Here is a 130,747-nt window from a genome sequence, read left to right as displayed (position 1 = left end):
TCAATAGAAGCCCTGGCTTAAAGGGTGCAAAGTATATGGAAAGTGCCCCTGGCCCCCAAGAGTGCTGTACAGGGCCATGTGGCAAGGGGACCCCAGAAGATCCCCTTAGAGTGGCTGTGTATCCTGAAGCAGCTGAGCCCCTCCCCTTCCCCAGCCTCTGCTGCCTTACCTGTAAAATGGGAAGGGTTACACCCACCTTGCTGTGGCTTGACTCTTAAGTGTTCCCCAAAAGCCCTGTGCTAAAGGCTTGGTGACCATCCTGAGCCTGCGGGCCTGGCAGTGGAGCCTGCAGGAGGCGGGCCTAGTAGGAGGAAGTTAGGTCACTGGGGTCGTCCATTGGAGTTAAGCTTTGAGGGAGAATATTGGAACCCTGGCCCCTTCCTGTCTCTCGTTTGCTTCTTGGCCCCCATCAAGTGAACAGCCTCCTCCACCACTGCCGTGAGGTGCTGCCTCACCACAGACCCAAAGCAACTGGGCATCCATGGACTGACACCTCAGAAACCATGAACCAAGGTCACTCCTTCTTCCTCAAGTCGGTTTTCTCAGGTATTTTGTCACAGTTACAAAAGCTGACTGGCACACCTCTTTAGGGTGCAATGGGATTATGTAAGGGGTTTATTAACTCACTCATTTGCAGAGAGCCAGTGCTTCTGGTTATTGGGCTGGTTAGTCTCCCCAAAGTTCGTGTTCTCCTAGAATCTCAGAATATGACATTATTTGGAAATAAGGTCTTCGTGGATGTAATTAGTTAAACTAAATGCAGTTGTACTGAGTTAAGTGGGCCTGAATCCAATAGCCAGTGTCTTTATCAGAGAAAGGGGGAGACTAAGACACAGAAGCACAGGGGGGCACGGATTGGAGAAGAGGATAGGTCCCCAAGCCAAGGACTGCTGCCAACCCCAAATCCAGGAGAGAGGCATGGGACAGTTGTCCCTCAGAACCAACCCCACTGACCCATTTGTTTAGGACTCCAGGAACTAGCTGTAGAAGTGATTTCTGTAGTTTGAAATCAGTTATGGTACTTTTTTTACTGTTAGTCTGGGAGCTGTGGCCTAACAGTGATTGTCACTGCAGTGACCCATGACACACAAAGTGGTTATCTCTAGAGTGTCTGAGGTCTGCCACAGAGCTCTGACACTCAGGATGTGCCTGGAGCTGGGCTCCTCTTAGAGCTCGATGGATCCCTGGAGCCACTGGGGTGCACCATCAGCACTCTGTGACACCCCTCCCCGAGCGTGTGTCCAGAGGGACAGCACCCAGTGGACCCAGAGCACAGAGGGTGTGGTGATAGCAGCTCCCTGAGGGGGTAATGAAAGGTGTGAGAGCCTAGAAGATGTGGCCAGAGTCCATAGCACAAGGGCAGGAGCACAGTCAGCCTCCACTTGCACATGGTGTGAACAGAGAAAAGCCAGGACCAGCGCAGGGAATGGTACCAATGACCTGCAAACCATATTCCTAGAAAGCAGACGATGTCACAGCACCGAGCGAATGTGGCATCAGGAACATCTGCCGCACACCGTGGGTCCCTGAGCTCACGACGGTGCCCATTTCCCCGGGAGGATGCCTGCCCTGAGGAAGTGGCTCTGAGGAACTCCGTGTGGCTCTGGTCCATGGACAGCACAGGAGGAGGAAAATCCATTTGGGGCCAAGAGCTCTGTCTGAACTTTGTCCTTTTCTCAAGCAAAAGAAAATATTATTTCACCCTCTAAAGAACCACACATAATAACAGGCGAAATGTCAAGACCAGTGTTGATATAAACCCCCAAGGAAAACAAACATCCCCGTACCTTCTCCGTGGCCTCCCCACCTCACCCTGCCCGGCTAGTTTAAACACATGGAGCGGTGAGTAGATGGGAGGCAGGGAAGCCAGCCTGGCCCAGAGAGCGGGGCTTCATTCAAGACACGCAGCCCTCTGGGAACACAAGCCTGGGAAGGACACACAGACCAGACCAGCAGTTAAGGGCTCGTTAAGGGCTCGCTCTGGCTGGGCACTGGTGGCTCACACCTGTAATCCTGGCTATTCAGGAGGCAGAGATCAGGAGGATCGCAGTTCGAACCCAGTCCCAGGGAACACTATATTGAAAAAAACCCAACACAAAAAGGGCTGGCAGAGTGGCTCAAGTGGTAGAGTGCCTGTCTAACAAGCACACGGTACTGCCAAAAAAAAAAAGAGCTTGACCTGATTTCAGATCCCAGTTCAGTCACTGGCTGTGTAACCATGGGAAAATAGCACAACCCCTCTGAACCTGAGTTTCCTCATTGGCAAATGGGGAGAATAGCATGGAATACGTAAGCAAGATACCAGGCACAGTGCCTGGCACAGAAGTGACCATTACTGTCCTGTCCATGGAAGGGAGGAGTGGGGGGCAGGGGGACACCAGGGGTGGGTCCTGCAGGGAGACCACGGGGCTGCTGCCCACATGCTTGCGCAATTCTTAAGCACCTACTAGGTGCCCAGCACTAGCCGAGATGCTCCACTGAAGCTGCCTCTCTGAGTCCTTGCAGCTCTGCAGGTGGAGCTATCTTCTTCCTCCTGATGAGAGAGAGACAGCAGGCTCAGGAAGGTGAAGGCCACATCCAAGGTCACACGGTTTTGGGATTTAAAGCCAAAAGCCTCAGGCAGAGATGAGTCCCAGGCTCATGGGAGAAGCCAGAGGCTCGGTCCTGCTCCTGGAGTACCCTAGGGGAGGAGGACAGAGGGAAGCGCTTAACCTGAACTTGCACTTGACACCAGCCTCTGGCTACTGCTCCTCCAGCCTGTCCAGGGGACCCTCCAATCTTGCAGTCCACTTTTTTTTTCCTTTTATTTTCTGAACTGAAGGCAACCCAGCAAATGCTCAGGCCAGACCGTTAGCTGAGCATGAAGACCCAGAAACAAATCATCCTGATTCTGAGTGGGGCAGGCGCTCGTGGAACAATTTCTTTGCTGCTTGGAGCCCAGCGAGGATGTGGACTTCCCTGGAACCCAGCAGAGGCAACCTGGTGTGGGGGCTGGGGTGGGCAGACAGATATGCCAATACCATTAATAGTCTCTTTAACAGGGGTCACTGGGAGAGGGGGCATTTGCATCTTCCGGGGGACCAAAGAAGGTGGTGGCATTTGTATGAGAACTTAAGAATGGAGGCCCAGAGAGGAAGGGGCTGAAGACGGAGAGGAAGTCTCGTGCAAACACGTGGCGATCAGGGATCAGCACACAGGTCGTTTTCACGTTCGTTGCCAGGAGTCAGGCAAGAGAGGCGAATTGACTGAGCTAAGACTTGACTTCACAGCAAGAAAGTGGGACTGAGCCGTTGGCCGGGGCCATATCAGTGGGTTTTACCAGGAGGTTAATGTGACAAGGACACGGAACCCCAGAAGGGACATGGGAAGGTCAAGTTTGCCTTTGAGGAGTATTGCTGTGCATGCAGTGGGGAGCAGAGTTTGAAGGGCACACTGAAGGTGAGAGACCAGTGAGACGCAGGAGAATAAGGTGACTGGAAGGAGGGCGGGGGTGCGGAGGAGGGGCCCCCAAGATGTGCACAAAGCAGGATGGCCAGGTCTTGGCACCGACTTGGAGAAGGAGTGGAGGATGGAGAAGGAGAGGGTGTGTACCGGATGCTTGGATGTCACACCTGGCTGAGGCTGACATGGCACCTCCCCTACCTGGCATTATGAACAGGCACAAGGAAGGCCTGTTGGTGCCCATGGGGTATCCCAAGGATGGCACCCGGAGACGGTCAGCCAACTGGGTGAGAAGTCAGAGCTGGGGGCGGGATTGGACAGCGCCCTGCCATGGTGGAGGATGAGGAACCCCAGGAAGTGTGGGCAGTGGGGCAAGAGTGGAGCTTGGTTGGGACAAAGGCACACACATACTAGGACAGAGAACAAAGGAAGAGCTGGGCAAAGGTGGCTGGACGGATGGCAGCCAGAGGGGAGGTGGTGAACCAGAGAAGAAACATGGTAGGACGTGAGGCAAAGATGAAAAACCTGGTGTGTGGGTGGAACCAGAAGTGGGGTGCCATCCAGACAGTACCGTTGGGAGAAGGGGTGGGTGCAAAGGGCTGAGGGGCGGCAGAGGTGAGGGGTGGACAGGGACAGGGATCATGTGCTTGTCTCTGGAAAGCTAGGCAGGAGACAGAAAGAGAGCTAGAAGACAGCCTTAGCAGGAGGTTCGGGTCAGGAAGGGTTTTGATTTCATAATGGGAGCCTTGAATAGTTGCTGGTAACTCAGAAGTCCAAGTCACAGAAGCTGACAGATGACTGGGGGCAGAGAGGAGCCTGCAGAGGGATGCAAGCATTGAGGTCGGTGGGGGGGTGGGGGGGTCCTTCTTCACTAAGCCTGAGGACTGAGGGACAGAGAACACAGTGACCAGTGGTGTGACATGAAGCTGAGCTCATCAGCCTCCACCATGCAGAGTCCCCAAGAAACTTGGGAACTCTGGGGAGCCTGGAGACTCTGGATTCAGACTGACCTACGTTTGTGCCCCATACCCCAGCCATGTGGCCCTGTGCCATTCCCCATGTCACTGTTTCCTTATCCCCAGCATGGGAACAGCAGTAGCCTCTCCCCACAGGAACAAATGCAGAGGAGGCATTCAGTACAGTGCCCAGCAAGCAAAGGACCACGATAAATATCAGTCAAAAGAATAATAAATAAGGAGGAGCTATCGGAGGGCTGGGAAGCCAGGAAGGTCAACCCTGTATTTTAGAAAGAGCAGGCTGGAGGAGGAGGTAGCTGTGGGGAGAAATGCGAAAGCCGTGCCCTTTGTGAAGTGTTTCTCTGAATCTGTGGGAAGTTTGTAGTGTCAGGTTAAGCACTTGATTGGTTCCATGTTTGGGTCTTGATCCGCTGCTTCCTCGGGTCCTCGTGCTTCGGATGTGGGTAACTGGGGCAGGTGGAGAGGGGTCTAATAGGACTTCAAGCGAGATGTATTTCAGTAAGGAAATAAGCTCATGGGAAAAAGTCAATACAGAAAACAAATAAAGAACGTAGAAGATGGATTTGGAGATAGAGCCCAGGCCAGGGTGGCCTCTGACCAGAGTAAGAGGTGATATCCTCTCTGCAGCAGGGCTGGGTGACTCCCTGTACAACCCCCGCTGGGTTCATTAGGACAGTGCACAGGGCACATCACTCTTGGCTCCACGCTCCGTCCTCACAGGCTTCTGCTCAGGACAGCGCTGATACATCTTAGAAGAGACTCCTGCATCCGCAATGAGCTGGCTCTAGAACAATGACTGATGACAGTGACATTGGAGGTGGCTGTCACTGAATTCTCACCATGCGCCAGACTCCTCATCGAACAGCAGAACCCTCTAATGAGACAAGCACTGTCCTTAGTCCCACTGCACAGAGGAGGAGACTGAGGTTCGGAGAGTTACCTCAGCTTGGATCAGAACCTCTGTCTTGGAAGACTTGCTCTTATCCACCCAGCTTCAGGGCTCCTCTGGGCAGCTTGGGGGCAGCTCTGGGCAGCACATCCTCCAGGAAGCCTTGGGGACACTGAGCTCCTCTGCCTGTCACTGACATGCAGTAGGAGGAGCCCAAGGAGCAGGTGACCTCCCTCCCAGCTCTCTGCTAACCTGCTATGTGCCCTTGGGCAAGGCTTCCTCAGTCTAAACTTTGGCTGCAACCCCTTCCGTCAAGTGTAGCTAGTGTCTGATCCCTGGTCTATCTTCTGGACCACCCTGGCTCCTGTCTGTCTTTGGCCTAGCACATAGTAGGTGCTTCACAGAGGCTGGAGTCCTCTTCACAGGGCTGCTACAGGGCACAATTATCTCCATGGAATCCACACTGTGAAAATAAACATGAACTCAGATGGCCCCAGTCTCTGTGGCAGCCAAGGGGAAGCTGGGTCCCCAGCCCATGTCTGTTCTAGACAAGAACAAAAGTTTCCCTGTGAAGTCCCCCCCTCCCTTTTCCTTCTGTAGCCAGCTGGAATGGGGTTGGGGGCGGGGGCCAGGCCCAGCCCTATGAGCTCAGCTGTCCATCAAAACCCAGCCTCCCTCCCACCGTGGCCAGGTGAAGGGTCCGGTTGTGGATTTGGGGTGAGGCCCCAGGGGTGGATGTGCAGGGACTGTCCTAGCTGTCCTCGCAGGGTGCTGTGCCCATTCACCTGTCTCACACCCTCTCGCACCAGCCCCCTGCTTAGAGCCTCTCAGACTCCTGGGAGCTGCCCCAGGAGAACATGGCAGACCCAGTATGTAACTTAGTTCCAGAAAGAAATAGGCTCAAATTCTGGCTCCATCATAAGTTGCTGGGAGGCACCTTGGGCAGGTGAGGGCCTCTGAGCCCATTTCTACGTCAGGCTAAGGGACAGCTACACCCAGGTTAGCTGCACACTTCTGCTCAGCTGTTCTTTACTCCCGCTGGGACTGGGCAGCTTGCTGGAGGTAAAAAAGAGGCACATCCAGGGTAGATGCAGGCCTGTGGCAGCCTGGGGACCAGGGGGTTGATGAGAGCAGGTTTCGGAGAGGAGTAGTTCCCCTGAGAGAGAGTCTCCAGGAGGAAGAAGCCAGGAGCCATGAGTCAAGCTGGCCCAGGGCCCGACATGCAGAGGAGCATGGGCACAGTGTGACTACTCTGGGTGGCAAGTGGCACTCAATAGCAGTATGGACACAGCTCTTCTGATGTGGGGGCTCCTCAGAGGGGAAGGGGACCATGCGGAAGGAAGTCCCATTTCACCAGTCTCCACTCCACCCTCCCTGTGCACAAGCAGCCCTTGGGAGGGCCCCCACCAAGTGTAAGCCAGAGGACTGACCTCGCCTTCTCCTCCAAGGTCATCAGACCACAGGAAGTCCACAAGGAGGAGCAGCTCTGTGAGGACAGCTGGCCAAGTGGAGCTGTGCAAAGGAGTGAGTAGCAATCATGGCTGAAGAACCACTGTTTGTCCCTAAAATGCCCAAGGAGACCCAGAGGCATCCAGAGTGCATGGAGTCCAGGCAAGGCTGCTGGCCATGATGGTGGATTCTGTCCAGCAGTTCAATGGCAGAGTAGTGAGCGAGTGGAAGTGTCCAGTGGTCACTAGGACTTTACTAAATTTATGGCCAGGCACGGTGGTGCATACCTGCAAACCTAGCTACTGGGGAGGCAGAGAATGGGAGGATCACAGTTTGAGTCCAGCCCAGGCAAAAAGTTAGCAAAACCCCATCTCAACAAATAAGCACAGTATGGTGGTTAATATTTGTAATTCCAGCTACACAGATGGTGTAGGTAGGAGGATATCAGTCCAAGGCTGGCCCTGGACAAAATTGAGACCCTACATGAAAAATAATTAAAAGCAAAAAGAGCTGGGAGAGTGACTCAAGCAGCAGAGCACCTGCCTAACAAGTGTGAGGCCCTGAGTTCAAACCCCAGTACCACCAAAAACCAAACAAAAACTCAATTTATGATGCCTCATTGCCAGGATATAGAACTACAACTGAGTTTTGTATTTTGATCTTATATTTTGCAAGCTTTGTCCTGTAAATTACATTGGATTTTTCTACAGGATGATTGTCTTGTGTCGTCTGCAAATAATTTCAATTTTTTTTTCTTTTCAAAATAAAATGGCAGCCTGGACTTACCTGTGGGTGTTTTGTTAGATATCCCTGGGTCTCTCTGAAACCCCAGGAAGAAAGGCAGGTCCCAGAGTAGAGAGACTGATGCTCAGAACTAGCCAAGCCCAGCTTGCAGTGTCACCCAGCTCAGTGACGTAGAGTTCTGGCAAACACAGTTCATTCCCTACTGGGTGGTCATGAGGACTCAGGATCTCAGAGCTGAGAACATGTCAGATGTGGAACAGGGTGTGAAAACCTCAGAACTGGGCTTTCTGCTGTCTGGAATGATACTTAAATCCTTAATAACACATTTTATCCCCAAATTAAACATTTCAATGTTAAAATTACAGTGTAAGTTTTTGATCTTTAAAACTTTTACATTCTGCAATCCTACCCTCGGAAACTGGTAGACAATTGTGAAATGCTCAAAGACACAGATCAGTCAATTGCTAACTGAATCAGAATGGCATCACGATGTGATTTATATAAAATAATCTGAAGGTGGTCTGAGCTCCCAGCACAAACATGGAATGCCATACAGCCATCAAAGGACTGTCCTGTCAGATGTATCTTTATGATGTGTTTGATTCATAGCCAAGTGGAATAGGTTATTTATAAAAATCTAGGTACATTTGTATATAAGACAACATCTGGAAGAGAAATATTTTTAAATATTTACCTATCCCTAACAAGTGAGAGTATGAAATAACATTCATTCTTTTGTCTTCATTTTAGCTGCACTTACTCAGTTTTCTACACTTAAATTTATAACAGTAGAAATAACCATCATTTATTAAGCACTTACTTTAGGCAGGTACAAAGGGTTGAATATCTATTCCAAAAAATCCAAAATCTGAAATGCCACACATGCCAGAGCTTTTGACATTCCATACTTAAAAAGTTTTGCATTGGGGCTAGCCATGGTAGCATATACTTGTAACCCCAGCGCTGGAGAGGCTGAAGCAGATGGACCTTAGTTTGAGGCCAGCCTGGGCTACATAGTGAGACCCTGTCTCAAAAACAAAGCAAGTTTTGGATTTTGAATTTTCTAATCAGGGGTGCTCAACAGGTAAAGTGTATGGAAATATTCCAAAATCTGAAAAAAAAAAATCTAAAATCTGAAACACTACTTAGCCCCAAGAATTTTGGAGATGGGATACTCAACCTTTCTTGGTTTTTGAGCACTGTGGTCTTAGTTGAAAGTGACAGAATTCTGAACTCAAGCTGGCTTAAGCAAAAAAAAAAAATTTAATTTAACTAGTCTCAATGAAAAACCATGACATCTTCGTGCAGGGGCTCAGAAGCTGACTGCCATATTGTGGTACAGCTTGGGCAGCTCCACTGTCAGATGTGGCAGAGAGAAGCTGCCCTGCCATCCTCACAACTGGATGGCCATGAGAAAGTCCTACATCAAGCCAAAGCCTGGAGATTCACTCTATTGGACTGGCTTGGGTCACATGACCATCTGTGGACCAATCGCTGTGGCCCAGTGATAGACTGCTCCTGATTGGCTTAAGCCTGGGTCCCGTGCCCTACCCAGGGATGCTTCAGAGTACTACAGACTTGGTTCTTCCAAAGAAAGAGCAAATCAGGGTAATGGATACTGGTTGAGGCTCAAAATAAAGCCGTCCAACTACAATGATCATTTATAATTTATTGGACAGGAGAGTGGAGTCCAGAGATGGGAAATAATTTGTTCAAAGTCAAATAGTAGTAAGGTGGCCAAAATTTGAAACCTGTGTTGTCCATCTCCAAAGACAGCAAGCTTATTTTCTGCATCACCTGGCTTCTGGTGATGCCTTTGTACGGTGATTTGATTTATTTTGGAGCAAACTAGACACATAAGTCCCTGTTAATGGATTTGTGGTTCCTGGTTGCAGTGGGGTCAGATCATGCCTGACACACTCTGTCCAGTGCCTCCAGCATAATGGTGGCAGCCATACAGGGAATCCAGAAAGCCTGAATTATCCAGACAAGCTGCCAAGGGCAGCCCTGACACCAGCACAGTTCAGGGAAAAGAAAGACTGGAAGCTCCAGTCACAGGAGTAGTAAGAATTAACTGGTGGTGGTTTATGGGATGTTGGTCGCTGTGCTATGGACTCCCTGATACTGCAGGGGGAGGTGGTCCTGTTGCTGCCCTGTGTTACAGATGAGGACACTAAAACATAGATAGGTCAAGTTCCTTGTTGAGGTCACACAGCCATCTCAGTGGAGAGGGACTTAGGTTGAGATAATAATTACATGTTCCCATAGCTCCTCTCTGCCAAAGGGGGATTTGAGGGCTACTTGCAGACCAGAACTGTAGGAAGCAAATGTGCTGAGACCGTCACTGCAAGAATTAAGGGACCACGCAGGCGCGAAGATCCTTGCTGCGTTTTCCTGGCATTGGAGAGGGAGGATTATGCAATCAGGGCTAAGAAGCAGGGAGCAGCTTCAAAGCCTGCTAATATTCTTCCTGTGTGACTCAGCCTTTGTCTTGAGTTTATAATTATTTTATAGGGTAAAGGATGTCATCGCTGGTGGAAATAAATCCAGCCCCTAAGCAGACATTTAGGCCTGATAGAATGTTCAATTAAGAAAATGTTCATGATATAGTGTTAGTGATTTTCTTTAAAAAGCAAGCTACAGAATACATATAGACAGCATGAGGCAAATGGGTTTTGGTTTGTTTGTTTTTTAAAAAGAAAAAAAAAGTCTATCCATAAATAAGGCAGGCCAAAGAAATAAACAAAAAGCAAACTCTGAGAGCTGATACTAGGGTTATTTTTATATTCTCATTTTTTATACTTTTCAAATTTTCTATCATGAAGTACATTATATTCATAATTTAAAAATTATTAAATTTTTACAAAGGTTTCTGAGTTTAAGAGGCATAAGTCTTCCCTAACAACCTCCAGCTTCATTTTCCTTTTAAGTTTTCTTCTTTGTTTATTTTTTCATTCAACAAACATCCACTGATTTCAGCTTCACTGGGCCCTGTGTCAGAGTGAACCTGAGGCAGAGACACTTGAGGAGTGACTTGTGCAGTGGGTAGACAGACAGACAGACAGACATGAGTGGCCCCACTTGATGGGAGCCCTGTGAAGACAGGACCCTATCTGTGTCACCTCTGGGTCCCAGCACCTCGGATGGATTCTGGAACAGAGCTAGGTTCTGCAGAAATTCTTAGGAACAAGTACGTGAGATCAGGGAGACACGAGTTCAAATCCCAGCTGCTCTAATCCCAGTTTTCTCCTGGTAAAAAGCGAGGATGTCCACACCAGGGGGTTCTTTGAAAGCTCGGTTCACAAACAGAAAGTCCTTCCTACTTTGCCTGGAAATGGTTCTAGACTCTCAACAGAGAGTAGAACTCATTTCTTTAAGTTGTGTAGGTTTTGAGGTACAAAGTCTGTAACAGCATTAGAAAGAAATATGGAGAGCTGGAGGTGTGGCTGAAGTGGTAGAGCACCTGCCAGCAAGCACAAAGCCCTGAGTTCAAACCTCACTACTGAAAAAAATAAATAAAAGTTTATAATTTGGAGACAATGTGTAGATTATACTCACATTTTCCTAAAAAGTGCAGAGGTTTTACTATATTTTGGAAGCGAATACAAACCCCAAACGAGAAACAGCAAAAATACCTAAAGGTGGAAGGAGTTGGGTGGAGAGTCAGAGACATGTCTTGTTTTTAGACCTGACTTGGAAACCAGGCGAGTATTTTGAATATCATAAAATAATGTGACATGTTTGAAAAGAAATTGCAAATACCAACAGCAAAACATTAAAAAAAACCTAACAGGGCTGGTGGAGTGGCTCAAGTGGTAGAGCGCCTGCCCAGCAAGCGTGAGGCCCAGAGTTCAAACCCCGGTACTGTCAAAAACAATTAAAAAATAAATAAACCTAAGCTATGGCAAGTTGGTGACACAGCCCAGGAATCATGAACCATCCCTAACAAGACATTCCCCAAAAGCAAAGCAAAAATAAACTAGTCGTGTTGGTGTGTCCCAGTGTGGAAGGAAGGTGCGGCTTTAAGGAGCGATGAGCTCATGAGGCCCCTGCCCTGATGCACGGGAGTCTCAGCCTTGCAAAGGAGGCCTGAAGGAGCTTGTTTGCCTCTTCTCCCTTCCATCAAATGAGGACACAGCTGGAAGTCCCCAGTGGAGACTGAGATGGAGAGCAAGCCCTCACTGGACACCAAGTCTGCCTCTGTCTTGGACTTCCCAGCCTCCAGAACTATGAATAATAAATCTCTGTTGTTTATAAATTACTCAGTGTAAAGGTGCATAATGGTTTTGGGTTTTTTGTTTTTCTTGAGACAGTGTCTCACTATGTAGCTCAAGCTGGCCTCAAACTCTTGATGCTCCTGCCTCAGCCTTCTGAGTGCTGAGGATTACAGGCGGGTGCCACTGGGCCCATCCCCAGTCTAAGGTATTTTGTTACAGCAATCCAAATGGACTAAGACGTGGTGATGTTGGTGTTATCTCAGACAGCTAAGTTTGGCTCCGTTAATGAGTACTTTTAATTGGAAACTGCAAAGAACATTTCTGATGAGAGAAAGGACTGATGAAGTCATGTAAAAGCAGCACAGTCCAGAATTTCAATTAGAAGTATATATGAACTGTGATTTTTATTTTTTTAGTGTTTTTATTAGTATAGGATAGTTACACATGGGTTCATTGTGACACTACCATACATACTTGGTTCATTATTTCCCTATTTCTCCCTTTTCCCCTTCCTCCTTCTTAAAATGACTTCAACAGGTTTCAGTGTTCCATATTCACGAATGTGTAGAAAATATATCACCATATTCACCCTCCTTTACCCTCTTCATTCATGCTCCCCCTCGCACAGTGCCCTCCCCTTAAATTGACCTGCTTCCTGTTCCTGTCCTCCGTTGTCGAAGCGTCTGCTCAGTGTCCAGTGCCCAGTGAGGTTTGGCCTTGGTGTTTTACCTGTAAATACATTGTGCTTAAATCAGTCACACCCCCTCTGTTACTCCTCCTTACCCTTCCTCCTCCCTTGTGCTGCTCAGCAGTTCCCAGTGCGTTTCGTCGTGTCTTGTTCCTACACAGACGAGCTGTGTCTCACTACTGCTCACTCTCTGTCATTCTCTTCTCTTCTTCCTCCCCCTGCCTGCATCATTTGCAAACATGTTCTGTATATATGTGTATACAATAATGCTTGTGTTTGTATTTGGATCTGTCTTCCGCAGATGAGAGAAAACATGCGACCTTTGTCTTTCTGAGCCTGGCTAACTTCAGTTAAGATGACATTCTCCAGTTCCATCCATGTACCTGCGAATGACAATACTTCATTCTTCTTTGTGGCTGAGTAATATTCCATTGTGTGTATACATACATAGTGGTTGTGCTAATTTACACTCCCATCAACAGTGCATGAACTCACGTTTTTAAAACACATTGATAGACTTTATTTTTAGCCTTTTTAGATGGAAAAATTAAAACAGTCTCCATGGACCCCTTCACCTCCCTACTTCCCCTATCACTGATGGAGGGCATTTGTTACAACTTATGAGCAAATATTTGATAGAGTATTATTAACGAGTTCACGTTTACCTTAGGATTCACTCTTAACGTACATCCTATTGACAAACCCATAACTCCGTGTACCCACCAATATGCACTGGCTCCCTCTTATCTGAACGGATATGTTCCAACACCCACAGCAGCTGCCTGAAGCGTCACGTAATACGGAAGCTTCTATGTGGTTTTCCCTGTACATATGTACTGAAGATAAAAATTAATTTGTAACTTAGGTGTAGTAAGGGACGTTACAATGTGAATATGAAGTGTCTCCCACACACTCATGTGCCAAACGCTTGGTCCCCAGCAGGTGGTACTATTTTGGAGGGTGCTAGGAGGTAGACCCTAGCTAGAGGAGCAGGTCACAGGGGCAGGTCCTTGAGGGTGTCTTGTCCCTGGCTCCCTCCTGTCTTGCTGGTTGCTTCCTGACAGCCATGAGCTCTCCTCTGTCACACGCTTCTGCTGCCATGAGGCCTTACCAGGGCCCAGAAACACAGTGAAGTGACCACAACCAAACCTCTGAAACCGTGAGCCAAAGCAAAGCCTTCCTCCCTTAGGATGTTTCTGTCACAACTATGCCAAAGTAACTAAGACAGATTAACACTCATAACTAATAATAAGCAAATGGTTTTAACAGATTGTAATGAAAGATATATGAATGTGGTCTCTCGAAAGATCTTCCTGTTCACCCCATGTGGTGACGGGAGACGAAGCAGTGGCTGGGCGAGGCGAGGGAGCTAGATGAGGCAGGTGTGTGACATGTGGTCCCCTAAAACGTAAGCAAAACCCCAACCAAGATGGCTGTTTGTGCCTGTAGGTGGTTATCCAGCAGGGATGCACAGGACCGGAGGACGACTCATGTCCCAGACGGGGCAGAGTGGAACAGGTGACCACGGTTCCACTCCAGCTGAAACTGGAAAAAACAAAACTGGGAACAGAGGAAGGGTTACTGTCATGTGGTACAGAATAGTTTCAACGGCTCTAAAACCCTGCGTTCCGCCAGCCAAATGGGATCGACCCTCTGTCCTCCCAACACCTGATAACCACGGATGTTTTTAACTGCTTTCATACTTTTGCCTTCTCTAGCATGGCAAATAGTTCGAATCATACAGACAGGCTTCTTTTGCCTAGCAATATGGATTTAAGGTCATTTCTTTTTAACAGCTGAGTGACAGTCCACTGAATGGCTGTAGCACAGTTTGTTAGCCCACTTACCTATTGAAGAATAGGTTGCTTCCAAGAATTGGCAATCATAACTCATGATGTATTTTCTCTCTCTCTTTTTTTTTTTTTAATGTATTTCCTTGGTCAACCACTGAAAATGCCCAGAAACAATTGTCAAGCCAACAGCAATGAGCATTGCTTAAAAGTAGGTGGTGGTCTCCAAATGCCAGTCCCCACTAGAGAGCCCAGGGCTCCTTAGAGCAATGCTGGTTTGGGGTCTGAGACAGAAAAGGCACAAATTGGTCTGGAGCACCTTGGTGTTCCAGAAAGCATCAGAGCCAGCACAAAGAGAGCCCCTCTGGCTAAAAGGGAGCATTTGCACAGCACTGAAACACAACAAATGATTTTAAATCTCTACATGCATAAGGATACTAACCAAATAACTTCTGAGATGCTAGGACACCCACTTGTTAAGCATCAACTTCTTAATTTTTTTTTTGCAGTACTGGGATTTGAACTCAGGGCCTTACGCTTGCTAGGCAGGTGATCTACCACTTGAGCCACTCTTCCAGCCCTCAACTTCTTATTCTATCTCCAACTCACATACTGGAGGAGAGCAGACCCCACCTCAGGGTGACTGAGGAGTTCACAGGCAACGCTGCCCCTTCCCAAGCACTCTAGCTAATAAATGAAGATGGGAGAAAGAGTTGGAGTGACATCCAACTCTTCAGGCCACGAACATCGGAGACTGCTAACTTCACACACATCATTCACTCACACTCACTCACACACACACACACACACACACACACACACACACACACGACACTGCTCCTGAGTGAAGGACACCACACCGCACCTCCTATGAGGCACTGTTGCCAAAAATTGAACTTGAATGTGATCAAGTCTCTAGATCTAATTCCAGGAAGTACAGAGGACAGGGGAACACGTTAACAGACCCCACAGGAATACAAGCAGCACAGAGGGAAAGCTCCAGGACAGACAGTCTGGTTTCTTCCACAAATAGACAGCAAGGGAGAAAGACAGACAGACAGAGCGAGGAACCACAGCTCAAAAGAAATCTGAGTAACACTCACAGAACTTCGTATGTAAAAAATATTTATGAGACAATCAGGGAAATGTGAACACTGAGTGCATACGTTTGGGGATAATTTCTCCAGGTGTGATAATATAATAATAATATGACCATTTTTTAAATTTCCTTATAATTTAGAAATATATACCAAAATAGTTATGGTTGAGATGTTATAATGTCTGAGATTTGCTTTAAAATAATCCCCTGGGGGCCAGGCACTATGCATCCAGCTATGCAAGTGGCTGAGCTCTGGAGGATTTGGTAGCAGGTCAGCCAGGGCAAAAAAGTTAGCAATACCCCATGTCAGTGGAAAAGAGCTGGGTGTGGTGGTCTGGGGGAAAAAAATGAGACCCTATCTCCAAATAACCAGAGACAAAATTGCTGGAGGTGTGGTTCAAGTGGTAGAGTGTCTGCCTTGCAAGTGCAAAGCCCTAAGTTCAAACCCCAGGGCTGCCAAAAATAAATCAATAAAATAATCCACTGGGAGTGGAGGATACAGCTCAGTGGTGCATGCCTAATGTGTGAGGTCAAGAGTTTGATCCCCAGCATTGCAGAAAAGAAAAAAAACTCCCTTGGGATGGGGAATGGGATGGGACCTGGATGAATGAAGACTGCACGTGAGTTGGAACTGCTACAGCTCAGCTAGAGGTACATCATTCCACTTTTATATATGTTGAAATTTTCCATAATTAAGAAAGTTTGCCAAAAATTTAAACAATTTGAAAAGCTCCTTTTGCAAAATAAAGGCAGAGCCAATTTGGGATCTCTTGCACCCCTCTTATTTTTGACGTTGTCACCTCTTGGTGTGAAGTGTGGCCTCACTGAGTAGCCACTTCTCAATGCTTCTCTCTTGAATGCACCTATTAAGGGCTGGGTGAGTGGCTCAAGTGGTAGAGCCCCTGCCTAGGAAGCCTGAGGCCCTGAGTTCAAACTCCAGTACTGCCAAAATAAATAAGTAAATAAATCAAAGCACTTGTTGGTAAGTTGGCAACAGGGTGAGGAGAGTCAGGGACGACGCCCGCTCTCTGCATCCACTTGCATCCTGGCAAGGACCGCCAACCACGAGACAGAGGGAACCCAGCTTATGTGGCCCCCAACCCTGCAGCCAACTCTGCAGACACCAGGTGAGCGTCTATAAAGCCATCTACCTAGGAGGCTTCTCTCTGGGCTTACACAGTATCAGAACACTCACAGTGAGCAAAGGTCAGGTGGATGATAAACGGATGAAGTGAGTACAAGCCTGGGCTTGGAGAGACACGGGTTCAAATTCCACGTCTACCAGCCAGCTCCTATCTGACCTCAGACATGTACCCTCCCCTGACTGAGCTTCAATTTTCCCACCTGTAGTTTGGGAACGACAGGAGTGCTTTCCTTATAAGGCTGTTGTGTGGACTCTGCCAGGCCCAACAGGGCCTGACACCCCGTGGCTACTTTTGGGTTGCCCTTGTTGCCAGAAAATACAGCAGGGCGCCACAAGGCATCACTCCTCATTGTTCCTGGGTTTCTCTCTGAGGCTGCAAGGAGTCAGAGAGATTGTGAAGGAGACATATAACTACCTCCCATCATGAAGGAGAGACAGGTTGCTGAGAACATGGAAATAAAGGAAGGCTTCTGGGAGGAGGTGGCATTTACACTGAGTCACAAAGGATGCACAGGAGTCTACTAGGAAAAGGAGTGGAGAGAACCTTCCAGGCAAAGGGAGCAGCCTGTCCCAAGCTCAGGAAGCTGAAATAAAGCCAACAGGCTTGGCAAGCCATGCAGAGAGCGAAAGGGAGGGAGGCAGAGATGAGGCCAGGGAGAAGCCATGGGAGGATTCTGGACTTGGAGGCTCTTCGTGGGTTTGGAAAAGCTTGAATTGCCGAGCTCTTCCAGGGAGAAAAACTCTGCAGGGCAGATGGTGCTGAGGTGGAGGCCAGGCCGCAGAGATGGAATTTTCTGACTTTTCTGCACATTCTGAGCTATTGCAGGGCTGTCTGGATCCAGTAGGGCTCAATGACACGCCTGGTACACTCCATCACAGCACCTAGAGGTTACAGCAGCTCTGAGGGCAGCAGCTCTGCCACAGTGACCTTGGGCAGGGCTCTCTCTCTCCAGCCTCAATTTCCCTGTCTGTGCAATGGGCTTCAGTGACACCTACCTCCCAGGCAGTTTTGGGATTCACTGATGTCGGCGGTATCACAGGGAACCTAGAGCTTGCCCTTATCACTACTGCCAGTGTTGTTCCAATGCTGGCACCATGGTCCAACTCCTGGGCACAGCTTTGCCTACTGATGGCTGAACTGCTGAGCCCTGGGGCCAGGATATGTGCTTTTTTGCGTTCAAGTGCATCTTGTGTTCACAAGAGCCCCTCCTTCTGCAGAGGGTCCAGCAGGGTTGCTCAGGGGACACATTCCAGAAAGAATAACTCCATGTAACATGAAACCCTGAATCTGGAAACACAAGCTCTATGGGAAATTGGAGGATAAGGTCTGCTCTGCGGACCGCCCAGCCTCATTCCATACAAAAGGGATATTGAAACCCGAGGGCCTCGTCACTTGGCCCCTCGCCTATGGTCTCACCCCTCACTGCAGCCAAACAGATCTTCCTAAACAACAAACTTGACATTGACAACCTCTCACAATTCCCCACTGCTATCAGGTGCAAGTCCACACTCCTTTCCATGATCTGCAAGGCCCTATGGTACCTGTCAACATGTAGTCTTCCAAGACTCAAGTGCTTTCCTGCCTCAGGGCCTTTGCATATCCAGTGCATATCCCCCTGACCCTTCTAAAAAGCCACTGACAATTCTTTCAGATTCAAAAGACCCCAGACCTTGCTTGCTAAGCTCCCTCATAGTGTGGAAAGTAGTAAACTCATTCTCACTTTCCAGATGAGGAGATAGACCAGGACTACCAAGTAGCTATTGCAACTCAGCCTCAATCCATGCCTGTCAGACTCCATAATCCCTGGGCACCCAAGAGGAACCACCTGGCCACACGTGCAGCACAACAGGACCACGGAGGTGGCTCAGATAAGGGGCCGAGGTGAGGATAAAAGCAGGAAAGGGTAGCACAGGGCAACTATAGCAGAGTCATCCTCAGTGTATGCAAAACTCAGAGCTCAGGCCCTCAGAAACTTGAGGTCCAAGGCAGGACATTGGACCTCTCTGATCATCAGTTTCCTCATCTGTGAAGTGGGGCTGAATGGTGATCGCTCCCTCCCAGGCACACTGAGTGCTCAGACTGAGAGCTATGAAGTGCTGGCAAGGCGTGGACACTTGGTGAATGGCACAAAGCCACCCGCCTGGGGATGCACTTGGGGAGGCTGCCTCAGTCCTGACCCAACCAGCCAGGACCAGGCTTGCATCACCCGAGGTTAGGCAGCCAGGGCCTGGGAACCATCTCTGCCCTGTTTGCTGTTTGGGGTTTTGTATTTCCCAGCGTTTCCTTTGGAAAAAGTCCAGCTTCCTCCCGGCTGGAAGGAGGCAGGAGGGGACTGTTCACGCCTGGGCCTGGATGCCCAGGGGAACCATGTGGAAAGGTGACAAGAGCCTGGGGTCTGGAGTTCAGCCAACTGAGTTTGAATCTGGGATCTGACCCTTTCAATGCTGTGTGACCCTGGGCAAGTGACTTCACCTCTCTGAGGTGCTGATTTGCTCACCTGTTACAAGGTCCCATGATCTCTGCCTCAGAGGATACTAGACACTGATGGAGGGACTGGGTTGAGAGAAGGTCCTGGGTGTACTTTGGGGGCCAGATTAAAGAAACTCTGGGTTTATAGCATGAGTTACCACATGAATGCCCCCTGGCAGGACACAGAAATAGGGAGTGAGTCCTGCCTAGGTAGGGTGGGAAGGGGGAACGGGTGCACAATTCAGCTCCAGATTATCAGCCCCACTGGAATGAGGGTGAAGAGTCACAGGACCCCTGAGTATTCAGGAGGGAATATCAGCTTTTCATGCAAATTTTCATTTATATAAAATTCAAAAACAGGAAGAACTCAGAAAGGGTGAGAACGCCTTTAGCAGTGGTGTCCTGGGAGGAGAAGGTGGCGATGGCTGGCAGGCAGGCACAACGCAGGGCTCTGGGAAGCAAGAGCACTCTCCCTCTTAATCTGGGGGTTGGTGGCATGGGTGTGTCCCATTTATAATTTTATGTTTTGTGAACTTTTCTTTATGCGTATTATACTTCAATGAAAATGCGAAAATGATTTTAAAGCAAAGCAAGACCGCAGGGCTGGGAGGAGAGAGCAAGCCCTTGGGAGCCCCACCCAACACACCTGCAGGATGCATTAACCCTGGGCCTCTCTGGAGACCCAAGATGGGCACGGGTGTTTGCAGGCCCTGACACCAGGCCTGGCTCCTTGCCCTCAGGGGACAGAGGTCGATGGGCAGGATGGCTGCTTCTTTGGCAAGCCACCCACTCTCTCCCACCCGCTGCCTTGTTGAGAAAGGGCTGACCAGCCCCACCTCCCAGCCAGATCTGCTGAACCCACATTTGGAGAAACAGGCTTGCTGTACCACTTTTATAAAAATGCACACACCCCCGCAAAAAAAAAAAAAAAACTCACCCCTGTTTATTATTCATTTTCCTTTACCAAGAATACCCAAAAGGCAGTGGTCAACAGGCAAGCCTTGTTCTGTTTGCAAAAAAGCCTTCCCAGAAGCTGAGCACCCCACACAACCACCCTAAAAGGCTGCAAACTCAACTGGCAGCATCCTTGGGCCCCAAGGGCCCCTGACATCAGAGGGCTCCACCCTCTGCCTCCTGCGGAGGTCTTGGTTTTATTTTTATTTTCACTGTCGTTCTTTTACTTTTCCAACAGAACATGCATGCAACTCTTCCATTGAGCGGCTCTAGCCAACTCTAGCCAAAACGAATGCACGTCAGATGCACTTATTTGCACAGACACTCATAAAAACTTTACTAGACACCAAATAATTACAGGAAGGGGTGAACCTCCAACTCCACTGAGCCGCAGTGTTTTGAAGTGGATTTAAGATAAAGATCAAATAGGACAGGCGCTGCCTCCCCCTCACACCCAGCCTCCTTCCCCAGCCACAGACCCTTGGGGGGGAGACCAATGAACTCTCTGGCTTTTGTGAATTTGTGTCCAATTCATATAAAATGTCTTTCTGTAGTTATTCTGAGAATCCTGATGGGGTTTTTATGGCTCCGGCTATGCTCCTTGGCCTTCTCTTTGTTCTGGCTCAGGTCCTTGGTTGGGGAAGCCCCCGATTCTAGATGGGCTGCTAAAATAATACAACCCATCCATTTGGCAAAAAAATCCAAAGATTGTTGAGGAAAGCGCCCGATAAAAAATAAATATAAGTGACACCTTATATTTATATTTTTGATGCAATGGACCAAAGCCCCTAATTCTGTTGCTTTCCAAAGACCTGACTGCCAGCAGCTATTGTAGGCCCCAGGCTCCTAGGGCACAGAGAGTGGAGAAGGCTAAGTTGTCTGTGCTGGGTGTCTAGGACCTGCCGGGTCCCTGCGTCTCCTGTGCCCAGTGCCCAGAAGCCTGCATCTGAGCTTTACCTGCCCTGAAGAAAGGGAAGGGACATGGTGGAACTCAGGGTGGCTCTGTTTTCCCTCCAGATCTGGATGAAGAGGAGGCAGCTGTGATGTCCTGGTAGCAGGACCTCCTTTCTTTCAATTCTTCACCAAGTATTTTTAGAGGTGTGCTGGCATGTGGTGAGCGTTTACATATGGTCCTCTCAGCAGCCCTGTGGGCTCAATGCCACCAGTATATCCATGGGACAGAGACTGTGAGGTGCCCAGGTTCAGGACTTGCCCAGGATCCCTCTGAGCCAGATCTGGGGGGGACTCCCTGAGTTCTGCTCTTTTTTCTGTACTTTTTTGGCAGTGCTGGGGTTTGAATTCAGGGCCTCACACTTACTAGGAAGGTGCTATTCGACTTGAGCCACTCCAGGCTGAGTCCTGCTCTTGATCTCTCCTATCCACTACCTGGCTAATGGGAGACCTCCGCCCTGGGCCCCCCAGCACTGTCCCTTTTAGAGCAGGGGTCCTGAGGAGCCTGCTCTCCTGACATGTGGAGGATCCTGACTAATGACACAGACCTTGTGCTGAAAAGTCATGGGTCTGTGGCCACAGGGGGGGACAGCAGGACACAGAGGGACTTCTCCTCCCACACTGGACACAGGTACACACTAGCACACAGCCTCCAAGCCCACACTGCCACCCCTCTCCCACCAGCCTCGAAAACCCCACGGCCACAGTGAGACACAGCTGCCAGCGACCAGTCAAAGACACCCAACAGTCCTTCCTGTCACTCTTCTCCCTGGGCCGATACCTGGGCTCAGGGTCTCTGGAGCTCTCCCACTGGCACAAGAAGACCACAAACATTTTTCCCTGGGCTGTGGGAAAGTGACCATGTTACTTTACGATGGCCTGACCCTTTGACCCATGTGTCCTGGGTCAGATTCAGCGGGGATGCACGGAGGAGAACAGGGCTGAGGCTGGGTTGAAAATTCCCAGCACCCGGCAGCGAGAATCTCAGCTTCCGGAGGCTGTGTGGTTCTCCCAGCACCCGGGGTCGCGGGCCGAGTCCGAGAACAACAGCATCTATCCTGGCCCGCGGCTTGGGGCAGCTCTGATCCAGTGATCCAATGTGGCTGACTTTGGCGGAGCTGAGGCCCCGATGGCCCCAGGAGCTCAGCCGCCCTGGATTTCGGCGGGGAAAGCCTGATCGAGGTGTTCGAAGCTCCCGAGCCGGGCTCCATCCCTGCCCGGATCCAGTCGGAGTTCTAAACTAGGAAGGTTCCCTGACTCCGACTCTGAAGCACAAAGCAGCTGGAGCTCCGAGGGGAGAGCCCTACCCGCCGCGCTCGTAGGAGGCGGGTCGCGCTGGGGGAGAAGGTGCAAGGGCCTACGAAGAGGAGCAAGGGGACCCCGGGCAGGGCTCAGTGGAGACGCGGGGTCCGCAAGCCTGGGAAGAGTCCAGATCTTTCCGGTCTTCTTGCAAGCTATCGCGAGCCGCCCACGCATCGTTCCGCAGGTGGAGATTATCCCGAGCTGTTTTGCGGAACTCTGAGCCAGAGCATCCCGGGTCGGACGGCGCGCTCGGGTCGAGCGGCCGCGGGCGCCGTGGGTCTCTGGATGCCAGAGGACTCCGCGGATACGCGAGCGCACTCGGCTCAGATCCTACGGGGTCAGGTGCCGCTTGCCGCCCTCGGGCAGAAGCAGCCCCGAGCCTAGGCCCACCGTCCTCCCGTCTAGTCGGCTTATTCTTCTGCAGAGAGGAGGCGCAAGAGTCCTAGTCGTGCTTAGAAGAAACCTGGAGCCTCCGCGCGGCTGTGTGCGGACCCGGACGGGCAACTCAACTGGGGGACCTGGGGAGCCGAGACAAAGGGCAAGGAAGAGGGCATACGGGGAGGAGGAGGCAGTGACTGAGAAGGGGTCGGGGGTATGGACTTTGCATCCCCATCCAGACCAGAGAAAGCTGCTTGTTCATCTCCACTGTCCACTAGCAAGCGCTTCGGTAGCCCGCCCCAGGTCGGCCCTGGCGACAAGGACTGTGTCTTGGACAAGGGGCGCGGGAATCTATGAATATAATCTATTTGCCCAGGAACCAGCCGCGGAACCAAACGGGGGCTAACAGTGTGTCCTCCGCTGAGACCCGGCCTTCAGGCGCCCCGGGATCGCGCCTCTGGACACATCCAACGACCCCCAACTCGGCTCTGGACGCTAGTTCGAGGGTCAGAGAAGCCTCGAAGGCCAGGCAACAGGAAGCCTTCATCCAGCCTAGGAGGGAAAGGAAAAGTATGGAAGGAAAGAAGCCAGGCACGATGAAGGTGTAGTGGGAAAGAGGAGGAGGAACTCTGCACCAGTTAGGGATCCGGTGGGACTGTGACCGAGGAGGATACCCCTGTGCGCCCTGAAAGAGAGCAAGGATCTGGGCCTGAATGGAGGATTTTCACCTACAGTCGGTGCCAGCGGTGGTTGCAAGACGCACCGTGGCCAGCAGAGGGCGGAATGCGCCCGGGCCGCCCGCCGGCCCTGCGCGGAGTTCCGCGCCTCGCACGCAACTCTGCATGCCCAAGCCTTACCCGCCGGGTTCTCCCCGCAGCGGCGCGCCCAGGCCCAGATGCCCAGAGAAGGCAGCCCAGGCCCAGGCCCAACCTCGGGTCTCAAGGCTTGGGGTTTCCCAGGGTTAGCAAGAACAGGGAACGAAAAGCGTGTGAGGGAAACTCCACATCCACTTATCCATCCTCCCGGATACAGACACACAAAGGCGCCGAGAAATAGATGGAACACAAAGCCACACACACAAAAACCTCCGGGAGACACAGAATCATTCAGAAACTCGGGGATAGGCATAGAAACACAAAGCTAACGTGGAGATAAGCATATGGAAAAATCTCTCGGACACATACAGGAACAGAGACGCACACAAAAACACCCGCACAGAGTGACACAGACACACAGGGATACACACAAAGACGTACAAAACACCTAAGACACAGCGGCACGGAAGGATCTGCAGATTTGCACACACACGAGGATACAGGGGAATCAGATACGGATTCACAGAATCACACGCTTAGAGCCCATAAAGTCACAGGGACAAAAATACTGTGTGTGCCCAGAGACACGGGTACACACGTACGCAATAGCCTCAGAGGCGGGAGCGCCGACACGCACAGATACACACGGATACCCACCGACACACACGCAGGTACTGGGGTGGGGCGGTAGCCTCTAATCCTCCACAAAGCCGGGCCCCTCCGCAGGGCCCCGCGGCACAGGGGGCCACTTCTGACCAAGCCTCCCGCAGGCTCCAAATCCGATCCGCCCTCTCGCCTCCAGCGGGGTCAGGGGACCCGCCCCCCCATGCCCTCCGCCCCCGCCCGGCTCCGCGCGGCTGCTCCGCTCCAGGAGCGGCAAGGGCCGCCCCGCAGCGGCTCACAAGCGAAGTCCGCGCCTGCCTTGGGGCCAAACCCGCCCTCCTAGAGGAGCCGCCAGCCGATGGGGACCCAGGGACCGGTGCGGTGTCCTGTGGCCAGATGCGGTGTCCTCTCGCATCTCGCACTGATGCCAGGTTCGACGGGCGCAGAAGTCGCCAACTCGGTCTCGCTGGCTTTTCGCTCCGCAGCGTCGAGGCCCACTTTTCCTTAGGTTGGCCAGGGCACTGTCCCTGACCCACGTAGCTTACCCACCCCTGGCCTGATCCTTCGTCCACCGCTAAAGGGCGCCTATTCCAGCCGTCCACCTGATTTCCTTCGAGCGGACGAACCCATGTCGTCCTGGGCCTTCATCCCTAGACTTTGGGGCCGCCACTCCCTACCCACGCATCACACCCCAAACCCTGAGAGGCCTAGCTTTATCTCACCGCCCCCGCCGCTGCCCGAGACCCCTTTCCCAGCCCTAATGGTTCTCTAAGTATTCCTTGTCTGAACCGAGGCCTGACCTTCCTCCTTCCCAATGTCCCCCGTTCTCAATCTGGAGTCCTTTCCAGCTCCCTCCCTCGCCCAATCTCTGTCAGGCCTTACGCTTTCCCGGACCCTTCCCGCAAACCCCGGGCCCACCCCTTCTCCCTGTCCAGGGCCCCGTTTGGCGAGTGCGGGACCAGCGGTCCTCCCTTTCTGTCCGCCTTGGTCCCTCGATCCCGGCAGTCAGCCCTCACCGAGGACCAAGCTGTCCCGGACCGGCGCCGCCGCCCAGGGGACGCTAACTCAGCCTCGGAGACCTACCTCGCCGAAAGTCGGGGTCCCCGGGCGGCCGCTCTCGGCCGGCGCCGTCCCCTGGCGGAGCCGCTGCGCTCCCGCCGTCCGCGCAGTCTGGCCTCGCTCGGGGCCACTCCTCTTAACGCTGGAGCCTTACAAAATATTAATAATCAAGAAGGCAAGAAGGAAAAAAGAAAGCCTTCATTCCCCAACTCCCAAATCAATTTTTCAAGGGGGTGGGACACAGGATTTGTTTCGCAGGCGACCCAAACTTCTGTGAAGGGCCAGGGGGACAGCCGGCCGGGCCAGGGCGCCCGGGTCCGCACTCGGGTCCAGACGCCGCGCGGGGCGCAGGCTGGGGGCGCGGGGAGCCCTCCCGCGGGGGGGCGGCGACGGCACTATTTGACGTGGAGCCGCCGGCTCATCCCGGCGCAGGGATACGAGGCGCACCAATGAGTTCAAATGTCAGGAAGTTTGAGGAGGGGTGAGGCGGCTCCCGGCCGGAGTATCCCTCCGCCACCAGCCCCAGCTCTAAACCGAGCGGCTCCTCGGGCGCACCATGGCACTGGAGTAGTGCGGGGAGCGCGCCCGGAGCCCCGCGGCCCGTTGCGCCCCGCCCGGGACCCCGCTGCGCCGCCCGCGGCCCCCCCAGCCCGCGGGGCCGCCCCTGCACCCCCGCCCCCTCCCCCGCCCGCCGCGGCCGCGGCCGCCGCCTCCTCCCCGCGGCTCGGTCTGCCGCCGCCGCCGCCGCAGCCGGGCTCCGGGGCTGACAAGCAGGTGACAGAGGAGCCGGTGCGCGTGGCTGCGAGTGCCCGGGAGAGCGCGGCACGGGCTGCAGCCGCCCCGGCCCGCCCGCACGACGCCGGGGCCCGGGGCCAGCGCGCCGCCGCTCCACGCTCGCCCGGGGCAGCGAGCGGCCCGAGCCGCAGTCCTAGCCCCGAAGGGGCCGCGCCTCCCCGGCTCCGGGGCCGCGGCGGCGGCGGCGAGCGGACGCACGGGCGGGCGAGTAGCCCGACCGGCGGGGTCCTCAGCGCACCCCGCGTCCCATGGATATAGCAACAGGTCCCGAGTCTCTGGAGAGGTGCTTCCCTCGCGGGCAGACGGACTGCGCCAAGATGTTGGACGGCATCAAGATGGAGGAGCACGCCCTGCGCCCCGGGCCCGCCACTCTGGGGGTGCTGCTGGGTGAGTGCTGGGTCGGGATGCCCGAGTGGTCACGACGGGTAGGGTCAGGGGCGTCGTCGCGCAGTGGACACAGGCGTCCAGGCCAACTTATGAACGAAATGGGTTTGCAGGACTTAGGGAGAGGGTACAGGGACAGGACTCCTGGAGTGATCACCAGAGGGGCAACAAGCACGCCTAGACAAGCTCCCTGGGGGGACAATGTGCAGGGACATCACCCAGGCGGAGAGAACACAGGACAGCTCCAGCCGCCACTCAGTCCATCCTCATCAGGCCTAGGTTTTAAAGCTGTAACTCTGAGATGGGGTGGGAGTAGCAGACGAGTGGCAGGAGTGATTGAGGACCCACGTAGTCACCTTGACGAGCCTGGGAGAGGTGCCAGGTCACCTGGGGAAGAGGAGCTTCTATTAGATAAGTATCCCCAGAGCCATTGAAACCACAGGTTTGGGGGAGATGGGAGCAGTCGACCACCAACGCCAATGTGGGGCGTGTCAGCTTGGGAGCGTCCCAGTTTCACCTCGCCTTTCTCGGTCCCAGCCGGCTAGCCCGCGCGGTGCTCCTTTTCGTTTGCATTAACACCCAGCGCTGGATCTCCGGAGAAGGGCAGAGCGCAGCGCCGAGCCAAGGTTCCAGGCCCGCGGCCTCTCTGCGCCAGAGCCCGCGGACTGGGACTTACTGGATGGGGCTGCGCGGCCTCTGGCGCGGAGGCTGGGGGACCTCAGGCGGCGGACGGCGCTCCTGGGCCGGGGCTCCCAGCTGGGAGCTGTGGGCACCGCGCGACCGGGACGCCGGGGCTGAGCCGGGCGGCGCTGACGGCCTGGCTCTCGCCCTGTGCGATACAGGCTCCGACTGCCCGCATCCCGCCGTCTGCGAGGGCTGCCAACGGCCCATCTCCGACCGCTTCCTGATGCGAGTCAACGAGTCGTCCTGGCACGAGGAGTGTTTGCAGTGCGCGGCGTGTCAGCAAGCCCTCACCACCAGCTGCTACTTCCGGGATCGGAAACTGTACTGCAAACAAGACTACCAACAGTAAGCGCCTCTCGTTCTCCTTCCCCGCCGCTGCCCGGCACTGGAGCGGGCCGGCGCCTTGCCGGCCGGCTCTGCGCTCCGCTGGGCCCCGCAACACCCAGGGATTCGCGGGCTGCGCGTCTCCTGGCCGGCCCTAGTGGGATGGCCCCTAGGTGCCATCTGTTGTCCTGGAACCCTGCGCTGAGCGGCTGAATTGGGGTACAAGACAAATCCCTGGGCCGACTGGCAGATATGATGCCTGGGACCTGGGAAGGGCTTGGCCCCACTGAATTCTGAAGTGAGGACCAAGAACTGATTTTCAAAGGCAGTGCTTTAGGCACTGAGTCTGACGGTGTGCTTCCCCAGCCCAAGGGCGCCTGTTGTGGGAGTTTGGGATTCTGGAGCAGAGAGATGTATACTGGGCCCCCATCCACCCAGGCTTACTCCTGCACCTTTAGTCCCCTGGTGGAGAGAAATGAGTGTCCATCTTCCCCAAACCGTGCTATCCGAGAATTTTGCATGTACAATTTTTCTTGGCTGGAGAAGCAGTCTGGGCAGAGGATCTCAAAGGTGACAAGCTGCAATTGAGTTAGGATGAGGAACTGACCAGGTCAACCCTTCCCAGACAGCCTCCTTTCTTGCAGTGTGTGTTGGGCAGAGTTGGCCGGCTCTGCTTTGGTATAGCCTAGTTCTCAGGGCTGAGTTGGAGCTCTAGCTGCTGACTTCTGTGTTTAGCTGTGACTGTGGATTTGTATGGCAAGAAGCTGGGGGCAGAGCAGACTAGCGTGCAGGTTTTTCTTGCAGCCATCTGGGATTTGTGCCTGACAGTGCAGTTGGGAGGGAGGCAATGAGGTGCATCTGTGGAAAGAGGTGTGTGTGGATCCCCAGGACTGCTGTGTTGCAGAGGAAAGTGTGCCTGTGAGAACTTTTGAGTGATGCCTAAAAAACCTTCTTGAATGGGGCTGCAGGGTGGGAAGGTGGCTCAAAGTGCTTTGTGGGCCCAGGTCTCCTCTGGGGGAAGGCTAGACTACAAAACCTGGTACCTAGTGGTGAGTGCAGCCTACCTGCTGTGCCCTTGGATTGTCCCCACATCCAGGGCCAGGTGGGAATTGGAGCAGCCTGACTCCACTAGCTAGGCTGAGGGCTGGAAATAGTGGGACTACAGGCCAGAGCCCTGGAGAGGGCATTGGGTTCTACCCTAAAGTTGCTTGGCTGTGTATCCCTGAGCTCAAGAATGGGCAGGAGCTGTTTTTGCACCTTGGGCTTCCTGTTGACTGGGAGCTCTGTGGGCAGGAACTGGGGTCCATTCAGAGGATCAGCTCTTTTGCTGGTCCTAGAGCACAGCTGAGGTCTTTCCCTGTGTTTGGAGCTCCCCAGATTCCGGTACACAACTGGCAGGCCATTGGTTGGGTCTGTGCTCTGCTATACCTTGGAACTCTAGTTCCTGGAGAGGGAAAGGCCAGCAGTTTCTTCACAGGCAGCCAGGCAGAGAGCAGCTCAAATAAAATGGGAGGAAATGTGGTTGGGGGCTTTGGGCCGACCCAGGGAGCACTGGCTGAGGGTGCACTCCTGGCCTTGCTCTGCCTGCCTGACCCAGAGCTGGGCTCTGGCGGTACCACTTATCTACCACAGCCACTGCCCTCAGCAGCTCAACATGTGGAGCCAGGAGACTAGCAGTGGGCCTCAGAAACATTTGTATGTTTTTTTAAATTTTTGAAAACATTGGAAAGACTTTGCAATCTTTTGTAGATCTGTACCACTTGCCACCATTACAGGGCTCCTCTTTAAAAGAAGGCATGGATGCCTGCTGGACCTACAAGCACAGGCCACAAACTAGAGCTGGACATTGCCTTCAAGATGAGCAACTAACCCCTCATTTTATAAAACGCTTAAACTTGTACGACTGCTTTGTCCAAGGTATATTTGTTTTAAAAAGAAAAAGAGTAAAAAGAAAAAAAGTCACCTGCGTCTTCAGTGCATTCCCGTGTGTTGGGAATGAATTTTGTAGCAGGGCGAATCTGGAGTTTGGGTGCTGTGAGGCTGAGGTCTGGGCGGAGGGAGCCGGTGACATTATTCTCTCTTCTCACAGTCCCCTCCTCCTCCCCAATCCCCTCTTTCTTCTAATAATGCCAGATATCTGCACTAGGCTGGCCTCGGGGTGTGCTGGGGCGGGGTGGCCTTCTCACGACACAATCTTGGGGACAAATCCCCTCTCATAGCACAGCATTTCCAAGTTCCACTGGCGAGCAGGAGCTCGCTGGGAAGCAATATTCTTTATACGGTGAAATATTTTTTATTCTTGATTTCTTTTTTCTTTGAGGATCGCAGATGCATATTTATTTCATCTGAGCACAAATGCTTTTCAGACGAGAATCCAGGCAAATGGCGCAGAAATGCGCCTTCTTGATTTTGTCGAATCTGGGTCTGCGGGATTGGGAAATTACCCCTAATACTTTTGTCAAAAAAAAAGGCGTCTTCGCCCCTTTCAGCCTTTGTGGGAGATGTATGATAGGTCCTTAGAAAGGGATTGGCATTTTAAGTGTCTTCCGCCCTTCGATTTGTTCTCAGAAATCCCGGGCACCCACAAGCGCAAAGTTATTTTACGCACCACGGGGGTGATTAATTGGCGTTTGGGCACATTTAGTAGCGTTTGATAAAAATCCGCCTGAGCGTCCTAGTAGAGCAAGGGAGATTGCGGCCGCAGGGTTTGAGCATTTTCTCTTGTAACTCGAAAAGTCTCCCTTCCTTCTCTGTGTGTATGGAAGGAGGGCCCCTTCTTTAAAAACAAAAAGCAGTCACAACCTTAGCCTCTTTTCCGACAGAAAACCGTGTTAGAAACCGGGGGAAACGCGGCCTCGGCAAAATCGCGCACGCATCTCCGTGACCTCCACGAGAGAATGTAGTGGGGGCGCAGGGAAATGACAACATCCCCTTCATATATTTTTTTCTTGGCAGTTTGGCCAAATAGAATTATGTAACTCTCGTTTCTTGCCGTCTGTCTCTGGCTCGTCTGGAAAGGGTTTCTATCCTGAGGAGGTGGCGAATTCCTGGAGGAGGCTCCGGAAGGGGGGAGGGTCGGTGGGAGAGTCCAAAAATCTGTCACAAAATGGAGTCTAATCGCTTGTAATACAGCTCGAGGTCTGGCGACCCGATCCTCCTCGTTGGTGTGCACGGGAGCCTTTGTGCGCGGGGGACGCGGGGCTCCTGCCCGGCGGCTGAGGCTCACGGTGCCTTCCCGTGCAGGGGGCTGCCCAGGCTGCCCAGCTGTCCCTGCTCGGGCTTCCCGGGCTCCGCTGAGCCCGCCCGGGCGCCCTTGGACTCGCCTGCCCAGGTAGAATGCCACCACTGCGGCAGAAGGGGGCATCCTGGCTTTAATTAAATTTCACAAAAAGCCTTCCGAGTCCTGGGGTGGTTTTTGAAAAACCTTCCCAAGCTGGCGGAGGCCCCAGTGTCCCAACCACGCTCTTCCAGCACATTCCTTTCCTTGGAAGTGTTTACACCGGGCAAAGCCGTCCTGGGAGGCTCACCTCGTTGGAGGAGCCCTGGCAGTTCATTTGATCTGGTGTGCCACAGGGGAGCAAAGCCAGGCCCCGGCCTTTTCTGGCTGCTTGCTTAGGCCTTACTGCAGGGTACCATTTCTCAGCAGCCAGGGACCCCTCTTCCCAGTGGGGACCCTAGCTAGCATGGCCCCCATCAGACTAAATCAGTGCTGCAGACAGACCTGTCCACAGCCTAGGGTATAGCATCTGTCTTTTTAGAAACCAGTCTGCTTGGGACCAGGAGCCAAGACTGCTTTTGCAAAAAGGTGCTCTCCCTGAGGGCCCGTGAACCTTAAGGGCTCCATCTGCCAACCCAAGTCCAGGGACCCCTGGCCCCTTGGAGGGTGCCTCTTCATTTAACCTCAGCACCTCAGCTGGGGGCAGGAGGTAAGCAAAGGCCTTCCTGATGCGGGAGTCATCTGCTGAACGGAGGCATTATTCATAGTGACTCCTGGCTCACCCCCATTCACCAAGCTCTGGGCTGGTGTGGCCTTATTTGTTTGCCCCATATTTCTCAAGTGGGGGAAGCAGACTGTGAGGATCTGCTCTGTGGTTTGTGATTGGTGACTCTCTGCTCTCTCCTATTCTGAGGCCAGGCTTAGGTTCACACAGCCCTGTACAATGGGGAGCTGCCCACCTGGGGAAAAGCATTCTTATAGTCTGAAGCTAAGGTGGCCCAAAGAACCTGGGTCTTGCCTAGCATATTGTCACATCATCGTGCAAGGGAAGACGCACACCAGACTGCCCACAGGTTCCATGCCTAAGGAGCAGCTGGCATGCTGGGCTTACCATGAGCCTCTCCGTGCAGGGAAGATGAGGGGTATCTCCTTGGAAATCCTTCCCTTTGCCTGAGAGGACACTAAGACACTCCCATGAAAAAGGCGTTACACTGAGGCAAAGCAGGCTGAGTTCCCAGCCCCAGCACTCAGTAAGTGCCTACCATCCCTGAGCCTGGGTTCTCTGCTGGGCATTGCAGGATGGCTTAAGAATTGCAAGGGGCACCTCGCAGAGCTTCAGTAAGTGTTTCGTTCAGAAGGGAGCCATTATCCTCCCTGTACCTCGGGTGGTGGAGAAACTTCTGGATGCAAGGATGAGCACAGTGGTGCATTAGCAGGACAGAGCCGGTGGGCCCAGTGTGCTGCTCTGTATCTCCTGGGGGCATGGAGGTTGGCTAGAACAACAATATTTCCACTGGGGAACATTTGGCATCTCCAGGGTCTATAGATCGCTTGGAAAAGCATACTCGCTAATATAATTTCATATTTGAAGAACTGTTTGTGCTTATTGTTTTTGTGATTCAGACGACAGAGAATAAAGCTCAGCCTACATCTCCAAGGCTGATCTGAGAGATGGGGTGCAGTGGGAGGGGGGGAGAGATCCAGGGAGCTGTATGTTTCTCAGCACAAAGATGAGGCTTAAAGGTGGAGGAGCACCTTCCAGCCCAGGCTCTGTGGCCTTGTAAGGTTTCCGTCCATGGCAGGCTGTGATGGCTTTCCCCTAAGGAGCCTCCTCTGTCTTCTGTGGCTGTGGAATTGTTAAAAAAGAAAGAAGTGGAAGAAGGTGGAGAGGCGGGGGCGGGGTGGGGGGGGAGATCAGGAGTCCTACTTTGGCATCCATCGCTTTGGTCGAAGGATGGAGGATACTCCCAAGGACATGAGTTATAACTTCCAATTTGTTGGACACCACAATCAGGCCTCGGCTTGGGGGAGGGGAGGGGGAGGCCGGTCCACCCTTCCAGCAAGGAGTGTGAGCTGTCAGTCAGCCGGTGCAGAGGGCTTCAGGCCCTTGCCTCTCTGGCTGACCCAGCCGGAAGTTCCTCATGGCCCTCTCCAACCCCCAGATTCTGTGCTGATGGCAGCAAAGAGCAAAACCAAAATTATATATATTTATTGCCACTGCAGTCAGAAGTGGAGAGGAGGTGTGTGTGGGGGGGTGAAGGCTGAAAACCATATTTGAAAAAGTTGATTCAGGAAGGCAGAGGAAGCAAAGTGGCAGACGTTTGCTGGGCTGGTGCTCTCCATTCATGTCATAAATGTCTCCTGTCATTTGATGCCAAAAGCAACATGATTTGGCTCCCCGGTGGCCTATAGAGTTTTTCTCTCTCTCTCTCTCTTTTTGCAGTAAATGTTTATTTGTTAATAATATACTTTAAACAGCCCAGCCTTGACCTCAAGTCTCCTGAAGCATCCATCTTCTCCCAGAAAAATGTTTCAAAGTTTGTGTAATTTGGGGGGAAGGTGTAAGTGACGGGCAGTGAAGGGCCTGTGTTTGCTCTAACTACTGCTGTGGTGTGGAGTGGTGGGGCATGGGGCCACTGCGCTCCAAATGGCCACTTTCTTGGGTTTCAGGCCTGGCTGACAGCACTTCCTCAATGTCCTTTACCTTTTGCAAACTTGGCCTGATCAGTACAAATAAATTTCTGCAAGAGCCCTTCCTTTGTTATTCCCAGGGCAATACTGATTCCATCTCAGCGTTTTGACTGGCAGCCCCTGGACCTGCCCTGCTGACCCTGGGGCCCTAAAGGGGGGCGGGGCCCTCAGGTTGTGTGGGCACATGGTAGGGAGGAGCTTTGTCTCTATGAGAGCCTGACTTAGACTAGCCCTAGACTAGGGTCCTGACTGATGGCAGAGCACCTGGCTGGCCTGGCACTTGGTGACCTTGAGCGAGTGCTGCTGAAGGAAAACCCATTGCTAGAGTCTGGGTCCCAAAGAAACAAAGATGTTTGCTTCCTGGCCATTGGTGCTTTGAGAGGCTTCCCTTGCCATCTGGGGAGGGAGGGTTCCCAGGGCTACCCAGAGCAATGGAGGAGCTCATGGGGCCAGCAGGAGTGTCGAGGCCTCTGAGTTGCTGTGTAGATGAAGAAAGATGCTGGGGAGAGGAGCAGGCTGGGACACAAGGCTGCCAGCCCCCCTCTCCCTATGCCTTGTGCCTGGCGGGAGCTTCAGCAGTGATGACGGGAGAGGAGGAGCGGTACTGCATTGGGACAAGCTGTGTGTGACTGCTCTTCCCCTTTCTCCCGCCTCCCCTTGTGGAGGGGACTCAGTGACTCTTGTCATGTGACGCCTGGATTGCTGGGCTGTCGGCTGTGGGCCCTAGCCCAGGCCTGAGTTGCTTAGAACTGTGGAGATCAGAGAACCAAGGTGCTGTAAGGTGACTGCAAGTGGGGTACAGTTTCTCAGATGAAGAACAAGATTGTTGACAAGTACAGCTTTGGGATGGAGGACATCTCCAACTCCTAGTGACACAGGCCCAGGGCCTTTAGGGAAGAACTGTGGCTTTTCCTTAGCTTCTGTGTCTTCCTCTGTACAATGGGGGTTGCTCTGAGGATAAAGTGGAACAAACCCAAGGATGCCAGCCTGTATTGGGCACTTAGTCAATGTGTTTTCTTCCTTCCTGCCGGGAAGTGAGCCGGAGGCATCCCTGTCTGGCAGGAATGCATTGTCTGCCTGCGTGGGAGGCCCAGAAAGTGCAGCCTTCTAGACAGGCCGGTGGAGGCCTTGCCCACCCTTCTGCTCCTTGCCCAGATCTGGGGCCTGGGTTTTGAATCTTTTCCTTGAAGAGGGAACGGGAAGGTCTGGTTGCCAGAGGCTGCTCCTCCCTGCAAGGGCGGGAAACCTGTGGATGGGAGCTCAGGACTCAAGGCATACAGGTCCCAGTTTTTTTGCACTCTTGAGCATGGGCGATGTAAATGAACTTGCAAGAGCAGAGCCTCGCTGAGCCCCAGAGGAGCAGCAGTGTATCTAGAAAGGAATGGGTGCTTGGTGAGCACCCTTAAAGTTCACTGACTTTATTGCACGAACTCTATGTGTGAATGTACAGGTGAGAAAATCGAGGCTGAGGAGGTTAAACACCTTCCCCCCACAAGTTTAACTGCCCACCCTGCTGGAATCCCTGAGTCCTTCTGTCCTGACCTCCAGGAAGCCCCAGATGCTAGGTCTGGACAGTTGTGACTCTCCCTAGAGGCCAGCCTGAAAGAGCTGGGGAACCGGGTCAGGTGTCACAGTTCTCCCTGCACTGAATGCCTTCTTCGGGACCAACGCTAGGCAGAGGAGGAAAAGGTTAGAATAACTCTTTCCCCTGCGGGAGAGTGCCCTTGGTGCAGCCTGCTGCTGCCTGTCGCGCTTTCCGAAGCCTCCCACAGGCTCCTCTAGGCGATCCTCTCAGGTTCCTGCTCCCGGTTCTCTGTTCCGACAGTGGGACAGCATTACGGTGCATGGTCTCCTGGGCTCCCAGGCTCCTCAGTGGAGCTGGGGCACCGCAGTGGTGGTTGATGAATTTCGGTGTCACCAGGGGTTTAGCCCGGATTTGGGAACGGCGCGCTCTAATACGCGCACACGGGTCCTGCGCTCTCTAAAGCGCAGCCCTTTCACCCAGCCGCTGATTTATGAAGGAATCCGATCCCGGTGGGTCAGGTTGGGTTGGAGCCGGAGCCCGGCTCCGGCTCCGTGGCAGCCTTTGGGTTCCTGCGCGTTTTGGGGATCCTTGCGGCTTGAAGGGTCCCCTGGGTGGGAACCTGGGTGCCTTGCCGGGTGTGGCATGCAGTGGCCCAGAAGGAGCGGATCCCTTCTGGAGCCACTGAAGGCTCCATCGATCGATCGGAAGGAATGGAACGGCTGGCTGGCTGGCTGGCAGGGGAAGTTTGCATTTTTCATTTGGGGTTGAGCAAAGATCGACCCCTACCTAAACCCTCCCTCCACCTCCTCGGGCAGACCCAAAAACAGCGAGTTCTGGAGGTTTGTTTATTGAGGGAACAGAAAATTGAAGAAACAGTCCAAGATCTTTTTTCCCCGCTTGAGAAATGTGCAAAAAAAGTTCGTGGGGTCCTGGAGGGCGAGGCGCCCAAAGCCGAGGTCCCTGGCGCAGCAGTACGAGCCGACCCCAACCCCCTCCTCTTCTCCCCAGCCCCAGGGTTTGTTTTTTTTTTTTTTTTTCCAGATTTGGTTTGCAGGAGGGAAATGTGGTTGTATCAATCCACAAATATTTACTCTTAACAGACTTGTATCTGTGGAGATTTCGAACAAAGACAGTTTAGGGGGATTACAAAAACCCTAAACCCCGTTTTTCTCCCGGACTTGGTGCTTTAAATGCCAATTACAGGCGAGCCATATCCAACAGCAACGGAACGCGGGCAGGGTCCGGGAGGGAGTGGGGAGCGGCCCAGCCATTAAATGTAACTTTTCATTAGGAAAAGATCTCGCTGGTTTTATCTTCTAATAAGATTATGTCACGGACACAAGTACCTAGGATGGTGCTGAGTGACAGGGCTCTGTCGTTTAATCAGAGGCTGCACCGCTCAAACCGCGGGGCCCTTTGTCCCACCAAGTGAACTGCGGAAACTTGCAGTCCTAATCCCCTTATTCACGTCAAACAGAGAAAAGAAGCGGAGCACCTTACAACCGGGTCCCCTCCACCCCTTCCGAGGGCGAGGAGAGGAGGGGGGCCTGGAGGGCCTGGGAGCCCCTGGAGCCTTTCCTTTCTGGGGGATTTGGGCCTCTGGAGCCCACCAAGCGTGGCAGCAGAGATAAGCAAAGGGATTACTTTGCAGGAGCCTCAGTTAGCAGCATCTGGGAAATGGGGACATAGATCCAGGACTGGAGGATACCTTGGACAGGATATTTTTTTTTTCTTGTCTCTGCTGAGGATGAGCAATGTCTGCTACCTCCCCTCTTCTCAGGAAAGGTAGAGGTAGGGGCATACATCATCCTAGTTAAAGCAGGATTGACCAATAGAGAAAAACAGAATGTAGTTGCCAGTCTTGGGTCCTCTGAGGGGCAGATTTCATTGGAACTAATGTGGCAGCCATTGAGCCCCTACAGGTCTCCAGGGTAGGCTATTCCCAGCTGCAAACTCAGCCCCTTTCTTCAGAGGCCAAATTCCTTTGTTTGGCCTGTCAGAAACCTGCTTCTCAGCTCTGTTGCTGGTGCCATTATTCTGGCCACTGCCACAGGCACAGCCATCCCCTCATTCCGCCTTTCCCAAGTCCTTCCAGCAGCGCCCTGGTGGTGCAGACCCAGCAAGGTCGGCTGACTGGCCCTTCTCTGTGGCTGCTTTGCCTGAGCCCCAGCTGCCTGCTCTGACAAGAAAACTCCAGCCCTGGCAGCCGGCACTGGAGGCAGAGACTTTAACCACCAGCCTTCATCTCTGGGCACAATGGGGAGCCGCGGCCCTTGGAGAAGCAGCAGTGCGTGGTTCCCAGTCCATGTGAAAAAAACAAAAATAAAACCAACACCTAGCAAGCGAAACCCTGGCGCTCCCAGGGATCTGCTTTGCCCCACACCTGCCAGCAGCTCCCAGGGTCTCAGGGGAAAGCTCCATAGAGCAGGAGGGGGAACTGTAGAGGAATTTGTCTCTAATACCTGGCTCCTTGGCCTCCTTTGAAAGCCTTTAGGCTGTGCTCCAGGGACCCTGTACACCCAGGCGGGGCTCTGGGGATGCCTGGCTGCACACAGTCTCCTCTCCAGTGCTCTGGGCACAGGGAGGATCGGGCTGAGAGCAGGGTGTCACCTCATAAAAGCGACAGGCTTGGACCGTTTTATGGGGAGGGAGAAGGGCAGGAAGTGATGTTTCCATCTCCGGCTGCACTGGGACAGAGAGCTCTGACTGAGGGAGCCTGACCAGAGGGGACTACAAAGAGGGACAGGACAGGACCAGAGAGTCGGTCTGTGGTTATTAAGCTTGGGACAGGGTAGGCCAAGATGGGGACAATGGATGGATGTGGGACCCCCAGAGTTCACCTTCCCACGTGAGTTCTTCTCCCAGAGTCCCTCTGCAATCCCCAGCCTGGCCAACCTCATGGCCCTTCCTTTCCTTGGTGGAGGGGCAGGGGTGGCAGAGGCGGGGGAGAGACTTTCTCCCTCGAAACACTTGATACCAACCTTGTTTTTTGGCAAGAAAAATAAGCCTTGTTTGGAAAGGGGAGGGGACACGGAGTAAGGAGGGAAGGAGTGAGCCAGCAGCAGAACAAACTTTGTGGATTAGGTTTCAGCGCCTCCACCCCGCCCCCAGCCCCAAGGCGGTGATTTGTGTGCGGGGGTCTGTGACCCTGTGAGCATCAAACGGGCCCGCGGGAACCGGCCGAGTTCAGAGGGACAGTGGGCAGAGGGGCAGTCTAAGACAACGCAGATGGTTCATATCAGCCTGGCGGGCCGCACCCTGGGCTCACAGCGTCTGCCCCATCACCCTGGATCCTCTACCGGGAAAAGGGAAGAGGCCTGGGTCTTCCAGGAGGCCACTAGTGAGCTCTCATGGAGTGGTAGTCAACGGCCTCAGCAGGCCAGGATGGAGGCTTCCTCCACCAGGCTCTCCTGACTCCTCCAGGTCCACAGGCCCCTGGAGCTCTTTGCTTGCCCAGAGTGGCCACTGAGAAGGACTAGTCAGGGTGGAAGGCCCTCCAGTTCCTCCCAGTGGCCTGGTTTGCCACACACACACCTCCCCAACCCCCTGCAGGCCTCTGAGGCTCTTCCTGGTGCAGGTAGGTCTTATTTCACCAGGAAGTGTCCTGCTCTGTCCAAGGGAAGCCTCCACCTCCCTTGAGCATTTATTCATCCTCTGTGGTGGAATGGCTTGTCCTCTTGCTGAAGCTCTTCTGCCTGGCCTGGGTTGACCTTGAGGGATTCTGCTATTTTCTCCTTCCAGTCCCTGGAGAAAGCTAAAGAGGCTTGCTTGGACCTTGGCCCACAACCTCTCTTGCATCAGAGCCCCTGCTTGGTCAGGGGGGACAGGCTCTACCTCCCACTAGCCTTGGCCTCTGAGACAGTTGACCCTGTCTCCAGAGACCAAGCAAGGCTCTCAACTTCAGCAGGCCCAAGGCTCAGAGCCTGGTCTCCAGGGCCTCCAAGGACTCTGAAGACAGTAAATGCATCTCAGGGCCACATCTACAGGATTTCTGGGATGCTTCAGAATGTCCCGGCTGAAGGTTCTTCAAGATCCCTGTCGCACAGGGGACACTGAGGCTAGGTTTGGCCAAGCATACTTGGTGGCTGCATTCTGCCCAGCAAGGGGTCGTGGAGATGTCGAGGTGGCAACTGCCCATTCTTTCCTGGACTCTGGCATTAATATTGTCCTTCTTTGTCCCCCCTGTGCTGAGGTCTCAGGGTCCTAGCTTCTAAGGAGGTGACAGGTAGCCACAAGAATGGAATGATTTTGAGAGTTTTCTGGGCTGTGTGGGTTTGGGGCTTTTATCATCAAATTTGGGACATTGAGGGACAACAGCCAGGTAAGCAGTGTCCCTTATCCAACAGTCCTCCTAGTGTCTCATTCCCAGACTCCCTGGGCTTCCTCTCCACAGTGGGTCACGGGGAGGCCAGCAGCCTGGCCAGGACTATGAGGGCTGGTGGACCTCTCCAGGCACCAGCTCCCAAGGTCCCTGCCTCAGGGGAGCAGGCGCTGGGTCATCTGTGTAAGAAGACACATCTGTCCTCCACATGTTGGGAGGCCGAGCTGAGGACATGTGGTTTGGGACGTGTTATCTTAATCATATTTATTAGCCAATCCTGGAAAAAAAAGAGTTTGATATTGTTACAATTCGGAAAAGAGCCCCAAATCCACACGACGACAGATCGGGAGGGGCCGCTGGCAACAGCCAGGTTTCTTTGGGATGTGGCTCTGGAAGTTCTTTGCATTGTTCTGTGCAGTGGGATCTCTGTGCTGTGAAACAACACTTATCGTTTTCATTTTCCCAAGCAGAGATTTTGACTGATCGCTGTGCTGTTGGAGTATGCTTCTAATCCTGATTAGCGTTTTCCAGCGTCAGGCATGAAATATGACTTTTGCACCACACTCTTTGGCAGCTCTTGTTCTTTTCTAGGATATTTTTCAGGCTATCTCCAAGCCTCACTGTTGTTCATTATTTTTGCCATAGGTTTAAAGTTGCCAACTCTAAAGCCACTCCCGCACAGAGCCAGGAAGGGGGCTGTGTATGACACATCTCTGCTCACAACGCAAATTGCTTCTGATTATTGAGCTTTGAATATTTTCCTCCATCATGTTTTTATTAAAAACGCCAGCATATTTACGCTTGATAGTGTCTTCAATTAGGTTAAAAAAAAAAAACGCAGGGGGTTCCCCTTTCCATAGCAGTATGTAAAGAAAATAGTTGTTATGACCGCAAAATTACCATCCAAACCTGGTTCGAGTAAAGCCAGCGCTGCTTTGACAAGCCCAGCAGGCAGGGAGCTTTTTTTCCAGCTGCTAGGGAAACAGAGCAGAGGGGGAACCCACAGCAGCCTGCGATCTGCAGATCTGCGGGGTACTCAGGAGCACTGAGTAGTGTTAGTAGCTAACACTTCCCAAGTTTGTGAGCAGCTGAATAGTGACGGCTGTGCTTCACGGGGCTCCTGACAGGCTCAGAGAGCACACACCAGCAGTAATAACCACGGGGCGTGCTTGTTTAGGACGTGTGCCCTGAAGGCACACTCTCCATTCTTCAGTGACACTAGACATAGCTGCTATTATTATTTTCATTTTCAGATAAGGCATCTGAAGCCCAGAGAAGTTGAATAACTTGCCCAAGGTCACATGGCTAGGGAGTGGAGTCCAGGCATTGTGTCACAAGAAAACTTTCAGTGATCTTTTGGCAGGGCCTCTTGTTGGGTTTGGTGACCTGGTGGCAGCCTGGCACGGGAGCTCAATGTTGTTGTTGAATGAACGGCTCCTACTGAATGACCAGTGTTCCTTGTGTCTTGCCAGGGGTGAGGCTTTGATGGGGATGGTGTCACTGACTCTTCTCACTGCCCCCAGAGGCAGACTCTATGAATATCATCTCCCCTTTTACCAACATTGAAGCTTGACCTGAGAAGTGCAGTGATTTCCCAAGGTCACACAGCTTCAGATGGCGACTCTAAGCACCACCATCTATTGTGAGATCTAGGAGTGGGGCTAAACCCTTGCCTCCGCTGGCCTTGGTGAGTATTCCTAAAAGCACTCTTGTTTATCCAGGTTTCCAGGTGACAGACTGGGGCTCAGAGAGGTGAAGCCACATACCCAGGGTCACACTGCCTGGAGCCAGCATCTGTGGTGCCTGACCACTGCTTAGCCTGAGGGCACCAGTGCTGGGGAACACTTGGACCAAACCTTCTCCCTGGGTCTCACTCGGTTCATCCTCCTTCCAAGCAGCAGATGGGGTTCATGTTGGCATTGAGCAAAGGGTGTGTCTGTGACCAGGCTTGTGCCAGTTGGGCATGGCATCATCCCATCCTAGCCCCATTGTACAGATGAGGGAACAAAAGCACAGAGAAGCTAAGTGACTTGCCCCAGGTCACACGGCTAGTGAGCAGCTGATGGAAAGGCACTCAGGTGTCGTGGGTCTGAGTTGGTGCTTGGAGAGAGACTGAACCACCACTTTTCATCGTTAGAAGCATGGGCCATTTCATGCATGGCCCACCCCAAGTACCTTCGAGGTGCTTTTGCAAATACATGAGGAGAGCAGGGAGATTCGAATGAGTGGTACAGTGGTCTTCCCAGTGTTGCACAGAGAGGTGTAGCCAGGCAGCGTCTGCCCTCTGCATAGGATAGGAGAGGCCTATTAGCCAGGGGATGGGCAAACAACTCCACCCATGGACGGGAGCACAGCCAGCCCTCCCAGGGCCATCTTCACCTCCAGCTGCAGCGCCTTCCTGGCTCCGGACTGCCAGTACAGCAACTTGGGGCAGGCGCTGTCTGCCCTTTGAAGGGACGGCTGCCTGAGTGTGTCACTTTGAACTGCAAAGGGGCCTGTGGTGAGGGCTCAGCCCCCTCCCACACGTCCCCCGCTGGCCCACCCCTCCAGGTCTGGTTCCAGTCGGCAGGCCTGGAGCCGGAGGGGCGGGCAGGGCAGCAGCCCCCTGTGGGATGTCAGCCTGATAAGTGAGCAGCGACAGACCCCTGGAGCAGGACGGAGCTGGCCGCCCACTGTCAGCTGTCCCATGTGGCAAGAGTTCAGGCCGGTCACGGAGGTGCCACTCTCCCACAGACATGCCCTTGCAACTGCAGAAACACATCTCCCCAAATGCAGATTGAAATGAAAACAATAGTAATGATGGGATAATAACAATAATTTGTAAAAGGAAACATCTTGCTTTGGGGCACAGAGAGCACCGTGGACTCCATACCAGGACCCAGGACCTTTGTGGGACTGGTAAGCATCCTGGAAGGGGAGGCCAGGAGCCATGCGAGGTGCGACAGTAGGCAATCTGAACAGCTGACTGCCAGAGCTCAGCTGGGGGCCTCCAGTTGCCTGGTTTCCCAGGTAGGTGCTGGCTAAGCTGGGTCGGGAGAGGGCAGGCCCACCCTGCCGTGGGGAATCTCCCAGGCTAAGTTGTGTGTGTATGTGTGTGTGTGTGTGTGTGTGTGTGTGTGGCACTGGGGATGGAATACATGCCTTCATGCATATTAGGCAAGTGCTCTGCCCCCTGCAGCCCCTTAACCAGATTCTTCAAACTGAGCTTCAGAACCTCTGACTTCAGAGTTCAAGTCTCAACTCTGCCATTCTACTGGCTGTGAGACGTTGAGCTCAGTGCTTTACTTCTCTGAGCCTCAGCAACCGCAGTCTGTTAAGAACCATGCACCTCTGTGATAGGATTCATAGGCCAGCAGACGCAGTCTCGTCAGGAGAGTGGCTTTTGCTGAGTTGCTTATGGCTGCTCCCACAGTCCTTTGTATTGTACCCCAGTAGGTGTATGTATCAAGCCTCAGCAAGAACAGGGCAGAACAGGTAGTCAGTACTGAAAGATGTATAAAGGAATAGGTAAGGAGATAGACTGGCTGAGCTAGACTCAGGGCTTGGGCTCTTTGTAGCTGTGTGACCCTTAGCAGTTTCCTTGGCCTCTCTGGACTTCTGTTCTCTTGCTAGAAAATGAGAATAATCAAAGAACCTACCCTCCAGGGTTATTGAGAGAATGAAATGGGTTGATGTGTGTGGAAGAGCTGCATGGGTCAGTGTGAGCCACTTTTGTTAGGGGAAAGGTGTGGGCAGGTCTAGTTAGTGACACAGGAAGACAGCAAAGATCTGAGCTAGGTTCCCTGGACAGGTGCATGTGAGATGGGGGTGGAAGCTGGGGAGGATTGAGGAGGGCATTCCAGGTGGAGCACTGGACTGAGAAAGGTATGCTGGAATGGTGAGTCTGGCTGGAGGGGCTGCCTAGGGGCTGCTGGGATATAAAGCTGCAGAGCAGAGCAGGGGGCAGTCACTTGCTACAGGGTTTGGAGTTTATTCTGTGGGCAGAAGGGAGCCATTGAAGGTTATTGGACAGGGGAGTGATGGGAACTAAAGAGGCACTTTATGAAGATGATGCTGGTGCCATGTGCACGGAACTAGAGGCTGGCAGTGGAAGCTGCTGTCACTCTGGAGGTAAGGGCAGTGAAGTGAATGGGAGAGAGGACAGGTCAGAGCCAACTTTCAGTGGCATTTCTGAGGACTGAGTACAAAGGGAGAATCACAGAGACCTAGGGCTGAAGCGGGAGTGACTGGAACCCCCAGGTATGTAGGGACCTGACTGAGGCCTTGGGGCCTGAGCCCCCTGGCCTGGTCCCAGCAAGAGTAACCCTGACTGTGCCTGGGAGGATAGCCTGTGTGGTTACCGAGGGCCCCATGCCAGGGTCTGGCTTAATGGTCTGCTATTGTCCTCTTGAAATTCTTGATTTTTGAACAGGTGGACCTGTACTTTTGTTTCGTGCTGGGGCCTGCAGATAAACCTACATCTAAGAAAGACTGTTGCTGAGGCTGAGAGACTGCCCAAGTGTGGGCTCTGGCCTTGTCAGTCTTCTGCTTCTAGAAAGCCCTCCGCCTCTGTAGGACTGGCAGGAGAGTCCCAGCTTCACAGGGTCTCCCCACTGCACACCCCACCGCACCTCAGGTTCTCCCTGCTTGTGGCCCATGTTAGACATACAAATTCCCAGGCCTGTGGGAGGTCTGGGCTGTTAGGGTGGAGCCTGTGGAGCTGTATTCCTAGCTGCCCCTGAGGGACGCACACTGACTGCTGGGAACCTCTCACCAAGATGACCCAGCCTGGCACAGGGCCTGGACCTGGGTAGGCACTCAGTGTCTCTGTGTCACGTCATTGTGAGTGAATGAATGAGCTGTGACTATCTGTCTGTCTTGCCCCACATAGCTCCTTGGGGCCTACCCCCAGGGCAGGCAGTGGCATTGGTAGTGGAGATGAAGCAGGCGTGGATCTGGAAGATGGCTGAGGACAGTGACCACCATGGGGATGGCTGGGGCAGGAGTTTTCTACCTTTCCCTTAAAGCCCCGGATGTGGTGGCCAGACAAGGGAGGGCAAGGCAAAATAGCACCCTCTCAGAGGCAAACAAAGGCAGAGGCTGGGGTGGTCCTCGCACATCGTCTCTCCTGCTTTCCCTCCTCGGAAAGGACTGTGTGCTCCTAACCTGCTTCTCTCTGCACACCATGTGGGCGTGGTGGACGTGAAGGGCTTTGCCTTGTTTTCTAGGGCCTTTACCTGATGCGACGGACTTGCAACATCTCATAAACGCTGTCAAGTCTGTGAGGCAGGGTCTGTGGTTATCCCCATTTCAGAAGAACACTGTCCATGATCACAAGGCTTGTCCCTCCACAAGCTAGCATGAGACAGCTTGTCCCCCTCTGGCTCCTGCTGGCAATGCCCAGGGAAGCTGCTGGCACAGTAGGCACTTAGAGAGTGTTTGGGACGGGGAGAAGGAAGCCCCACCCACCAGTCCAGCCAGGAAGACCCCTGCTCTAGGCAGAACTGGCATGGCACCAAGACTGCACAGTGAACAGGAGTTCCCCAGCCTGGCATGCTGGGGACAAAGAGTAGCACTGACCTTGGCAGGATGAGGCATGAGGGGAGAACCAGAAAGCTCTATGGCAGAGTGCCAAGACCTAGGAAGCCTTGGGAAGCAGTGACTAGAGTGCCATCGTGGGGCCATGACAGGCCAGTCTCTGAACATCACATCTCATTTTACACAGGGCTTCCAGAAACATGGCTCCCCACCCCCACCAGGTCCTGTATGGGCACCAGAGTACCATAGGGAGCAAGGCTATGCGAACTGTGCCTTGAACAGACAGGATGCTGAGCAAGGTGGCTGAGCAGGGCAGCTCTAGCCAAGAGACAGTAGATGCCAGCACATAATAGGTGCTCAGGGATTGTCCCCATCTTGTTGCCCACCTCCTGCAGCTGTTCCTGTTATCCCATGAATGCCAGGCTATGGGCCATTGTTGGGAGTCGCTTGACCTCTCTGAGCCCCAGTTCCCTTATGTGTGAAATGGGTACAAGTGTTTGGACTCTCTAGGTCATTGTTGGGATTAACCCAGAGGAAGATGTGAAGCACTTAGCACAGTGCTTATCACTCAGAAAAGGGGAGGAGGGGCAGGGGCAGTGGCTTACGCCTATAATCCCAGCTATGTGAGAAGCATAAGCAGAAAGATTACAGTCTGAGGTTGGCCTGTTAATATGGTGATTGTGTGTGTGTGTGTGTGTGTGTGTGTGTAGTGCTGGGGATAGACCCCAGGGCCTTGCACGTGCTAGCCAAGCTGTTTATTATTAATAAACACTGCAGCTGGGCACCAGGGGCTCACACCTGTAATCCTAGCTACTCACGAGGCAGAGATCAGGAGGATCACAGGTCGAAGCCAACCCCGGGCAAATAGTTTGTGAAACCGTATCTCGGAAAAAAACATCACATAAAGAGCTGGTGGAGTGGCTTAAGGTGTAGGCCCTGAGTTCAAGCCCCAGTACCTCAAAAAATAAAATTTAAAAAAAAAACTGCAACAAAACAAAGCACAGGAAGGCCCTCCAGATGTATCCCCGTGCTTCTCCACACACACAGAGCATGAGGACAGAAGTGGCCAAGGCCCTGCTGGAGTCTGAGCATCATAGGAGAAAGTGGTGGTGAATGCTGCCAGAGGACCGGAAAGGCCTTTGCCACAAATGACTCTTGGGTAAAGTAGAGGAGGGAGGCATTAGGCTACGGCGGGCCAGGAAAACCTGTGGCCTTTGGGCCATAGTGCTCCCCACCCTCCTCTCTGCCTCACTCTGGAGTCAGTGCCCCCTGTCCTGCAGATGTGACCCAAGGTGCTACATATCGGGCCGTGCCATGCCCCAGGAGTGGGTGTTGCTCTCGTTCCATTTCATAGATGAGTTGCTGAGCATAGAACCTAGAATCAGCTTGTCCAGGGCCATATGGGGGCAGTGTCACCACCAGGTCTGACTCCAGCCCTTGCCTGCTTTTTCCAGTGCATGCTGTCATCCACTTGCTCTTTGCCCTCCCATTGTCCTGTCCCACAGCAGCAAGCAAGACATCTGGGGACTTGCGCAAAGGCAAGGGATGTTCTTGTGGGCCTGGGGAGGCGAGGAGCAGCTGCACACACTTTCTTAAGTGCCCTGTATCGGGGCACTTAAGAAAGCCAGTTGCCAGCAGAAGAGATGCTGGGGTGAGGGCATTCCTGGCTAAGGGCCCCGCGTGCAAAGGCTTGGGGGCTGACAAGCCCCTCCCATGCTGATAATTCTCCCCACATGACTGTGACACAGCGCAGTCACTGAAAGACGTTGCATCTCAGAGGGATGGGTGTGGACTTCAGAGGCCAGCAGTCCCGACCTTGGTTCCCTTACTTCTTCACCTATAAAGTGGGTATTTTAGAAATCCACATCAGGATTTCCAGCAAACACAGAAACAGTCTCTGCTATGTTATTCCTTTTCATGTCACACAACTTTGTGGCCGAGGAAACCAGCTCAGAGGGGTTGAGTAGCTGTGCCAAGGTGTCCCAGCTGGGAGGCGACTGAGTAGCACTGTGGGCTCACCTCTTTGGTGCCATGAACTGCCATTCCTGTAGGAGAAGAGGGCAGAACCTGGGCTCCCTTCCGTGGAGGCAAGGGAGGCACCCCACTCCCACAGCCCAGGAATGGGCCCTGGGCCAATGAGTGACAGGAGTAGCAGCCTGATGGCCCCATCATTCACTGGGTATCCTAGCTATGAGAGCTCTCCCTTGACCTTTCTGCCCTTCGCAGGCCTTGGCTAACCAAGGCCCCATTTGGGGCTTCCTCCTCCCTCCTTATTCTAGCATTTGCTGAGAGTCCACTGTGTGCCTTGTCTCAGGTGCTGGGGAGACAAGAGGACAGCCCCTATCCTAAAGAGCTCACTGTGCAGTGGGGGAGAAAAATGTATACCCAATGGTAGTTTGGTCAGGGCTCTGGTGGAGGAAGCACAGGACATTGTGGTCCTTAGGAATGCCCTGGGGATGGAACAGGGCTCCTTGCCAGCCTAGAGGCATGGAAGAGGGCTTCCTGGAGGAAGGGCTGTGCAAGTCAAGGGCAGAAAGTGGTTAGGAAAGCAGATTTCGGGAAGAGATCAGTGTGCATGTGGACCTAGAGAAGCAAGAGCACACAGGCTATGCTGGGGAGGCCAGTCTTTCTCCAGGGGCCACTGGAAGCCATGCAAGGAGTCTAAGCAGGGGAGTGACATGTCAGATCTGAAGTTAGAAGGTCTTTCTTACTGCTGTGTGGACTGCAGGGGGAGGCTGGGGCCAGAAGGGAGTCTCTGGCCTCTCCTGAGGCTTAGTGGCGGGGGGATGGGGTGCTGCAGGGTGGTGTCTGGGTGTGTGCACTTGCTTGCATGTGGCTGCAAGTGTATGAGTGTGTGTGTGTTGGGGAGGGGAGTTAGCAGCTGGAGCTTTGTGAGAGCCTGACCTTGACTTTGTCCTTGTCCTGCGGGTGAGGGCTTCTATCCAGTATTGAGCACAGTGCCTGCTGTGGTGGGAACTCAGTGAAGGTGTGGGGACAAATGTCAAGAGGCACCAGGTGTCCATATCTGTGTGCACGCACCTAAGTTCAAAAGCAATGGTGGTGTCTCTAAAGAGGTGTGTGTGTGTGTGTCCGGTTGTAAGATGGGCACTCTGTCCAGCCACACTGTCTGGAATGCAGCCAGGGAGCCTTGGGCACAAGGGCAGGCAGCTGAAGGCCTGTCTACAGCAGCCTCGCCTGGCATAGACACCACCTGGTCTTGACACCAGGCAACCCGCCAGAGGCCACCAGTGCAAGCTCTGCATCTATTAGTGCCAGTGCTGTCTGTCCAGGGGTTACAGCTGCTGTAATCATTCCCGTTTCTAACCGAATCACCTGGCTGGCCCACTCAGGCTGCGCTGACAATGGCGGTTGGCCCCGCCCCACTCTGCTCCAAACACACAGCATCTTAAGAGGCAGTCTCTGTGCCTCCCTCCTTGGGGACCCTGGTTTATTCACCTGCATTCCAATGCTAGGGCCTATGCAGGACAGGCAGTGGGAAGGGTGGAGCCTGTGTGTGTCCCAGTGTGAATGCTGTGCCTGTGTTGTGGGCCTGCATGTCACCCTCTGTGCCAAGCATGCCCACCTGTCCCTGTCTGTGAGCCTGGGGTGTCTGCACCGCCAAGTGCAGGGCGAGTACCTTAGCCAGGGTGTGGGAACTGCGTGTCCATGTTGGGGACACCGTGTGTCAGTGTGTGGTGCTGGCCACAGTGGGCTCTGTCATTGCATGTAGAGGGTTGCACTGTGTTTGTGCAGGTCCTGTAGGTGTGATGTGTTGACACAGATATGACAGATGAAGCAGTGGATGGCTCCTCCTGGCCTGTGACGTCTGTGACCAAGGCTTCAGCAGGATCTCCTCTCACCTCCATCACAGGCAGGCCGTGATGATGGATGACAGGCTTTCTGAGGTGGGAACCACGTGCAGCTCTGCCAACTCCTCTTACTCTCTTCTCAGGTGGTAGGCCCATGCTCAGCTTCAGGGCCAAAGGAATGGATACCCAGGTGGGACACAGCCCTGGGAGAGGCAGCTATCTCACCAGGGATCTCCTTGGGCACAGGTGGTCATGAGCCCCCATCAGTGTGACGAGGCTGAGGTCTAGCTAGGGTCTGGAGGCACCCAGGCTGGCCATGGAAGCATGAGGAGAAGGGGGCACAATAGCAGCAGTGCCCTGCCAGGGCAGGCTCCAAGGAGGTGAACCCCTCCCTGCTGGGGATTTTAGCAGATGGGTCATGACAGGTGTGCTCCAGTGGGCGTGCCCTGAGCTGGTATGTCCTCACAGGTGTGCCTGTCTATATCCCCAACAGGTGTGCCCTGACAGGTGTGCCCTGCTGGAGTGTCTCTGGGAGGAGCCAAGCAAGTGGCTGGGCCTCCCGTTCTCTCAGGCTGCACACAGACTCCATCGAGCCCCCAGCCTAGGAAGCCAGTGCCCTCCCTGCCACCACCGGCTGCCCTGCCTGCGGCCCTGCCACCCCAGGGAGCTGACCCTGACCCCACGCGGCCCCCCACGTCCCAGCTCGGGGGCTCACAAAGGGAGAAGAGGGAAGAGAAAAATCGCAGAGATTTGTCTTGTCTCCGGCTGACAGCGGAGCCAGTGATTGCCAGGCCCGCTTGGCAGTTTTTAATCATTTTATCTCTGTTCTCGGCTCTCCGGGGAGACAGCCAGTGCTTAGCAGTCTGCTCAGAAAGACCTCGGGGCGCATGGCGCAGCGGCGGCTCCGAGCTCCCATTATTAGCTGTGCTCTTCCGAGCGCGCTGCGATCTCTCCCGGGGGAGCCGGTGAAAAATTAACACGGGCCGGCGGCGCGGGCGCCCGATGTAACTGTAATTACTCCATTGATATTCCTCACACAATAGCGCTGTCATCAGTCATTTACATAAACTTTACTCCCGAAGACGGGCGGAGGTGCCTAATCCTATTGGGCGCTTCCACTGCATGCATTATACATGGCAGGCTCCTAGGTGAGCCGGGGAGGGGCGAGGGGGGAGGGCATAATTGGGAAGGAGAACTGGAGAGGAGGAGGAGAGCGAGAAGGGGAGGAGAGAGAAGGAAAGGGGAGGAGAAAGAAGAGGTGGGAAGGAGACTGGGAGAGGAGGGGAGAAAATAATTGGGAAGAGGAAAGGAGAGAATGGTGGTAAGGTAGGGCACAGCCAGAAACCATCCCCAGCCAAGGAGGTCCCATGGGCTGCAGCCCAATGGGACTGGAGTCCCACTTGGCCTGATGAGGACCTTCCAAAGCAAGGACGCTCCCAAGACTGAGAGTGAGGGCTTCTAGCCAGCCTGCCCGTCTTCTGTCCGACCTGGAGCAGGTGAATCTGCTCTCCAGAGGCCTGGAACAAAGCCCTACTGGCCCCGTTCCTGGGTCAACCTTGCCCCCTTCTCCTGCTTGCGGGGTTCCAAGCCCCATCCGGAATCTGTGCTTGGGTGGAGGCTCTTCAGCTGCTAAGGAGTTAAAACCTCCCTGGAAATTACCCTGTAATGACCTAATTAAAGACTTCAGGGCCACCTACTCCAGGATGAGAGCTAATAACACCCGCCCAATAATAATAATCCCGGTGGAGTTCCCCATTATTGCTGCAGCCTGGTCCCCTCCCACCACCCTGGGCTGACCCCCTCCCCTGGCCTAGCCTGTGCAAGCTGTCAGGCCTAGGGAGGGCAAGAAGGCCGAGCCCCCAGCTGGGGTCAGGAGGACTGGGTATGGGACCAAGGGGAGCGGCCCAGGATAGTCAAATTTCCATTGCTGAATATTTAATGAAGCCTTCTCGGTTTATTTGGTTGGCCTGTCGATTTTTATTCTTCTGTCAATAGCTTCTCATATGTGGGGCTGTGATGATCTTTAGTAGTGCCTCTCCAGGGACGGCTGCCACTAAATGCAATTATGGATTTTATACCTCAATGTGTTTGATATTTCCACTGATCTAATTTGCAGCCTGGTAGTTTATTGTTTGGCATTTTAATGGCGTTCAAATGCTATGGGAAATCTGATTTCTTTTTATAATTCCTCCTTAACACAGTTAATGCGGGTGGCGGGATGGCCCAGATTTTAGAGCCCAATGTATAGAAAGAAGAGGGGGCAGAAATCACCCTTGTATACACTTAAAGATGTGTCCACTGAGGAAGAGCTCCCTTTGAGCCACAGCCCAGATGGGTGCCAGGAATGGGGGAGCTGGTGTAGAACCCAGGACTCAGGCAGCGGGGCCAGCGGCCAGCCTTTTGCTCCAGCTATCCTGAGCACTGTGCCCTCTGGCCTTATCTCCAAGAAGCTTCAGGTCACTGCCCTGCCCTGTCTTGGCTACAGCAGAGCCAAGAAGGCCAGCCTTTCCACTGACACCAGTTTTTGTGGCCTGCATCTGGAGGCAGGAGCTATACCAGTCTGGGGTCTTTGGGGACAGAGGTGCTTCTGGCACATGCCTGTCATTTGTGACAAGTCCTGAGGAGCCTTACTACATTTGCGAATATCCCAAGTTGGAAGTGTCTTCCTGCCTGCTCCTCTCCTTGCCCTCCTTGCTGCCTCAGGAAGAGCAGGCCAGGGCTGGTGAGCAGCTCACACCCGGATTTCGGAGCCTCTGAGAGCAAAGGGTGCTGAAGTCCTCAGAGCTGGGTGGAGGTCCCCTACCTTCTTGGAGCAGCTATCCCAAGCTGAGCCACCTGCTTTCCTGACAGGGAATCCACAGGCTGGGCAGCTGGCCATGAGTGGCCTTTGCCCTTGGTTAGCAGGGTGGACCCACAGATCCTGTTTTGAGAGCTGCCCACGCACAGACTGACAGCCATTGTTGTGATTCTGCAAAACATCTCCTGGGGAAAAGGAGGCCAGAGAGGCTCAAGAGGTTCTTCCAGTTAACCTGCCTGGAAGTGAGCTGGGGGAACGGCACAGGGCAACTGGACTGAATTCCTCTATCCCAGGTTCCAGGGCTCCAGGCTTGGGGCTTGATAAGACAGCCTGGGGAACATGAAGCCTCCTGGAAGTCTGTACAGGTTCCTCTGTGCCTGTACACCCTGAGCTCTGGTCTGGAAGGTTCCCTGGAGTACAGGTTGTAAGCTGAATTCACACTGCTCTCTATGGTGTATTTGCTGTGTGCTCTGCAAACTGCATCTCCTTGCATCCCAGGAATCATAGGTTTCATTATTGTATACATTCCACAGAGGCACAGACTGAGGCTGTGAAAGTCTCGTGTCACAGGTAGTGACAAGACAGGATGTGAATGAACCTAGGCATGTGTAGCTTCCTGGGCCCCAGAGCTGATAGTGTTGTCTGTGCAAGGAGAGATAGTCTCCCTTCACGGGGGCCTCCTCTTGCTGCTGCTCCCCAGCATCCTGGCACAGCTTTTGTCTTGCAGCCAGGACTGCCACACACCCCCATGGGGAGCCTCGTGCTCACTGAGCCCCAACAGACTTCTGTACCCATTGTGCCGACCTCTCCGTCTTTGGGAGATTCTTACTGCACCATCTCTTCTCAGGTTTCTCCTGTGTCCAACAGAGAAGGAGTCCACCCTTCTGCAGGCTGCAGCCCACACACCAGCCCCAGCCAGCTGGCTGCCCCCTCAGGTGCAGGCAGTCATGGGATGACACACGCTGGGAGGCTTGCTCTAGGCCAGGCCCTGGTGACAGGCCCTAAAGAGTGCTTCACACCCATTCTCTCCATGAGGCTGGGGCCACAGTCACCCCCTCTTATGGATAAGGAAATGGAGGCACAGAGAGACCACATTCCTGCCAGGCACTTTCCCAAACTCCCCCCAGCAGGAACAACTGTCCTACCTCATGGCTTTCTGTGTCTCGTGGTATCTAACGCCATGTCAGTTAGGTTCAGGATGGAACCGGGTCTGTCCCACTCATAGTCACCTGCTGCTACAGCAGGGCTGGCCTCCCTCAGGCCCCAGGAAGATTCCTAAACAGGGCTTGAATGAAAGGATGGATGGATGGGGCACAAGCAGGGATACCCCCCAGCTGTGCTTTTCACCCCCTCAAAGCCATCCCCAGATATCCTAGCACCTGAGGGAGAGATGGGTCTGCACGTCAGGCACTCATGGCCGTACACCTTTCCTCTCCCATGCTCCCTTCCCTGGACCCTCAGCTCTTTCGTGCCTCTGTGCCCATCCATGCTGTTCTTCACCAAGAGCACTGCTTCCCATAGGAAAACGGCTCAACCTGTGTCATCCAGCCTAAGGTGACACACACACACACACACACACACACACACACACACACCCTGCCAGCTGCCAGCAGGACTGATGCACCCAGCCCTTGTCACATGGCTTTGCCACCACCATCCTGTATCCCCTGCATTCCCCAAGGACAGGCTCTGTCACAGCAGAGACACTCGGGAGGGTCTGTGAGTAAACCAAAGAATAGAGGGATTTCTGTGGGCCACCTTAGCTCCAGCTTCTCTCCCTAGGAGGGTAAGACAGGCTGACCTGTTGCTTATTCGCAAACCCTGACCCTGGGGTGGAAGGGAGGGAAAATGGATTGAAACCCATCAGCCCCAGTGTGGACAGGAGCTCTGTCAGCAAGTGATGGATAAGCAGCCCCCTTCAGGGCCTCGCCCTGTGTCTAAGGTGTTAAGTGGCTGCCCCCTTCCCGCCCCCAATCAGCAGTGAAATCAGAGCCAAGTAATCTGATGTTCCACTTAGGAAAGAAAACAGGATTCCCCAGCCCAGGAGGGAGGAGCTGAGGCTGTAGTGGGCCGAAGTAGTCCCCCTGCCCTGATAAGATCTCCTCAGCTTGTTACCCTGTGTGCACAGCTGGGGGTTGGGGCTCTCCAGGTAGCTGGCCTGCTCTCTGTGACCTGCCCTGTCGGGTGAGGGGCCGTGTGTACTTTTGGAGACAGCTGCAGAAGGAACTGAGGTTTTGGGGTCCTGTCTGCCCCTGGGAGGCCAAGTGTCCGCCTTTGAGGCTCTGCTGCATCTTTTGATTGAGCCCACAGAACTAATGAATGTGCCCTGGGTGCCACAGACCGGAATCGGTGTCACCCTAGCCCCGTCACTTCCCACTGTGTGTCCTTGGGCAAGTCACACCCCCTTCTGAACCTCTTTTGCCTCCTTCATAACTGGGAAGCATAAGCTGTACCCCTGGGTTGTTGAGGAGATTTATTGATACACCCTGTTTGCCCTTGGCATAGCTGAGCAACTCACATTAGGGACCATGTTGTTCATTGTCCAAATAGGGACACTTTCAGAGTGAAAGGGGATGTTAATTAATAATTGTGCCAGGACCACAGGTATAACCCAGGACAGACCCGGGCATTCTGGGATCTATGGTTACCTTTCAGTAAAGTGCTCCTCTGCAGTTCGGGGACAAAGTACACAGGGAGTATTCAAGAGTTCTGCTGTCTTTGCCATGTGTTGTCTGGGTGAGAGGCTCCTAAGGTCTGAATGAGGCATTCTTTGGAGACAATTCTGTGTGCCCTTCATGTAGCTTTTACTGTGCGCTGGGCCATGCATTCTTATTAAATTGTCATAAAGAGCCAAGGAGGTAGACACCACTCTTCTGCCCACTTCATAGATGAGGAAACTGAGGCTTAGAAGCGTTGGGAGTGAGTGGCCCATGTCTTGCAGCCAGGAAGTGGCAGAACTGAAAGTAGGGCTGGCTGACAAGCAGGTAGAGACTAACCACTGGACGGCACTACCCCTTCCTGCCCTGGCGGTGGGGAAGAGAGGAGGCCAGGGTGAAAAGGAACCATCTGGAGGCCAGGTGGGAGGCATTGTGCCCTGCCAGGTAACCGGGCCCAGCAGCCTCCGGGGCCCTCTGTGTCCTGCATCCCACCCGCGCTCTCTCTGGCTGGAGAGTATCCTCCATCAGCTCTACAGCTGTCAGGCTTAAAGAATGAGATGGGGAGAGAAATCCATAAAGTGTGCTTTGAAAAACCTGTTTGCTGGTGAGCTATCGATCGCCTGGGAAGGCTCCTCCCACATGCTGTACCGGTTAAGCCTCATGGCCACAAAGCATGGTGGGGTCAGGCACAGAACAGGGAACAGGAAAAGGGAAAGTAAACTCCCCTAAACCGACATCTTCCCCCAGAAAACTTGTTCCCTTCCCTTGGGGGAACGGGGATCCTCAGGACAGTTATCTTAGGGACCAGTGGTTCTGTAAACCTGATGCTTCCTGCTCCTCCTATACCCCCCATGACCTCCTGCATTGTGGAACAGAGGAGTGGGATGTTCGGAGGGGTCTCCTCACCAAAACCGGGCCGTGCCCTTCGGCTGACCTGGGTGGGAATCTTGCCCTGCCACTTCCTAGCCAAGGCCCGTGGGTAGGTGGCTGTCTCTTCTCTGAGCCTCGGCTTCCTGTCCTGTGAAACAGGACCTCTTCCCTCTCAAGGCGTGAGCTCTGGCAGATGCTGAGGGAAGTCCCTGGACAGGCCTTCCTGAGTCAGGTGCCATGGAAGCAGGCGTGTTTGGCTGGGGATTCTCTCAAGCAAGACAGGCCCTTTCAGCAATGATGTGGAGTTCCTCAGAACTTCTGCCAAGCACTGACAGGGACAGAGGGGCCCCCCGGGCTCCTCCTGCTGTCAGTCTTCCCCCACAGAGGCTCTCGGCCCCTTTCCCACCTGGCTCAGCAGCACCCTTCCTGCCTCATTGCTCTCTTCCAGCTCCTCGTGGTGTGGGAGGGCCCTGGGGAAGAGACTCTAGGTCAGAGAGCCCACCTCTCCAGAGCAGGTGATCACTGGGTGGGGGGACACAGAGAGGGCTCAGACTTGAACCCTGTCCCTGGGAAGCACCTAGTCTTGTAAAGGAGGTAGACATAAATGCCAGTGTTACGAGAGCCAGGGTGATCCTTACTGTGCTTGAGGAGTGCCTCTCTAACCCATGCCTTCCAGCAGGTACAGGGTTGACATGTTGAACACAGGATTTCAACCCACTCCACCCTTCTGATGAGCTGCACAGCCATCTTTCCCTGGGAGGAAAATCCACGGAGAAGACAATTGCATAGGCCCTTTAGGCCAGACAGTGCTGGCAAGGTTAAAGGGTGGGAAGCCTTCCTTCCAGGGCCTCCATGAGCATGCCATGGAGGTGGGAAATAGTGTCACTGAGGAAGCAGCTCCCAGGGGCCCTAGAGAGGACATGGAACTTGCCCTCGGAATGGCTCCAACTGCTTCATGGAGGGAGGTTGGAGGAAAGCTGATGGGGAAGGAGGTTTAGGGAACCAGCTCCGTTCCACTGAGTGCTAAAAAGAACAGGAAGGTGTGCAACCCCTCCTGTCTTCAATGATCCACCTACCCATCTTCCTTCTGTCTATCCATCCACCCACCCATCAACCTACCTGTCCATTTTTCCATTTGCCCACCCGTCCATCCATCCATCCAATATTTGCTGATCTTCTACTTCAGTAAAACCCACAGGTAGGGTCTGCTCTCGTGGGCCCCGCACCCAGGGGAGCTGCACAAATCAGGCGGCTGGTGCAGCACGCAGCTCCTATGGGAGCAGGACCAGGGTGCATATCTGTAAGATGAGCCCCTGGGTTCCATTTGTGGTAGATGCCCAGAGTCTGGCTCTTAGAGACAAGGTTCCTCGAAGCAAACTCTTCTTGGTTCAGGCACCAAATCTTTCTTGAGCTTCTCCCTGTGCCAGACGTTGCTCCGCTGCTGGGACAAGGTCCCTCCCCTGTGGAGCTCATGGTGAACTGAACACCCAGCTCTTGATGTTGAGAAGGTCACAGTCTGATGGGGACACAGACAGCATGATATGGCATGGCTCCAGAGGCTCGGCTCAGAGGGTGCTCAGAGTGGGGCAGACACTCTTTGCTTTGGAGGATCAGGGAGGGTTTTATGTAGGAGGAAATAAATGAGCTCAATCTTTTAAAATTTTGGATAATAGAGACCATAAAAACAAAGTGAAAGACCCTGCCTCTTGCCTCCAGCGAAGTCCAGCCCCTAATATAAACTCAGGGATAAGCTCAGACACTGCTCTGTGCCTTTATCTGGGGTTCTACAGGCATAACTTTTGGATAGAATGGAATTTGCTGTACGTACTGTTTGGTGACTGGCATTTTCCCCTTACTGGACAGCTCCTTCATGTTGGCACGTTCAACTCTCCCTCACTGTCTTTTGGCCCCTTTATTTAATGGTGGGCAGTAGGATTTGCATCCTGATCTGCTCACTTCAGGGAATGGCTCCAAGCAGCTGCAGTTCTGTGGGCCTGCAAGGGGCAATCTGTGACCCGGGCACCTTCCGCAAAGCCACACTCAGAGGCCACATGGAGCTTGCAGCTCCTGCCCTTGGCTATATGGCGCCTCGGCCTTCTCATGAGGTAGCTGCCTCTCGGAAGGATCAGCTCCACAAGCACACACCGTGGCCTTTTGGGAAATCTGCAGTTCCAGAGCAACCAGCCAGCAGCAGTTCCAGGCATGGACTAGAGTCTCTCCTCAGAGACCGGCCATTTGCCCCAACCCTCCATCCTCCTGTCCACAGGGGGCTGCCATCGCTACTGTCCCCCACCTGCTCTCCTGACCCTGGCAGCTCCCTGGGAGATGGAAAAGGCCACTCTCCAATGTGTGACTTGGATTCTATGCAGTATGCATTTTTTTTTAGCATGTTGTGAAATTCATAACACCCAGTAATGACTTCCTCACTGCACTGGATAAAGGGAAGGGGAAAAAAAAGAAGGTCAGAGAAAAATGAACCGTGGCAGGCGTGGACTCCATTTGTAACAATATGGAAATTGATTGTTGAGTCGGAGGAATATTTTGTAGTTTGCTTAGCTGTGCTCGGCACTAATAGTCGGGAGCATTAGTGAACCCAGGGAATGAGTTATGGGCACATTAAAGAGGCCTCAAGGCTCCAGGGCCTCCCTCGATGGCAGGTTCCAGCCTGTGGGGCTGCCATCCCTGGGTACTGGCTCCTTCCCACTCTGGAAGAACCAGGCCAGGCTCTGCAGCTGGAGAAAAATCTGAGTCCCATCTTGATGGTGTGGTGGGGACAGGACCCGCCTTCAAGTCTCAGTTCCTTTTTCCTATGTGCTGTGTTACCTTGGACAGGTGACTTGGCTCTCTTGGTCTTAGTATTCTCATGGTAAATTGTGCTAATTATCCCTCTCCTGGGGGCACAACAGAATGGGGAAAAATCACCAACAAAGCAAAGAGCATGGGGATTGGCACATTGCTGTTAAGTGTGCTGGCTGCGTGGATGGATGGACGGACACATGAGCGGATGCCTGTCTAGCTGAAGAGGATGGCTGGAATCAAAGTGACACTCGTCTGCCAGTTGGAGGAGCTGCCCAGGACCATAAGGGTCATGAGAACTATGGAGGCTGTGACCACAGGGAACTACAAGTTCCCTGGCGGCAATGGCTTCCAGTCTCTCTTACAAGCAGGCCCCTCTGAATCCAGAGTTCTTCCGGGCTCAAGACTGCAGTGACTTCTTCTGGTCCTTCTTAGGCCTGAAGTCACAGCCCCCCACCTCCAGAACCTGGGCCTGCTTCCCTGCTCCCTGCCTTGGGGAGAAGCGCCCACATGCTCCAGGGTTTTTAGGTCAAAGCTGCCTGCGTCCTCTGGCGTGCCTCTCTCCCTCACCTCCTGCATCTTGGCCGTCACTCACATTGTTCTCTTCTCTATCCCCTTGGCCTCTGCTCCCAACCCAGGCCTCACCATCCCTTGCCTAAACACCTCTTCCTGGCCCCTCTGCCTGCCACGTGCCCCCCTCCCTTCTGAGGTCCAAGTGAACTTTTTAGGCTCTGACTGTCTCTCCCAGCTCAAAGCCTTCCACAATCCATCTCCAGAATCATTCCAGGGACTCAAGTCCTCTAGGGGCCACCTAGAGGCATTGATCCTGTCCTTCCTCCTTGCATCCTCCAAGCCTCCTTCCAGGTGTGTTCCAGAACCAAGTTCAAACTTGAGTAGGTATCTGAGTCCTAGATTCAGCTCCCGCTTCCTAAGTTTTCACTCTGCCAGTCTGGGCTGGGGCCCAAGAATTTGCATTTCTACAAGATCACCGGTGATACCAAGGCCCTTATTCCAGGGAGCCATTTTGGGGAGTCACTTTTTTTCCCACACATGCTTCATACAGTTCCAAGACATCAATTTCATTCCTGCCTCCTGGCCTTTGCACCTGCTGGACCTGCTGCCTGTGAGCTCTTTCCCATCCTCTCCATGTCCCCAGGCAGAGGGCAGCAGGGGATCCTTTTGGTACAGCACCCTATTGTACAGTATTGTCCCTCTGGTCCCAACAGCTGGGAATCCCTGAGCACACTGAAGAGAGGATTGGCACAGGTAGCTCCAGATAAGGGGCTTCCTGCCCTGCAGGAGTTGGCTGCTTATCACAGCACAGGATTTGGCTGCTGGAAGCATTTGTAGGGACACAGACCCAGCCCAGTCCTCCTGGTGGCCAAGGGAGCAGAGGACCCTGGAAAGCCAAGGTCAGAGCTGCAGCTTTAAGTGGTCATCTAAAGGCAGGCAGGGACTCTCAGGAAGCATCCTGTGTTTTGTTTTAATCATGGGTGAGATGCTGATGTGGCCCTCCCTGGGGACAGTGAGGGGGAGACCAGCCCCATGAGTGGTGGAGGTGCTTCTGCAAACAGTGAGGGAAACCCAAGTCAGCAGCAGCAGGGGTGGGAGGGCCAGTCATCCTGGAAGGAGGACATTCATATGCCAGGAGGACAGTGGAAAGCCCCAGCAAGGGCTTGGTCGCTGCCTGCCTCATGGTTTCTCGTCTCTCCTTGTCGCTGCCCTTGGCTCAGGCCCAGCCCACCACCCTTCCTGAGGACAGTGTAGCCAGGACCTCACAGGAGCCACCGAGTAACTGGAAGTTGTTGGCCACAGCAAAACTTCGAGCGCATCTTTTCCGTGGGTGCCCTGGGCAGCCCTCGGCGGCCGGGAAACTGCTCGCCATACCTATTTTAAACACCAGCGTGATGGTTTATGGCCCATAGAGGGATAATTACGGAGTGCAGAACCGGCTTTTATGGCCCCTCCTCCCCGGGGCACACTTAGAGAACAGTATGTGTCATGTAGCCAATTTAGCTAATGATTCTGATAAAGATAAACGGAATTGTTTATTATAAGTAATTGGGTCCGCTATGGCCCAGATGAGACGATGATGGGGAAGGAGGACTCCATAGGATGTGGGGACAGGGGCCTGGACGGGGCTCCAGGGTGGAGGAGACAGTCCTGCCTCCTACCCCCTCCCTGTATCTCTTTCTCTCTTCCATAGCTCCCATCTCCCTCCCTTTCTCTCTCGCTCTGCCTCTCTCCCTCTCTGTCCCCCTCTCAGGGACTACTGGGATCCTCCTCCATCCTCCATCCTGGACAGAGGCCGCTCCGGGGCATGAATAAATCATGGGTTTTTCTGTTGAGTAGCTGGGCAAGGGAGGCACCTGGAAGGAGGGGTTGGGGTCTGACCCGCCCCAGGCTCCACAGCCTGGCCCGTGGGTCCCTGTGTGGTGCGGGGACCCCAGGAGCAGCAATCCTTCTTGCAGGGCAGCTGGCAGGTGCTGGGGGCGGGGGCCAGCCTAGAGCAGACTGCAGGGTTGTCTCAGGGGAGCCAGTGGCCCCCTGTTGGGGTCTTTGTGAAAGATAAACAAAACGAAGGCCCTTCCAGCCCTCCCCACCTCAGAGCACACACCTGAGACCTCTAATTCTGACTTAGCCTCAGGCAGGACCATGGGAACACTGCCCCTTGACCTGCCAGCCTCACCCCTCTCCCCCAGGTCCCATCCCTCCCCTGAGGCCAGACCTGGGTTCAGAAACATGGGGTGCACAGAGATTAGAGCCTCTGAAAACAGGACGATGTACAGGGTCTTGGAAACCAGACCCCACAGAGGAGGGTTTGATCAGGCAGTTCATCACGCTGGGGTCTCTCTGGGGATCCTACAAACTGGCACCTTTGAAGCGGTAGACCAACAGCCAGGGCCTTAGATACACAACCCCATAATCCAGTTGAATGGGGGACCCCATAAGTCAGAACCATTGAAATGAGAGAGAGAGAGAGAGAGAGAGAGAGAGAGAGAGAGAGAGAGGAAAGAAAAAGGAGAGAGAGAGAAAGGAAAGAAAAAGAGAAAGAAAAAGAAAGGAAGGAAAGAAAGAAAAAGGAAGGGAAAACCTCGGAGTGCCCCAAGTACAGAAAGTCTCTAAGGTGGGGTACCCCGTGAGGCTGTACCCCCTACAGCCAGGACCCTTGAGGCAGGGTCCCCACAACAGAGGCCCAGGGGTCTATCAGACCCAGGTGTAGGGCCCTGGCTTGTCTGCCAGCGGCTGCGGCTCCCCCGGTTTGAAACTAAAACCGGAGGAACAGCCTGTCAGGGCGCCTGTGATCCCATGATTGAGAGGGGTGGTGGGGAGGGGGTGCAGGCCCTGGGGCAGCCCTTGTGTGGAGCAGCAGCACAGCAGGAGTCTGAAGAGAGAGAGGAGTGGGGATTTTCTCTTTCTTCCCCCTGCTTATCTGATGGCAGAAAGGGAAGGGCTCCCTTCAAAGGCAGTCTCCTTATCAGCAGGAATTGTTTGGGGCGGATGAGTGCACCTGGCAGGGACGCCTGCCTTAGGTGGGGTTGAGGGGGGCTGCCCGTAGGTCTGGGTTCCTGGAAGTGTGTCCACCATGAGTATGACTAAGGACACCTAAATGTGTATGCCATGGTCTTCTCCTGTGTAGTCCCCAGCCAGTTTGTGCTGCCACATGGGTGTGATTTGGGGTGTGTGGGTGGATACAGACTAGACTGCCCTAGGCAGGGGACAAAAAGATGGGGTTTGGTCTGGGACTGGACAGGACACTGCTTGGCCTCTGTCTTGATGCTGTGTCTGCCTTCCTGGGGCCCATAGGAACCAGAAGATGTTAGGTCTGGTCAGTGGTGTCCCAGTACACTTAGCATTCAGCAGGGAGATGACCTGTGGTCCCTGGGATGCCAGTGGAGAAGAGGGCCTGTGGGAGAGGCCAAGGCCCAGGCCAAATCAGGTAAGCAGGTCGGAGCTGGGCGGGACCAGGCAGACAGAAACTAGAAACCCAGGGGTTGCCCAAAGACTGGACTGAGAGTCAGCTTGGGGCTGGGTCTTTTTGTGCTGGGAGATCACTTAACCTTGTATATAACCCCATCCATGTCCCCAAGGTGGTTTTTTTTTTTTTTTCAAGATATTTTCTAAGTAAACTTTTTGCTTTGAGATGATTATAGATTCATGTGTGGTTGTATGAAAAAACACAGCCAGGCACTGGTGGTTCACACCTATCATCCTAACAACTCAGGAGGCAGAGCTCAGGAGGATCACGGTTTGAAACCAGTTGGTTAAGTAGCTCACAAGATCCTATCTTGAAAATAACCCATACAAAAAAAAGGGCTGGTGGAGTGACTAAAGGTGTAGGCCCTGAGTTCAAGCCCCAGTACCACAAAAAGAAAGGAAGGAAGGGAGGGAGGTAGAAAGGGAGGAAGGAAGGAGGGAGGGAAAGAAAGAACACAGAGGTTTTCCTGGCACTTTTACCCAGTTTTCTCGGTACCAGCATACTGCACAATGTCACTCCTAGTAAGTGGACAGCAATGCAATGCACCAGTCGCATTCAGATTTGCCTTGTGTTTGTTCTATGCAATTTGACCACATGAGTAGGTTCCCAAGTCTACCAAACACACAGGACACAGAACTGGTCCATTCCCACAGAGTCCCCCTGTGGCTCTAGCCATAAATATCTCCCTCCTTTCCACCCCAGGGCTGGCTGTTTAGTCATTGGCACCCTCACTTACCAGCTCCCATGCTGAGAATCGAGCACTGTGTTGGTACCCAGTTAGTACTCAGGCCTGGACAGTCACCATCCTAGTTCCCCCACACATATCATTGCCTTTCCATTGTACCCAGGCTCTCTGCCTCCTGCTGGACCCCACCAGCTCAGCTTCTGTGCTGTGCTCAGTACTTGCTCAGACACCATGCCCCATCTCTACTGTTGAACCTCTAGCTCGGCTAGCCAGCTCTCCAGCCCCTGCCTTCTAGCCGTTCCGAACACTTATAAGGCTTCCAGATGTCATGCTGAAGCTTGGCACCCCCCTCATGAATAATCCCTGCCCACTGCAGGTATCAGCCAGGCATGCTGTTCAGGGCACTTTCTCTGACCGTGGCTCCCCCAGCCGTGACACCACAGATCACCAGGCCGTCTTTACTAACTGGGCTTCCTCAGAGGCAGGACCTCAAATGATTGAGTGTTGAGAACGTGGGTTTCCATGGCAGGGAGCTGGCACCCATGTCTAAATAAGCAGGCAGATGGGTGGGTGTAGGTACATAGGTCTGCCTGCTATGTCCTCACAGGGTGGGGACAGACAGGGAATGGAGAGGAGGGAGGACTGCTGACCTTGCTTGCCCAGACTGTAGACACCAATTCCACAGTGGAGCCTTTCTCTTATGACCCATTCTCTCTCAGGCCTGGCTGCCAAGGCACAAGTGCCAGGCTCTAAAGAAAGGAAACGGAAAACTGCTGGGCACCTTCTGGATGCCAGGTCTGAGCATGCCTCAGGGATCTGGATGGCCCCGTTGTAACACCAGTCCTGGATCTTGTTTCTGGGCTGGGTGGCCCTGGGCAAGTCCCTTCCCTGTTCTCTGGGGAGCAGCACTGATGTCCTCATGAAGCTCTAGGAGGAGCCTGGGAGCTTCCAATCCAAGATGCTTATGTCATGGATTGAATTCTGCTTTGCCCTCATGAGCTAAGTCCTCTGTGACACAACACAAGTGGTAGAGAGCCTGCTAGCAAGTGTGAGGCCCTGAGTTCAAACCCCAGTACCACCAAAAGAAAAGAAAAAAACTTTGTTGAATGGATAAATCAATTTGAGGCAGAGCACTGGTCCTCTCCAAGCCTCAGCTGAACATGGCTTTGGTTTGGTTTTGCATATAATTCACACAACACCAAATTCACCATTTAATTTTTAAGTTTTTTTTTTTTCTTTTTGCTCTCCTGGGGATGGAGCCCAGGCCTTGGGCATGCTAGGCAAGGGCTCCACCATTTTATTTATTTACTTATTTATTTATGGTACTGGGCTTGAACTCAGGGCCTACACCTTGAGTCACTCCGCCAGCCCTTTCTTTTTGTGATGGGTTTTTTTCGAGATAGGGTCTCCCAAACTCATTGCCTTGGTTGACTTCGAACAAGAATCCTCCTGAGTAGCAAAGATTGCAGGCATGAGCCACCAGTGCCCAGCTTTTTTTTTTTTTTTTGTGGTACCAGGGCTTGAACTCAGGGCCTACACTTTGAACCACTCCGCCAGCCCTTTTTGTGTTAGGTATTTTCGAGATAGGGTCTCATAAATTTATTTGCCCAGGCTGGCTTTGAACCATGATCCTCCTGATCTCTGCCTCCTGAATAGCTAGGATAATAGGTGTGAGCCCACCGGCACCCTGGTGCCCAGCCGAACTCACCATTTTAAAGCACACAATTCAGTGGTTTTTAGTGTGGTCACAAGGTTGAATGGGAACATTTTGGTTCCTAAAAATGGACTGAAGGCAAGCAGCTCACAAGGCCCTGGCTCACAGTTGCTATACGGATGCTGCTTTGTTCCTTTGTGATGCACACCTGCAGCTTCCAAGAGGAGGCAAAGAGTCAGCCAGATTCTTAAGAACAAAAGCAGAGAGATCAAATCCCTAGAGAGTGCAGGAGAAGTAAATCAAACAGCCAGGCTACTATCTCACGAAGATAGAGGATTAAGTTGAGCTCTGAGCACCCTAGTAGCCAAGACAGAAGGGGAAATACGATGGAGTCAAGAACTCATTGTCCAGCCATAGAAGACTGATGAGTGCACTGGGAGAGGCTTGTTTTGTTTTGTTTTTCCTGTTCCCAAATTGATATTTTGCAGGTGTTTTCTATGAGAAAGGAAAACAGGCAGGTGTCAAATCCCCAGCCCTAGTCTGGTCCCTGCTCATCAGAGGCTCTGGTTAAGCCTTGATGAAGTGAAATAGTAAATGAGATCCTCAGAGCCATCTCCCGGGGCTCGAGCTCTCAAACAGGCACAGAGGAAGCTTCAGAAGCCGTATGGAGAGGCACTGCCATGGGGCGTGTGCTGAGGAGGACAGGACCATGAGGCTTTAGGGGGCTCTCAGCCCTGGGCAGGTAGATTAAGGGTCCCAGCTGGAAGGCAGTGACATGCTCCTCCTCCATCCTCCAGTCTGTGGGTCAGCGATGGGTTCTGATGAACACAGTTATACTGCAAGGTTTCTCAGCAATGGCATTGCTGACACAGTGGGTCACATCACTGTAGGGAGAGAGAGGTTGCTGTTCTGACCTTTGGAGGATGTTCAGCAGTGTCCCAGCCTTTTCCCCCAAGGTATCACTGGCACCACCTTGGAAGTACATCAAAGAAGCTTCCCAGCGTTGCTGCCTGACTCCTGGGGGCACAGTCACCTCCTGACCCTCACTTGGTCCTGCTGCACCTTTTAGGCAGCGTGTGTGCAATGCTAAGATGTTAAAAAGTAAGACAAGCAGGAAATGGGCGAAAAGTCCCAATTACTCATGACAAAAGCAGACACCCCCAGCTTGGCACAGGGGTCATGAAGGAAAATAGTAAAGGCACAGGACATGGAAGTGGTAGTATAAAAAGAGTGCTGGAGAGGGCATATGTAAAGGCTGGCCAGGTGAATCAATTACATGACCCAGAAATGCACAAAACAGGCCAAGCACACTTGCGAGTCTGACCATCTTTCAGGTCTGTGGACAGAACTCGGCCAGTGCTGTGTTAAGTGCTCACCAGCGGTGACTGATCCCAGCTTCCGTCCAGGACCTTCTTGTCAGTTCAACAGAGGCTGCCTGCAGCAGGACCCAGGCTGGGACCAGGGAGACCTGTGGGTTCATGTGGCTCTCAGAAGCCTCATTGGAAGGGGTGGTGGGGCATCCTTGCTACGGAACTCTGGCCACTTCCACAGGGGTGTGGGTGCCCCAGTCCTGTGGCTCCTGGGCCAGAGTTTTGGAATTGAGAGAATCTTGATCCATTCATCCATTCAGTCAGGCAGTCATTTGGCAAGCAACTGAGGATGTGCTGTGTCGGCCACCGTACTAGGCAAGGAACATTCAGAGTTAAGGGAACTTCAGGGAGCTCCCAGGTTTGTGAGATCGCAATGTAGTTCATGTACTATCGTGCAAATTGTTCACCACACAAGGTCACCCAACCAGAAGAGGACTAGAATCCACCTTACTCACCTGACACAGGTCTGCATCTGGCCAGAAGGAGTGCTTTCTTCATTTGGCAGTAAGGTCCAGTGAGAGCTCTAGTCAAGCAATCAGAGTTCCCTTGTGTTTTCACTTGGGGAAGTAAAAGTGGAGTAGAAGAAGTCACAGAAGAGATGCCAAGGGACCTGAACCCTGACAGCCAAGTTGGAGGTTCCTAGGTGTGAAGGGCAGTGCCTGAGTGCAGTGTCGGGCCATGGAGGTGACCGGGCTGTAGGAGTGAGGCAGAGAGGGTGACAGATGAGGCCCGTGGGTCAGGAGGGCACAGAATGCCAGGTTTGGGGGTGGGGAGTCAGGAGGAGTCTAAGCCCTGGCTCCTTTGGTCGGCGTGTAGGCCTGGGCTTAGAAGCCACCCAGCCTCAGATTTGGCCTGCCCTTCCCCCAGGCCGCCAGGGCCCAGGGCACCCTGCCTGCTGACCCTCTGCCCGCCCTGCCGCTTGCCAGCCCCTCCCTCCGGTCCAAATTCCCACCTCCTGATTAGATTTGGGAAGGACTAATTAGATATAATTCATTATCCTCAAAAATGAGATCAGAAATCAGGAGCGCTCCTCAGAAGAAGGTGGCCTCGCCTCTCATCCATCATGCAGCTAAGTAACCAATTTAAAGTCAGGCGGACACACGCAGAAGCATTATTACCTTGTCATAAATAGTTAGGGAAGGCCCCCGAACGAGGCAGCCTTATAAATGCTTTTTATCACATTAGTTTGCAGTTATTTGTCATCTACTTTGCTTAAGATAAATGCTGAACAAATAATCAAATTATCAAGCCAAAACTCCACAAAATCATTTGCATCCATTGCAGCAGGAGAGGCCAGACTTCCAAATCTGGAAAGCCTTTGCCCCTGCCCTGTCCATTTTGGTGGGGAGGGAGGACTTCTTGATGGAGGTGGGACGTCTATACTGGGAGCACCAGGCATCCAGGGCCCCACGTGGGCCAGGCAGGATGGGAGGACCCACCCAGGGACCTAGAGGTGTCCGTTCCAGGTCTGGGCCTGTGGCATTGGTGAGAGGATCTGTTGGGGCTCCTCTCTTTGACGCCCATCCAGAGAGGCGTGCAGACTCCCGCAGACACGCACGTAGACACACTTCGTGCTGTCTGTTGCTGAGAGCCAATGCCTTTTGTCTGGCCCCAGAAGGGCCCTGTCACAGGCCTGAATGGACCTCCTACCCGTACAGAGCATGACAGCTTCAGGCGACTCATGCCCCAGGCCTGTCTGATTACTCTGCTGGCCACCAGGGCTGGGCAGGTGGTGAGGAGCATCCAGGGGCGCCCACTGACCCCCTCCCAGCTGGGCCCAGGAAGGTTCCCTCCAGCAACAGCCCTGAGTAGATAATGGCAATTTCACGCTATCTCCGGGAGGTCCTCCTGAGCCCCAGCCGGGCCAGAACTGCTCCAGCTCACAGGCATTCACCCCCTTACCCCAGCAGGGCCGGCCCTGGCCCGTTCAGCCTGCTCTGCATGGAGCAGGACAGGGACCCTGCTGGCCACAGACACTTTTATCTTCCTCGATTGTCCTGTGTGAGGGTCTCTACACTAGCCTCAGCAACTGGCCTGTGTGGGGGAGGTAAGGGGTGGTGTCTACACTGGCCTTAGAGGTTGCTCCATGTAGCCAAGGCAATGTGAGCTTCCTGTCACCAGTGTAGATATGCTTGGAGCTGCCCAAGAAGTGACCTCGGACTCCAATATAAATAGTCTAGTGATAGGCATGAATTCCAAAGCCAGGTGGCCTGGGCTCAAACCCCGGCTTGACTGCTGTGAGACTTTGGACAACTTACTTAACTTCTCTGTGCCTTGGCTTTCTTGGTGGTCATGGTGCCGACCTCCGTAGATCACTGTGAGGATGTGTTTGCAAAGCGCTTGCATCAAAGCCTAGAACGCAAAAGGCATCATAGAAGGGCTAGAAATGCTGTAGGCCAGAGCTGCTACAGAGGCTGCATGAGCCTGGGGTGCTGTTCACTTCTGTGTTTTATTTGTTGCCCCTTCCTTCCCGTGTCTAGCAACCAGTGTTCTCTGAGCACCTGGGGAGTGGGGAACAGGGTTACAGCCAATGTCGGTGCCTGCTGTGGTTCTTGGGTTGGACTGGGGACTCAAAAGATGCCATAAATGATGACAAGGCGTTTTGGGGACATACAGGCAGTGATTGGAGAGTCAGAGCAGAAGCATGTGACGGTTGGGGACCCCACTAAATGCAACCCTGCAACAGCCACATCTGCACTAAGATCTAAGATGGGCAAGAGGTCACAAGCGGAGGAAGGATTGAAAACACCCACATGTAGCCCAACCCCTTGGCCATCACTCAGTCTACCTCTCACAGTAGTAGACAGTCACACACAGAATGGCCTCTGAGCAGTGTGGACACATGTAAGGTGACTTTTGTGGCCTAGCTCTGTCTCCAGAGCTCCTTCATGGCCAGGGTGCCGGGAGCAGCCGGGTAGGCCGGAACTAGGCTGCAGCAGGCGCCAGCTGCTCCGGGTGAGGTGGGCGGAGGGCTGCCATGTGGGGGCACTGAAGCTGAGCCACAGCACATGGTCGCTGTCTGTTTATTGGGCAGTAGAGCAGGTTTAATGACCCAGCCCTGAGGCCATGGAGAGGCGGCCTCAGAGGAGCTATAGATGAGGGAGGTCCCCTCCTTCCCCCATTTCTTGCCCCCTGCAGCTGGGCCTGCCAGCCCGGGGCTCTGTGGGGCCCCTACTGCCCCTCCTACTGGCCAGCCTGGAGTGGGACGATGGCCCTGCATCAAGTTGACACCTGGGAATACTAAGCCCTGGTGGGAGGAGCTGGACCTGCCCCTCACTGTCCTTAAGCCCCCAGGGTTCCCTGCAAGGTGTGGTCATTACAGTGGGGAGGGAGGACACCTGGCCAGGCGTGACCTCTGCCTCGCCCACCCAGGCAAGCCTGCAGTGCCCCCAGCCCAGTGGCCCCTGCAACCCTGGCCACCTCCATCAGTCATCTCCCCACCCTGAGAACAGCTGGTACTTCCAGGGAAATTACCTAATGAATCAACAATGTGGGGACTATGGAGGGGGAACAGCATGGGCAGGGGCCTGCTCCCAGTGCTAGGCCCACTGGGCATGGAGGACACCTGCAGGGCAGAAGAGCCCTGATCCCGCCCCCACCCAGGGTCTCATAACCCCAGCACCCTTTGGGGTAAAAAAGTCAGGCTGACCTGGATGTGCTGCCAGTCCCTGCTCTGTCACTAGCCAGCTGTGTGGACTTACACACTTGACTTGACCTGTCTTGGCTTCTGTTTTCTCATCTGTACAAATGGGTTAACAGGTCACCTTGGTCTGAGAAGCTCTTCTGATTGAGAAGTACCTGTGTGTGGTGTTTGCATGGGCCTGGTACACGTCCCTGCACCATAGATGGTAACCTAATATTAATAGTTAAATAATTACCATTACTCTATCTGCTCAGGAAGCATTCATTCATCTGTAGTGCCCAGCGACCCTGGAAGGAGGTCCTTTTGATCCTCAGTTTCTTTAGCTGTGAAGTGGGACCAGGAGCCTCTTGGCTAAAGGGCAGAACCAGTGACTGGCTTCTGCCCTGAGTCCTGGCTCCCAGCCCAGCCAGAGTGCTGACAGCCCAGAGTTCTGCAGAACAAGTTCCCTGGTCTGGCTGTGTGTGCTCCCACGCCCTGTCCTCAGGAGGAGGGATGCCTGCTCCAAGGGTGGGCACAGGGGCCCGGGAGGTACAGGCGGAAGTGTGGGGCTGGGCTGGGAGCCGGTGGGCGGCCTGCTGGAGCAGGCTCCAAGCTGGGCACAGAGGGCCCATTGTTGCTAGGCCCAGCCAGGCTGGGCCTTCTAGAGCGGCCACCATTGCTGAGTTTCAAAAAGTGTCTAGACAAGGCAGCTCCGGGCGGGGCTGTGCCACCCCACGCAGGCAGGGAGGCTGTGCTAGAGGTTCAGATGGGACCCAACAGACAGACAGACCAACCGAAGAGGCTGCAACTGAGGCAGGACTGCTGATGAGGAAGAACAGATTTGATGTAAACACTGCTGGCCAGGAGGGTGGCCTTGACACTTGGAACTGAAGAAGGACCTGGATGTCGGAGTCAGAAAACCCTGGGGTTCCAGTCCTGTCTCTTGCATGTGATCTGCGGCAAGAGAAAGCCCCTCTCTGAGCTTTTCCAGCCTCTGCTGGTTTAAGAACTCTGGGGTCAGAGTTGGGTTCAAATTCCAGCTCAGTCACTTCATCATCTGTGACTTTGGCAAGGAATTTGAGCTTCGTAGGCCTTAGTTTCCTTATCTGTAAAGCAGGGATAGTAAGAATCCTGCCTTCATTTCTACAATGGGATGAAACCCAGCAGCTTGTAACAGTGCCTGGCACGTAGTGGGGGTGCAGCAAACGTCAGCAACTCCAGCTATGGTTATCATCACCATCGTCTCCATTTGTTTTGGATAAAACCAGGCATGCAGATGGCTTGCCAGGCAGTGCTGGCACATGGCCAGTGCATGGTACTCAAAAGTGTCTTTTCTGAGATGGTGTGCTAGAACCCTGGCCCTGTCCTTGGCTTTGGTTGCCCTGCCTGAGAAACAGATTCTTCCCAGACCAGGCCACCACTTGGGGAAACCCCACCCACTCTCTGCCTCCCCACATGGGGCTATTTTTAGACAGGTGGGTAGGAGTTGCTGCTCTTATCTTTGCCTGATATTTTTGGCACATCCCAACTAATAGGACTCCTCTGCTCTCCTGTGCCAACCGCACCCTTGGAGCCCAAAGCTGAGTCCTGTGCCAGGCCTCTTGCCTCCCAAGCCCAGCCCAGGGAATAACAGGAGGATAGGATGCCTGTTCAGCACCCCTGCCTCCCAGAGCCTCCTGGCCACCCATGGCCAGCCTCAGGTCTGCGGCTATGGGGGTCTCACATCTGTAAAGGGAATCACATGCCCCGTTCCCATTCCCCCCGCCCCGTGTGGTTTCCATAGTGATGAGCACAAATCCCTCAGCCCTTCACAGAAGAGCCTTGTTTATTTTGCCTGCATAACTTTGGAGACCAAGGCATAAGCACAGGTCCCCCAAGTTCCCCACCCAGTCCCTTCCCAGTCCCCTACTGATCAGATCGACAAGCCTAGAGATGGGTGGCCAAGGGCCAGGGAGTGAGAGGTGCAGCCTAGATGCCCTTCCCCACTGGGAGCCTCCCTCCCAGTGCCTACAGAATAGGGAAGTGTTATAGAGACAACCAGGCAACCTAGATAGGGCCCATACTCGGTACTTAATAAATGCACAAATTGTGCAAGTCTTTCTTGACCTTGACCAAAGTAATTTGCCCTCCCAAGCCTGTTTCTCCACCTGCAGAGCGGGGGCTAAAAGTGCCTACCATGCCATGAGTGTGAGACGCAGTAATTAGCACCAAGCTTGGCATCAGTGGCAACTGCTTTCCTTCCTACTGCTAGTGGTGCTCTTGTCACTATTGTCACCATCTCCGGATGGAATGCAGTGTCCCACCTCCTGCCTCTCTAGCTTCCTTCAGCTCCCTGGAGCTGCTGGCCAAGCTGGGTCCCCACCATGGTAGCCTGACTTGGGGGGAGGGGCAGTGCAGCCTGGCACAGCCCAGGGCCAGCCTTCCCCCCTCAAGCTGAGACTGGGGCGGCGGGGGCGGGGCTGCCAGCTGTGCAGTGACATTCCGCAGCCCTGCTAACCACTGCTCCTGACTCTGGTGGCTAAATTGAGTCTCGGTTTCCTTAAAATGACTATTTATTGCTTTAATGTAGTACTGAGTATTTACTGAGTGTTGGAAGAAAGGCTCGCCCAGCACAGGGCTCCGTGGCCGCCTGCCCATCAACGTCAGTGGGGCTGCTCCTGGATGGGTGTCTGCAGAAGGGGGCGGCTCCACTTCTTGGGGAAACAAAAGCCCCTCCAGTGCTCCCTGGGCTGAGCTACTGGGATGGGACCATCCAGTCTCTCATCTAGACGCCCCCCTTCCACTGGGTAGCGTGTGTTCTAGGGAAGGGGGCCTGTAGGACACCCCCACCCACCCCTCACCAGCCGTGGAGAATTGCTGGCCTTTGAACAGAGCAGGCACCAGCTGCCCCCCACCAGCCCCTGGGTAGCCTGCCTCCTTAGTGGGGACAGCCCATGCCAGCCTGGGGCATCTCAGCTGTGTCCCCCTGCATGAACAAGGGGGGCTTGGACACCCCCCGAGGGCTGCACCGTTGTCTCCAGGGTGAATGCAAATGTCCACCAAAACCCAGAAGGCGGTGTGCATGAAACTGCATGTGTGTGTTTGCATGCGTGCATGTGCATATGTGTGCTTATGGATGAAACAAAGGTTAGAGGCAGAGGGATCCTTGCAGCCTGGCTACCCACCGTGCATGGGCACCCCAGGCACCAGGCTCCACATCTTGGCAATCTTCATAATACCCTGGCAGGTTGCTATGACTTTTGCCCTATTTTACAGATAGGAAAACTGAGGCTGGAGAGACTTGATGAGAGGCAGAGACTGGGCCTGAACTCAGGTCTGGTGCTCAACTCCTCACCTAAGGGCCCAGGGGGTTACAGGAGAGGCAGGAGGATGTGGAACCAGGTGGGCTCCCTGGAGGAAGTGGCCCTGGAATCCAGCCTTGGAGGATGAAAAATATTCAAGGGCAGCTTTGGAGGAGCAGGGGGCAACGCATGTTGAGGGAACAGCAAGGGCAAAGCACAGAGTTGAGACGGTGCAGATTTCAGAGTCTGGAGCAGTTGGAGAGTGGGGTCAGGTCAGGCAGAGTGCATCTTTGTGCCCTTTCCAAAGAGAGGAAGGGAGGGCAGTGAAAGGGAAGAGGGCAGAAAGCAGAGGGCAAAGAAGGACCAGGCAGAAGGAAATGTGAAAGGCAGGTTGTTAAAGCCACACCATAGAAACGGTGAGGGCATGAGGGTGAAAGTGTCCATGGTTTCTATGCTGGGTGCCATTCTAACCCCTTTATGTGTAGAAAAGATGGTGGAAGGAGAGCTCAGGCTAGCCGAGGGGACTTTGGAGGCCACACAAAGAATTCAGGCTGCTCTATGCTGTTGGTCGTGAGTTGCAACACGATTTTCACTCCCAAACAACATAGGGGTGGCAGAGAGGGGTGAGGAGGCCAGCATAGGGCCTGGGGAGAGTGGGTGTCTAGGGACAAGGTCTGTAGGGTGCCATATGAGTGGAGGGAAAGGAAGACGAGTAGATAAAGGCTCCAAGGTCCTGGACCTTGAGAACAGTAGTATTACTTCCAGAAGAGCTGAGCTGGAAATGACAAATCGGTCATTTTCTTTCTTTTGAGTATGTCTTTCATTGCTTACATACATTGTCTTATAAAAGACATAAAAGTCATTGTTGTTCATTGCACATGAGTTCAGGTGAAGCAGAAATAGGTTAAGCAAAATGAGACAGTCCTCACTCCTTCCTCATCCCTCCCAAAGGTCAGCTGACCGAGGGGCTGTGTTCCAGGCCTTTCTCACAGGTCTGCTTCTTAGGAACATGTTCAGGGTGCACCCAATCGGTTTACTTTCCATGTCTTCTCAACTTGCTCCGTTCTGCTTTTGCTCAGTCCACTCAGCACACGCTGAGGACATCTGCCCACGTCGGTGCACATGGATTTACCTCTGTCTTTGCAGCATAACCGTCCAGGGAATGGGTGAACTTTGATTTATTAACCCATTTCCCCCCGACAGCCTTCTGGGTGGCTGCCAGGGCTTTGCTGTCACACACATACTGTGTCAGCGTCCTGGAGCATATATCTTTGTGCACATGACAGAAGCCAGAATGTGAACACAGGGGGCTGTGCTGCCCTCAGGCACCCATGGAGCCTCCCAGGAAGCAGGTGGGCAAAGGGTCCACAGCCCCAGGAGAAAGTGGGGTTACAGAAGGGATTGGGGCTGTAGGGCTGGAGGTGGTCGTTTGAGGGCTTTTGGCCTCCAAGTGACAACAGAAGCCACAAGAGGATAGAACCCTGAGGATCCTGGCGTTTAAATCCAGGTAGATTGTAATCGCAGCACTTGGGAGGCTGAGACAGAAGGATCTCAAGTTTCAGGCCACCCTGGGCTACATAGCGTGATGCTGTCTCAGAAAAACAAACACAACCCCAAAGAGAAGGAGCAGGTGGAGAACCAGGAAGGAAACTGCAAACCTGCAGGGAGAGAAAAAGCTCGTGTGCCTTTGTGGAGTTTCCAGAAGAAAGGGGTGGCTGAAGGTGGCAAATGGCCGAGAAGGGGAGAGGATGAGCTTGGATGTCCAGTGCCTTGCCCTGCACCTCAGCCATGGTAGCCACTTAGCAGTCTTTGGCCAGTTGGCCTAACGAGCCAGTGAACATGGGCCTGGGGTTTGGATGGTGTGGTGTGTTTAAACTGAATGGAAGTATGGGAAAAGTAGAGGGGCGGAAGCAGGTTGACTGAGGAAGGAAGTCCAGATGACAATGTGGGCAGTGGGCGTGGACAGGTTCCGCACATGCTGGCCAGGGAGGTTAGCAAAGGAGGACGGAGGGAGAAAAGCCAAGGAAGTGCTTAGGTGTCTGGGACTTGGAACGCAGACTTATTGAGACCAGGGGTCTGCAGAGACCTCAACATGGACAAAGGGGCCTCTAGGGTGGGAGGAAGACAGCAGCTGAGTCAGTGTGGAGGGTTGTGGGAGTCACCTCTGAGTCTGTGTTGGGTGACTCAGCATCCACCATCTCAGGGCATCTTTGCCCACCAGCTCCTGCAAAGGCAGATTATAATCACCCACTTATAAGTAAGGAAACCGAGGCTCTGGAGTGGAGTCACAAAGCTAAGCTAAATAGAGGCAGGATTTGAATACACATCTCCCAGACCCCAAAGAGACCTCACCCCCTCCTTCTGTCCTCCTAACCCTCATACCACCTGCTCCCCCTAGCCCACGATGCTGAGCAGCTCAGTGTGCAGGCATGAGGAGGCATCTGTACTTCTTTACTGCACCATTGTGGATGCTTTTCTAAAGACACCGAGGGATCTCTTGGACTGAAGCTTCGTCATGCATTTGTGTGTGCGTGCACACGTGTCTAGGTGTGTTGCTGGGTGCCTGACCCCCTCCCACCCCACCCCGCAGAACACCTGTATAGGCCTGTGTCTGTTGTGTCCTTGTTTCTCCAGCCTCTCCTGCGTGTACAAGTACACACCTGGCACTTTCATGCTGTTCCATGTGTCCCTCTGTATATGCTGGTGTGTTTCTTGTGTGAGTAGATGGCATTCTAGGGACCTATGTGCAACTGTGTGCCTGTGTACCTGTGTGTGCATTTGTGTATGTGTGCATGTGTACATAGGCACATGTGTTACTGTGTGTCTCTGTGGCATTCTGTACCTGTGAGGGCACATGGCTTGGGGGGTAGGGCTGGGGTCACTTTTCTCTAAGACAGGACAGAAAGAGAGACATTAGAGCCCAAAGTCCTTCTGCATCTGAACATCCCACATCTCTGTCCTTGTCCCCTGATGACCCCTGATGACCACCAGCACCCCAGGCCACAACCACAGTGGCCATACAGAGGTGTGGAGCACATGAGTGATAATGACAGACTGATACGGCCAAACCCCCAGCCCTGCCCTGGGGCCCAACTTGGCAGCATTTCCAGAAACCTGGCACCAGGAGGGCCCTAATTCAAACTGAATTCCCAGGGGTGTGTCTAGGTTGTGCCTCAACCTCCCAGAGCACAGGCCAGCAGGACTGACTTCCCCAGAGCTGTCACCTACTCTAGGTTGGTGACACCCCCTTCAAGGGGCAGACCCCTACAGCTGCCCCAGCAGCCTCCTGTGGCTGGGCACTCGCAGAGTACATAGAGGCGGCAGGCATCCCCACAGGCTGAAATGTGTGCATGTCCATTGCAGACAGATCAGCAGCCGTGCTGTGTGCGAATGTGTGAACATGCTCAGAGAGCTACCTGTAGATAGCTGAACACATATACAGTCTTTGGCTTAGGTGGCACGTGCAGTGCGCACGTGAGTACATGTGGACAATAAGTTTGCATGTGCAGGCGTGTGTAAACAGTCTGCCTAGACAATGGGTCAGTCAGCTACACACGGAGACATACATGTGAGTAGCTGAGAGACTCGTGCAGGTATGTGCGCACGTGTAGTGGCACGCATATGGGGTTCCCATAGACTACTGGTACATGCAGCACAGATGTGCACACATGCATGCACGCACACGTGCCTGTGTACCACTGCATGTTGTATTGAGCGAGTTCACATAGTGGGAATGGGTGCAGAGAATCAGGAGCCGTGTGCACACAGACTCTCCTCCCTGAGCAAGCCAACTACCACACTGTGGCTGCCGGGGAAAGGAATGCCGGACAGACAGACGCACAGCCTGGTGTACCTGAAGTGGCAGAGTGGGGGCAAGGGCAGCCTCTGAGAAGGGCCCCCACTCTTCTGGGCACAGCCCCCATCGTCAACCCGAATTCAGACCCACCCTAGCAAACCTGGCTCTGCTTGGCCACCTCAGCAAAGCCATGAGCTAGGGGGAGGGGTCCTGCTCGGAAATCGGCCATAAATTTCTCGAGATGCTTTAATTTTTTAAAAGCCCCACATAGCTGTTTTGCATTGAGAAAACCCACAAATATCGACTAAATGAGGTGTGCCGGCAGAAGGCCTGGCTGGGCCCGAAGCCCTCCCTGCCCGCCCAGCAGCTGGGCCCGGGCTCAGCTGGGGCCCCTGGCCTGGCCAGCGGGGCCAGGGGGCCCATCTTTGTTCCGAGTAGGGCTCAGACTGCCGAGTGCCTGGGTAAATAGTCGCCACAGTAATCGCACGCTGATTCCAACTAATTAAATCCTGCGCCAAGAGCCCACTCCAGCCAGCATCCCAAGAGGCCACGAAAACACAGACACCCCAGACGGGCTTTGCTCCATCGGGTCTGCTGCTCTAATCCCGTATCTTTTGAAAGATAGGCGCGTCCCGGGATGAGGGGTCAGCGGGCCTGCCCTGTACCGAGCGGTGGAATTTTTCAATAACCAGCAGCTGGGTCACCAGGCACACAAAGGCGGTGTAATATCCTGTGGGCTTACTGAGGGAGAGTGAGCGGCCGAGCAGAGAGCCAGCTCCCTCCAGGCTCAGGGCAGCTGCCCCCCGACAGCCCAGGCCCCCAGTGGCCAGCAAGAGGCCGCTTGGCCAGGCCTCCATTCCCCTCCAACAGAAGGGCAGAAGAACCGGGGTCAGCAGCCTGTGCCATCCCCTTCTCCCAGCCTGGGCTTCCAAGTAAATTCATCTTCCTTATTAAAAAACCAGCCTCAATGCTCTAGGATGCTCCAGGTCCCAGTTGTAACTGTGGCAGACCTGCCCCAGGCAGGACTGCTGGGATCAGGCCCCTTCCAAGAGCAGCAGGAGAGACAGGGTTCAGATCCCACCAGGCCTGTGTGTCTGAGGAGTCTGTCCTAAGCCTGTATGTCTCAGGTACTGGCTGGTAACTGGGATCGTGGGTCTCAGTTATACCCTCTGTGAAATGGGCTCATCAGCCACAGCGTGAGGTATGGGGTGGAGTAAATTAGACCAGGATCTGATGGCTCTCCCTTCCTCCTCTGTTTCTTCCACTACACAATGGGGGCCCCCCGAGGACTTCCTCTGGGGAGAAGCTGAGTTTGTACCCCCGAGGGGCTCCCATACCGTAGAGGGCCATCCATGGGAGAAAACCACACAGCACATGTGAGAATGATTAGAAACTGCAGAGACCCGTGGTTGATTTTATTTTATTTTATTTTTTCCCAGAGAAACAATAGTTGCCCTTTCTTGGGTCTGGAATGCCTTTATGCCCAGGGTCTGGGACCCCTCATTTAAATTGGCTGCGAAGGACAGGCGCTGCGGCCCAGGGGGAAGGTTGTTAGGGATGGAAAGCCGGGGCCCAGGAATTTACAATCCGTTACTTGAGAGGTGTCCTGCCTCCCCCTCGCCCCATCCAGGCCTTCGCAGGTCCGCATGTGCCGTAAAGATGTCACACTGGGTGGGGGCACTGAGGAGCCATCTATGGCCTGGCCTTTTGAAGGGGGGGTTGCTGCCAGGGGTAGAATCCTGGCTGCAGCTGATGAGCCTGGAGAACTCATGGAAATTGCTGAGAGGCGGTGTTCAATCAGACACCCCTCCCCAATACTGACAGTTGTAAGACAGGCCACGGCCTGATTGTGGTGTGGTTCGCAGTCCCCTGGCACATTGCAATGGAGACTTGGTTAAATTGGGCACCTTTCACTGCTGGCCTGAGCCAGGCACAGGACAGGATTACTCACTCAAAGTCAGGGACTCTTCGTCCTTCTCTTCTCTTCTCTCTCCTCTCCTCTCCTCTCCTCCCTCTTCTGAGTACTGGGTTTGAATGCAGGGCCTTGCCCCCAACCCTTTCTGCTTTAGTTTCTCAAACAAGGTCTCAGCACTTTTGCCCAGGGGGAGCTTCAGACCCGATCTTCCCACCTCCACCTCCTAAGCAGCTGGGAGTGCAGGTGTGCTCTAGCACACCCTCCCCCCTTAGCTCTTATTTGGGGCTCTGGCAATGTAACCGTGGGGTGTTGCACAAGGCAGTAGGGCCTGTCTGAGTCTTTTCTCATCTGTGAAATGGGGAGAATCATTTCCCTGCCTTCGAGGTTGGGGGAAATGAAACACACAGGGCCAGAGCCAAAGTGTGGAGGGAGCACCTCCTGAGGAAAAGGTCATTTGGGGGTCCTGGGGAGGGAGTGGGGAGCTACCAGCAGTGGAAGGGTGGCTGGACTTTATGGGCACCTGTCATACTCGGCCCCAGGAATAGCTGAGGGCAAGGGAAGAGGGGCAGACCTGGGAAGGAAGGAGCCTGGCGATGGGCCGATGTGGGGATGGTGAGAAGGAAGAAGGGAGCACAGGGCCACATAGGCAAGGCTGAAGGGGGCAGTTGGCCCATTGTGTTGGGACTGGGGAGCTGTGAGGAAAAGAGAGCCCTGTGAGCCACCCCCCATGGGCGTTGCATCTGCTCCCGGAGGTGGTCTGAGATGGGTTCCCAGGCATCCAGCTCACCAGGTCCCCAGGGGTCAAGTGTCAGCTTCTGTTCTGGGCAGAGAGGGGGCAATGGGGACCTCACTGGGAGTAAGTACTGTCCTCCTCCTATTCCTGACCTTTCTACCCAGAGGCTTATGGTGACTGTGGCCCACCTAGACCAACGGCCATTCTAGCCACCAATTCCTGGAGACCCCCAGCCCAGGAAAAGGATGATAAGCATTTAGGAAACTTCCCCCACAGGGAAGTGGGAGGGCGGGGTGGAGAGTGCAAACCCAAGGCTACACTGCATGGATATGCTGGCTTGTGTGTGTGTGTGTGTGTGTGTGTGTGTGTGTGTGTGTGTAGCGGGGGTGGGGAGCAGAGTAAACAGCTGCTGCCCTGTCCTCTCTGCGGCTGTGGCCAGGTACACAGGCCTGTTTGGACAGCTGCCTTGTCTGTCTGTCTGTTTGGGAGATGCTGGCTGATAGATGGGGATGGTTAACCCCTGGCTGCCTGCGGGGCCCCATGCTCCCACCCAATCAAGCCAGCCAGAGGGTGGTCCTGGCTACCGCCTCTTCAGCTCCTCTCCAGGGGCACCTCTAGCTACCAGAGATAGTGGCTCAAGGAGGTCACTGACGGCCTGCCCTCCGACCTCCATCAGGGGACCGAGGACAGAGAAGAAGGAGTCTCTCTTGTTCTTCCCCCATGGTGACCAGGACAGATTATGTCCCTGTGTCTCACCAGAGCCCCCCCTCCCATGCCCTGGCCCACACTCTGGAGAAGCTCCTCCAGCTTTATGAGAGAGCCAACCTCAGCTGCCAGCCTTCTCAACCTGGCCAGGGCTGGAGCGGAAGACATGCAGGAGGACTTCAGGGCCACCAGCAGCAGGCCCTTGTGAAGTGTGGACAGACAGAGATAGGGGGATTGGGGCTGACTGTAGGGGAGCCAGGCTCACATCCGGGTCTTCTTGGGCATCTGCAGAGCCTGACTTGGGAGGGGAGACCTGGATCCCAGTGATGAATTGCATCCTGTGCCAGCTGTCAATGAGGCGAGACCAGGTGACAGCCCACCTGGCCCCTCCACAGGACTCCCCATCCACCACCCTGCACCTCCATCTCAGTGAGTGGAGGTCGGAGTGGGGCATCCAGGCTCCTCCAGCCAGCCCAAATCCCTGTCCATTTCAGAACCCTTACTCACTCCTGTCTCCCACTCCTCAGGACTCCCTGTGCCTCTCACCTGGAGGGCACCAACGGTGATCCTCTTAGCCCGCTCCCCACGCCAGCCAGTTCGCAGCAAAGTGATCTTTTTAAGCATGTTAATCTCTCAAGCCACTCCCCACTTAGAACCTTTCAATGGCTTCCTGTGGTTCTTGAGATTAAGACAAAAATCCTTTAAATAGCCCACCAGGCCATCCACAGGGCACAGGTTAAATAAATTAGGGTTTGTGCCTACAATGGAGGAAGGGCAGCTGTAAATCAGTCCTGGGGAAGATGGCACAGGAGCAGAACAGCAGTGGAGTACCGCAGTGTTTGTATAGAAAGAAAAAAAAAAAGGTGGACAGAACCCCCAACCAGTCCCCATTACAAAAACAAAAGGCAGGGAGAGGGCATGGGGCTCGCTGTGTGTATCACCTACCTCTGGAAGGAGGTCCCAAGGGGAGAAGTTTGCTGCCTGGCGGGGCGGGGGTGGGGGAGACCTGTAGGCTAAAGGAGGCTTTCGAACATTTCAGTAGTAAATCACAGAATGCATTACGCACTCAAACATAAATCTAATTGTTTTTTTAAATAAAAAATGTTTAAGGTGGGGGGTCTGCAAGACCCTCCACCCGCCCCACACCTTTTCTCTCTGGTTAATGCTCAAGGCGTCTCAGGACTTTTGCACACACTGTTTGCTGCTTGACCTCTCCAGTACTGCCCGTCCTTCTTTCTGCCAAACCTCCGTCTGCAAGAAGGGCTCTTCCCAGACTAGGACCCCTGCACGCGTGCGCGCGCACACACACACACACAGCACGGACTGGATCCGGAACAATAATGCCTGTATTCACTGTGTGTCCCTTCTTGGTGTGCAAGCCATGTGGGCATAGCCCACTTGTGCCTCCCTCACAGCTGACCTCACCCAGGACCATGTCTGGCACACAGTAAGCACCACATCAGTTTTAGGGGAATGGGCGAAGTAGGAGGGAGAGGATGCCTGGGAATTCCATGTCATGGGGGTTGGGAGGTGCCCACCTGGGCTTTGAAGGGCAGGAAGAATTCTGCCAGATATGCAAGTGGAAAGGTGTTCCAAGCAGAAGGATTCCACCCAGCAAGGCAGCTGGATTTCCATAGCAACCTGTTCGTCACACTTGCTTCTCCCACGCCCAGGCTGAGAATGTCTTGAGTAAGTTACCTGCTCTCTCAGAGCCTCAGTTTACCCCCCCAGCAAAATGGGGGCATTGTCAGAAGCCTCCCCAAGTTGCTAGGGGAGGAGCCCCTGGATCCTAAGGGGAAGGGAGTACACAGTCGGTGCTGGATAAATGCTGGGGGGACTGCTGCGGGCACTGGGAAAGGGTTAAAGCCAGGCACTTTTTAATTGTCAAATGACTGCGGGCGATTAGTGCTGGCAGCTTCCTCAATAATCGCTCTTCTCTGTACCTGCTGGGAGCTTAATTAAAAAACAAAGAGGCTCAATTTAAAGGCCATTACTATGCTAATGCAGCGGGGCGGGCGGTGATTAAGCAGCTCTGGTGGGCAGCGGGTGGCTGGGGCGGGGCGTGGGGCGATCAGTTACTCACTAAACAGGCTGGCCACAGTGGAGGGGGTCCCTGAGAGTGGCCATGCATGTCCTGCCTTGCAGGGGCTCCAGCCTACTGACCACGCCCACCCCCAGCCTGTGGGAGCGAGTGCCGGGGCTTGAGAGAAATGGACATCACCCACTCCTCCAAGTGCGGCCTGCAGAATTCCTTCTGCCCCGCCCCCGGGCTCAATATGGAGCCTCACCCTTCTCATGCACCCACTTCTCAGGCTCGTCTGTCAGGTCCCTGGGGGTGGCTCAGCTGGGGGACAGGTTCTGCCCACCCACGGTGGCTGTGAACAAGCCAAAAGCCAGCCCAGCACAGTCAGGCCACTGACTGGAAGCAGGTCTGAGGCTCCCACATCTCTGAGCATTTGCTCCTCTGTCCCCTTTGGGACAGTCTGCTGGTTGCCTGCCAGGCTGACCTGGGCCAGGGCCCTGGCTCTGCGTGCCTAAGGAAGGAACTCCTATTTCCTGGAGTGGTCCAGCGGCATCTTGAAGTCCTGGTTCATGAGCTCCCGGGCTGGGCTGGTTCCTGTGAGTGTACGTCAGAAGGATTCAAAGGAGCAGAAGCATGGGCGTGTGGGCATCAGACACACAGCAGGTGACTGGTGACACCCCTAGAAGAATAATCCACTGGGCCCAAGGCCTTAAGGGCGACCTGGACAAACTCAGGTTCATTCCCAGGGTGAGAAACAGCCCAGGAACCTGGCACCTTAACCAAGAGGGGGAAGTGTCACTGTCTTTGAGTCTCTGAAAGACAAGAGGGTACACACTTAGGTCCTGGGGACATTTGTACTCCACAGATTACACCCTCAATTTCATCTTGACCCCATGGTTTTGACCCTGAGCTGATTTTCATCAGCTGCCTAGTAGAATTTGTGATGATAAACTTTGGTAATTTTGTTGGTGACATTGAAAAACATCTTACCTGAGCGTGGGGAAGACTCAACTTCCCCAAAAGTCAGTAAAAATACAACTGACCCAAAGCCCTTCATGTAAAAATCACTGGCTACAAATTAACCCAAGAGTCCAGCAGCAAGATCCAATACGGACACAAACTTGATGGAAGAACAAACCCTTGTTGAAAAAATTTTCATGAAAAGAATCATTTATCTCAATAGAAATAATTTTAGTAAGATAAGAAATGGAAATGTGAAGCCTTTGTAAATTATTTAACTGTACTAGAAAGCAAATTGATCAAAAAATTAAATTGCTTTAATGGAGTTTGTTTCAGAAAACACTTGCTCAAAGCGAGTTTATCAGTGTTGTTATAATCCTAATTAAAATGCTACTGTTCACATACAAGGAGGCCATAATCCTAGGGGTCAGAGTTGTGGCGCCAAAATACCAGTTTAGTCAGCCTTCTGCCCTGCACCGGTGCCCTGGGCCCCACCTGGTGAGCCCTCTCTCATGGTGTGCCCTATTCCCCATCCTACTAGGAGTGTCCTGAAGCTAGGACCCTGGATCTTGACCTACTAATGCCCCCATCACCTGGCATAGTGCCTGGTTATGGTAGGTGTTTGGTAAACTCAATAGAATCAACAATTCTTAATGTTACAATAAAAGGTTTAAAAGGCAGGTAGTATCTGCTCTTTCAAGAAGAAGAGTCATGGCACATGGTTTGGCACAGGGGGTACCTAAGGATTTGTTGGATGGATGGATGCAAGGGCACATGGATATCTGATTGAGATGATTGGTGAATGGATGGGTGGGTGGGTGAGTGCGTGACTGGCTGGCTGGATGAGTGGATGGGTGGGTGGATGGATGGATGGATGAAGGGATGGATGAATGGAAGGATGAAGGGATGGATGAATGGATGGATGGACGGATGGATGAATAGCTGCCTAGGTGACTGTGCGAATATGAAAAGACGGATGGTTAGATGAGGACACAGAAGATCCAATCTGTCCTTGAATGCTGAGCCTCCAGCCTGACTCTTCTTTGTTGCCAGTATGCTCCAACCTGACCTCCTGTCTCTCTAACCTTGCAAATGGACTCCACGTTCTTCATGCCTTTGCTTTTTTTCAACTTCTCCCTCTTAGAATGACCCCTCTGCTTGTCTGACCCTGCAGAGCCTGACTCTGGAATCAGACACACCCCCAGTCATAGCCCAGTCTCACCACTACCCCCAACAGGTTTGCCCTGACACCCAGATCTGCCTCGGTAGGCCCTGGATCCCCAGCCCTTCCTGGGCACATGGCTCAGACCTGACTCATTTCGCCCGTGAGTACCCCAGAGAGAAGCCCTAGAGCCTCTACGTGTCATGGTATGGGGTTTCATACCTTCCACATGTGTTACCAGCCCCCACCCCAACCCTGTATCCTCAGCACACCTAGCCCAGGGCATGGACCCAGCCCAGCTGAGCTGACAGAACCAGTGCAGTGGTCCTAGAGTAAGCATAGTGTTCCTGGGAGGTGGGCAGGGTGGAGGAGGCTGAAGCAGGAAAAGATGTCAAGAACAGGCAGCCAGGAAGCCAAGCAGCAGGCAGAGGGCGCAACCACTGCGTTCCTTTCTAAGCACCTTCTCCTCTAGGGAAAGGAATGGTAGTATCCACCTCGCAGGGGCCCACAGGCCTGGCATGGAGGAAACCTTCAGCCACTCTTAGTGATCACAACAATTAACAATGACCACTGGGTGTGACACCCAGAAGCTGGTGGTTTCAGTGAGAATGGGGAAGAAATCTGGATCAGAGCAGAGGGGTTTGATAAAAGGTGCTCCCCTGTGGGACCAGTATAGGGCCTGGCTCATAGAAAGGGCTCAAGAAATGTTAGATGGCTAAGTGCATAAGTGAATCATCAAATGAACTGAACTGGCCAGGGAAATAAGGAATCAGACCCCAGGTTAGCAAAGGAACCAGTGAGAGCTTGAGGCCTGTGCCCATACCTCCTGAGCTGCCTTGCTGGCCCAGGCTTTCCCACAGCTCCTCTGGCCTGGACTAATGTCCTGAGCCTGGCTGGAGGGCTGATGGGAGGATGGCCAGAGAGATGGGAAGCCCTACGTCCTCACTGCCCTGGACCTTGTCTCTCCCTGATGGCAGGAGGGCTCGCCCTCCTGGGTCTGGCCCCAGCATCTCCAAATGAAAAAGACAGTTCTGCCCTACCCCAATCCCCAGGGATCAGAGCCTAAAGATGGGAGGCCAGTGGTCAGGTCCAAGCCACATGGACACAGCAACTCACTCTGTAGAAGGGTGTGTGAACGTGTGTGTATATATATGTGAATGAGGATGTGTGCATCTCTGTGTGTGTCTCTGGCCTGGAGCTGGCACCGTGTCCCTGGCCTGAGCCCCTCCCAAGCTTCAGATTCGTGGGCACAACTGCTAGGATGCATTTGCATGGCAGACAAGGGAGCAGCACAGGCTATGGCCAGAGCTGTGGCCTCTTGGACTCTCCCCTCCCCCCACGGTGCCCCACTCCATTTCTCCTAATAGGAACTCCATCCTTCTGTTTGCTCAGGCCCCCAAACCTTGGACTCAAGGTTTGGGGACCCTCTTCTCTGGCATCCTCTCAGGTCCCTGCCCTCCTTCAAGATGTGTCCCCAGTTGAACCACTTCTCAGCACCTCCCCAAGCCTCTCCCTGGTCCTCCCGCACTTGGGTCACACAGCTGCCTCGGGAGCTGGCTAAGATGCCAGCCCACTTATATTCCAGCTCTGTTCAGAACCCTCCCACGGTCCCTGTGTTACATGAGCTGCCTCATCCCCAGCTCTGTGCCTGTACCCCCTGCCCCACCCCCCACACACACCTGCTCTAGCCATATGGGCCTCTCATTGTTTCCCCAGCATCCCAGATACACTGTCCTCAGGGCCTTTGCACTTGCCCTGCCCTCTGCTCAGAACCCCTTTCCCTTAAATGTGGAAGATATCTTCACTGGAGTCTCTGCTCAGATGGCTTGCCTCAAGACAGCCTCTAACTCTTTCTAAAATTACAACCTTACACTCTCCCTTGCCTCATTTGTTGTAGTGCCACCATTTGTTATATTGTGTGCTTTGGGTCTATTTGTTAAAATAGATAGGTGTTATTGTCCCCTTACCTATGAGAATGGAAGCTGGAGGGGTGGGGGGGGAGCATGGACTGCCTCTATCTGTGGATTCTACCCAATGTGTGCTTGCCTGCCCAGGCCCCCTCTGGATGGTATCTTCACAGGGTTGAGCCCCATCTCTCTCTGCGGCTGGCCTGTGACCTTCAGTCCAAGCCAGGGGCTCCCTACTGCGCCCCTGGCATGGATCAAAGGGCCAAGGGATGGGATTAGCCTAGCTATGCCTGCAGGCCTCCGGCAGGAAGCGCCGGGCAGCCCTCACGCAGGCCTGGCCCGGCTGCAGGCGGCGGAGCCCTGCGAGCCCAAGCAAGACCCTCTGCCCCTGCGAGCAGAGCGAGCCAGCGAGCGGTGGCCGCGCGCATTCCAGCCGCCTGATTGACGCGCACCAGGGTCCCCGCCTGCGGCTCCTGCCGCTGCCACCGCCTGCCTGCCGCATCAAAGCAGATGTTTGCAGCTGGTTTGAGTTGGATCCCCGTCAACAGGCCCCTTTTTGTCTCCAAATAAAAACCAGCTACGCCCGGAATGATAAGGACGCTGCAGGCACGTGGGGGAGATGTCAGCACGTCCAGTCAGCAGGGCGGAGGCCGGCAGCTCCCTCTGTGGAGTGACAGACCGACTCCAGCTGCAACCCTAGCCTCCTGGCTTGTCCAGGGCCCTCTCCCCTTGGCTCCTGGGACCTACACGTCATCTCCCCCTCCCCCCATCAACACAGGCATCACAGCACCACCACGGTGACAACCATCACACCCAAGCGAGCTCTTGCTGTCCTGATGTCCTGAGCACCACAGACTGGTCCTGGCATCCTGCTAACCTCCAGGTGTGGCACACAGAGGGGAACTTCATTATGATGACGCTGCAAGGTGGGCTTCCTGAGCCTCTGCTGCCAAACAGGAGCACAGTTTCCAATGGAGGAGGCTTGTCCCATGGTCAGGCAGCTAGGCAAGCTAACATTCATACCAACTTCTTAAATATGTGTCATGTCCAGCCAGAGGTGGTGGGCATGCCAGCCTGGGCTACAACAGCAAGACTGTCTCAAAAAGAAAAAAAAAGTCTGTCACGTTGCCTTTTCCAAGAAGCCCCAAGCTCTGCTCCAGATTGGCCTTTGTGCCTTGCTCTGTTGCGCAAGCCCCCCACACGCACTGTACCAGTTCCCAAGGGTTGGAATGCTGCCAGACTGTGCCCAGGCATCTCGGGAGCCCTGCGCTGAGCTGCCTCAGGGGCATTTGCTGAGTGAATTGGAGAAAATGCAACAGAGGGGCCGCTGTGACAATGGCCAAGTTGTGGTCCCCACAGAGAGGAGAGTGCTCCAGCAGCCATATGGGGCTCCGGCCTGGAGAATCTCCTGAGCCCCTGTGGTCCTGAGTGAGAGTGACAGAAGTCTGTGTGTACAAAGAGACAGACAAACAGAATATAGACAAATATTCCCACTGTACAGAAGACAAAACTGAGGCTCAAAGGAGAGCTATGACTCACCCAAGACCATGCAGCTGGTGCTTGTGGTATATGGGCTGGGGGCTGACAGGGAGCTTTTGAGGGAGCAGGGGAAGGAAGGAACACAAAACAGTGTCTAAGTGGCCACCCTGAGTCAGATGCCTAGGTCCTGTTTGATCACTTACAGTCAGGAAAGTCAGCCTGAACGTGGCACCCCCAGGTCTTTCTCCATGTGCCAGAAGCAAGGGTGCAGCCGGGGGCAGGGTGGGGTGGTTTGCTGTTGACTCTCAGCCTAACAGGAGGCAACCATGTAATGTTGGTGATGAAAGGTAAGGAGAGTGGACCCCCCAGTTGTATGGATGTGGAGTGGGTAGGGGCTGCGGAGGTCAAGTTCACTGATCTTACTATTTTCTGGTGTTCTTAGACCCCTAGAAGCAGAGTACCTGATATTTTCTTGTCTTTCTCATGGCCCATTCCATTCCTCACAAGGTCGTTTGTTCATTCAACAAATGCTCACTAACTGCCTCGTCAGTGTCAAAGGCTAGGGGGTAAGTGAGGTCCAGGTCAGTAGGGTTTTGGACATGCAAAGAGCCGGAGGGAGGTTGGGATGCTAAGTACCAGGGAAGGCTTCACAAAGGAGGTCACACCTGAAGTGGGTCTTGAAGGATGAACAGGAGTTCAACATGAAGCAAAGGAGAGAGAGACAGAGAAGCAGACCTTGCAGGCAAATGGAGTCTTAGATGTGAAGGAAGAAGGGACTGGCTGGTGACAGGACTGCTGTGGTCTTGAGTGCCATAGTTGGGTCTTGGAGCTAATCCTGAAGTTATTGCATGCTCTTGGATGTTCTGAAGCAAAGAGGGTCTGAAAGCTGACCTGACTTGATATGTTAGCTTTCCATCTCTGTGACAAAATACCTGAGATATTAATTTATAGGAAGAAAAGGTTTGTTTTGGCTCACAGTTGCAGAGATACCAGTCCATGCTCACTTGGCCCCATCTCTCTGGGCTGTGCAATATAGTACATCAAGGTGGGAGTGTGTAGTAGAGGAGGCCTGTGCACCTCATGGTGGCCAGGAAACAAAAAAAGAGGCAGAGCTATGCCCCAGTGACCTAAGTCCCTTCTCCTACGCCCCACCTCTAAGGTTCCACAGGCTGGCCACCAAAATCCATCAGCACATGAGACGTTGGGGGCCTCTTCCAAGCCATAGCATGACTAAGCTTTGGGAGTTTCTCCCCCAAACCTGTTTTCCATATGAACTGAAAAAGAATGCAGGGGTTACAAGGACAGAGGAGGCTGGGACTCACCAGTGAGGACAAACACAGAGTGAGAGATATTCTGAGAACCCAACAAATGGCTACCCAAACTGTAAAGTGCATTAATGGAGCATGCAAATGGCAATGTGTGAAGGAGGGAGCAGGGGAGTTTCTACTCAGCAGGGATGGTGAGCAGTGCCAGGAAGCTTGGAGGATGAGCCCAGCAGTCAGGATCCCCATTGATTGATCCCATCCCTGTGCCTGGCCCAATCTGACAGCCTCCATCATTATCCCGGTTGGATGAATGGGACTTGTGCCAGATCCCAGTGCTCGAAAGTGACTCCAAGCTTGATGTGTGTGTCTGGACACTCAGGGCTGGAGTGAAGACTGCTCAGAGAACCTGGCATGCCCTCGCCATCGTTAGGAGGCCAGTGTCACGGGAGCAATGGAATCAGCCACACTCTGTGCATCTCTGCAATTGTCAATGGTACACAAGAAATTAATCCGATTTGCAATCCATGTTCAAATGCTCCTGAAAAGATTAGTTTTCAGAGTTTTGTTAATCAATCTTTAATAAATTGAGCATTAAACAGTAAACCATACAAACTGTGAGGTGCTGAGGTGTCCTCTCAGCCTGGGACTCAGTGTGTGTGTAGGGGAGGGGTTGTCCCGCAAATGGAATTTCTCACTTTGTAATCACAGATGACCCCACCAGGAGAAAAAGATGTGTTTATGTGTTTGTATATGTTTATATGTAGTGATGTTCCATTTAAAAAAAAAAAAACAGACACTCAGCCCCTTCTTCTGGGATCAGGCTCATGTACACTAAGAAGCACTGGGGTATACGGTAGCCCTCTGGGGAACTCACAGTCTGGGGGGCAGACACAGGTGAGGTTCCTGGAGTCAGGGCACACTGACGTCCACAGGGCAGGGAAGGCGTGTCTGGGGATGCTGTGTGTGAGGGAGCCACCCTCCCTCTGCCCTTGATGTACTTATCTGTAAGATGGGGATGGGACCGCGCTGTCCTTCGGGGGCTTGGCAAGATGTAATGAGGCAATGCAGAGGGACAGCACTGAGCAGCCCTAGTGATGTCATCACAGAGCCGGTCCCTGGGCCCCAGCCCCAGCAGGCCAGACAAGGTAGCAGGACCAGCCCAGAGCCCAGGAGTCTGAGGGAGGTGTAGTGAGGCCTGTTAACACAGTCAGTCCGGGAGGCCGCTCGCAGAGACCCCAGCAAATGTGGTCCACGAACACATTGTAGACACACGGGGACAGAAGTAGGGTCGGTTTTTATGGAAGCCCTTTCTGTGCCAGCACAGTGCCAAGGGTCTTTCATGCTTCCAGCCTTCCCCACAGTTCTGTAGTTAGCTACAAGTTCCTGTTTTATAGGTCAAGAACGTGATGTTCAGAGAGGTTCAATGCCTTGCCCAAAGTCACACAGCAAGGAAGTTACAGAGCTAGGAGGCTGGGGATGCAGCTCAGTGGTAGAACACTGGGGACTGGATTCAGTCCCCAGCACCACAAAAGGAAAAGAAAGAAAGTTTCAGAACCAGGTTGCAGCCCCAGGCTGTGCCCTCTGTGCTCACTGCTTTAGGTGAACAACTGCTATCTCTACACTGAGAAGCAGGCACCAGTGCTGAGCCCATTATACATGTGAGTAAACTGAGGCTCAGAGAGAGGAATTACTTGCTTGGTCACCAGCCAGCAAGTGGAGGCCCTGGGCATGATTTTAGTATCCCCTACCTGTGCCTGGCCTGCTTCCCCAGTCCCCCCACGGCAGCAGGGACAGAGGGAGGAAGGGAGCTCACAGAGAGGAGGGGACCCCTCCCGCACACCCGTGAGTAGCTCTCACTCCGGCACTTCACAGTAGACAAAGGCAGCCGGGTAATTGGGAGCGAGTTTTTCATGCGTCCCCCCCGATGTTTTATTGGGTGGAGGGATGCTTGGAGACCAAACGGATGGCACATTCTGTTTATAAAGTGTGCGCCGTTTGTTTTATTTCCCGGGTTTTTGCAATCTAGATAACAGATGACGCCCCGAGTGGCTGCGCTGCCTGGTAATGGCGGCACGGGGCCTTTGGAGGAGTATTAATAATAGATTGTGTTGATGAGCTTGGAAAAGTAGCAATCGACCCCCTGCTGCCAAGGCATTACCGCGCTGTTCCAGTGCAGCCAGCACTGTGCCGTACAGTCACAGAATGCAGGTCACCCGCCCACTCTGCCGCCTGCCCCAGCCTAGGAAGGTCTAGATGGGAGATGTAGGATGGGAGACCCCAGGATGTGCTAACCCAGGCCTGGGACCTGGGCCCTGCTCTGCTGGGAGGGGCGCAGCTAGTGCCCACCTGCTCAGGCGGCTGCAGACCCCAGTAGGCACCTTAGCCAGGCACAGAAGGGCAGTGGGGGCAGGGCAGGAGCATCCCCTCCATGACAGCACCTACTTCTGCAAACCCTCAGTGGAGTGCATGGCCAGCCCAAATCCTGAGGGCCTCTGCCTACTGCTGCTGTGGACAGCGGGGCAAGTTGTGTCCTGAAGAAGAACATCTAGCCTAAGGCCAGCTCTGAGCTGAAACTCGGCCTAGGCCCCCTTGCAAAGCCATGCTCACGTGCGCTGGAGGGGGTCCCTCTGGCCTTGGACACAGAGCCTGGCCCTCCAGGCCTTTGCTTACCTGCTCCACAAACACACACAGTCTTCCTTGAGGGCAAGTCCTCACTTGAGGGATCCTGGTTCAATTAGTCACTCACGGGAACTCCACTGTGATACTCACCAAGTTACGTGTTAAGTATCATCAGATCCCAACAACAGCCATTGGGGGAGGTCCTACTGGACCCCCCATTTTACAGGAGAGTGACCTGAGGTCCAGGGAAGCTCAGAGGAGCATAGAGGAGGCCACCCCGCTCCCCTGACCAGGGCATCAGAGAAGGCTTCCCAGAGGAGGTGACATTGGAATTGGGCATTGCAGGATGAGTAGGAGCCTGCCGAGCAGAATATTGGTGGGTTGGCAGGGTTTCTGGGGATACCCCCAAGCTGAGTGCCCTGGCCAATGCCAGGGGAGCAGGCAAAGCCGGAGGTGACCCTGTCCATAGCCTCCCAACAGCTCACCGTGGGTGGCACTGATGACAGCCCTGGGAAGGCAGGCAGGCCGAGAGCCTCGTGTTTATGGCCGTTCCTGTTCCAGAACCGATTAGCAGAGAATTGCAGCTGTAATCTGTGTCCGTGATGGCGGGCCATAAAGAGGGATGGGATGTGCACAGCGCTCCCAAGGTGGCGCCCGCAGACGTGGCCCAGGGACGCTGGGAATGAAAAATGGTTTTAATTCCCTCCCAGCAGCAATAATTTGATTCTTCATAAATTTCTCCATCAAAGTGTTGTCGAGGCTGAGTTCCCACAGAGCGGGCACGTGACGGGCAGGGGGGCGTCGGGAGGAGGAGTGGTCAGCGTGCTGGGAGGGGCTGCCAGCGGCTCAGGGCCCCGCCCGCCCGGGGGTCTCAGAGATGGGGATGGAGCCCTTGACCCGAGGGGCCCGGGCGGGAGGCCTCCACGGGGCTTGCGATCGAAAGGCTGAGTGAGCAACCGTCCTCCGCACCCCGTTTGCTCCTCGCTAAGATGGGATGGAGGTTCTCGTGTCACCGTGTGGGTGCAAGGACCAAACCGCGGTCGCTGAGCCGGGCCTGCCCAGTAGGTGTTTGTCCACAGACCGCGGAGGAAGGACAAAGCGATGTCGGCCACGCCACAGGGTGGAGACAGGGCGTGGCAAAAGGCTGCCCACCGTGACGGTGCTCTGGAGACACCGCGGCTGTGCTGTGGGGCCACGGCTGGGGAGGCAGAGGGCGGCGAGGGAACCCTGAATGCCAGGCCCAGGGACTTGGAGGTTCTCCTGAGGGCATGAGGAGGCCATGGCAGACTCTGCAGGGAAGCAGCATGGTCAGATATGTGTTTAGAAAGATTCTTCTGGGTCCTGTGTTGGCGAGAAGTGAGGGAGGGGACCAGGAGCCCCAGGTGGGGCCTAGGGCAGCTGCTTCGGCAGGGAAAGAGGGACCCAGGCTGGAGGGCTGGACAGCATCTGGACTGCTTGGATGTGGGGTGATGGAGGAGCAGGGAGGAGGCAAAGCAGGTCCAGGCATGGATGGGACTCTGTTTCTGTCTTCCAACCAGCCTGACCCTGGGGAGGTTGAGGCTGGTTCTCTACCCTGCCCTCTAGTGGCCACCATGCCTGTGAAGTGGAGGGCTCTTAGCTGACCCCAAGAGAGACACCTCTGGGCAGGAGCCCTCCCCCCCCCCACCCTGGGGCTGCTGGGGACCTGCAAGAAGAAGAGGAGGGTTCCAGTGCCCAGGGAGGGCCTGTCCTGCTTGTGCCTGAGGTCCCAGGGGAAGGGGCTCTCGGCTCAGTGGTCTTTGGGAAGGACCCCCGAGCACAGTCAGCACATCTTTGTGCCCACAGGCTCTTCGCGGCCAAATGCAGTGGTTGCATGGAGAAGATCGCCCCCACCGAGTTCGTGATGCGGGCGCTGGAGTGCGTCTACCACCTGGGCTGCTTCTGCTGCTGCGTGTGCGAGCGGCAGCTGCGCAAGGGTGACGAGTTCGTGCTCAAGGAGGGCCAGCTCCTGTGCAAGGGCGACTACGAGAAGGAGAAGGACCTGCTCAGCTCCGTGAGCCCTGATGAGTCCGACTCCGGTAAGCCCTGGCCCTGCCTGAGCTGGGTGGCTGCAGGACAGAGCTGTCCATTGAGGCAGGCGCAGACATGCCACACCCACATGCATGCACACACGCGTGTATACAGTCATACACACCTGTGCACACCACCCCAGCACTCAACATGCACCTCTGGCCACCAGCCCTAAGGCACACACACCTGTACACATATACCTACATGTGGTCACAGGTGTACACAGGCACACCCAGGAGCATAGACACATGGTCATGCATGTGTGCGGATGTGTACTCACATACCTAAGCATGCAAAACCCCACGCAGGCACACACATGTGCATACACACTCACACACAACCAGCACACTCAGGCTGCACGTGCATGGTTGTGTATGTGCTCACGTACCGTGGTGTGTGCACACACATACATGCACACACGTACAGGCTTGTTCTCTGGGACAGGCTGGAGGTGGCTGGCACCTCTGTCATTCCTGAGGGTGGTGGGAAAGGAAGGAGTTGAGCAGGGAGCATGGAGAGATGCCTTATCTACCCTTTGGGGTGTCCTAGACCCCATAGTCTCAGGACCTGCTACAGAGGAGGGTACATCACTGTCGGGGCCACAGTGAGGCAGTGTGTTCTCATGCATCCATCCCGCTCAGCCTTACTCATGTGTGAGTGCATATCTTTAGTCCTGTGGCTTCCTGTACTCCTGAAGAAGGGCAGAGGCTGGCTAGGTGCCCCCAGCCCATCTGCAGGCCTAGGAGAGGGGAGACTGACCCCTCCATGAAGAAGACACTCCTGGAGACAGGAGACCAGTTCAGACAGAAGGCCATGGGGGAGCATTGCCCATCTGTGAGGCCCAAAACCCTGGGGCATGGACATGCTGTGGGTGCATGGTGGGTGAACACACCTGCTTGTTCATGCCACGTGTGTGTTATGTGTGTGCCTATGATTGTGAATTCTTGCCAGTGGCTAAGTGTGCCGTGTGTGTGTGTTCTGTGTGTGTGTGGGGGGGGGGAACCTGTCTTTACCTGCCAGTGTTTAGCCCCTGGCTAAACGGAAAGCCACTGGCGTTCTCCTCCTGTCACCCTGGTCCCTGGCTGGTACTGGTCTGGGGCAGTGGACACGCTCCTTGAAGTCTGACGTGTAGGCTGGAGTTTCAGAGTGCAGAGGCCAGACAGGACGAGTCAGGGAAGCCTGGGCCGCAGATGCCACACCTCTCTACAGGAGGCTTTGGCCCTAAAGGCCAACAAATGCACCCTCGTGTACAAGCATCAGTGTGCCATACACACTTCCTAGTGTGTCCACACCTGAGGCACGTGCACACGGGGCGATGTGCCTGCATACCGCTCCCATGCCAGCTCCTTCAGTGCCTTGCTGAACGTGCATGCACCTGTGTGTTACTTCATGTCCATGTGGGCCTGTGTGCTCATCAGAGCAGGACTGGCCTGGGGTCCAGGATAGGGAGGTGAGGAGTGGGGGGGACTTGGAGGAGATGGGGGGAGGGGAGATGCAGGACCAGGTGCAACAGGGCCTGGGGGCCAGGGGAAGGAGTAGACTTTATTCTGAAGGTACAAAGCTAGGACCTGGGACTGCCTTTGGCCCTCCCTGACAGGCTGGATTGTGTCCTCCACAGTGAAGAGTGAGGACGAGGATGGTGACATGAAACCAGCTAAGGGACAGGGCAGCCAGAGCAAAGGCAGCGGGGATGATGGGAAGGACCCTCGGAGGCCCAAGCGACCCCGGACCATCCTCACCACACAGCAGCGAAGAGCCTTCAAGGCCTCCTTTGAGGTCTCCTCCAAGCCCTGCCGGAAGGTGAGGGCATCTAGGTGGGACAGGGCTGGGCTGACACCCCCCCCCCAACCCACTGTCCAGGTGCCACCCGCTCTGCTGTGGCTGGGGGGTAGGACTGCCCCTCCACCTCCCCACTCACTGCCACCTCCCAGCTGTCATCCCTGTAAGCCTGACCTGTCTCCTGTCTCGCGCCAGGTCCGGGAAACACTAGCAGCAGAGACAGGCCTCAGCGTGCGTGTGGTCCAAGTCTGGTTTCAGAACCAAAGAGCAAAGGTGAGAAGCCACTACCCAGCCCCGATGCTCCTGGGCAGGCCTGGGAGGATGGGAGATGGACAGAAGATGGGGCCTGATGGAGAACTGGGACTGAATGGAGGTAGGGAGGGGACCTGATGCTGGGGACCAGGCTGAATGGAGGTGGGGCAGTGGGGAGGGAGTCTGGTGTAGCCTGACCTGTCTCCTTGCGCCTGGCAGATGAAGAAGCTGGCTCGGAGGCACCAGCAGCAGCAAGAACAACAGAACTCCCAGCGGCTGGGCCAAGGTGAGCTGGGCTGCGTGGTTGGGGCTCAGCTTCATGCAGGGACAGTGACACAGGGGCCAGTGACTCTGGAGCCCTCCCAAGGTCAGAGACCAGGAAACTTTCTGCCTGGCAGCGGCTGAGAACAGCAATGGATGGAGAGTGATGGGGCTGGGGACACAGGCAGCAAGGAGGGCAGAATGACAGACCAGAAGGGTGGTGGCATTTCTGCAGCGAAAGCAGCCACCATCTCCCGCTCACCTGGCTCTTTCTCAGTGTGCAGCCCGCTCTGTCTCCCAGTTCCCATAGATCCCTGCTAGGAAGGGGACTTTCACAGCCGAGGAAACTGAGGCCCACTGAAATTCAGGGTCTTGCCCAGGATCACAAAGCTAGTGAGGGGCAAAGGTGGACCTTGGCTCTGAGGATGAGGCACCAAGCCAGTGCTAGTCACAGGGCAATACTACCCTGCCGCCCAGCCTAGAGTTCATGGGAAATGGCCAGGAAGAGTTGGTCAGGGTGTAAGGAGTCCAGGGTAGGCTCCTGCTGGGTGGTGAGGGGCCAGCTCAAGGGGCAGTGGACTTTTCAAGAAAGTTATTACCATATCAGGATCTTGACCCAGGCCCCACAGGGACACTGAGCTATGACTGGAAGAGACAGGTAGCTCTAGAAACTGCCTGCTCCCAGTGAGCAGAGGGCCCTGAGCAGGACTTTGGACCAGGCCAACCTCCCAAGCTGGACTTGGGGCTCCTAGAGATAGGACCCCAGAACCTAGTTCTTCTCTCCTCTTCCTCTGTCCCCTCGTGGGGCTACCTCTAGTCTCCAAGCAGCCCTGCACGGTGCCTCTCCAGTGCTCCCAGCCCCCTACAAGAACAGCCCATGCCCCAGCTCATCACAGCCCCCACTGTCCCCTCTCACTGTCACACACATGCATCCTTGCAACCCTGCCTTTCTCACCCTGGCTGCATCAGCTTTGTCACCAATGGGGGGTGTGGTTTCATGTCTCTTGTTCCTCATGCTTCCTCTGAGTAGTTGCCTTTCCTACAGTGACCTTGACAGAGACCCCCCCAGGACCTTTCCCCTCAATTCCTCAGAAGAGATCCCCCTGAGCAACATCTACAGGGGCTGCCAGGTTGGGGCGGGCAGGGCTAGTTGATGAAGACATGTATTGTCCCCAGAGGTCCTGTCAAGCCGCATGGAGGGCATGATGGCTTCCTACACACCACTGGCCCCACCTCAGCAGCAGATCGTGGCCATGGAGCAGAGCCCCTATGGCAGCAGCGACCCCTTCCAACAGGGCCTCACACCACCCCAAATGCCAGGTGACCACATGAACCCCTATGGTAAGCCGCCCCACCCCCCTGCCCATCCCAGCACTGCCCCTGCCCCTGCCTCACCAGGTAGGCCTGGGGCCATGACAGCCACCTGTTGCCCCAGTTCCCCAGCAGAGCAGGCCAACACAGCCCCCTGCCTCCTCCTGACAAGAGCAGCCAGCCTCTCTCATCAGGCACTGGCCACCCTCTCCCTGGCCTCTGCTTCTCCCTGGCCTCTGGGCACAGAGCCTGCAGGGCTGACAGGGCCCCCAGAAACCCAGCTGGCACCCTGGTCCTGATGTCCTTTCTGCCCCCCAGGGAATGACTCCATCTTCCATGACATCGACAGTGATACCTCCCTCACCAGCCTCAGTGACTGCTTCCTCGGTTCCTCCGACGTGGGCTCCCTGCAGGCCCGTGTGGGGAACCCCATCGACCGGCTCTACTCCATGCAGAGTTCCTACTTCGCCTCCTGAGAGCCAGCTGGGCTGAACGGACGCTTGGGCACAGGCCTGGGTTGGGACTGCGGCCTTAGCAGCCACCCGACCACCCCCACCTGCTGCCCACACAGACTCTGCAGACAGCCATATGGTGCCCTCCCCTCGGCCAGCCGGACCTGGCTCAAGTGCCCATTGGGCACAGCCAGACAGGCAGATGGGCACAGCCTGGGCAGGGGCTGTGTCTTGCCCACAGAAACCTTGTCACCTCCAGGGACCCAGAGCTCTCGGACAGCCACTTGCCTCCCAACCCCTCGCCTCCATCAACTCCTTCTCCCTCCCCATCTCTTTTTTGGGAAGCTTAAATTCTCTCTATTTTTTTAAACGTCCTCTCTGTGTCCAGCCAAGCTCCATGGCCCCCATGCCAGGCCTAGGATGATGACATTGTGACACGGTGTCTGGTACCTGAGAAGTCTGAGTGCCCACCTACCCCTCCAGCAAACTCAGGAGTGGCTTCTGAGGACCAGGCTCAGCTCTCCTAACCTGAGCCTGGACCAGAAGTGGGAGGAGCTAGGCAGCTGTGACACGCCCACCCCTGCCCCCCACCATGCTCTGCCTAAAAGGGGAGTGTTGGCAAGAGGTGGAGTGACAGCAGAGCCCAGGCAGACTCCAAGGGATAAAGATGCACATGCAAAGGTACACACAGCTACAGGCACCTACGCACAAACACACGTGCTCACGCATGCATACACACACACTCGTGCACACACACACGCACACACACAGATGCTGAAAGGTAGAGGGTGCTCTGTGGTCTCCCCAGCCTTGTCAGGAAGCAGAAAGACCAACAGTGGCAGAGGTACCACCACTTAGAGCAATTGGAGAGGGAAGGAGGGGAGAGTCAGTGAGTTTGAAGCATGTCAACCCAGGTGTATCCTGGCCTCTGCCCAGCTGGGTGCTGGCTGGACAGGAAGGGCAGCCCCAGACCCACCCAACTCTTGGGGGCAGATATGGAGCCCCAGAACCAGATAGAATCAGGCCAAACACAGACGCTCCAGGTGCACTGGCTTGGCACGCCATCTGATGCTTGGCTCTTCTGATCCCCTCTGCCTCTCCTCATGGGCCTCCAGGGACAGGAGCTCACTGCTGCAATGAGTTCCTCTCAGCCACCCTTTCCTACTGGCTTACCTCTGCCTTTTCAGCCCTTAGTCCTCACTTCTCAAAGCCAGGCTGCAGCTCTCCAGCTCTTCCTCCTAAAACTGCACCCAGGCTGGGTGTGGGGCCACTATAAGCTGACTTTCCCAGTGATATTAGCCAGCCCACAGTGAGCAGGCCCTTCACCTCCCCTGCTTTAGGCACCCTGACTTTGTTAATGTGGCCAGAGATCTGTTGAAGGGTTTAGGCGACATGATCTTGGAAACTCACCCTGCCCTTCTGTAATAAACCCCTTGGGCCTCACACACTTAGCCACACCTCTGTGTGTAGGTGAGATGGGAAGGGATTTATTGTTTAGACCCTGTGAAGGACTCTGGGCTCCTTGTTTTTGGCCACATTTCCTTTACCTGGTTCAGTCAGCCTGTGGAGTTTCCCTGCACCCCAACTCTAACTGCTCTTTTACCCCTGTCACCCTGAAGCACTTCTGATAGAGTCAGCCCTGTGTGTCTTTCCTAGGCAAGGGGCTGTGGGAGCCTCTCTCTTTTGACACTGGCCCCTTACCTGTCCTCCTCGGATGGTAAGAACCCATGGCCCCCTGTCAGGTGCCCTGCTGGAAGCTGGACACGCTGTGTCACCCCAGCCCCCAGTCTCCTCAACTCTCCCCTGTCAGAAGAGGAAGTGAGGTGGGCTGATGGGCTCAGGCCCCTGGTGATCACTGTGTCCTTGTCCACGTGCTCACAACCCTGCCTTTAATGCTGAGCCCTAAGCTACCACCCCGAGGCTGCCTGGCCTAAACTTTGAGCAGATGAGGACAACTGTCTCTCCATCCTGGGCCCCGCTGCCTGGTGTGATCTGGAATCCACCTGCTGTGGAGTTCTGCCTCTCTGTCCCTGGGAGGGCTCAGTCCCTGCAGAGCATCCTGTGTCTCTCTCACACCTGCCCAACATGTCACCACACACAGTCGTCACAGGGGAAGATATGGCTTAGCAACTCCCTTGGGCCCCAGCAGGCAACCTGGCCCTGTGCTCTTGTACAAAGAGAACTTTCCCAGGACCTTAGTTGGTATCCTCAGTCCTTTGGGCCAGCCCTGTCCTCAGGCACCATGTCAGTTTCCTAGGATCCTCCTTTCTTCTTAGTCACATGCACAGCTGAGTTGTGCCAGGAGTAGACACCCAGTCCCCAGGAGACCTGGCTGCCTCCCTCTGTCCTTTAAGTTGGAAGAAACTGGGTCACCTGGTTCATCCCTGGTGTTATAGCTGAGCTAGGAGAGGGAAAGGCACCTGCCCGGGTGCCCACAGCAAGCTAGTGACAGAGCAGGAGCAGAGAAGTGAACACCACACCTACCCACATCCTCAGCTTGTGAACAGATCAGGATGGTTGACTTGTTCTCAATAAGCCAGTCAACCCCAAAGGTCACCTCACTCTGGGGCCTCCAAGCCCCAAGTCCAGTCCTGGCCTCTGCTGTCTCCACTCTGGTGTCCCCAGCTAGGAGCTCGTGGTAAGAGAAGAGACCAAGAGCTCCTCATGCCAGATGCCCATCAGCGGAGCTCGAATGACTCCTTCGCTGCTGCTCGCTCCCGGGCACTGAAGCCCATGCCCAGCCCCGGACCTGGTGGGAACAGGCTGAATAAGACAGGGCTATTCCCCCAGGGCTTCTCTTGGAAGGAGAGACCAATGCACCCCAGCCCTGCCCAGATGGTAGAGACGTTGCTCAGGCCTGTGGAGCTGTAGTGGGCTGGGGAAGGGGTTCCCCGCTTCATGAAGGACATACAGGTGCCTGGGAAGGGATGTGCAGTTGCCCCACCTGCCCCTGCCCTGATGGGCCCAGCCCTATGGGGGCGAGACAAGGGGGAGGAACTCTGTGGCCTCTGGTAGAAAGTGAAAGGTGGGCCTGGGTTGGGAATTCCTTGGAGAAAAGCCAAGTTCCACCCCCTGCTGGGAAGTCATGGATGAGAAAGAGGAAGGAGCCTGCCCCTGGAGAAGGGAAAGAAGCTGAGTTTGACCCCAGCAAGCCTCCCAGATACACTGCTGTCCTGGGAGATTCGTGCTGAGGCCACACAGTCAGGGACCCTGCAGTTACAAGGGGCAGACCAGTGTTGCCAGCAAAGGGCTGGTGCAGTGGGCAGGCATCTCCCAGGCTTCCTGGAGGAGGTGGATGTAAAGAAACTGGGCACTCCACCCAGATGAGCAGGCCCAACAGGGTGGGGACCCCAGCCTGGGGCTTGGGGCAGCCTCTTCTCCTTTAGGGGGCCCCACGACCCCTAGCAATGAGGCTGCCCACCCACTGGTTGCCCCTTGATGCACACAGGAAGCCCAGGAGGAGGATTGGCCAATGCCTGCCTGGCTCTAGCCCTGAGCTCTGGGGACCCCAGGGTGAGGGGGAGCCTGCAGCCAGGGCTGGTGCTGCCCTGTGGGGAAGAGGCTCCACGCTCACGCACGCACGCGCACACACTCACACCTGATGCACGTGGAGGCTCACAGAACAGTCGCAGGCACACATGGCCTGGGAGCAGGAAGGACCCCCCAGTGCGTGGCCTTTGGTAGGCATCATTGCCAGTGGGCCTCTGTCCCCACTGAGGGGGTCCCAAGGGAGAGCAGTGCAGCCGGGCTGGGACCAGGCCATGGCAGGCCTTCCTGTTTTCCTTGTACAGACTCTACCCACCCGCCATCCCCACACACATTTTATTTAATAACTTGTCATTGTTAAATTATTTATTAGCGTTTACCACATCACCACCCCGCCTTCCACTCTCACCTTCCGCCTCTTCCCACAAAAGCAGAAAATGGAAACAAGAAAAGATGAGACGTCGGTATATTTGTAAATAAACAACCTATACACGCCTGTGTGGCTCTCCTTGTGGAGGCTGGGGGGGTGGTTACTGAGACTAAGCTGTGACATTAGTAGATTTCTTGGTAACCATCAGCGGCAGCAGGTCAAGGTGGAGAAAAGCCTTGGGGTCCCTGGTCTTGTCGAACCCCATCCCATAATCCTTTTCTTCCATCCTGTCCTGTTCCAACCCAGAGCCATCTCCATACTTTGGGCCAGTGCATCTATCCCATCTCCATTTCACTCCATCCTGTTCTCCAGTGTGCACTCATTTCTTCATTCACCCAGCCAATGTTAGTGAAGGGCCCTTTAAATTTCTCCAGGCAGAGAGGGTGGTTCCTGCCCCAAGGGTATAGACAGTGTGGTATGATCTCAGTTGAGGTAGAACGAAGCCCTGTTCCAGAACTACTCAGCCTCATCTGGAGGGTGGAGCATCGGAAGGCTTTCTGGAAGAAGCTATGTATTCAGCTGAGACTGAAGTCACCTGGCAGGATGGGGATGGGGAGCTGTGGGGTGTCTGGAAGCATTCCAGGGTGGTACAGAACCTCAGAGGCAGGCAGAATCTTGTGAACACCCTGACCCAAAAGGATTGCTAAGTTTGGGGAGTGGGACACAGCAATGAGAATGGAGGCATGGCAGACCAGCAGGGGCCTGATTAGCTCAGGGACACTGGATGGAGGCAGGGGGTTCAATTGGTTCACCAAAGTGAGAGGTGACAATGGCTTTGACTGGGGTGGTACCAGTGGGGGGCAAACAGGGACCATATCTCAGAGATATTGGTGGGGCAGTAACATCCGGGTCCTTGGTCACTGAGCTGAGGGCATAAGAGGAGAAGGTATGGGGGAGAGAAGAAAACCTTTGATCCATGAACTGAGGGTCTCTGGAACATCCAGGTGGCGATAACCAGGCTTGAGCCTCTGAAGGACCGGCGCACCTGGGTCTTCGGCAACCAGCCGATGGCTATTGAGGCCTAGGCTGGGCAGCTCATTCCAGGAAAGGCATGGGGAATGCAGAAGTCCCTGCTGAAACCTGAGTGATGGGAAGGCCCCAGCATTGACCATGACCATGGGCTCTAGGGGGATGTGGTGTGGGCTAAAGAATTTGGTTCTCCAGGAATGTTCCTTGAAGTCTCAAATATCTTTGAGTATCTCGAGGACTGTCAGTGCATACATGTGTGTGCACTGCGTGTGTGTTGTGTATTTGTACCTATGGAAACAGCTCTGTTGGCCCATTTGCCTGGGTACCTTGTGCATGGAGCTGGGTGTTGGCAGGTGTCAGGGTGTTGTGTGTAGTTGTATCTACCAGCAGGCAGTTACTACCTGAATATGAAGATGAGTGTCACCCAGGTGTGTTGGTCTATACAGGTAGACCATTATGTATATTTGTGTGTGCATTGGAGACCTCTGGGCCTGTGTTCTCAAACCTGATGTCCTATGTTCTCTCCCTTCCCCCATCCTCCCCACTCCTGTGTCTGACATCACCTGAAAGCCACCTATAGCATCTCTCCCTCTGTCTGTGACTACCAGAGCCCCCTAGGGGCAGGTTCCCCGCATGTTCTCTGCAGGCTCATTCCACACCCCGAGTAAAATCTAGCAGCCACCAGGTTTCAGGGACCCCCCCATTGTACTCCATTTGTACTCAACAACCCTGAGAAACAGGGCCCCATGTTTAAAAAGGGAAACTGAGGCTCAGAGGAGGGTGTAGCCAGGCTCAGTAGAACAAAGCTAACAAGAATAGCAGAGCAAGAATAGGAAATCAGGTTTGGCCACAAACTCAGTCTTATCACTGTACCAGGCTGCTCCACGCAGACCCACCCTCTCAAGTCCTCCAAGTCCAGGCTGAGAGACCTGGAGACAAAGAAACTCTCTCCTACCTTCACAGTGCGCCTTCGTGAGGCTCAGGGAGTCCAAGTCACCCAGCCCAGACTGCATAGCACCGAGCAGGACTCACCCAAGCCTTGCTGTCCAAGCCCCCAGCCTGGGCTCGTATGAGGCGCTACCACACTCCACCTCGCTCCAGCAGTGAGCTGCCAACTCTCGTGCCTGCAGCAACGTGTAAAATCCTGTCACTAAAAAATGTGCAAGCGTGGGGGTGCTAATCCGTTTCTCCCTTGTCACCTGCCTGTCTCCTCCCCCAACCCAGAAGGTGAAGGCATGGGATGGGGGAGGACATCTGAACTGAGTCCCTGGGGATGAGAGAAGCCGTGGGAAGAAGCTCCTCCCTGGAGTCTGTCTTTCTGGGGGCAAATTTGGTTTCTGAGTGTTTTCAAACTCTGCCAGGTCGGTCTTGACCCCAGGCACTGATGGACGAGAGGATTCTGATCATGACTTTGACCTCAGAGTCACCCCTGGAGCTTGACTGGATAGTGGGCCAGGGATTGCTCACCCCCCTCACTCTTCAACTGAGCCATCAGCCCCCACCCCCCACCTCCAGGGCAAACAGGAGCAGCTATGTGAAGGCACGAATGGCTGACCATGAGGAAGGCTCATTAGCCATTCTTGGGAAACCAGGGCAAGTCTCCTGAGGAAGAAGTACTGGGGCCGAGCTTCCAAAGTTGATCAGAGTGGCATGAACAGAGAGGGACATGAAGGTTATCCAGAAAGAGGGAACAGCCAAAGGCTCCCACAGGAGATGGAGACAGGCACACCAAGGTTGTTTGAAGTCTGAAGGTCGGAGATGGCGGAGGTGAGGTCCTTGGGGCTTCCTGTGCCCACGAGGAGCACGCCAGGGTCAGGCAGACAGGGAGAGATTCCTGACCTGTTCCATTTTCCAGTTCAGCTGGGATGCATGTCAGCACACCATGAAATACTGAATACAAAGGAGTGTTTGTATTCTCCAGTGTACACAAAGAGGGATAATCAAACAAACCTCAGTACCCTGTCCCTAGATAAAGAAATTTCTTGAAGCCCTTGGTGTGCCCGCCAATGTTCCTAGAGCCCCTTTTCCTTGTTTTGGAAAATTAACTGTGGCACACAGTTCTTAGTATAGAATCTCGCAGGAATGGGCCAGTGGCAGGCGGCCCCTGGTGCATCTTCCCTCTGTGGCAGAACGTTTAGGGGGGTTTCCATGGGCAGCACCCCACTTCCATCTCCACAATCAAGCCTTGGGGCGCTGCTACAAATCTCCAAGACAGACCAAAAATTGATTTGAATTTTGCACTGAACCTGCAATCGCCCATGAGGCCACGAGGTGGCGCTCGGGAGTCAGGCAGGTGAGCGTCCCAGAGCCGGTGCCCTTGGCTGGCTTGCTGGAGATGCGGCAGGGAGAGCAGAGGCCTCTGATGACTAACTGATGGCGACCGGAGCCTAAAAGAGAGAGGGAGACGCCTCCCCCTCAGAAACCTCGGGCACTGGGCACTGGGCGGGCGCTGATACGAATGATACCTGGGAAGTAGGTGTGAACACCCCATCTTACAGGCCCAGAGAGGAGGCGCAGAGATGTTAGGTGACTTTCCAGAACAGGGGTCCCCGAATTCAACTGGGAGCCTGTGACCCAGGTCAGTGTTTCATTCTGATCATTTCATCGCTGTCACTCACCACTGGCAGGGCAACTGCCACACCTTTGTAGGATAGGGCTGTGTCCTGGGACACCAGCCTGTCTTTCCTCTGAGGATGGCAGATAAGAGATAAGTGGACAGACAGCTGGACCTCCCATGACCGCAGGGCCCATGCCAAGGCTGTCCCTGCTGGTCATTCACACCTCAGTCTGTGGCCAGAGCACCCCATTCCCTATGACTGGTCCAAGGGTGAAGTTGGGGAAACTACTTGGATATTCTGCCGACAGGGGGAGCCCTAGAGTTTCTGGGGACTTCACAGGCAGAGGGTAAGAGGAAGAGGGGCAGAAAAAGGCAGCCCCCAGGCTTCAGTTTATGGAGATGTTAAGGAGGGAATAAGTAAGTGACTAATAAAGCCTTTTATTACTGAGTGTCACTTGTCACCAGAGTCCTGACTAACACCCATTATACTGCACAGTTATTTAATGAATAAATGAGATATTTCCAAGTTTCTGACATAAAAATCAGTGCTTGGGGAAAAAAATCATAGGTAAGATGACTCTCAACAGGATACAATATGGTCTCTGTACCTTTTCCTCCTAGATTAATGCTGTTTGCTGTTACTATAACAGAATATCAGAGGCTGTGCTTTATAAAGAGGTTTATTTCACTTACAGTTTTGCAGGCTGAAAGTCCGACATACGATGCTAGCTCTGGATAGGGCCTCATAGAAGATGTGATCATGACTAGAATATGTGCAACAGACAGATATCACATGGCAAGACAGGAAGCCAGCGCTCAGGGCGGGGTCAGGCTCACTCTTACACTGACCCTTCTGTAGAACAAACCAGGACCAGTGTGAACTCCAGCAGTTCCTCAGTGACCTAGTACTTCCCGTTAGGCTCCACTCCTTAAAGACTCCATCACCTTCCAACTCTGCCACGCTGGGGACCATGCATCAACACATGAACACTTGGGGGATGCCCTCAAACCATATCCAAAGCAACACCCAATGTTGTGACACCACCCCACTTCATAAGACTACCTACTGTGTGCATGGACTATGAGCTGGCATTTAAGAGTAGACAGTGTTGAGAGACGTTTTCTCTGCAGGTTGTCAGAGATTTCCTGAGAACAAATGAGAGTGATGGTTGTTGACAGACACCAGACACCATCACTGCAAGACAGTTCCTGCCACCTCAGCCCTTGTGGCCAGGAGCACCTGCCTGGAGTGGGTCCCTCTCGTTACACACATACAGACAAGAAACCCCTCTGGCCACCCACAGCTGCAGCTGGGAGGCTGTGACACAGGGACAGTCAGTGAGGTACTTCAAATGCAACTGAGTTCCCCCCAAAATATAGGTGAGGTACTATTGCTGAGTTCCTGATTTTACCCATCACAAAAGTGTCCACAGAGCGATTGGGACAAGGGCAGAAAACTGGAACCATGTGCTGCAAAAAATGAAGTCAAGTTGCAAGTCTGCAGGATAGTGGCTTGCTGTGCTGATCTCTTTACTTATAAAACGCCCTGTGGGCACCAAGTGAGGGTGGCCATAGTGACAGCCATAATGGCAATAATGACTGCTATGTGTTGACTGCTTTAAATAGTACTTTCAGGTATGATTTAATTCTCAAAGTAGTATTATTATTCCCTACTATCTGAGCCAAAGAGTGCCTTACACTGGCCTGAGGGACAGATGAGGAGACTTCTTTGCAGGGGAGCCAGAGTAAGGACTCAGGCTAAGAGTGGCCCTTCTTACTCTGCCTCCTGGGCACTGGCCAGCAGGTTGGTTCAAACATGACAAGACAAGAAAAGCAGGGAGAAAGGGAGACTGATGGCCAGAGAGCCACCCTCCCTGTCTTGGCTCAACTCAGGCCTCCTCTAGGCCCAATGTGGGCCCCTCTCACCATGACCTTGTGCTGTTCAGAAGGCAGAGGCAAAGCTCTAGCCAAGCCTGGGCTGGGAAGATGCTGCACAGAGCTAGAAGGAAAGGAAGGACAGTGGGTTCATTGTCACAGATGAACACCCCCTCCCCAGGAGAAGGTGTTGGTAGATCAGTGGGCATCAGGAAGGATAGAGCCGGGAGGAGGATGGACCACCCACAAGGAGGCCAGATATTGGAGCCAATGCAGGACTGGGGTGCCTGGGAACCTGGCCACCTTCCTTGGGTCTGTTCCATTTCCCTAGACAAAGGGTCCCAGAGGTGACTCTACAAAGCCAGGGCAATGCTCAGGAGTGGGCTGGACCAGCAGTCCCATCTGCAGGAGGAATTTCCTACTACTGAGCAGGAAAATAGGCCAACTAGTGAAATTGTTTTCCTGAGTATTCACTTTCCATAATCGACTGCTTTTGTTGTTTGGTGCAATGAGGTTTATGATTTCTTTGTCTTCCACAGGGAATGCATAGCTCTCATTAAATAAAGTCTCTCTTTATGCTGTTTAATGCTTTTGTCCCTGAATTCCACTTCAATCACAATGTTGGTTCTTGGGCTGGGGGCATGGCTCAAGTGGTAAAGCATCTGCCTAGCAAGTGCAAGGCCCTGAGTTCAAACCCCAGTACTACCAGAAAAAAAAAATGTTGGTTCTTTACATCCTTTTTGGTTTACCTTAACCTGCTATATCTGTTTTTGTCCAGCCACCTTTTTTTTTCTGCAGTACTAGACTTGATCTCAAGGCCTACACCTTGAGCCACTCCACCAACCCTTTTTTGTGATGGGTTTTTTCAAGATTGGGTCTTATGAACTATGTGCCTGGGCTGCTTTCAAACCACGAGCCTCCAGCTTGCCTCCTGAGTAGCTAGGATTACAGGTGTGAGTCACCAGCACCTGGCTCTGTCCAACACTTTCTTTACAAACTTTTCTTGTCCTTTTTCATCCTTCCTTCCCTCCATCTTTTTTGCCTTTCTTCTCTTTCTTTCTTTTCTTTTTAAGAGCATATTATGAGTGTTAATTTTTAATTTTAATTATATTTGATACATACACACAAAGCACAAAATTGAGGTAAGTTATGTAACATAATAAAATGAATACACATGAACTCAGCACCACACAGCTAGAGAGTACCAAACCATGGCATCTTCCTTATTGCCTGCCCACCCCACCCCGATGACAACCATAATCTTCTGCTGTGTCTTTTATCATTGGTTTGCTTTTAAAAAATTAATTCCTGATCCCCTAAAGTGAACTACTGCTCAGTTTTGCTTGTTTTTGAGTCATATTCGAGTAATGTTATACTAGGCAGTTTTCGGCCAGTTAGTTTTTGGTTTTTATTTGTTTGGGAGGGGGCAGGATCTTATTATGTAGCCCAGGCTGGCTTTGAACTCATGATTTTCTTGCGTCAGCCTCCGGAGTGCTGGGATTACAAGTGTGAGCTACTATACTGGCACTCAGTTGCTTTAAAAAAAAAGCTCACCTGTTTCCTCCATCCATCCAGAGTTAGAGTAGTCATTATGCACTAAGCTACAGAGCATTCCATGTGTGCATCCCCCATGGCAAGCACCTGGGTTCTTTCTAGCTCTCCACCAGAATGAACGTCTGCATGGCAGAAGTTTTTCTTCAGGTAACCTAGAGGGGGTGCTGCTGGGCTGCCAGAGTCGCACAGGGTCACTTTTATAGGCCAACACTAGGGTCTTTCAAAGTGATTTTACTAATTTACATTCCCACCAGAAAAAGAAGCATTCCCATTGTTGCTCATCTTGACAATACTTTTCAACTTTGTCCCTTCCTAAATAAACTGTGTGTGTGTGTGTGTGTGTGTGTGTGTGTGTGTGGCACTAGAGTTTGAACTCAGGGCCTCACACTCGCTAGGCAGGTGCTCTCATTGCTTGAGTCACTCTGCCAGCCCTTCTACTTCTTAAATAATCTTAATTTGCCCCTCCCTTACTAAGTATGAGCAGCTTCTTATACCTACATGTTCCTCTTTTCTGTGAAATGTTTATTTATTGGCTAGGTGCCGTGGCTCACACTTGTAATCCCAGCTACTTGGGAGGTGGAGCTAGGAGGATTGAGACTGCAGGCCAGCTAGGGCAAAAAGTTAGTGAGACCCTATCTTAAAGAACAAACTGTGTATGGCGTTTCATATCTATAATCTCAGCTACTTGGGAGGCATAAGAAGGAGGATCACAGTCCAAAGTTGGCCCCCCACAAAAAGCGAGACCCTATCTGAAAACTAACTGTGGACTGGGGCCATAGCTGAAGTGGTACAGTGCTTGCCTAGCAAGTTCAATGCCCTGAGTTCAAACCCCAGGATAAGCCCAAAAAATTGCCTATTTGTGTCAATTGCTCAGTTTCCTTTGTGTTATTTATTACTTCTCAGAAACATGAAATATTTTCTGAGCAGAAATCCTTTGCACCTGATAGAAGTTGCAAATAATTTCAGTTATGATCTGCACCCTCTTTATGGTGTTGTCTTTTAAGAAATAAAAATGCTTCATTTTAATGTAGCCTAATTTACATACATTTTATGGTTAGTGGGGTTTTCGGTGGCCTTATTTATTACATCCTTCCCTACCAGAGTCATAAAGATAGACTGTAATATTTTTGTCCTAAAATTTAAAATTTGACTTGTATATCTAAATTTTTTTTCTGGAGGTACTGGGGTTTGAACCTAGGGTTTCCACTTGCTAGGCAGGTGCTTCATCACTTAAGCCATGTCTCCAACCTGTATCTAAATCTTTAATCCATAAAGAATTGATCTGGGGGTATGGGTAAAGAACTGAATTGCATATTTTTCCATATGGATAACCAATTATCCCAGTACCTTACAGGAAACATGTCCATCTGTTCCTGGTAATTTAAATCATTTGTCAGGTTTCCACATTCTCCAGTACTTATTATTACTGTCACTATTGGTCATCCTGTGCCAACACCTCACTTTTGTCTATTTGTGGTGCTGGGGATTGAACCTGGGACCTTGCACATGCTAGGCAAATGCTCTACCACTGCACTAACCCACAGGCCTCCAGGGCCTTAATCCCTAATGCTTTATAATGGCTTCCATGCAGGTGGAGCAGGTTCCCTCCTTTCAAGAGTGTGGCGTGTCTGGTCTCAGGCTTTGGGTCTTCACGTAATTACTCTTTAGGCAACATGGAGAAGTGGATAAAACTGAAGTTAGTGGGGCTTTCCCTCCAAGAACAGGACAAGTCTGTACGTTTCATGTTTTTCAATAAAGCTGTATCATTTTCTACATCAGGTCTTGTTCCTCTTTTATTAGACTTATTTTTACATTGCTTTCTTTGTATCACTATTCTAAATATTGTATTTTTCTGAAGTGTTTACTTTTATAAGCAAGTGCAGAGAAAAGCAATTTAATTTTGAATCCTGCCACCTTGATAAACTCTTTCATTAATTCCGATCATCTAGATTATTAAATTTTTTTTTGCATTTTTTATATGTAAACAGTCCTCTCATCCAGAAGAAATGATAGTTTTCTTTCTTTCTTTCTTTTTGGGGGGTGTGCAGCACTGGGGTTTGAACTCAGGGCCTTCACCTTGAGCCACTCCACCAGCCATTTTTTGTGAAGGGTTTTTCAAGATAGGGTCTTGTGAACTACTTGCCTGGGCTGGCTTTGAACCTCGATCCTCCTGATCTCTGTCTCCTGAGTAGCAAGGATTACAGGCGTGAACCACGGTGCCTGGCCTTTCTATCTAATCATTATCCTTTTTCTTTCTTGTCTCACAGATTCTGGCTGGAACTTCCAATCAAGGGTGGATTAGAAAAACCATTGGTTGAGGTCTTTATCATGTTCACATATTTGACTCTCTGCTAAGTGTGATTTTGCTAAATTCTGCAAGTTAATAAAATTTTCTTGCATTCCTAGCAAGATAAGAATTTTAATCTTTTTTTTGTTTGTTTGTGGAAGTGAGGTTCAAACTCAGGGCTCTGTGCATGCAAAGCAGGTGCTCTACCACTGAGCTGCATTCACAGCCCCGAAATTTTTATCTTGAAAGGATATTTATATTAAATTATTTTTCTCCCTTAATCTGTAATTAATGTCACTGTGTACTCTTGTGCACTTGTCATGCATTACATCACATTGTCATATAACTGTGTAATATGTAAACTAAATTTATGGTGCTATTCAAGTGTTAATGCTAAACACCTATGGTACAAACCTAGTTTGACCATGTATATAAAAATATATTTAAAATTTAGTTTTCAACTTTTTTTGAGGTCCTGGGGACCAAATCCAGGACCTAACAAATGCTAGGCAAGGGCTCTGCCACTGAGCCACACCTCACCCAGCCCCACGATTAATTCTTGATTTTTATCTAGGCACATGACCAACGATGGACGCCCAGGTTTGGGTATTAAGATACGATGGACACAGGTATGAAGTACTTCATGTGTAAAGACAGGGCATCGAAACCTGTCAGTAACTTTTTTTTGGCAGTACTGGGGTTCAAACTCAGGGCCTCAAGCTTGCTAGGCAGTTGCTCCTTACCACTTGAGCCACTCCACCAGCCCTTTTATGTGCTGGGTATTTTCATGATAGGGCCTCATGAACCATTTGCCCAGGCTGGCTTTGAACCATGATCCTCCTGATCTCTGCCTACTGAGTAGCTGGGATTACAGGTGTGAGCCACAATGCCCAGCTATCAATAACCTTTTTAATTGGGGGGGGGCGGTGAGGGAGAATGATAGTGGGATGAACCTAACCAAGTTATACTGCAAACATGTGTGGAAAAGTCACAATGAAATTCTCCATACAACTATTATATGCTGATAACATGTTTAAAAACTTGATGCGGACTCAGCAAGCAAACTGAAGAGAGTCCCTCTTTTCTATCCTGGAGAATCATTCACACAAAACTGAAACATGTGCCCTCTTGGAACACCTGACATCGTTTCAGCCTGGAGTTTTTCACATGGAGGTGTTTTAATGCTCACTTCAGCATTGTTCACTGGCTACAGGACTATTCAGGATTTCAAATTCTTCTTGAGTCAATTTTTTCTCTTTTTGTTAAATTTATTTTTCCTCTTTTCTTTATTCAGTTTAATAAGGTATACATTTCAAGGTATTTGTCCATTTTGCCTGTTTTCAAAGATACTGATACAAAGCTGAACAGAATATTATTTTTTTAAAGCTCTACTTTTCCTTTCCCATTCTTTTATTTTTAAGTTCAACAAGTTTCTTTTTTTTCTTTTTTTAATTTACTTTATTGTTTTTACATTTACTCCCTTGTAGATACATTGTTTGGACCACCTCCCCTTTACGCACCCTTTCCCATTCTTAATGTTATTTGTGCCTTGTATCTTTTTATTCTTTATAAATTTTGCCATGTTTGTCTACTTTATTAGCCTTTCAAATATTGGCTTTCTGGATTCCTTCTGTTGTATGTTTATTTTTTCTAGTTAATTTAAATTTAGGATCCTTCTTTTTCCTTTTTTTTAGTAGTACTGGGATTTGAACTCAAGACCTCATGCTTGCTAGGCAGACACTCTACCACTTGAGCCACTCTGCCAGCTCTCTGCTTTATTTTTCAAATAGAGACTTGAACTTTTTGCCCGGGTGGGCTGAGACTGTGATTCATCCACCGATGCTTCACAGGTAGCAAGGATGACAGCTAGGTACCACCACACCTGGCTTGCTTGTTGAGATAGGTCTTGCTAACATTTTTCCTGGATTGATCTTGAACCTCAGTCCTCCCATTACCACCTCCTAAGTACCTGGGATTACAGACATGAGCCACCATGCCCAGCCTAATTCATGGGCTGCTTCTACTTTCTTTGAGTTCTGTTGTTACTGTTTTTTTCTTTTCTTTGATTTCTTTTCTCTAATTTCTTAGGTTGCACATTTATCTCATTACTTGTTAGTCATTTTTTAAAAAGGTAAGCATTTGAGGCTTGGGTATTTCATCAAATAGCACATGTGCTTCATCACGCTCGTTTGATATGCAATATTTTCACTCAGCTCTAAGTACTTTTGGAATTTCCATGCTAGTGATGTTCGTCTTACTTACAAAAATATAGAATTATTTTACTCAGTGTTTCATTGGCTTTTACCCTAGTTGCACTGTGGGTCACAGGAACAGGAGCCTAAAGGTCCGGGTTATCATGTGTGGGAAGGATTGCATTATGTGTTAATACGTAGAACAGAACCACGTGGCATGCTAGGGTCCACTCTGCACAAAGCCCCACATGGGCACTTGTGTTCAATATTTGTTGGATCTGAACTTTACAAGTTCTAACACAGTTGACTTAACAAATGAAAATTTGTTAATTATGTGACTTAACCCTTCACCATCTCAAGTTTTCTTTGCTTCACCTACCAATAATTGGAAGAGATATGTTGAAATTTGTAATAATCACAAATCTATCCATATTTCCCTACTATCCACTTTGGCTTTGCATGTTTTGCAGCACCCTCTTACATATCAGACTTACGGCTCAGAGGTAATTCCTCTCTCTTCTTCAAAGCCCATCAGTGGGAAAGTCCCTCAGTTTTGGTTCATGTAAAGCTGACTTTGTTTTGTTCCCATTATTAAAAGTACGCAAGTCTAGCTTGATAATTATTCCATCTCGTTATTTGATAATGATAATTATTTTTTGTCTAATTTAAACTATTATTTTAGTAACTCAAATGACTTTAAATATGTCTTCCATTTTGTCTGGCTTTCCACAATGATGAATGAGTCGCTGTCATTCTAAACGCCATTCTTTTGTAGCTAACTTGTTCCTTTTCTCTGTTGATTCTAAGGTTCTCTTTATTTTTGGTCTTCTGTAAATCTAGTACAATGTTTCCAGGTGTGAATTTGAGTCTCATAAATCGTGAAACGTTCTCAGCTGTGGTCCGTTCAAATTTTAGTTCTGTTCTTTCCTTACAGGTTTCAGTTGTATAATAGACTCTCTCACTCCTGAGTTTTTTGTTTTGTTTTTGTTTTCTTGAGACAGGGTCCAGCTCTGTAGCCCAGGCTGGCTTCATGCTTGTGATCCTCCTGCCTCAGCCTCCCGAGTGCTGGGATTACAGATGTGAACCACTGTACTCAGCTTCCCGTTTTTCCTAATCTTTAGTCACAAATTACCTCTCCTTGTCTCCCTGCTGTGTGTTCTGGGTAACTTCTGCAGATCTGTTTTCTACTTCATAATTATCTCTTCAGCTGCATCCAATCTGCCATTTAACCCATCTGATGAGCCTCCTATGCCATTGATTACAACATTCATTTGCGAAGTTTTATTTGGCTTATTTTTAAATCTTTCCAGTCATTCCTGAATTTTTCCCCCATATTCTTTTGTGGATGCTGCAAGTCCATCTTGCATGACTTTACTCATTTTCTATGTGATTATTTTATATTATGTACTTGGTAAATTCCAACTGCTGAAGTATCTTAGGGGGTGTCTAAAAACACGTTTTTATTGCTGCCTCTCATTCATACCTTGTCTCCTTGTCTTTTGGTGACCGTGGATTGTGAGCTCGTATTTTGTTGAAGTTAATCTGTGGAACCCTGACGCCTCAACTGGAGGTACATTCCTGGGTGCATCTATCTGCATTTGCTCCCGCCAGGAGCTGGGAGCACTGCGTTAGCCTCCTTTAAGAGACTCAGGCGCCTCAAGTTCCATTCTCTCACCTTGCCTCAGTGTGCCCATCACAGTACTTATTGCAACATCTAGCCTGGCATTCCTGCTTACCTGTTCCTCACCACTCTGGGCTTAAGTTCAGTTCCCCATTGTCTGGCCATGTTTTTCTTGGCAGAGGAGATTCAGTCCTTAGGGCTTTCTAGCAAACCCAACAACGCATTCAAAAAGAATGGTCCTTTTGCTTTCCTTTCGTAATTCATGAAGCATGTGGTTGTATTTTAGTGGGAGAGCACTTTCCAAGCTTGCCAAAATGGATCCCACAGTGCTTTTATTATCCCCACTTTATAGGTGGGCAAACCGAGGCTCAGGAAATGAAATGTCTGCTTCGAGACTCCACAGAGCGCCAGTGAAAGGGTCAGGACCAGAATCCAGGCTTTCTGACTCCAGAGCCTGAGGATTTAAACAGAGGTTTGCTGTCCCTAAAAGAGAAATGTGGTTAGAGGACTGCAACCCCTGTCAAGGCTCTGGGATGAGCCCACAGCTCCTGCTGGGGAAGGAATGAGAAGACCAAGCCTGGCCCAGAGCCAGCACACCAGCTGCTGGTGCAGCACCAGCTCCGCAGAGCCTGTGCAGTCACCCAGCCCCTTCCTCCCACCCTGGGAAGGAGCCAGCAGGCGCTTCCTGCACTCTGGTTTCCATAGCAACCACTGGCCCTCTGTGATGAGATGCAAAAGCCACAAGCAGTGAACGGAACATTACTGAATCTTGAGCTCTCATTACAAGTGGGTCTTCTGCACCCTTGCGGACAGGGTGTGGGGGCTCAGAGGAAAGAGAATGTGTGCAAAGGGATACTGTTCAAACTACCCACAGTGCAACTCCTTAACCCTCTCTCCTCACCCACACTCCAATAACGAAGCCCCAGAGTCCCAGGTCTAAAAACAGGCTGTGGTCAGCCCAGTGTGACACCCACAAGCCAGATTTCCCTTTTTCTTTGAACCACAGTCCTCCAGCCAGGTCCCGAAGATCCTCTGATAGATGAGACCCCCATCCCCACCCTCTGTGAGCAATCAGTCTAGTGTGAGACCCAGATCCTAACAGCCAATTCAGACGAGGAGACAAGGGGACACAGAGGCCATGAGAATACACGAGAGCTAAAGGTCCCCTGCAGGCTTCCCAGCACAGGAATATTTGTGCTGGGCCTGGTAGGGTGATAGACCTGGTAGACAAGGGAGGGTTGGAATCGGGCAGAGGGAACCACAGAGCGGTAAGCTCAGAAGCAGGAAGAGCTGATTCTTTAGCAGAACGAGGTGAGGAAATCACAAAACGTGGACACAGAGGGGAGCCAGGTCAGAGCTCTGAGAGTCTTGCCCAGATGCTTGAACTTGGACTTTGTCCTGGGAGTAATGGGCACTCTCTAAGTGGTTTCCTGAGGACATGCCAAAGCCCTATTGTCACGGTAGTATGGAGGATGGATGGGAGTCAGGGACCCCAGCCGGGAGCCCATGCAGAGGAGAGACCACAGAACCAGGACAATGACTGTGGTGGCAGGGGCAAGAGAGAAGGGGGAGAATGAGAGGGATGCTAAGGAAGACGGTTGGACAGGTGAGAGATCACCTGTGGAAAGGTTGGGCACATCGATCCAGAAGAAAGCAGAAGCAGGTGTGGGAAGCCAGGCGGGATGGCCATACCATGCCCTTGCTAGAGGTGACCAATTCTCCTAAGATGCCAGTGGTTGGGCTCCTCCAGTGTGATATTCAGGACATCTCCCCTCCAAGTCAATAGAGAAAAAGAACATTCCAGATCCCCTTTCAGCCCCAAGGTTCCAGCAGGCGCCAGCCACCCAGTGGGCACTTCCAACTGCATTCTCTGCCCCTACTCCACACCTGAACTCACCAGCCCTGGCCTGGCACAACTTCTGCAGGAGGCATCCTGGGCAGCTGGAGCCTTCTGTCTCCTGCTGCTGGGCCACTGGTCCCCTCAACTCCCAGGCCAGAAGAACCAGTTTCTGTCCTGTGCCTCATTTCCTTGTTCTGGTTACATGCATGTCACCAAGTTATGTAAGTTGACTGGCTTGGTTGTATAGCCTGGGGCTGAATTACTAGGAAGTAAATGGTCCAGGAACAAGCCGTCACTGCAGATCTAAGAAAGGTGGCTTTGGAGTGAGAACAGTGCTCAAGTCCTGGGTCTACCTTAACTGGCTTTCCACCCCAACTTAAGGGATACTCCTATTCAGACACTCCATTTCCTCTGCTGTCCACACTTGTCCTCTCCTCCTCCTTGCTGGCCACTCCCTCCCCTCGGCCACACTCCTCTCCAGCGCACACCTGAGGCAGGTTCCTGGTCTCCAGGTCAATCCTAGTCAGGAGTCACCGCAGGCTCCTGAAGGGATATAGTCGGGCCCAGAAGCTCCTCATCCCCTGTCTTCATCTCAGCCCCCAACGTGGGCACTAGGGACCAGAGAGTTGCCTGGCTGGCCTGGTACACTTGACCCTGACTCAGGGACACCCTCTTACCAACAGGGGGAAAGGGGAGTGTCAACCGGGGCTCTAAGGCTAGCCTCCTCTTCTGTCCCTCTTACACGGTGCCCCTCCCATCGCACACCCCAACACTCCCGGGAAGCAGGAGGAGGGGCGTGGCCTGGCGAGGAGGGGGTTGGGACGAGGCAAGCCATGCCCTCGGGCCCCTGCAGGAAGGGTCCGAGGACCAGCGAGGGTCGCCGGCTGGGCGCCCCGCAGGGTCCGTGCGTCCCGGGCCTGACCTGCGCCCTGCATGGCGGGGCCACCCTCGCCTGGGGGAGACTCCCAGACCCGGCACCCGCTTCCTCCCCGGGGCGGGGCCCGGCGGCCACGGGCCAAGCGCCGTAAAATTTAAAGAGGTGAGAGAGACACTTCGCAGAACCTCGGCAGCGCGGGGAAATGAAATAAGGCCTCCCTCCGGGGCGCCGCCCCCGCCCGCGCCCGGGTCACCCCGCAGGGTCCAGGTGCGGGTCCTAAGACACGCTGCCCTCCGCTGCTCCCCGCGTGGGAAAGTGCGGCCTGCGGGGATCCCGACGCCAGCGAGCTGCCGGGAGTCCCTGGCCGGACAGACAGACGGACAGACGGAGACTGGCTTTGTCGCTCTCCCTCTTCAGGGCAGAAAGCGTCCCTTCCCCTACGTGGAAAACGGACCTAGAACTTGTCCCCATGCCTTGCCGCGGTGTCCACTGGTGGGTCTGGTGCCTGCTGCCCCTCCCCCCACCCCGCGACCTCTGCGAGCTCCTCCCTCCTCCCCACCCCCTCCCTGCGCCCCGTGCAGTCCCCAACTGTCCCCCAGTGATGGATGGAGCCTTCAGGGAGCCAGCGCGGGCGGGCTCGGCTCGGGCGGAAATGAAGAGGATAAGATCTGCGAGCCGAGAGCCGGCGACACCGTGATATCCGCCCCGCTCGCTGCGCTCCGGGTGATGGATGGGGCGGAGCTCCCCCCACCCCCACCCCGCCCGGCGTCCCTCCCAGGAACACCGCACTGCGACCACACACGCGGCTGCCTGGCTACCCCACCCCCACCCCCGTGACACACACACTGCCTCACTTGCATCCATCCGTGCCCCTTGCCCCTGTGGGACTGTCCCTCTTCCCTTAACACACGGCCGACAGGCCCCCCCTGGCATCCTCAAGACTCTGTCCTTAGCGCAAGTCATACCTTACCTATTTGCCCATCGCACTGCTTCTTCTTGCCCATGTACACACATCCAGACAGGCTGCACACACCCTCCCTCCAATACGTGCTCCTGAGTCTCAGGGGCCACCAAGTGGAGGGTGTGACCACTGTGAAACTCAGCCCTGGGCAGGGGCCTTGGAACAGGACTTGGACAGTAGCCACTCATTTGTACTCATCTTATTGTCAAGCCACTCGAAGGTCAGGCTTGGCACGGACAGGGACAGCTGTGGGGTCATTTGGTCCAAACAGGCCTCAACATCAGTGTTACCATGGTTACCATCTTCCTAGCACTATCACTCAGCAACATCATCGTTACTATAGTTACAGGCACCGCATCCGTCTCTGCTGCATCGCTACCGGTTTGATTCCTATCTCCACTGTCATCCATTCATTCCCTCCGCGTATGCGCTCATCTCCTCAGCCATATTTATCAGCTGGGGAGACAGAGATGGCTAAGTCGATGCCCCGCTCTGCGAGCGCATAGCTAAGGGGGGTTAGGCTTTACCACACAGATGGTTTGGTAGAAAGAATGAGCAGGTGGCACCAGGCAGGAAGACCAACAGGAAGAAGAAAGGCAGGAAACCATCGCATCACTGCGACCACGTGGGGCTCCAAGAAATGTACACTGTCTCGGTGTCCTGGGCAGGAAGTAAGGAGAGGAGGCCAGTTTGGGTCACTCTGAAGGTTTTCCAATGACCCCAGGTTCCCCATGTCATATGGTTAAGAGCAGGGATCTGAGAGTCTGACAAACCTGGGTTTGAATCATGACTCTGCTCTCTCACACACACACACACACACACACACACACACACAGTAGAGTACGCCATTTCTATACAGTGTCTGGCCTTAGGAAGTGTTCTGGAAGTCATTTTTTTTCTCCCTATGCAAAGAGCTTTGGAGAATCACCAGCATTAACTCAATTGGCCTCTAGGGGCGCTCACGTTCCTCTCCTGCCTAACTTAACTCCCAAGCCACATAGAACCAAGGTGGGGGGTTAGGGTACTTTTAATCTTTGCTTGGTGAACCCCTGAGTGTGGAGCCCTCCTCCCATCCGGACAGCCAACTGTACTATTATGTGCGTATTTACACGAATGGAATAATTGCCGATTGTCTTCACTCAACATTATTTTCTGAGATCTATCCATATTGATACAAGTAGCCATGGCTCATTCATCGGACCTGAGCGTGAGCCAGGGGCAGCCCACGTTGTAAACACCGTGCTCTCTGTACGCACTCCACATTGACAGACGTGCAGGCCGTGTTCTGCTCTTGTTCCGGCTTCAAATGGTCCTCAGTGGGCATCTTGCATGGGTCTGGGTATGACAGCAGAGTACCTCTGGTGCATATACCACAGGGAGAAATTATTGGACCCTGAAACGTGTACATTGGCAAGTTGTATTTACACTTGCTTTAATTTACCCTCCCACCAGAAGTGTGCACATCCTAACCAATATTTGGCACTTCTTGACTTCTTAAATTTTTGCCCTTTTGAAGGATGTGTTTAGGGTATCATTTGTTAATTTTTTTAAATTTTCCCATTATTGGTGAAGTTTAGCATCTTTTCATTTTTACAGATTTTTACCATTCTTTTCCTTTACACATCAGCTGTTCATTTCTTTTTTCTTTTTTTATTATTTCTTTTTTGTCTTTTCTTTTTTTCTTTCTTTTTTGGTGGGACTGAGGTTTGAACTCAGGACTTCACTCTTGCAAAGCAGGCGCTCTACCACTTGAGCCACACTTGCAGTCCCTTTTGCTCTGGTTATTTTGAGACGGGATTTTGTGAACTATTTGTCCTAAGTGACCTCGAACGGCAGTCCTCCTAATCTCAGCCTCCCAGGAGCTGTTCATCTCTTTTATCTACTTCTCTACTGGCTGTTGCCTTTATCTTACTGGATTGAAGGAGTCCTTCCTGAAATCTTTAATGTTAACCTTTTTACTGTGAAAATGCTTCCTCCCACACTGTGATTTTTTGAGAAATTATTTTCTGAAGTATAGAGATACCTTCTCTTGCCGCTCCATCTGCTGGAGCACATGAAGGGGCATGTGTGAGGTTCGCCCCTTCATGACTGTCAGGTCTGTGTTTAAATATCATCCAGACGTTCAGGCCTTCTTGACCTCCTCCATCAAGTAATGCACACACACAGTCCCTTATTCTCTTGAACTATGCTCTTTTTTGTCTTAGAACTGACATATTGCAAATTATTGGTGTATTTCCTCCTCCTCTACAATAAAATTTCCATAAGAGCAGGAACTTTGTTTTACTTGCTTCTGTATCTTCTAGTGCTTAAATCAATATACATTTTTAAAAAGTCAAATGATGTCAGTTTATATTCTTTGATATCCCCACTCTACTTCTTTCTTTTCAGTACGGAATCAAAGTGATTTCACCACTTTCAGTCTTTGTAGTATGTTTTTGGGATATTCACTTGATCGGGTTAAAATAGTTTTCTTTCAATGTAAGTTTTTCCATAATATAATTTTACTGAAAATATACAGTTTTCTAGGAGTTTAAATATTTTTCGAAATTACTTTTTGTTTTAATCTGCTATTGTGGTGAGTTATACCATACCAATAGATTTAAATGTTAAATCATCATTGTGATCTGGGAATAAATTTAATTTAATCTGAGTGTGTTTTTAGTATAAAAAAGATTCATTTCAATGTCAATACTTTAAAAGGATTTTTGCATCTACATTTGTAAATAGATTGGCTGCCATTTTTGTTTATCCTACTGTTTTTGTCCAAGTCTATTTTTAAGTTTCTCTCAGTCACAGACAAGGAGTTAAAGATGGGAAGTGGTTTTATTTGTATTCAATAAGGAGTTGCTTGTTCGTGTGTCTTGATGCTTTGAGTCTCTTTTCACGTGTTAGAATGGGTCAGTGTTTATAAACATCCCCACACACGCATGAAGAGAATACATAGTCTCCATTGGCTACATCAAAATTTGACGTGGACTTTTTACATTAGCTTGTTATTGCTGTCACTTAGACTTCTATATCTTCTTTATCCTTGGTAGGATTTTTTCTTATTCCACCTGCTTCTGAATGTGTTACTGTCTTTCAGTATCACCAAGGATTTGTTAAGTGTTTGCTTGATGCATTCTGGGCTACATCCAGCCCAGTTTTATACAGTCCTAGGACTTTTTTTTCCATCACTAATTATCACCCACTTTTCTTAATATTCCTATTTTCCCTAAAGTTTATTGTGTTTAGTATTAAGATTGCTACACCAGTTCTTTCTTGGCTAGTACCTCCTTATTACTGTACGCATCTTTCCATTAACTTGCTATAACTCATGTCATTCTTTTAGACATGTCTCTTGTAAACAGAATTTATAAATGAATTTTTAAACCGTTCTGAAAATTTTTTTTAAACTTTTTTTGGTAAGACTGGGGTTTGAACTCAGTACTTAGCACCTGCAAAGCAGGCCCTCTATGTCCTGAACCACATCTCTAGTCCATTTTGCTCTTGTGATTTTGGAGATGGGGTCTCATGAACTATTTCCCAGGGCTGGCCTCAAACTATGAACCTCCCAATCTCAGCCTCGCAAGTAGCTAGGTTTATAGGCATGAGCCACAGTACCTGGCAATCTGAAAATCTTTTAATAGATAAATTTAACTTGTTTACATTTATTGTGACCGTTACTTTATTTGGAATTATTTACAGCTTCTGATTCTGTGTTTGGAGGGTGTCTTACCTATGTTTTTGTTGTTCCTCATCTTTTCTACTTTCCATTGAATTTTAATCATTTTCTCTTTTTTCCTCTATTGCTTTATAAGTTATATATTCTGTTTATATGATTAGAATAGTTTTCCTTAAGTTGTTTATTTGTTTTTGTGGTGTTGGGGAATTGAACTCCAGCCCTCATGCTTGCTAGGCAATGGTCTACTTCTTGAGCCATACCCATAGTCCTATTCTTAATTATTAATGTAAATAATTGGCACAGCAAAGCCAAGCATTAATAATCAATATAGCTATCATTTCCATCATAATGGGAGGACTAAGATATTTAATTCATATAACATCCTCATCATTTATATTTTTATTGTCTACCATTTAGTGTGACTTTACCTTTGACTCTCTCATTAGTTAGTCAGTTATGTTTTATAGCGAAGGCTTACCGTATTTTACCAAATCTAGATGTCATCAATTGTAAGAAACACTATTATTTTATGTACTTCTAAGAGAAAAAAAGAAGGTGACGTCAGTAAAAATGGCAGAGTAAAACATCTGAAAATTCCTTCTTCCATAAAAGCAATGAAAACATTAGTGAAAATTGTCAGAAGCAACTTTTTCAGAGCTCTGGAAATTAACCAAAGGTTTTCAGCAATCTGGGGAGTGTTTATTTAAACAGAAAAAAAAAAAGAATCCAATAGCTGAATCCCAGTAAGAACAGTAAGCTTTATGACATTTTAACTTTCCCTTTCCCATCTGCCCCTCCCCCGCTGCAGTAGACTTTTCATGCAATTGCAGTGAAAACCAACAGCCTGGTAGACACTAGAAGGAACAGAATGGCTTAGAGCATCTTTTAAGTGCCATTCCCAAAAAACAGTCCTTATTTAACCTGTTCGTTGGTTCCATAGAAGATTTTTCTTGCAAAGCTGCCTTTATTTGATCTAAATCAGAGCTCACCCAGTTCAAACAATCTTTTTTCAGGGGTTTGTGTCAAAAAGAATTAGAGGCAATTGTTGAACATTGAGTGTTTAAGGCTGCAATCAGAGCTGGGGTGAGCAAAAGCTGACCACAAGGCTGAAAGGGAAAATATGGAGGATGAAATGACTGTAGGGGGGCTTGAGAGGGCTCCAGCATATCCCAAGAAATCAGGAAGGCCACATGCACATGTGTGGCTGTGCATGCACTTTAGGACTATATGAGAAGGACATAAACTCTCACCTGTGGCTACCCTTGAGGCTCTATGCCACAGGAAGTGAAGGTACCATGGAGTTTTATTCTGCACACCTGAGTATTGGAGACATGCTCCAACATGCAAGCAAACCAGCACATGAGCACACGCATGTGCACACACACACACACAGCCTGTCTAAAAGACTCATAGTCTTAATGGTTCCAGGAACGTAAGGAAATTTTGTGAAATTATTAGCTGACTGCTAAGCTAACCAAGGAGAGATTTCAGTGGCCCCACATGATAAAGAAGATAGACTTTACAGAATTAGTTCAAAAAACTCACTAAACAGACAACAAAAACTATCACAACAATAAACCCAATGGAAAAGGGAAGGAAGGATTGAATTTCCAGAATTGCCACATTATTTGAAATGTCCAATTCTTTTTTTTCTTTTATTATTTATATGTGCATACAAGGCTTGGGTCATTTCTCCCCCCTGCCCCCACCCCCTCCCTTACCACCCACTCCGCCCCCTCCCTCTCCCCCCCACCCCCTCAATACCCAGCAGAAACTATTTTGCCCTTATTTCTAATTTTGTTGTAGAGAGAGTATAAGCAATAATAGGAAGGAACAAGGGTTTTTGCTGGTTGAGATAAGGATAGCTATACAGGGAATTGACTCACATTAATTTCCTGTGCGTGGGTGTTACCTTCTAGGTTAATTCTTTTTGATCTCACCTTTTCTCTAGTACCTGTTCCCCTTTTCCTATTGGCCTCAGTTGCTTTTAAGGTATCTGCGTTAGTTTCTCTGCGTTAAGGGCAACAAATGCTACCTAGTTTTTTAGGTGTCTTACCTATCCTCACCCCTCCCTTGTGTGCTCTTGCTTTTATCATGTGCTCAAAGTCCAATCCCCTTGTTGTGTTTGCCCTTGATCTAATGTCCACATATGAGGGAGAACATACGATTTTTGGTCTTTTGGGCCAGGCTAGCCCCACTCAGAATGATGTTCTCCAATTCCATCTGTTTACCAGCGAATGATAACATTTCGTTCTTCTTCATGGCTGCATAAAATTCCATTGTGTATAGATACCACATTTTCTTAATCCACTCGTCAGTGGTGGGGCATCTTGGCTGTTTCCATAACTTGGCTATTGTGAATAGTGCTGCAATAAACATGGGTGTGCAGGTGCCTCTGGAGTAACCTGTGTCAGAGTTTTTTGGGTATATCCCCAAGAGTGGTATTGCTGGATCAAATGGTAGATCAATGTTTAGCTTTTTAAGTAGCCTCCAAATTTTTTTCCAGAGTGGTTGTACTAGTCTACATTCCCACCAACAGTGTAAGAGGGTTCCTTTTTCCCCACATCCTCGCCAACACCTGTTGTTGGTGGTTTTGCTAATGATGGCTATTCTAACAGGGGTGAGGTGGAATCTTAGTGTGGTTTTAATTTGCATTTCCTTTAATGCTAGAGATGGTGAGCATGAAATGTCCAATTCTTAACACAAAATTGAGACATACAAAGAAACAAGAAAATATGGCCCACAAACAGGAAAAAGCAGTTAATCAAAACATTCCTATGAAAATTCAGATGTTGAGCTTAAGAGAAAAAGCCTAATCATCTATTTCAAGTGTGTTCAAAGAACTAAAAGAAACCACATCTAAAAAACTAAAGGGAAGTATGTAAATAGTGTTAAATTGAAAATATCAATAAAGAGATAGATGTTATGGAAAAAAACAAATAGAAATTTGGAGTCAAAAAGTGAAATAACTGAAATGAAAAAAAATCACTGGAGGGCTCGGCAACAGATCTCAACAAGTGAAAGAAAGATTAAGCAAACTGGAAGACAAGTCAACGAAGACCACAATATAAGAAGTAGAATGAAAAAAGAATGGAGAAAAATGGAGCCTCAGAGACCCTGAGATGTCTTCAAGTGTACCAGTGTATATAAAATTGGAGATCTAGAAGGAGAAAGGGGCAGAAAGAATATTGGAAGAGATAATGGCCCAAACTTCCTAAATTTGATGAAAAACAGTAATGTACACATACAATGTATACAGTAGAGCATCTCCTAGTAAGCACAAAGCCCTGAGTTCAAACCCCAGTACTGCCAAAATAAAAAGAAACTCAATGAACTCCAAGTCAGATAAAATCAAAGAGATCCACACTTAGACACATCATAAACTGTTCAAAGACAAAGACAAGGAAAGAAATCTTGAAGACATCAGAATTAAAGTGACTCATCATACACAAGGGGGCTCAATAAGATTAACAGCTGATTCCTTATCAGAAACCATGGAGGTCAGAAGGCAATGAGATGACTCATAAAAGTACTGAAAGAGCCAGGCACTGGTGGCTCATGCCTGTAACCCCAGGTACTTGGAAATCTGAGATCAGAGAAATGCTGTTCAAAGCCAGCCCAGACAAATACCTCATCTCCAAAATAGCCAGAGCAAAATGGACTGGAGGAGTGACTCAAATAGTAGAGCACCTATTTTGCAAGTACAGACTCTAAGTTCAAGCTGCAGTCTCCCCCTACCTAAAAACAGGAAAAAAATCCAAAGTCACTGAGCATGGTGGTACACGCCTGTAATCTCCACTACCAGGAAGTAGAGGTAGGAGGATTACAGTCTGAGGCTGGCCTGAGAGAAAGCAAGACCTTATCTGAAAAATGAAGCAAAAAGGGCCCTGACTTTTGAGATTGAAGATTTACAAATTGTGTTGTTGTAGACCACATTAAACAAAACACACGATTTTATTTAAATTTTTTCTTTTGTATTTATTTTAGCAATAAAAGCAAATCAAAGATAAAATTAAAAAGGCTGGGGGATAGCTCAAGTGGTAGAGGGCTGGCCTAGTACATACAAAGCCCTGAGCTCAGTACCACCACCAAAAAAAAAAAAAAAAAAACAAGCCAACCAAGAATTATGTATCCAGCAAAACTATCCTTCAAAAATGAATGAGAGATTAAGACATTCCTACTAGTAAGAGAATTCATCACTATCATGTCTGCTCTAGCCCTACAAGAAATAACCAAAGGCAGTTTGCCAATGAAAAGACTGACATGTAAGGACACTAAACTTAAATTCCAATTTTCATGAAAGAATAAAGATAACTAGTGAAGGTAAGAATATAGATCAGTACTTTTAAAAAAGCATAAATTTCTTTTGTTTGTTACTTTTTCTCCTATATCATTTTATAAGAACCTAATAAAGCAATACTTATAAATCTGTGTTGATGGACCTTTTGTGGTGAAGATGTAATTTCTACAACAGTAACATCACAAAGGAGGAGGAGGGGATGGAACTATATGATGGAAATTTTATACAACTGAAGTGAAGCTGGTATTAAAGTGAACTAGATTATTGTAAATGGTTGATTCTAGTCCATAGGGCAACCACTAAGAAAAAAACTCAAATAGAAAAGTAAAAGAAATGACAAGGGCAGGAAAATAGTCCACTAGAAAAAAACATATTCAACACAAAGGGAGGCAGTAACACAGAACAGAGTGACTAAAAGTGCTAGGACATAAAGAAAGAAAATAGCAAAATTTCACTTGTAAATGCTGGCTTACCAGCAAGTAGAGTAAATGGAAGAAGAGAACTGAACACTCCAATCAAAAAGCTGAGAAAGAGTAGGAAAATGTGTTTTTAAAAACCCATGATCTAACTATACACTGTCTACAAGAGACAAAATTTAGATTCCAACATACTAGCAAGTTGGAAGTAAAAGATGCAAATATGTATTTACTTATATAAACAGCAAAAGAGACTTGAAGTGACTATCTTAATATCAGAAAAAGCAGACTCTCAGAGAAAAACTGGAGACAAAGACAGCCAATTAATAATAATAAAAGGGGCAATCCTTGAAGGATATATAACAATTATAGATTTGTATGAAACTAATGACAGAACCTCACAATAATGAAGTAAAAACTGACAGAATTGAAAGGCGAACTAGACAAGCCGACAATCATAATTGGAGGCTTGACTACCCAATTTCAATAATGGTTGGAACGTCTACCCAGAAAATCAACACAGAAGTGGACGTCTTGAAGACATTATATAACTAGCAGAGCTAATTCAGCCTGCCAACGTCAACCGAGCACCCCATCCAACAGCAGCGGGTACACTCTTGTCTAGTACACAGGGAGCATGCTCCAGGGTTGGCCATTTGTTAGGACAGAAAACAAGTCTCAACAAACTACAAATATTGGAATCAAAGTATCTTCTCCAACCATAAGGGAATGAAATCCGAAATCAACAACAGAACAAAATTTGGGGACTCAGAAATATACGAAAATTCAATGTCACAGTCTTAAGTAACCAACTGAGCAAAGAAGAAATCACAAGAAAAATTAGAAAATACTTCAAGATGAATTAAAATGAAAACATATCAAAACTCAACTAAAACAGTGCTAAGAAGGAGATTTATAGCTGGCAATGCCTACATTAAAAAAGTCAATAACTTAACCTTTCACCTTAAGAAACTAGAAGAAAAGTACAAACTAAACCTAAGAAGCAGAAGGAAAAAATAAATAATAAGATGGAAACAAATTCAATAAAGAACAGAACAGAGAAAACTCAACAAAAATTGGATCTTCGAAAGGTCAACAAAATTGGCAACCTTTTAGCAAATTTGACCAAGAGAAAGAAAACTCAAATTCCTGACAATCACAAATAAAGGAGGAAAAGTAGTACTGACCTTCTAAAAATAAAAAGAATTATAAGAGAATATTACGAATAAATTAACTAATCTATTTAGATAAAATCCTAAAAAGACACAAATTACTAGAAGTGAGTTAAAAATGGAACATCTAAATAGACTTATCAAGTTAGTAATAAAAAAAATTTCTGTAAATAAAAGCCTAGAACCAGATGGCTTTACTGCTGAATTCTACCAAATGTTTAAAGAAGAATTCACACAAATCCTTCACAAACTCTTCCAAAAAATGTAACAAGAGGAAACACTTCCCATGATTCAATGAAGCCAGTACTTCCTGATACTAAGACCGAAAAAGACATCACGCAGGAAGAAAACTATAGCCATAATATCCACCATGAATATACACATAAAGTCCTCAAGAAAAGAGCAACAAACTAAATCCATCAACATTTAAAAAGAAAAACGCACTATGATCAAATGGATTTATCCCGGAATGCAAGATTGGTTCAGCTTATGAAAGTCAATCAATGTACTGCACCATATTCATGAATAAAGATCAAAACCCACAACCAACAAATACAGAAAAGCATATGACGAGAAAGTGTAAGGCTGACAAATTCAGCTTTTCTATTACACTTGTTGGAAGCTTTTCTTTAAAAAAAAAAAAACAACCTACTGAAGGAGATGTTTACCATATATTACTCTCCTGACTATATAAAAAGAAATATAAGCAAAATTCATTAACATAATTCCTAAAACCTCCTTACATCCTGAGTTAAACTCTTCTGAAGAATTAATCAGTATGTGTACTAATATTTTTAAAAATTTATTAGCATATAATAGTTGTGGAGGGGGTGCATTGTGATATTCACATATGTGCTTTCAATATATCTTAATTGGATTTACCCCCACATCATTCTCCCTTTTCCTCCCTCCCTCCTTCTTAGAGCAATTTAAAGAGATTTCATATATGCATACAAAATACATCCGTGATATTCACCCTCATTCGCCCTTTCCTTATTTCCAACTCCCTCCCACTGATACCATCCCTGGGAAAGGCATGTTTTACCCTCTTGTTCTCCTTTTTTTTTTTTAAGTGTATGTTGATTGCTCAGGGGGGTTTCACCTTGGTATTTCAGGCCTGTATATATCGTGTTTTAATCAAATTAAACCCCCTGTTACTTATTCATTCTCTATTACCATGCTCCCCTAATAGTCATTAACTTACAGTACAATGCATTATATTATGTTCATATATAGATGGGTTGTTTCAATAATTTTCATTCTCTAACATTTTCTTTCCCTCTCCCACCTCACAATCCCCTCAGATAGACTCACTAATACAATTTTGCTCTCTCTCTCACTATACATATATATATATGTCTGCATATACTCATATATTCACATCAAACTATGAAAGAAATATGCAGTATTATTGAGCTCTCTTTTCTGTAATGAGTAACATGGTCATAGTCCGAATTTATAACTTCCTTCTTCCACTTTTTATGTCATTTTCCCTTTCCCTTCAGCAAGCACTCAACTGGTTGTAGTTCCTTGCCTAGTGGGATGACCCAAGCCTTCATTTCTGAAGGGTCTGTCTGTACTGTTAGAAATCTTACCTATTGTATCAGTCAGCTTTTCATCACTATAACATAATACCTGCTGCAGACTACTTATGAAGAAGAGAATCATAGTCCAAACTTTCAGGGACAGGGAGCAAAAACTTTGTTGGTGAACCAATGGAATGAGAGAAGCCATTTCCATTTCTACTTCATTCCAGATCTGGAATTCTGTTTATGGAATAACTGATACTACATATTGGTCACAATGATTCAGAGCTTCCACCACATTCAAGAAGACTCTGTGTTAGCCTATAAGGTATACCATACCACACCTGTCACAATTGAGTCTACAAAAGGCGTTTCGTTCTTCTATCAGAAGAATGGAGAACACAAGAGCAGTGAATTCCATGAGCCATGAGCCTTCTTCCTGCTTACTTCATCTGCTGCAAGATGAGTTCTCTGGTCAGTAGTGACGCTGTGTGGAATACATGATCATGAATAGCAATTTTGGAAGAAGCACTATAATCAGGAAAAGCAATTCTGTAGCAGAGTGACTGTCCATTCCAGTGAGAATAAAGTATTGCCCCACTCATGTTGGCAGTGGTCCACTGTAACCATCCTGCCACCACATGGCTGGCTTTCCCTAAGGAATGACACCACACAGGAGCTCAGTGTTGGTCTTATTGTGGGCAGGTTGAGCACTTAGCAGTGATTATAGTCAAATCAGTTTTGGTGAGTGGAAGTTCACATTGTTGAGTCCACACATAACCTCTGTCCCAGCCTCCATAGTCACTTAGTTCATGATCCCATTGAGGAAGGACAGAAGAATGGTTCACGGTGGTGTCTCTCACGCACTCCACTGGTCTACCAACAAAGTTTTTGCTCCCTGTCTCTGATAGTTTGGACCATGCTCCTCTTCTTCGTAACTAGCCTGTGTCAGGTATTATGTAATAGTGATGAAAAGCTGACTAATGTAATAGGCAAGAATGGTTCCATAGAATGAGTCATCTAGTGCTTCTAGACCCACTCAAGCCAAACCACTTCCACTTGCGAATGGAGGGATGTGATGTGATCTTGTGAATAACCACTGAGTTGTTGGGGGTCTATTTAGCCCGCAGTGAGACTGACACAAACCATAATCCTCTTCTCTACTTGGTGGACAACAGTGACATTTTGGGTTCCTAAGCATACAGAGATCCCCTCCAAAGTCGGTTATTTCCCTTCCCCAGTGCCCAGTCATCCTGCTAAAAGGCTGAAGAGCCCTTTAGGAAAGGCCAGGAGGAAGAGTTACGGCCCATTGTAGAAGAGTTACAATACACTTTGGCAGTGTGGCATTCCTTCAAGAACCTCCCCGTCATTAAAAAAAACACTGAGTCTATGATTCCAAGTTGGAATTGGTTTAGAGAATGTTTCAGGGGCAGGGTGGAGAAACGACCCGACCAATGTATGCACATGTGAATAAATTAATAAAAAAAAGAGAGAATGCTGCTTGCTCTAAATCAGATAAGACTTCTGTTTACCAAACCTAGAGTTTTTCCTTATTTAAATCAAGAAAGACTTTGGTAGGCCTCCCATCTATTTCAGTCCTAGGGACACCACAATCACTAGCTAATGCTAAAGCATTCTTCAGATCAAACCCTTCTGAATACTGGTTTGGCTTCCATTGTGGTGACCATGCCCAGCTTGTTTCGGTCTGCTAAGTACCACTACTTGGTCCCTGCCACCCTAGGATCCCATTGTCCCCACTGAATTCAGGGGCTTAGCTTTATCACATCATTTTCCACTGTAAATACTCTTTCAGCGAATAGCCACTATGAAACATTTTAGAGCTGGTGGGACTCTCCCCACCAATGTTTTGTTTGTTCATTTGTTTGTTTGTTTGCTGTGACAAGTTCTCGATATGTTGCCTCAAATTCTTGTGTTCAAGCAATATCCTGCTTCAGCCTCTCAAGTATCTGGACTGCAGGTACTTGCCAGTGTATTTCTTAAAGCCCTGTTGAGTATGTCCTCTAGGCCCTCCAAGAGTAAAGAGCAAGAGGGTGGGTGAACAGATTTTAATAATAAATCTATTCCAGCATTCTGATTTTCCTATGCTCTTAGGTACCTCCCTCTATAATAGTATATCAAGGAAGTTATGGAACCTTATTTAGTATGGGCCATATTAAATATTGAGTGGACCAGTCATTCAAACTACTGAAATAAATCTGGAATCTTTGCTTATACATTTACATTAACAAAGTCAGCTAGATCCACCATGATCTAATACCTTAGCGTCCATTCCCATGCCAACATAAGTTGGAGACTTCTTACATTTCTTTTTGGTCTGCACAACACATCTTCATGAGTCACACTTTGTACCCGAACTCCTGAAGCTTTCTGGGTTTTGGGTCTG

The 130,747-nt window shown here is 51.8% G+C and overlaps 1 protein-coding gene across 2 annotated transcripts; it reads left to right on the top strand.

Annotated features, from left to right (window-relative positions):
• Positions 1-26,000: 26,000 nt before the first annotated feature.
• On the top strand, positions 26,001-100,617 carry Lmx1b (LIM homeobox transcription factor 1 beta). 2 transcript variants are annotated; one of them, XM_074053179.1, is made up of 8 exons: positions 26,001-26,152; positions 26,992-27,178; positions 92,337-92,569; positions 94,180-94,361; positions 94,536-94,613; positions 94,812-94,878; positions 96,030-96,173; positions 96,483-100,617. In XM_074053179.1, the coding sequence occupies exons 1-8, from the start codon at positions 26,014-26,016 to the stop codon at positions 96,638-96,640; spliced, it is 1,188 nt and encodes a 395-aa protein (XP_073909280.1). In that variant the 5' UTR covers positions 26,001-26,013; the 3' UTR covers positions 96,641-100,617. The 2 variants fall into 2 exon arrangements, with proteins under 2 accessions (XP_073909280.1, XP_073909279.1); XM_074053178.1 differs by having other exon boundaries at positions 96,030-96,194.
• Positions 100,618-130,747: the final 30,130 nt, after the last annotated feature.

Source organism: Castor canadensis, chromosome 13, assembly GCF_047511655.1.
Source record: "Castor canadensis chromosome 13, mCasCan1.hap1v2, whole genome shotgun sequence".
In the NCBI taxonomy this organism is placed as follows: Eukaryota; Metazoa; Chordata; class Mammalia; order Rodentia; family Castoridae; genus Castor; species Castor canadensis.
The sequence above is the reverse complement of the archived record's forward strand: the minus strand, read 5'-3'. Positions and strand labels throughout refer to the sequence as shown.

Bases quoted from the DNA above. Each gene is read 5' to 3' on its own strand.
- Lmx1b (XM_074053178.1), top strand. From the start codon at position 26,014: ATGGATATAGCAACAGGTCCCGAGTCTCTGGAGAGGTGCTTCCCTCGC. The intron at 26,153-26,991 runs GTGAGTGCTGGG...TGTGCGATACAG, and splicing joins CACTCTGGGGGTGCTGCTGG to GCTCCGACTGCCCGCATCCC. The intron at 94,614-94,811 runs GTGAGAAGCCAC...TGCGCCTGGCAG, and splicing joins TTCAGAACCAAAGAGCAAAG to ATGAAGAAGCTGGCTCGGAG.